At 43.3% G+C, this 144,179-nt stretch overlaps 1 protein-coding gene and 1 long non-coding RNA gene across 2 annotated transcripts; both read right to left on the reverse strand.

Moving 5' to 3' along the window:
* Positions 1 to 14,381: 14,381 nt before the first annotated feature.
* tcea2 (transcription elongation factor A (SII), 2) lies at positions 14,382 to 85,081 on the reverse strand. Its single transcript, XM_075475820.1, has 10 exons — positions 84,913 to 85,081; positions 56,362 to 56,424; positions 55,635 to 55,740; positions 54,534 to 54,624; positions 54,184 to 54,368; positions 53,792 to 53,849; positions 21,869 to 22,022; positions 17,300 to 17,446; positions 17,147 to 17,218; positions 14,382 to 14,707 (listed from the first exon to the last, which is right to left on the reverse strand). Exons 1-10 carry the CDS (start codon positions 84,979 to 84,981, stop codon positions 14,699 to 14,701), a joined length of 954 nt encoding a protein of 317 aa, XP_075331935.1. The 5' UTR covers positions 84,982 to 85,081; the 3' UTR covers positions 14,382 to 14,698.
* Positions 85,082 to 99,062: 13,981 nt separating this feature from the next.
* On the reverse strand, positions 99,063 to 101,740 carry LOC142390409 (uncharacterized). The gene is made up of 3 exons (XR_012770467.1): positions 101,021 to 101,740; positions 99,439 to 99,640; positions 99,063 to 99,303 (listed from the first exon to the last, which is right to left on the reverse strand). It is a non-coding gene; the product is annotated as an uncharacterized LOC142390409 (long non-coding RNA).
* Positions 101,741 to 144,179: the final 42,439 nt, after the last annotated feature.

A 144,179-nucleotide genomic window follows, 5' to 3' on the forward strand; every position in this document is an offset into this window, starting at 1 on the left:
GACATGTCGAGAATAAAGTCGACATGTCGAGAATAAAGTCGACATGTCGAGAATAAAGTCGACATGTGGAGAATAAAGTCGACATGTCGAGAATAAAGTCGACATGTGGAGAATAAAGTCGACATGTCGAGAATAAAGTCGACATGTGGAGAATAAAGTCGACATGTCGAGAATAAAGTCGACATGTGGAGAATAAAGTCGACATGTCGAGAATAAAGTCGACATGTGGAGAATAAAGTCGACATGTGGAGAATAAAGTCGACATGTCGAGAATAAAGTCGACATGTGGAGAATAAAGTCGACATGTCGAGAATAAAGTCGACATGTGGAGAATAAAGTCGAAATGTGGAGAATAAAGTCGACATGTCGAGAATAAAGTCGACATGTGGAGAATAAAGTCGACATGTGGAGAATAAAGTCGACATGTCGAGAATAAAGTCGACATGTGGAGAATAAAGTCGACATGTCGAGAATAAAGTCGACATGTGGAGAATAAAGTCGAAATGTCGAGAATAAAGTCGACATGTCGAGAATAAAGTCGAAATGTCGAGAATAAAGTCGACATGTGGAGAATAAAGTCGACGTGGAGAATAAAGTCGACATGTGGAGAATAAAGTCGACATGTGGAGAATAAAGTCGACGTGGAGAATAAAGTCGACATGTGGAGAATAAAGTCGACATGTCGAGAATAAAGTCGAAATGTCGAGAATAAAGTCGACATGTCGAGAATAAAGTCGACATGTCGAGAATAAAGTCGACATGTGGAGAATAAAGTCGACATGTCGAGAATAAAGTCGACTTGTCGAGAATAAAGTCGACATGTCGAGAATAAAGTCGACATGTGGAGAATAAAGTCGACTTGTCGAGAATAAAGTCGACATGTGGAGAATAAAGTCGACATGTGGAGAATAAAGTCGACATGTCGAGAATAAAGTCGACATGTCGAGAATAAAGTCAACTTGTCGAGAATAAAGTCGACTTGTCGAGAATAAAGTAATTGGATGATGGACCAGAGGAGTTGACTTTTTTCTCGAAAATTCGACTTTATTCTCGACATTTCAACTTTCTTCTCAACATCCATCCATCCATTCATTATCTTCCGCTGGTCCGGGGATCGGGTCGCGGGGGCAGCAGCTTGAGCAGAGAGACCCAGACGTCCCTGTCCCCGGCCACTTCCTCCAGCTCTTCTGGGGGGACCCCGAGGCGTTCCCAGGCCAGCTGAGAAACATAGTCTCTCCAACGTGTCCTGGGTCTTGCCCGGGGCCTCCTCCCAGTGGGACGGGCCCGGAACACCTCACCAGGGAGGCGTCCAGGAGGCATCCTAACCAGATGCCCCAGGAGGCATCCTAACCAGATGCCCCAGGAGGCATCCTAACCAGATGCCCCAGGAGGCATCCTAACCAGATGCCCCAGGAGGCATCCTAACCAGATGCCCCAGGAGGCATCCTAACCAGATGCCCCAGGAGGCATCCTAACCAGATGCCCGAGCCACCTCATCTGACTCCTCTGGATGCGGAGGAGCAGCGGTTCTACTCCGAGCCCCTCCCGGATGACCGAGCTTCTCACCCTATCTCTAAGGGATAGCCCAGACACCCTGCGGAGGAAACTCATTTCGGCCGCTTGTATTCGCGATCTCGTTCTTTCGGTCACTACCCACAGCTCGTGACCATAGGTGAGGGTAGGAACATAGATTGACCGGTAAATCGAGAGCTTCGCCTTCTGGCTCAGCTCCTTCTTCACCACGACGGGCCGGTGCAGAGCCCGCATCACTGCAGACGCCGCACCGATCCGCCTGTCAATCTCCTGTTCCATTCGTCCCTCACTCGTGAACAAGACCCCGAGATACTTGAACTCCTCCACTTGGGGAAGGATCTCATTCCCGACCCGGAGAGAGCATTCCACCCTTTTCCGGCCGACATGACGACTTTATTCTCGACATGTGGACTTTAATCTCGACAGGCAAAATATTATTATTTTTTCTTATGCCTGGCCCTAATACTCTTCCGTAAATTTCTTCCCCCATCCAGTGGTGCAATTTTATTTTGCAAAGTCGAATGAATTTGCTCTTTAGTGCCTGGCGTTTTCAAATGTGCGTTGAACTACGGCAGGCGGTATGTGTCAAGATTCAAGAAGCTCACGTTGCCTTTTCAATTCTCTTTTTCGCTTTTTTGGCGATGAGGATCCCTTCTCCTGTGGCGTGGCATAACTATGGTCTTCCATTGCCAACAAAAGTGCAGGCCGTTCAGGCTGGTTTATACCAGAGAATGTCTAATGGCGTAGACTGGCTCTGTTTTTACCTGCGTGCAAACGTGACGTCAAAATGGGGAAAACGCGATTCGAAGTGCTTTATGTCCCTCTTGGCACTTTGTCGTTTTTCATAGACCGGAAGGACATGGCAGCCTCCATAGAGCTTGCCCGCTCTATGTAGATACAGACAAGTTATTCTTCACTCAGGAGGATAATTGAGATTTTTGACAGAGATAATTTTACACCAATGAGGACTAATTTATGAATGAAAATGTTGATTTGAGCTCATAAATGACTTAATATATCACACAGTGTCCCTTTAAAGAGGGAAGATTTAAATAAAGTTGAAAAATACTACGTCCAGAGGGAAGCGAAAACAAACACCTCTGATCCATCGAAGCCAGTTTGGAGATCAACGACACCCACCCTCACATTTTGTCATAACTAAGACCAAACCAGTTCATTCATAGACGTATCGTATGTCTGTGCGCTTATAGTGATCTGTTTGAATCAAACATTTGACATTTAGCTTTAAACTGCAGATCTACACAGACCTTATTATTTTCACTTCATTTTCAAAATAGAATTGAAATTTTACGACATTTGGACTACAATCAGTCGGAATTTCTGTTCCCTTATTATTTTTTCCTTCATGTGGTCCTGATAGTCTGTCATATAAACAAATATGAGGAACATAAAAATATATTCCAGGCAAACACAGCTGCTGCTGCTGCTGACAGAGAGGAAGGAAAATAAAATAGGTTCAAATACAGGTTGTGTAGAAAAATGGTCCACAAAATGAGCGCATCAGTATCACTGGCAGGCATAAAATCACCAGAAGTTATTAGAATTCAATTATTACAATTGCGTGCATCTATATTCTTTCAGCTTCAACTATGCTGGTTCTTAGGTGAATAATTCAAATCAGTCTTTAGACTTATTTGATTTTATGTGACATGAAATGACTTTATATGAAATTTAATATTTTTGAATTATTCAAAAATAGTTTAGGAAACTTTGTGGCTGAATGTTTTTTTTTAACCTGAATCTCAGCAAAACAAAAAAGGAAACCTTTTGATATACCAAGTGAGTTTAAAATCCTCCATGCAACCTTGATACACTATAATGCCAAAAGTATTGACTCATCTGCCTTTACATGCATATGAACTTCAGTGACATCCCATTCTTAATGCAGACGGTTTAATATGACGTCAGCCCACCCTTTGCAGCTATAACAGCTTCAACTCTTGTGGGCAAGCTTTCCACAAGGTTTAGGAGTGTTTATGGGAGTTTTTGACCATTCTTCCAGAAGCTCATCTGTGAGGTCAGACACTGATGTTGGACAGAAGGCCTGGCTCACAGTGTGCGCTCTGATTCATCCCAAAGGTGTTCTATCGGGTTGAGGTCAGCACTCTGTGCAGGCCAGACATCCATGTCTTTATGGAGCTTGCTGTGTGCACTGGTGCGCAGTCATGTTGGAACAGGAAGGGGCCGTCCCCAAACTGTTTCCACAAAGTTGGGAGCATGAAATGGTCCAAAATCTCTTGGTATGCTGAAGCATTCAGAGTTCCTTTCACTGGAACTAATGCCCCTTTTCCACTGAACATTTTCGTAACGGTACGGCTCTACCCTGATTGGGAGCTTTTCCATTGCGGGTTGAAGGTGGGATCCGTTACGATTTTTAGTACCTGCTAGTACCTGCTTCAGAGGTGGGTCTAGTCGGGCCGAGCCGACACTAAAACGTAACGTGATCAGTGCTGTCCACTGATTGGTCAGGTGAAATTACATCATACACGCGACGAAGCTCGGGGAGCTTTAAATAATCACCCGCCGTATGAAAACACACCTGCGAGAGCAACAGAGAAGTATTACCTGAGAGAATAAACAGAATTGCAAAGATGGAAGACCAGAGAAGGAAAGCCAACCCATCGCCTGAAACCGACGTCACGTTAGTGGTGACCGGGCCGACTCCACCCACTTCCAGGTCACGGTTTGTGTGGAAAAGGAAATGGTACTGGTGCCGTGTCGTGTCGTGCCGTGCAGTGTCGCGCTATATCGAACCGAGTAGAGTAGGGCTAGCTCGGCAATGGAAAAGAGCCATAAGGGGCCAAGCCCAGCTCCTGAAGAACAACCCCACACCATAATCCCCCCTCCACCAAACTTTACACTCGGCACAATGCAGTCAGACAAGTACCGTTCCCCTGGCAACCACAAACCCAGACTCCTCCATCAGGTTGCCAGATGGAGAAGCCTGATTGGTCCCTCCAGAGAAGGCGTCTCCACTGCTCTAGAGTCCAGTGGCGGCGTGCTTTACACCGCTGCATCCGACGCTTTGCATTGCACTTGGTGATGTATGGCTTGGATGCAGTTGCCATGGAAACCCATTCCATGAAGCTCTCTACGCCCTGTTCTTGAGCTAATCTGAAGGCCACATGAAGGTTGGAGGTCTGCAGCGACTGACTCTGCAGAAAGTTGGTGACCTCTGAGCACTATGAGCCTCAGCATCCTCTGACCCCGCTCTGTTGTTTTACCTGGCCCACCACTTCCTGGCTGAGCTGCTGTCGTTCCCAATCGCTTCCACTTTGTTATAACACCACTGACAGCTGACTGTGGGATATTTAGCAGCGAGGAAATGTCACCACTGGACTTGTTGCACAGGTGGCATCCTATCATGGTACCATGCTGGAATTCACTGAGCTCCTGAGAGCGAAACATTCTTTCACAGATGTTTGTAGAAGCAGTCTGCATGCCGAGGTGCTGGAATTTATACACCTGTGGTCATGGAAGTGACTGGAACACCTGAATTTAGGCATTTGGATGGGTGAGGGAATACTTTTTAAGGGAAAAGCTTTAGCGCTGATTCCTCCACTTTGAACTGATCAGGTTTGCTTCAATAACACATTGGTCTGTTAGCGGTGCCTTAAGATGTCTCAGATCCATTATCTCAAACTGCCCTGGAGCAGTTACTCTTCTAAACCACAAATCCTGTGTCTTAACACAGGCTCCCAGCTCACTGTATGACGTTTGGAATGCTTTATTTTTTCCTCTGAAAACAAGCTAAAATGCAGGAGCCAAAGCAAGTAGAACTTTTACAGATATTTATTTACTTTGAGGTCAACACAAAGATGTATGTTGCCTCATCATGACCAAAAAAGCCCATAGACACAGTGTGTTTGTGAAGGGAAAATGTCATCCAAAACACTTCTTAGAAGCCAGCCTTCAGTGTAAGTAAGTAAGTAAAATCTATTTGTATAGCGCTTTTCACAGATAAAATCACAAAGTGCTTCACAGAGAAAAATGCAGGATCAACAGCAGCATCAATGTTATAAAAAACAAAGCAAAAAAAATAATACATATATCTACAAATATATATACAGAAGAAAGACACACAAAAACATAAAAAATTAAATAAAATAGTCAGAGGTCTACCCAAAAGCTAGTTTAAAAAGGTGGACAATATAAAATGGAATCTGGCATGAAAACAATTGAAAATCTGCTGCGTTCATAATACGTAGATACAGCAGATCCTACTGCAATTACTAAGATCCTGCTTGTGCCACTATGTTGTTAAAAATGCAATTACTTACAAAAAAAGAGAAGAAAAAAAAAAAGCCAATATGTCCTCAAACCAAAGTGGCCATTTGGGCCATCTGTTCATATGCTTCAATACGCCTCATCATGGTATCCTGTAAAGTAGCCCCCTCCCCTACAAAAAGCAGGAGGGGGATATCACTCACACGTTTCCACATCGGAGCAGACATCGTTCTCAAGTCTTTCGTTGAAAAAAACCCCCCACACATTTCTCATGAGGAAGGATGGGTGGTTGGATGGAGCAGATGGGCCTTTGTGTGATTGAGACCAACAAACACAAGGGTTACACTTCTGTCACTTCTGCTTGGGTTCAGGCAACAAAAGTTCTTGGTTGGGGTTAGAAAAAGATCATGATCGAGTCTAAAATACATTATTTTTGTAATGCAACTGTCACTCCCAATTGTGCCGGTTGCCTTGGTTACATGCAAACAGAACATGTTACAACGAAGCGTTACTTTCTGGTTGGCTTTAGACAATAACATCACTGTGTTAGCATGAGAAAACAATCATTTTTACTCTCTCGGTTTCACTCACGACCACAACAGGTCATACATTCTTTAATGTGATCATTGGTCGAAGGTGCCTGCATGAACAAATGCCACACGGGCAAATTTTTCAAAAAGCCCTAAATATGAAGAGTTTCAGAAAGCAGACATTATGGCCTCACATCACTTCTAATCTACCATTCAAGAAAGAGCTAAAACACTTTTTTTATTTGACAGCGCACACAAAGCTTACCTATTCTGACTAACTGCTGATACACAGCCAACACAACATGCCCACTATCTAATTATACGCTTTTGTCTGATTTTCGGGGGTATTCCATGAGCAAAATTGGGAACAGCAGTTTTATGGGTCAGTATGAACCAAAGATGACACACTTTCTCAATCTTTTATACAAATCAAAAAGGCCAAAATTGTCTCATTAAGTATAGTAATACAAATACTTCTACACACACACACACACACACACCAGGGTGGCCTACGTGGGCACTGCTGCTGCTGACCTCTGCCTCTGTGACCTCTCACCTTCGACCTCACCACTGTCTGACGCCCACATGGATACCTGCTTTTGATTGGTTGCAGGAGGCCACATGGCTGATCTGTGGTTGGTCAATTCAGGGAGTGGAGTAGGAGCAATTCCCAGGCGCAAAAAAAGAAGGAAAAAAAGTAGTGAGAAGATAAAAAGTTTCCTATTATGTAAGATTAGATGCTTACACCCAGTGCATCATGGGAAAAGTAGTTTGTGGAGAGCAAATGTTTGTGGCTCCCTGTGAAGGCAGAGAGGTGGTTCCTGCCTTTACCCGCCTGGTCACTCAGAATGCATTTGTCTTAGTATTGTTAATGTTATTTATTTCATATTTTGTTAAAACTGTGATTTTAATTGTACATATATAAACAGAAACCCTCAAACATCCAATGAGAAGCAGCGTCATTTGTTCAGTGTTCTATGATTTTTTTATAATTGTAATTGTGACCCAAAACAGAAAAGTACTCAGGTGTAAATAAAATTTAAAAAAAATATTTAAAAAATCAGAACAACCCTTCCAAGAAACAGCTCGCTGGTTTGCCCCTCTTTGACATGTAAAGCGTGAGGTCTGAAGTTCAATAAAGTGTTCAAACTACCGTCACCACCGTCTCATGAAGCGTTGGTCAGCCAACATTAACATCCTCTGTGATTTACCTTTTTATAAAGACATTCAATCTCAAACAGAAACGTTGGTCAGGATTGTGTTAAAAATCTAAATCAAAATGAAAACAGCATTACAACATTTACATCACTGCAGATGGCAGGAGCCCAAGGTTTATCATTTTTGTCTCATCTCTTTGATTCATCTTTTTTTTACGTTTTGCAAAACGCTAGGACGGGGCAACTTAGGGCCAGTGATAGTCTAAAAAAAGTCACTCAAAGATAATGTCAACAGGTACTGTAATCATGATTTGGTATAAAAGGTTGAGTCTTTGAGGAGCCAACAGCAGAAGATTTGACAACAAATCATTGAAGTGTTGGAAAAAAAACAAGTTCCCCAGAGAAAGATTGGAAGGGATTTGCATGTTTCTCCCTCTGCAGAGCAGAATATCATTAAAGCATTCAGGGAATCTGGAGGAGTTTCAGTGTAAAGGGAGCAAGCCCAAGCTGGACACCATGACCTCTGACCCCTCAGAACCGCCATTCATCAACAGCTGATAGAAGCACACGGACAAGGGATTACTGTGGGAAACCTTTGTCGTCAAAATGATTGCGTCCTTTATTTATTTTTCCTGAGCAACCAGTCCCTGCAGCCAGGCTCTGGGATGGGATGGGCTGGGATCAGGCCCCTCGGCAAAGCTCATTTCCACTTCTGTGATGGCAGCATTGATGCAGAAAAGCTCACTGAGGTTTTACATCTGTTCCAGGGACGTCCGTGTGTTGTTCAAGCAGACCATGGAAAAGCTCATTCTGCACACGTTACACAGGCCCGGCTGAGGAAGAGGAGGGTACGGGTGCTGGACTGGCCTGCCTGCAGTCCCGACCTGTTGACCTGTCCCCAGTAGAGGATTTTTCGTGGGCAGCTGTAGCTCAGAAGGAAGAGCCAACTGGAAGGTCGGTGGTTCGACTCCCGGCTTCCCCAGGCCACATGTTGAGGGATCCTTGGACAAGACACTGAACTCCACTCGTACCGATGGACGTATGGAATGTGTGAAAATGCATAGACGTGAGTGAATGTGGCGAGGGACAGTGTGGGTGAGTGGTTAGCTGGACTATGAAAGTGCTATACCAGTACAGTCCATTTACCATGTCGGATTAGCCTGGGAATTCCCATGCTGCTTTGCACACGATTTCATTCACACTGCAAAGGCAGCCTGGAAACCACCGCCCTTATTTTTGCCTGAGTTAGGGAACCAATCACAGAACGGGGGGGCAGCAGCAAGACGATGACGACGTCTATGCGCAAAACTGAAGCTTGTAGAGTGTTAATCCAACATGGCAGCGGACACAACGTTACCGTTCGATGCAGCCTTAGAAAGTGTTTTAAGTAGCTTAGAACGCAAGTTTACTTTTATTTTGCTTTTTTTTCTTCTTCTTCCTCGTCGAATTTCTGTCATCATCTTGTATAAGTGATACAATTGGCTATGAATCGCGCGCAAAGCAGCATGGGAAGAACCTGACGTCATTTGATAGACATTCGTAGCGCCCAATAAATGGCTCTAGGCATTCGTAAACCACGCCTCAAATACGAGAAAATGCACACCTAGTTCCCAGACCACCATCTCATCGAGATGTGGACGCGTCAGCCAGGCTAGTGTCGGATGGTTTTTAGCAGCTGAATTAAACATGAGGCAGAGATTTGGTACAGACCCATTCACTCACAATACCACACACACCCATTAAGTGACAGGACAGCCTTTTATAAACTACCACTAACTCCTCCCCTCTACCATATGACAGTGTAGTCTGAATCCCAGCAAAAAAAAATCTGCAAGATTGAACGAACAACTTTTACACAAATAAGAGGTTATTAAACAGTTTCAGACACTTGACCTAAATCTTGTATCTTAATTCAGCATGGACATATTATAAAGTTGTTAAAGATTTACTGTCCCAATTATTTTCTTAGAATGTGTTGCAAGCCTCAAATGCACCAAGGACCAATCTAAATGAGTTTGAGTTTCAAACTAAACGTGAAATATGGGTTTACACTGTCTGCAACGAAAAAAAGAACATTTCAATGATTGGAGGCTGTATTCAAGATGGTATGTAATCAGACTGATGGTACTCAGATCAACCTGTATCACAGTAATGAGTGAAAAAAGTACCAACATCATGTGTAAAAGCATTTGGTGTTTCTAGAAAACAGGAGAAAGCCAAATGAACTAATCAGGGAGATGCACTATACCAGGATTAAGAAAAATACAGACCAGCTGATCAGACAGTTCTTCAAAACACAGATGGCTGAGGATCCACAATATTGTATGAAAGTAAACCAGATTTTTTTTTAAGGTAAACTATTTGGAAATAATGAATAAAAGGAGTGACATAGACAAAATGATATTAATAACAATAATGATATAAAAGATATTGAAAAGTTATTGCCATCAACCTGGCGGTCTACATTGACCTTTTAGACAAGATAGAAGATGAGGAATTCAGAGTTTAAAAAGGTTGTGCATGTCTCTAGCATGAATCTGTGGTTTAAACTGAAAGTGAACATGAAGAGAGTGGAGCTGGAATAATTATCTTGCGGTGTTTATACTCCCAACAGTGTGCTCGTCAACCGAACCATCACAGACACACACACACAGGTGAACTTTGAAACTGTCCCTTTATCTGTGCCGACATGTTGGACGCCGACATGTTGGACGCCAACAAGTTGGACATGTTGGACGCCGACATGTTGGACACCGACATGTTGGACGCCGACATGTTGGACGCCGACATGTTGGACGCCAACAAGTTGGACATGTTGGACGCCGACATGTTGGACGCCGACATGTTGGACGCCGACATGTTGGACGCCGACATGTTGGACGCCAACAAGTTGGACATGTTGGACACCGACATGTTGGACGCCGACATGTTGGACATGTTGGACATGTTGGACGCTGACAAGTTGGACGCCGACATGTTGGACGCCGAGAAGTTGGACATGTTGGACGCCGACAAGTTGGACGCCGACAAGTTGGACGCCGACATGTTGGACGCCGACATGTTGGACGCCGACACCGTAAACCTTCTCCAAGTCTGTAAAACAGAGACTTGCTGGCCACCCTGCAGCATCCTGCAGTGCTACTGGCAGCTTTTCTTCGCTCCACAGTGATCACTCCCAGCAGCTGGAGGATTCCAACAGTTGTTTCACCTTTTTTGGTTTGTTTAACGGAATTAAATCCACATCACAGCAACATCTTACCTTATAACACATTTTATTTCAATTCAATTCAATTAAAAAATACTTTATTTATCCCAGAGGGAAATTAAATGTTGATGTAGCTCAATTAAATCAAGGAGTTATTATAGATGCTGATGGCTGTGGGCAGGAAAGATTTCCTGTAGCGGTCCGTTTTGCATCCAAACTGAAGAAGCCTTTGACTGAAGAGACTCTGTTTTCAGATAACAGTCTCATGGAGAGGATGTTCAGGGTTGTCCATAATTCTCTTGATTTTATGCAAAATCCTTCTTTGCATTATTGTCTCCAGAGGTTCCACAGTCGTCCCCAGAACAGAACCAGCCTTCTTTATCAGGTTGTTGAGTCTTTTTAGGTCCCTGGTTCTGATGCTGCTGCCCTTAGCTTCCTTAAGAAGTACAGTCTGCTCTGTCCTTTCTTGTAGATGGCTTCACTGTTGTGTCTCCAGTCCAGTCAGTTGTCCACATGAACACCAAGGTATTTATATTCCTCAACCACCTCCACTTCTTCTCCCATGATGGAAACAGGGTTTGATCTGACCTTGTTTCTCCTGAAATCTACAATCATCTCCTTTGTTTTGTTAACATTCAAGATGAGATGATTGTTCCCACACCATGCCACAAAGCGGTCCACCAGCTCTCTGTACTCAGCTTCTTGTCCATCTCTGATACACCCGACAAATGCAGAGTCATCTGAATATTTCTGTAGATGACAGGAGTCTGACTTGTACTGGAAGTCTGAAGTGTACAGAGTGAAAAGGAATGGTGAGAGTACAGTCCCCTGTGGTGCTCCTGTGCTGCTGATCACCTGATTAGACACACAATTCTTCAGTCTGACAAACTGTGGTCTGTTTGTCAGGTAGTCATTAATCCAGGTGATTGTTGAGGCCTCCACCTGAGTCTTCTGGAGTTTCAGACGAAGCAGATCAGGCTGGATTGTGTTAAATGCACTGGAGAAATCAAAGAACATGATCCTCACAGTGCTGCCTGCTTTGTCCAGATGACAGTGGGTTTGTTGAAGCAGGTGTATGATAGCGTCTTCAACTCCAACTCCATGGCGATAAGCAAACTGCAGGGGGTCCTGATATGTGCTGGTTTGCTTACACAGGTGGGTCAACAGGAATCTCTCCAGGACCTTCATGATGTGGGATTTCAGGGCAACAGGTCTGTAGTCATCGATGTCTGAAGGGTGAGTTTTCTTTGGTACCGGAACCAGACAGGATGTCTTCCACAACAGTGTACCTTCTCTTGGGTCAAGCTAAGGTTGAAAAGGTGTTGCAGAATCCCACAGAGCTGCTCTGCACAGGCCTTCAGGACAGGCCTTCATAGGTGCCTGTGAGGACACTCCAGGTCACCATACAAAGGAGAAAATAAGAAGAATGAAAGTGTAAAATACGACAATCCAAATAGTGGAAATATTGCTGCCTGAAAAGGTGAGTTTTAAGGTGGGATTTAAGGAGGTGAAAGAATCCCAATGTTTTATGGCAGCGTTCCAGAGGCGGGGGGCACAGCAGCTGGGGGGCACAGCAGCTGGGGGGCCCAGCAGCTGAAGGCCCCCCGTGGTGGAGAAGCGAGCGGGTGGGTGGACCTAAGAGTTTGGCTGGGTCTGTTAGGGTGAAGCAGCTCGGTAAGATACAGAGGGGAAGAAGAGAAGCACGTTTTATAAAGGATGCAGAGTTTAATAGGAAGCCAGCGAAGCTGCTGCAGGACAGGCGGCTGAGGTTGCAGTTTATGGATGGATTTGTCGGGTAGATTTATAGTCCCAATGGTTAGCTTAATCTGACAGGTCAGCATGCTAACAACTATCATTTTTTAAATTTGTAAGTTGCCTTTTCCTCTGTGCCGCCCCTCTGCACTGCTGGACTTCAGTTGGTTTTCCATCGAGGTAACAGACAGTTTTATATCACAGGGAAAGCCCCCCCCCATGCTCATGTATGGGAAGAGCTGAGCTCTGTTTCCACAACAAACACTGCAGGACCTTTCTCTGCTTTTCCTTCTCACCACTTTTCATCAGCTCTGTCAACGGGCTCCAAACCACCGACGTCACTGTGAGTAAATGTGGTTAGCTAAACACTCCTCCAACTAAGAGTTATTGTGACAGTTCAACAGCACTTGATGAGTGTCAGATTTTTAACTGATTGACAGTGCTGTTTCTGCTGATAGCTGCTGTTATATGTGCAGCAGCCCATACCAAAAACCTTTCCATGCATCAACTGAAATCTATCTTTTTTGCTGTTTGCCTGTAAAACCTATGGGCAATTTCAGAAAGACCCCCTAAAACCTGAAGTTTTTCTGGAAATTCAGCAATTGTGTCAACGCCTACTATTGATTTCTCAGCCTCTGTAGGAGATGGAAACAAAATTCAAAAAGTATTTGAGAACTTACACCTGTGGCTTTCTTTGGAAATTGAGTTTATTTACATACACCTTCACGAAAATAGAAAATGTAAAAAGTAAAGTGCTGGAACAGCACTATTTTCAATTAGAAAACAGTTATAAAATAAAATAACGGTGTGGCATCTGCAGGTAAATCAACTTTCACCCCTGGTGTGCGGTTGAAATCTCTCCGTCGATTACGGTGGTAATTGTCAGTCTTCCACTCACATTCAAACCCTTCAAAATCATCCTCGTCATCTTCAAACATATGTGCTAGCCATAAATCTCGATCAATTGGGTCAGCACGTTCATCAGCATCATCAAAGCCAAGAAACTCCTCACAATCGCTACCGTCTGAAATGTCTTGTTCGATGTAACTTACTTAACTTCAAAACAATGGCACGAGGAACATGAAGACACTCTCACGTGTCTATTATAATGCATTTCATTGGTGCAGAGGTCAATAATTGGTGCAAAACAACCCTTATACAGGAAAGAAGACGTGTACGCTTTCCCGGCCTTAATGGTGGGGTAGGGGTTCTTTTTCTGGAACATTTTTTTACATATTGCTTGAAATACTCTTCACACCCCCATTGCAACCAATTAATTAAAAGTTTTGACACAAATATGAAAAGTTTTAGTGGCCTCTAGAACGTACAATCTAGGAAAAACAGTATCTAATCATACTGAACGGACCGTTAACGATGATTGGATTCTGATGCCGTCTATCAAACTGTAATCTGCTCCTCCCTCCCCCTCCTCCCCCCCCTGTGCGCGTACCCTGCTCCGTGAACGAATTACGCGTCCAGAAGCTTGGCAGGAAGCTAAACTAGAGCCAGCTTGGCTAGCACCTAGCATTATTAAACGTATAGTTAGCATATACTAAATACTAAATACGGCAACGATCGATGCTTGCTGTCAGAACAGCGCTCGTGCACCTTCGTGCTCGTGCGCGTTCATGTACTCTAGAGGCGTGCCTTCGGGGGGAAAGTGAAGATAAGGGTTGGGACTTTTTACCTGTGTATTTTCAAAATGCAGCTTCGCTGGACTCAAAATCCAGGATCTCCCACCCTACCTTTAATGGTAGAATAACGCAACAGCGCCCCCGGCTTTAAAGGTAGAAATGCGGCAATGCTTTCCTGGCCTCAATGGGTTAAAGTAGGTGCTTCTTATCGTGCAATGATGCTAACATTAAAAAATAAATCATTGACTAACTTTCTACCAGAACAATTTGCATTAAAACCAGCATGAATAACACAAGAAACTCACATTCTTTTTGGGTTTTTTTCTTAATCCAAGAGCAACTTTAATGCATGGAGAAATATGTTGCAGCACAATATTGCAAACAAAAGCACATGTACTGTCTGCAAAAGGTCCAACTGGGATTTCAGTGTGGCTCAAAGCTTCATCTGCCTCAGAAAATAAACAACAAGTGCTCCATACAAACCAAATGAAACCATTAGTCAACATGAACTTGCCTATTTTCATCTAAATATATTACAGTTAGTTAATATTACTTATAAAAAGAAAATCTACAGAATAAAATAATATTCTTAAATCCAAATGAACTTTTAGACGGGAGTAATGTACATGTGGGTCCTCTTCAACAGAACTGAAAGAAAAAGAAAGAGTAATTAAACTCTGTCTGGGTTACATGGAGTTCAAAATCAACCTGCAGCTGCAGCCACGTGGAAATGTTTGAAATGAAGGAAAGCCTGCAGTCTAAAGGGCCGTGTATACTCTCACAGCAGTGTGTCGCAGTGAGCTTGTCGCAGACACGACGCAGTTATTTTTGATTTATGCCCAATTTTGAAGCGCGGTCTGCGCTATGTTAATTCCACACCACAACGCAAGAGGGACAATCACGAACAAGCTAGGATTATGGGTGTGGTGGGTGGCGTGTTTCTCTTCCGGTTACGGAGGTCATTCAACAACAATGGCGACTGGACGAATGCGCACTTTGATTGACATGCAGCTGATCGATCTAGAAATAGAAGAAATATTGCTACTACAGGAGCTGGCAGAGAGGCGAAAGAAGCGTCACGGTTAGCACGGTTAGCACGGTTAGCACGGTTAGCGTCACCATTAACCGGTTAGCAAACCGGAAATACGCATAGTGTAGAGCGGATGTAGAGTTGACCAATCAGAGGCCTCCTTTCTCTCCTCCCTGCGGCGATATCTGCGGCACTGTCTGCGGTGAGTTACAATTTTGGGGAGGTGCACCAGAGTCTCTGCGTAAGGGGGGGGGGGGGGGGCATGTCTGCGTTAACTGCGACACACACGCAGACGACCTGGTTTCCGACCATAAACCGCCCTTAAGGACCCCCGTGGACCCCCGTGGTGATCTTTGCATGCGCTCATCAGCCTTATCCTGGAGGGGCGCCGTTCATTTCCCCTCCACATGAGAACACAGTTAGCGGTCCTCTTCCCCGCCTTGGTTAGCACGCTGCTGTATGTTGGTGTATCCAGCGGAGCACCAGCACATCCATGCCACTATATGTCGATGCTATACATGCGGATATTTTTATACTTTTTTTTTTTTTTTTTTTTAATCTTTTTATTGAGAAAAAGAAACAAGAGTAGTGACAATGACTTATCGGTAAGGTTACATAACTATAAATAGATACACTTGCATACAATTAAATTAAAAGGATTTCAATGAGGGATAGCATGACTACAGAGCTCTACATGCCAGGCCAAGTGTGCTGTAGTGCGGGCTCAATTTTTGTACATTTTTACAAAGCTTAAAAAGCTGCATTAATGAACACTGTGTGAAACGTGCTACTAAAAATCTGTTATTGAGTTGCCTGTGGTATGAAATGTGCTATATAAATAAAGATGCCTTGCCTATTCTCTGAAGCTTTTTTTAAGCCTGCAGCACAAAGTCTGTCAGAAAATGGCAGAATTTAAACAGCTGATGACCAAAGTGGAATGGCGTTTCTGTTTTCAGTGAACTCTGAACTGAACAAAGCTTTTTTTAAACTGACCATGTGAAGTTGGAAAGTAAAGAAACAAAGTAGTAAAAAGGGTTTTTTACGCAGTTGTTCTGGCTCCAGCAGAATTATTCCTTAAATTAATAACCTGGATACAATTATAGTTGTGATTCACTGTTCGTAAAAGTTTCTCATTTAAAGGTGGGGTCTGTGATGTTTTCTGGAGCATTTTTTATCATATTGTCTGAAAACCTCCTCATGACCCCATTGCACCCACTAAAATAGAATGTTTGGGAAAAAAACTAAATCTTTTAGTCCATTGTAGAGGGTGTAGCAAGAGGAAATGTCTGACCAATAGAAGTAATGATGAGAGTTACTTCTATTGGATTCTGACACGCCAATCAACCGTCACCCCCCTTTTACCTTGTGTACGAATTGTGCTCTATAAATAAAATTGTCTGGCCTTCCTCCCAGAATTATATACAACTTTAGATTCAAGTTAAACTTTGAGTTTCAAAAAACGAGAATAGGTTTTCTGGTTTTATCTATGAAGAAGCAACAAAACAGACCTCCCACAAACCACCACTCAAATTAGACACGTCGCCCCCACCGAGAGCCAGGCCAGGAGCTAAATAAGGGCGGGAGGAAGAACTGGGAAATCCTACAGGAACGGAAGGATGAACTCAAATGGAGACGAAAGGTGGAAGAGTTGATACAGTAGAGGAGGGTGTAAAAAAAAACAAGCAAAAGGACACGAAAAAGGAAAATAAATCAAAGCAAGAGTGAAAACTAAAGGTGAGAAGAGAAGCTGAGTTCCAGGGGAACCGGAGTCCACTCTCTGCCGCCATCTTGTGGCACAACTTCACTTTTTTCCCCCCCAAAAGGTCCCTTAACATGGGACTAAATGCAGTGTTCAACCCACTTACTGTGGAGTTTTCACATTTTCATTAGATTCTCTTTGCCTTATTATGGGAAAACTTCTTCTTTTTTCACTTTATTTCTGAGGACCTTGTATTATAGGAAGAATGCTACACAAAGACTGCTGTCATCATCGCACGTTTACATTTAGCCTGAACACTGGTTAGATATGCATCAGTTTCTCACAGATATTTCCTCACCTTCCATCTGTTTCCGCAGCCGTTGCACAAAACAAAAGTTGTCATGGGCTCATCAGCGCTGCGGGTCTGCACCTGGAACACAAAGAAAATTTAAATAAATCAGAGCAGAAAACAGTGAGGGAATCCGGTTTGCCAGCATTTGTGAGGCCATACCTGTGTGTATGTACAGTTCTTTCCACGGCACTTGCTGCAGATGAACATGTCCGTCTCTGTTCCTCCCACCTTGGACAGCTGATGCTCTCTGATGGACTCTTTGGTCAGAGCCTCTCTCATCTGTTTCAGCTCTGCACTCGCCATCTCCTGGATTCACACAAACCCAAACTTCTGATCATTTCTTTGAATCTTCGTGATATCATCATGCCAACTACCAACATGCCATAACTATGAATGAATGATTAACGTTGGTGAATCTGAACCCAGCAACGTTAGCAACGTTAGCATGTCCTCGGCTAACACTGCAGGTAACTAACTAACTAACAAACACTGCCTATCATGTTAGCGCCATTTGCCTGATTGTAAAACCTGCTGTTAACGGTTAAGGTTAAATGAATGCCTTCTCAGGCATTACATTTAGATGAAATCATGAGAGACAGAGCCTGACTGGCTCAGAGCCAGAGGCTGGTGGTACTACCCCCAGTTCACCTCTACCTCCAGCTTCTCCTTTCACCAGAGCAGGAAGAGTTAAATTACCCAGGCCATGATAGACCAATGTGGACCTCACCGTTGTTGGGTTTGTAAGGTCATGACTCATGTTACTTCTAAACTAAACAAAGTTGATGCTAATCGACCGGTTTGTTGTCCTTTTTCTCCAAATGAGAATCGATAAGGGAACCGATAAAGAACCGAATCGTTAAGCAGAATCGAAAATGGAATTGGAATCGTAAAAATCTTATCAATTCCCATCCCTAATCATAATGTGTCTGAGCATGTTGTGCATGGCTGAGGTATTGTTGGTGTGATGTGCTGTTTTCAGCAGATGAAAAATTGGCTGTGTGTTTGTGACATTGATTGATTTCCATGGATAGTGTACATCCTTTTTTAATATACAACAATTATGTAAACCGCATTTCCAGACAAGTTAGAAAATCTCCTAAAATGCTATTTAACTCTTAGGAGCCTGCGCTTGCATCACGCTTTGTATTGATTGTTCAGCAACTGAATCATGCACAGAAATAAGTTTTACATCAATTTACAGAGTTTTTTTTTTGTGGAAACAACATTTGTTGTGTATGCGGTGGGTTTTGAGATTTACTGAGCTTATTATCGGTTCGTAAGGTTAGAACAGACTTCTGGAACGGATCGTCGGTTAGTGCTTTCAATGCAACGTGGCATCAGGTTACATGAAGGGCCTTAAAATGTTGATTAGAAAGAGATATAGCAGTAAGGGACATTTATATTTCAGACTCCGAAAGGTTAAACTTATATCTGGAATTTTTTTCAACCATTAACCAATGTTCCCTCTAAGCTGCGCGCCTGCGCAATCGCGCACTGCTCGCACATTCTCAGCGCACAAGAAAATCTATGCAGTGTATAAAATAAAATTCACCATAAACGTTTTAATTAATATCTAATACCAGGCGTAATGTTTTTCTGTACCATTTTTCAATGTAACGCAATGAGTGACAGGTGTTCAGCCAATGATACGAGTTTACTTACGCTATGCAGCCAATCAGAGCATTGATAGTGCTTGCATATGTGCCCTGCCCATACGCGCCGTGCAGGTTAGCTAGCTAACAACAGTGCGGCGGAGTTAAGAGACGCAACCCCGCAGCGCCAGCGACACATCCACTCACCAAGCCAAAGTAAAAAAGAAATGCGGTTCTTTTAGGATGGAAAACGGAAGAAACAGAAGAACAAGCGGTAAAACTGGCTGATATTTTTTTCTTTTTCAAGTGAAAAAGGTCTACTCTGCAAAACATGCAGGCTGCAAGCATGACTCTTCCCATGGCCAAAGCATGACTCTCACATATAACATACTATACATCTAGTGAACAACAAGATTTTTGTCTTTTTCTTTTTTAAGTGGGCCAAATCACTTATATTAAAAGTAAACTAATGAAAATTACTGCTGGGATTTGATTCTTTTAATAAGCCATGTAACTGGCTATGATCCAAGGTTTTGAACAGGTGTGATACTGGTGTGTGGCCACAGCGTGCACATCTGATGTTGCTCACAGTGGTCCTCAGTGTGCTCAGAGAGCTTGTGTGTTTGCCCAGACACATGAAAAATTAGAGGGAACATTGCCATTAACCAACCATTAAAAAAAAAAAAAAAAGACAATTACTGACAAACTTCATTATATCTAGAAATTTGATGCCAATGGCACATTTTTAAAATGTTGAAAGAAAGGTAAAGAAAGACCATGTCTATAGAATATACCATGTAACAGCATTCTGGAAGGTTCTATAACCAACAGAATAATTGGTGGCAGGAGAGGGTGTCAGGATTGGGTATAAAAGGAGCGTGCATGAAAGAATAGGTAAAAAGCTCTCAACTTAGTTCCAAACTCTGTCAGAGAATCAGCACTAAATGTCGAAAGACTGACATCCTGGTTCATCAAGATCTTTGATGACCATGTCCCCCGAAAGACTCTGTGGGGGTTGCTGCAGAAGTACAGGGTACCATATTCACTTTTGGGGGGGCTATAAGGTCCCTGTATAACCAAAGAAGGATCTGTGTCTGCTTCCTTGGCACAAGGTCAAGCTCGTTTACGGTGTGAGTTTCGACATTCGTGGACAGGATTTCAAGGCTGGGTGTCTGGTTTGGGAAGCCTCAGGAAAGATTTTAGCAGATAATGTAGCTCTGTTGGCTTCTTGAGGCAATGACCCTTGGTGTGTATTAGAATGGTTCGCAGCCAGAATGAAAGTCTGCCTCTGAGGCCATGGTTGTAAAACTGAAAAGGATAAAGCTCTCCCGGGATAAGCCTCTGCCTCAAACAGAGAAGTTTAGGTATCTCAGGTTCAAGTCGGAGCAAGAGATGAACAGAAGGAGCGGGGCTTTGTCAGCAGTAATGACGGCACTGTTGCCATCCATTTTGGTAAAGAAGTGGCGGAGCCGAAAGGCAAAGCTTTCTAATCTTCGTTCCAACCCAAGATTTGGGGGGTTTTCAAAAGAATGAGATCCCAGATAAAAGCAGCTGAAATGAGATTCCTTTGGAGGGTGGCTCGGCTAAACCTTAAAGAAAAGCTGTGCTTTATTCAGTGCTGCACATGGTCCGGAAATATATGCTGCTTCGAAAGATTGTCCAACTTTTAAATGCAATTCAACACTACAAACCACATTCACATCACTTTTTAGTCTACACAGTTTTTCTCTATTCACATTCACACATTGGTGAAAGTGGGGTTAAGTGTGTTGCTGAGTCCTGCTCAGCCTCCTCCTGAGCTACAGCCAACCCTGCACTGCAAAGCACCACCATGTCACATGACATCACAACCCTGCACTGCAAAGCACCACCATGTCACATGACATCACAACCCTGCACTGCAAAGCACCACCATGTCACATGACATCCCAACCCTGTAGGATGGATGGGGCCTTGGTCAGGACAGGTCAGGTGCTGCCATGGCTCCCCCTGGCGTGTGGAACATGTGATGTACATTTTCATTCTTATACAAGTTATCTTCTATAAGAGGATGGAATGAGTCCCATTTGTATTTCAAACAGCTCCTTTCCTACATGTGGAAGCCGTACAGTACAGCTTTCATTCAACAGAAAAGCCAGATGAACAGTTCGGTTCAACAGGTAAAGTTCTCAACTAGGAAGGAAATGCAGCTGAAGATCAAATTTTTGATCCTTTGGATTGACTAGAAAAAAAAAAAAAAGGATTCAGCATTATATTAACATTCAGTGTAAAAAATGTTGCTCCGGTGAGCATTTCCATAGGATCAGGTGCTACTGGGAGCTCACTCATGTCAGATAATGTGGCTGACCTGACTGCCTTCTTTTTAAAATCCTATCTAACATTCCCAACGGTGTCTTCCTGTTGGCTATAAAGTTTCTATTGGAAAGAACAACTGAACTATGGAGAGAGAGACAACAGTTAGCCTATCACTTCTTCAAATCCTTCAGATGAGCGTTAGACTGTGAAATGTGAAGAAACTGATTCTTATGAGGACTGCTACAGGGAAGAAGATCAGGGCTTCCACACATCAGGTCTGAGGAGGAATAAAAGAGGACCTCCCTTATTCAAACAGAACATTTGTGACGTGTCCTCTGGTGAAGACACGGCTGTGTTGAAATGTTAGTCTGCCTGCACTATTAAAAACTTACTTAAGAGTGGGTGGACTCCAATCCTCTTTTAGGCTCTGACCTTCAGCTGAGAAGCACCTGATTCAGGAGCAAACTGCTGGAGGATGTTTGGAGACTTCTGTTTTTAATTCAACTGAAGAGGACTTAATACCCTGAGATGCTGTTAGTTGCTGTTACACAAATAAAAGTGCTCTGACTTTCAAACCATCTTGAAATCAACTTTGAGTCCAAATATAACATATTATATATACTGTAATATCATCAGCTCTCGTCTTGGAGCAGCCCCCTCTACTGTTGCCAAGTGTTACTCCAGACTTTCCCCCCTATAATTTTAAGTGGCCTAAGATGACGTGTTATGATTCGGAGCCGATTTAATAAAATTTCTCTTAGACAGAAAGCAAAATAACCCCCCAAAGACCTCACCAACAGCTCTTTGAAGAAGGGCAACACAAAATGTCTGCACAACTGACCTCTGCTGTCATGCAGGCGATGCTTTGAGGCAAGATGTTTCCACACAGAACATTACGCCGCAGGTCTGGATTCTTCTGGTCTTTCAGGTTCGAGATGCGACTTCGTAGACGGCTTTTGTATTTCAAATCTGTCAACTTAAACTCCTGGAAGATCTGTGAGCACAATGAACAGTCAAGGGCCAAAACATGGCGAATGAATGGGCAGACGCACACAAGCACACATGGATATGCACAAAATCAGCTCAAATCAAAGCACATGGTCCTCGGAATCTCGCCTTGTTCAGTGATCCGGAGCTTTGACTGGGAGCAAGAGTTAGGACTTCAACGTTTAGTAGTGTGTTAAGTTACAACTGTAGAAAAGTGTTGCTTTTTTATATTCAAATTTAGAAATAATGTAGGGTTATTACAAAACATTGACAAAAATGTAAAAAAAAAAATAAATAAATAAATAAATAAATAAATAAATAAATAAACTTTTTGAATTATTACTTAATCAATTTTCATTGTTTAGCATTTATAAGATCAATATTAGGAGTTATAATATCACAAGGACACAAATGAGTCCACCTGTGTGGAAACTTCAGCCTAATCTGTACAACCTTTCATTCAATTCATTAAAAAAAAATATATATATGCCGATGGCATTAATGTCACTATTACTGAAAAACAATTGAATATTTACTGTGGCACGACTGCAGTTGTTGGGTGTATCAGTGATGGACAGGAGCCCGAGTACAGATCAACCGTCACTTCATTTTAGGAGGACCAGCAATAAGCCAAACCATTTTTCCATTTTGGGAGAAGGGATGGCGATTGTATAGAACTACAGACACCTTGGTGCAACAAGAAATACAAAGCTAAAGCAGTTTGTAAGAGCAGATTGGAGTTGGTAAGGACGCCTGGGGCTACACCACGACACCTTCTCTGAGCATGTTGAGGAGAGGGCATTCTGCTCAGCAGCCATCTGTTGAGGCAGCCGCATCAGAGCCAGCCGGCAAGTTTACATGACACAGCAACAGAAATCATTTAAAAAAAATTCAGTTAGTCCAACCAAAACAAGACTTTACAGATGCTTGGAAAACTTTTAGTCCAGCAGAAATAGTACAGACTTCAGAACCAGAAGAACACATTTAGATAATGTGCTTTGACTCAATCATTCCTGCATGTACACACTGAACTACACTCAAGTGGGGTTGTTTTTAGAAATGTTAAAAACAACATCTGTGATGTGAATTCAGGTTTACCTGCATGTACAACGTGCTTTCCCACACAGTCCACAGCATCAGACATACTTTAGTCAGCCTCTTTTAGACACTGGTTTAGTCTCACAGGTGGAAAAAGATTCGGTATCCTTGGTAACCTCGGTAACCTGATGCTGTTGGGGTAGCGCCATCGCTTCACAGCAAGTTCCAGGTTGGGACCCCGACTTTCTGCGCACAGTTTGCATATTCTCCCCGTGTATGCGTGGGTTCTCCCCGTGTATGCGCAAGTTCTCCCCGGGTATGCGTGGGCTCTCCCCATGTATGCACGAGTTCTCCCCGTGTATGGGCGGGTTCTACCCGGGTATGCGTGGGCTCTCCCCGTGTATGCGCGAGTTCTCCCCGTGTGTGCGCGGGTTCTCCCCGGGTATGCGTGGGCTCTCTCCGGGTATGCGGGAGTTCTCCCCGGGTATGCGTGGGTTCTCCCCGGGTATGCGGGAGTTCTCCCCGGGTATGCACGGGTTCTCCCCGGGTATGCGTGGGCTCTCTCCGGGTATGCGGGAGTTCTCCCCGGGTATGCGTGGGTTCTCCCTGGGCATGCGTGGGTTCTCCCCGGGTATGCGGGAGTTCTCCCCGGGTATGCGCGGGTTCTCCCCGGGTATGCACGGGTTCTCCCCGGGTACTCTGCCCTAAAACATTCATGGTTTTTGCATCGGGTTAATTGGTGAGTAAACTGAGTGAGTCTCATTTTTCTCTGTGCCCTGTAATGAAGTGGCAACCTGCCCAGGGTGTATCCTGCCTCCAGCCCCCCCAGATTAAGCGGGGATAGAAAATGGATAGAAGGCTGGCACACAGTGATGATTCCTCATGGTGTCCTCACACATCATGTTGCTGATGTGGAATCAGCTGAGCCTCCTACCAGAGGCGTACGGATCAACTTTGATTCGCACAGGACTAAGAACTCAGACATTCTCCGCAATTATTCCGAATTACGGGGGGTCCATAGGTAATACAAGTCCCGTGCGAATCGGGCTTTAAAGACATAAAGACCTGGATGACTCAGAACTGTCTGCTTCTAAATTCAGACAAAACTGAAGTCGTTATCTTTAGCCCGATTCGCACGGGACTTGTATTACCTATGGACCCCCCGTAATTCGGAATAATTGCGGAGAATGTCTGAGTTCTTAGTCCTGTGCGAATGCGCCATGTCCATGATTTGTGGGGTAATAATTCCGCCGCGAATTACCTATTGTGTTTCGGTGAAACACAGACGTCCTGTGGTAATTTAAGTTCCGTGTGAATGCACACGTGTGTGTTTGTGAATGCAACCAGGTACAAAAGGGCACAACAGGAAGTTACTACAATTACAGAATATCCGCTCATGATGTCTGTGATTTGAGTAAATTACAGACTTTTGCTTGTCCCGTCCGAATGCGCCACAAAAAAATACAGAGGTGCGGGGGTAGTTGCGAATTACCAGTGATCCATAGGTAATATTTATCCCGTGCGAATCGGGCTTTTGGACCTGAGCGCTTCAGGGAGAGATTATCTAGCTATATAGTTACTCTAGATGGTATTTCCTTGGCTTCTAGTTCTACAGCAGCAGTTCAGCAGCTCCATCGAGCCCCTCTCCCTCCCCAGCCTACTCCATTGACCAAAGCCCCCCCAGCTTGGCACCCACCACCGGTGCCCACAGCTGTCATTTCCAACAGCGTCAATGCTGATGTCTAGGACGCTAAGGGCCTCTGTGTTGGTAAACACCATCTCAACCAGAGGTCCAAGGATGGAGTGAAGAGAGGGACAATCAGACTGTCCAATCAGAGAAATCTTATCCATATCCCTTGAAAGAACACAGCATCTAGTTCAACTATAACTAGTCTCAAACACGCAGTACTCAATGTCAGATCTTTAAGTAACAAATCATTCTTAACTAGAAAGCTGCAAGCAGCTGTATGCGGGACCGAGTGTGCGTACGTTGGGATGTGCGTACGTTGGGGCATGCGCTGGACGCTGGAGCCACTTCTCTGCCCACACGCACGATACCCTCTGCGTACGTACGAGCACATAATAACCCCAATGCGAAGGGGTTTTTGAAAATTCCTAGGTGGCGCCACTGAGCCATTTTGCTCCGCCCACATACGATACCCTTTACATACATAGGAGGTCGTCAGGGTGAACGTGTGTGGCAAGTTTCATGATCTTGCGATGATGATAAGGCTTTCAAATCACAAACGCCATCACACGATTTTCACCGCCTGGAAACGCCCACACCGTTAAGAGTTTGGAAAAGTTTCTCAATAGTTTTATTCCCCCCTTGCTTAAGAGTAACCTGGCCAAGTTTGAAGATTTTAGCATGAAATATGTTGGAGGAGTTTGATCAAGAGCGAGGTGTGAAAAAAAAAAAAAAAAGACGTTTCCGACCACCATTAAGTGGCTCTGTAGGTGGATGTCACTATTTTATATGTGCGCGTTCAAGCTGGGTCCAGCATTCACCGTATGAAGTTTGGGACAGATTGGATAATATGTGTGGAAGTTATAAGCGACTTCATTCTTCATGGCGAGTCATAACTTTGAGGCGTCGCCACGGCCACGCCCTTTGAGGTTTGAAAAAGTTTCTCCATGATTCTTTCCCCCCATGTCTTAAGAGTAACCTGGCCAAGTTTCAAGTCTGTAGCATTAAATCTGTAGGACAAGTTCGATCTTATGCAAGGCGTGGAATCGGTCAAAAATGGCACGAAAACGCACTTTCCATCCAAAATGGCCGCCTTCCTGTGGACGTGGCACATTGGCGGCATGAGACTTTTTTGTGCGTCTGGATATGATGAATGAGTGTACCGAATTTCGTTGTCCCACGCGAAACTAATCCTATTAAGAGGACCATTTTTAAGCATTATAGGGGGCGCTACAGAGTCAATGAGCGACTCCCAAAAATATAAAGTTTAGATTCTTTCATGTCGTCGACTGGCAGGTGGCGCTCGCAAAATTTCCTGAGTTTTCGCATACCTTTTGCAAAGAATAAGAATAACGGAGGAGAAAAAAAAAAAATAACTAGAAAGCTGCAAGCAGCTGTGAGCGGGACCGAGGTGTGCGTACGTTGGGATGTGCGCACGTTGGGGCATGCGCTGGACGCTGGAGCCGCACCTCTGCCCACACACACGATACCCTCTGCGTACGTACGAGCACATAATAACTCCAATGCGGAGGGGTTTTTGAAAATTTCTAGGGGGCGCCACTGAGCCATTTTGCTCCGCCCACACACGATACCCTTTACATACGTACGAGGTCATCAGGGTGGACGTGTGTGCCAAGTGTCATTAAGTTGCGATGATGATAAGGCTTTCAAATGACAAACGCCATCACACGATTGTCACCGCCTGGCCACGCCCACACCGTTCAGAGTTTGGAAAAGCTTCTCAAGAGTTTTCTTCCCCCCTAGCTTAAGAGTAACCTGGCCAAGTTTGAAGATTTTAGCATTAAATATGTAGGAAGAGTTTGATCAAATGCGAGGTGTGAAAAAAAAAGATGTTTCCAACCACCAGCAGGTGGCGCTATGGGTGGATGTCACTATGATAATATGTACGCGTTCAGGCTGGGTCCAGCATTCACCGTATGAAGTTTGGGACAGATTGGATAATGTATGTGTGAGTTATAAGCAACTTAATTTGTTGTGGCGAGTGATGGCGAGTGATGGCGAGTCATCAAACTTTGAGGCGTCGCCACGCCCACGCCCTTTGAGGTTTGAAAAAGTTTCTCCATGAATTTTTCCCCCCATGTCTTAAGAGTAACCTGGCCAAGTTTGAAGTCTGTAGCATTAAATCTGTAGGACAAGTTCGATCTTATACAAGGTGTAGAATCGGTCAAAAATGGCACGAAAACGCACTTTCCATCCAAAATGGCCGACTTCCTGTGGACGTGGGACCATGGCGGCATGACACTTTTTTGTGCGTCTTGGCATGATGAATGAGTGTACCGAATTTCGTCGTCCCACGCGAAACTAATCCTATTGCGGGGACAATTTTTAAGCATCGTAGGGGGCGCTACAGAGTCAATGAGCGACTCCCAAAAATATAAAGTTTAGATTCTTTCATGTCGTCGACCGGCACGTGGCGCTCGCAAAATTTCCTGAGTTTTCGCATACCTTTTGCAAAGAATAAGAAAGAATAATAATAATAATAATAATAAACCTTACAGATACAATAGGGTCCTTGCAGTTTCACTGCTCGGTCCCTAATAACTAGAAAGCTGCAAGCAGCTGTGAGCGGGACCGAGGTGTGCGTACGTTGGGATGTGCGCACGTTGGGGCATGCGCTGGACGCTGGAGCCGCAGCTCTGCCCACACACACGATACCCTCTGCGTACGTACGAGCACATAATAACTCCAATGCGGAGGGGTTTTTGAAAATTTCTAGGGGGCGCCACTGAGCCATTTTGCTCAGCCCACACACGATACCCTTCACATACGAACGAGGTCATCAGGGTGGACGTGTGTGCCAAGTTTCATTAAGTTGCGATGATGATAAGGCTTTCAAATCACAAACGCCATCACACGATTGTCACCGCCTGGCCACGCCCACACCGTTCAGAGTTTGGAAAAGCTTCTCAAGAGTTTTCTTCCCCCCTAGCTTAAGAGTAACCTGGCCAAGTTTGAAGATTTTAGCATTAAATATGTAGGAGGAGTTTGATCAAATGCGAGGTGTGAAAAAAAAAGATGTTTCCAACCACCAGCAGGTGGCGCTATGGGTGGATGTCACTATGATAATATGTACGCGTTCAGGCTGGGTCCAGCATTCACCGTATGAAGTTTGGGACAGATTGGATAATGTATGTGGGAGTTATAAGCAACTTAATTTGTTGTGGCGAGTGATGGCGAGTCATCAAACTTTGAGGCGTCGCCACGCCCACGCCCTTTGAGGTTTGAAAAAGTTTCTTCATGAATTTTTCCCCCCATGTCTTAAGAGTAACCTGGCCAAGTTTGAAGTCTGTAGCATTAAATCTGTAGGACAAGTTCGATCTTATACAAGGTGTAGAATCGGTCAAAAATGGCACGAAAACGCACTTTCCATCCAAAATGGCCGACTTCCTGTGGACGTGGGACCATGGCGGCATGAGACTTTTTTGTGCGTCTGGGCATGATGAATGAGTGTACCGAATTTCGTCGTCCCACGCAAAACTAACCCCAATGTGTGGACCATTTTTAAGTACCCTAGGGGGCGCCACTGAGCCACTTTGCTCCTTCCACACACGATACCCTTCACATACGTACGAGGTGTTCAGGATGGACGTGTGTGCCAAGTTTCATGACGTTGTGATGATGATAAGGCTTTCAAATCACAAACACCATCACACGATTTTCACCGCCTGACCACGCCCGAATTGTTCAGAGTTTGGAAAAGTTTCTCCATGAATTTTTGCCCCCATGTCTTAAGAGTAACCTGGCTAAGTTTGAAGCTTGTAGCATTAAATCTGTAGGAGGAGTTTTATAAAATGTGAGGTGTGGCAAAAAATGACATTTCCGACCACCAGCAGGTGGCGCTATAGGAGGATGTCACTATGATAATATGTACGCGTTCAGGCTTGGTCCAGCATTCACCGTATGAAGTTTGGGACAGATTGGATAATGAGTGTGGAAGTTATAAGCGACTTAATTCTTCATGGTGAGTCATAACTTTGAGGCGTCGCCACGGCCACGCCCTTTGAGGTTTGAAAAAGTTTCTCCATGACTCTTTTCCCCCTTGTCTTAAGAGTAATCTGGCCAAGTTTGAAGCTTGTAGCATTAAATCTGTAGGACGAGTTCGATCAAATGCGAGATGTGGAAAAAAAGAGATGTTTCCAACCCCCAGCAGGTGGCGCTATAGGTGGATGTCGTTATGATAATATGTACGCGTTCAGGCTGGGTCCAGCATTCACCGTATGAAGTTTGGGACAGATTGGATAATGTATGTGGGAGTTATAAGCGACTTCATTTTTTGTGGCGAGTGATGGCGAGTCATCGAACTTTGAGGAGTTGCCACGCCCACGCCCTTTAAGTTTTGAAAAAGTTTCTCCATGAATTCCCCCCCCCATGTCTTAAGAGTAACCTGGCCAAGTTTGAAGTCTGTAGCATTAAATCTGTAGGACAAGTTCGATCTTAAGCAAGGCGTGGAATCGGCCAAAAATGGCACGAAAACGCACTTTCCATCCAAAATGGCCGCCTTCCTGTGTACGTGGGACCATGGCGGCAAGAGACTTTTTTGTGCGTCTGGGCATGGTGAATGAGTGTACCGAATTTCATTGTCCTACGCGAAACTAACCCCATTGCGGGCACCATTTTTAAGCATCGTAGGGGGCGCTACAGAGCCAATGAGCAACTCCCAAAGATATAATGTTTAGATTCTTTCATGTCGTCGACTAGCACGTGGCGCTCGCAAAATTTCCTGAGTTTTCGCATACCTTTTGCAAAGAATAAGAATAATAATAATAATAATAAACCTTACAGATACAATAGGGTCCTTGCAGTTTCACTGCTCGGTCCCTAACTAGAAAGCTGCAAGCAGCTGTGAGCGGGACCGAGTGTGCGTACGTTGGGATGTGCGCACGTTGGGCATGCGCTGGACGCCGTAGTCGCGCAGCTCTTCCCACACGCACGATTCCCATTGCGTACGTACGAGCACACAATAACCCCAATGCATAGGGGTTTTTGAAAATTTCTAGGGGGCGCCACTGAGCCATTTTGCTCCGCCCACACACAATACCCTTTACATACGTACGAGGTCGTCAGGGTGGACGTGTGTACCAAGTTTCATGACTTTGCGATGATGATAAGGCTTTCATATTACAAACGCCATCACACGATTTTCACCTCTGGCCACGCCCACACCATTCAGAGTTTGGAAAAGTTTCTCCATGAAGTTTTGCCCTCATGTCTTAAGAGTAACCTGGCCAAGTTTTAGATTTTAGCATCAAATATGTAGGAGGAGTTTGATCAAATAAGAGGTGTGGAAAAAAATGAAGTTTCCGACCACCATTAGGTGGCGCTGTAGGTGGATATCACTTTTTTATATGTGCACGTTCAGGCTGGGTCCAGCATTCACCGTATGAAGTTTGGGACAGATTGGATAATGTATGTGGGAGTTATAAGCGACTTAATTTTTTATGGCGCGTCATAAATTTGAGGCGTCGCCACAGCCACGCCCTTTGAGGTTTGAAAAAGTTGGCCAATGATTTTTTCCCCCCATGTCTTAAGAGTAACCTGGCCAAGTTTGAAGCTTGTAGCATGAAATCTGTAGGAGAAGTTTGATCAAATGCGAGGTGTGAAAAAAAAAAGAAATTTCCAACCACCAGCAGGTGGCGCTGTAGGTGGATGTCTCTATTTTATATGTACACATTCAGGCTGGGTCCAGCATTCACCGTATGAAGTTTGGGACAGATTGGATAATGTTTGTGGGAGTTATAAGCGACTTCATTTTTTATGGCGAGTCATAAATTTGAGGCGTCGCCACGGCCACGCCCTTTGAGGTTTGAAAAAGTTGATCAATGATTTTTTTCCCCCCATGTCTTAAGAGTAACCTGGCCAAGTTTGAAGCTTGTAGCATGAAATCTGTAGGAGGAGTTTGATAAAATGCGAGGTGTGGAAAAAAAAAGACATTTCCAACCACCAGCAGGTGGCGCTATAGGTGGATGTCACTATTTTATAGGTGCGTGTTCAGGCTGGGTCCAGCAATCACCGGTTGAACTTTGGGAAAGATTGGATTATGTATGTGGAAGTTATAAGCGACTTAATTTTTCGTGGCGAGTGATGGCGAGTCATCAAACTTTGAGGCGTCGCCACGGCCACGCCCTTTAAGTTTTGAAAAAGTTAGCCAATGAATTTTTCCCTCCATGTCTTAAGAGTAACCTGGCCAAGTTTCAAGTCTGTAGCATGAAATCTGTAGGACAAGTTCAATCTTATGCAAGGCGTGGAATCGGTCAAAAATGGCACGAAGACGCACTTTCCATCCAAAATGGCCGCCTTCCTGTCTATGTGGGACCATGGCGGCAAGAGACTTTTTTGTGCGTCTGGGCATGGTGAATCAGTGTACCGAATTTCATTGTCCTACGCGAAACTAACCCCATTGCGGGCACCATTTTTGAGCACCGTAGGGGGCGCTACAGAGCCAATGAGCAACTCCCAAAGATATAATGTTTAGATTCTTTCATGTCGTCGACTAGCACGTGGCGCTCGCAAAATTTCCTGAGTTTTCGCATACCTTTTGCAAAGAATAAGAAAGAAAGAAAGAAAGAAAGAAAGAACTAGAAAGCTGCAAGCAGCTGTGAGCGGGACCGAGGTGTGCGTACGTTGGGATGTGCGCACGTTGGGGCATGCGCTGGACGCTGGAGCCGCAGCTCTGCCCACACACACGATACCCTCTGCGTACGTACGAGCACATAATAACTCCAATGCGGAGAGGTTTTTGAAAATTTCTAGGGGGCGCCACTGAGCCATTTTGCTCAGCCCACACACGATACCCTTCACATACGAACGAGGTCATCAGGGTGGACTTGTGTGCCAAGTTTCATTAAGTTGCGATGATGATAAGGCTTTCAAATCACAAACGCCATCACACGATTGTCACCGCCTGGCCACGCCCACACCGTTCAGAGTTTGGAAAAGCTTCTCAAGAGTTTTCTTCCCCCCTAGCTTAAGAGTAACCTGGCCAAGTTTGAAGATTTTAGCATTAAATATGTAGGAGGAGTTTGATCAAATGCGAGGTGTGAAAAAAAAAGATGTTTCCAACCACCAGCAGGTGGCGCTATGGGTGGATGTCACTATGATAATATGTACGCGTTCAGGCTGGGTCCAGCATTCACCGTATGAAGTTTGGGACAGATTGGATAATGTATGTGGGAGTTATAAGCAACTTAATTTGTTGTGGCGAGTGATGGCGAGTCATCAAACTTTGAGGCGTCGCCACGCCCACGCCCTTTGAGGTTTGAAAAAGTTTCTCCATGAATTTTTCCCCCCATGTATTAAGAGTAACCTGGCCAAGTTTGAAGTCTGTAGCATTAAATCTGTAGGACAAGTTCGATCTTATACAAGGTGTAGAATCGGTCAAAAATGGCACGAAAACGCACTTTCCATCCAAAATGGCCGACTTCCTGTGGACGTGGGACCATGGCGGCATGAGACTTTTTTGTGCGTCTGGGCATGATGAATGAGTGTACCGAATTTCGTCGTCCCACGCAAAACTAACCCCAATGTGTGGACCATTTTTAAGTACCCTAGGGGGCGCCACTGAGCCACTTTGCTCCTTCCACACACGATACCCTTCACATACGTACGAGGTGTTCAGGATGGACGTGTGTGCCAAGTTTCATGACGTTGTGATGATGATAAGGCTTTCAAATCACAAACACCATCACACGATTTTCACCGCCTGACCACGCCCGAATTGTTCAGAGTTTGGAAAAGTTTCTCCATGAATTTTTGCCCCCATGTCTTAAGAGTAACCTGGTTAAGTTTGAAGCTTGTAGCATTAAATCTGTAGGAGGAGTTTTATAAAATGTGAGGTGTGGCAAAAAATGACATTTCCGACCACCAGCAGGTGGCGCTATAGGAGGATGTCACTATGATAATATGTACGCGTTCAGGCTTGGTCCAGCATTCACCGTATGAAGTTTGGGACAGATTGGATAATGAGTGTGGAAGTTATAAGCGACTTAATTCTTCATGGCGAGTCATAACTTTGAGGCGTCGCCACGGCCACGCCCTTTGAGGTTTGAAAAAGTTTCTCCATGACTCTTTTCCCCCTTGTCTTAAGAGTAATCTGGCCAAGTTTGAAGCTTGTAGCATTAAATCTGTAGGACGAGTTCGATCAAATGCGAGATGTGGAAAAAAAGAGATGTTTCCAACCCCCAGCAGGTGGCGCTATAGGTGGATGTCGTTATGATAATATGTACGCGTTCAGGCTGGGTCCAGCATTCACCGTATGAAGTTTGGGACAGATTGGATAATGTATGTGGGAGTTATAAGCGACTTCATTTTTTGTGGCGAGTGATGGCGAGTCATCGAACTTTGAGGAGTTGCCACGCCCACGCCCTTTAAGTTTTGAAAAAGTTTCTTCATGAATTCCCCCCCCCATGTCTTAAGAGTAACCTGGCCAAGTTTGAAGTCTGTAGCATTAAATCTGTAGGACAAGTTTGATCTTAAGCAAGGCGTGGAATCGGCCAAAAATGGCACGAAAACGCACTTTCCATCCAAAATGGCCGCCTTCCTGTGTACGTGGGACCATGGCGGCAAGAGACTTTTTTGTGCGTCTGGGCATGGTGAATGACTGTACCGAATTTCATTGTCCTACGCGAAACTAACCCCATTGCGGGCACCATTTTTAAGCATCATAGGGGGCGCTACAGAGCCAATGAGCAACTCCCAAAGATATAATGTTTAGATTCTTTCATGTCGTCGACTAGCACGTGGCGCTCGCAAAATTTCCTGAGTTTTCGCATACCTTTTGCAAAGAATAAGAATAATAATAATAATAATAAACCTTACAGATACAATAGGGTCCTTGCAGTTTCACTGCTCGGTCCCTAATAATAATAAACCTTACAGATACAATAGGGTCCTTGCAGTTTCACTGCTCGGTCCCTAACTAGAAAGCTGCAAGCAGCTGTGAGCGGGACCGAGGTGTGCATACGTTGGGATGTGCGTACGTTGGGATGTGCACACGTTGGTGCATGCGCTGGACGCTGGAGCCGCAGCTCTGCCCACACACATGATACCCTTTGCGTACGTACGAGCACATCATAACCCCAATGCGGAGGGGTTTTTGAAAATTTCTAGGGGATGCCACTGAGCCATTTTGCTCCGCCCACACACGATACCCTTTACATACGTACAAGGTCATCAGGGTGGACGTGTGTGCCAAGTTTCATTAAGTTGCGATGATGATAAGGCTTTCAAATCACAAACGCCATCACACGATTGTCACCGCCTGGCCACGCCCACACCGTTAAGAGTTTGTAAAAGCTTCTCAAGAGTTTTCTTCCCCCCTAGCTTAAGAGTAACCTGGCCAAGTTTGAAGATTTTAGCATGAAATATGTAGGAGGAGTTTGATCAAATGCGAGGTGTGAAAAAAAAAAGACGTTTCCGACCACCATTAGGTGGCGCTGTAGGTGGATGTCACTATTTTATATGTGCACGTTCAGGCTGGGTCCAGCAATCAACTTATGAAGTTTGGGACAGATTGGATAATGTGTGTGGAAGTTATAAGCGACTCAATTTTTCATGGCGAGTCATAAATTTGAGGCGTCGCCACGGCCACGCCCTTTGAGTTTGAGAAAGTTTCTCCATGATTTTTTCCCCCCATGTCTTAAGAGTAACCTGGACAAGTTTGAAGGTTGTTGCATTAAATATGTAGGAGGAGTTTGATCAAATGCGAGGTGTGAAAAAAAAAAGATGTTTCCAACCACCTGCAGGTGGCGCTATGGGTGGATGTCACTATGATATTATGTACGCGTTCAGGCTGGGTCCAGCATTCACCGTATGAAGTTTGGGACAGATTGGGACAGATTGGATAATATGTGTGGGAGTTATAAGCAACAAACTCACTTTCCATCCAACATGGCCGCCTTCCTGTGGGCGTGGGACCATGGCGGCATGAGACTTTTTTGTGCGTCTGGGCATGATGAATGAGTGTACCGAATTTCGTTGTCCCACGCGAAACTAATCCTATTAAGGGGACCATTTTTATGCACCGTAGGGGGCGCTACAGAGTCAATGAGCGACTCCAAAAAATATAAAGTTTAGATTCTTTCATGTCGTCGACTGGCAGGTGGCGCACGCAAAATTTCCTGAGTTTTCGAGTACCTTTTGCAAAGAATAAGAAAGAATAACGGAGAAAAATAATAATAACTAGAAAGCTGCAAGCAGCTGTGAGCGGGACCGAGTGTGCGTACATTGGGATGTGCGCACGTTGGGCATGCGCTGGACGCCGTAGTCGCGCAGCTCTGCCCACACGCACGATTCCCATTGCGTACGTACGAGCACACAATAACCCCAATGCATAGGGGTTTTTGAAAATTTATAGGGGGCGCCACTGAGCCATTTTGCTCCGCCCACACACAATACCCTTTACATACGTACGAGGTCGAGAGGGTAGACGTGTGTGCCAAGTTTCATGACTTTGCGATGATGATAAGGCTTTCAAAACACAAACGCCATCACATGATTTTCATCGCCTGGCCACGCCCACACAGTTCAGAGTTTGGAAATGTTTCTTCATGATTCTTTCCCCCCATGTCTTAAGATCAACCTGGCCAAGTTTGAAGATTGTAGCATTAAATCTGTCGGACAAGTTCGATCAAATGCGAGGTGTGGGGAAAAAAAGACGTTTCCGACCACCAGCAGGTGGCGCTGTAGGTTGATGTCACTATGTTAGATGTGCGCGTTCAGGCTGGGTCCAGCATTCACCGTATGAAGTTTGGGAATGATTGGATAATGTATGTGGAAGTTATAAGCGACTTCATTTTTTGTGGCGAGTGATGGCGAGTCATCGAACTTTGAGAAGTCGCCACGGCCACGCCCTTTAAGTTTTGAAAAAGAGTCCCCATGATTCTTTCCCCCCATGTCTTAAGAGTAACCTGGCCAAGTTTGGAGCTGTTACCATTAAATCTGTAGGAGTTCAATAAAAAAACGAATTGTGAAAAAAAAACGACGTTTCCGACCACCATTAGGTGGCGCTGTAGGTGGATGTCACTATTTTATATGTGCGCGTTCAAGCTGGATCCAGCAGTCAACGTATGAAGTTTGGGACAGATTGGATAATGTGTGTGGAAGTTATAAGCGACTTAATTCTTCATGGCAAGTCATAACTTTGAGGCATCGCCACGGCCACGCCCTTTGAGGTTTGAAAAAGTTTCTCCATGACTCTTTCCCCCCATGTCTTAAGAGTAACCTGGCCAAGTTTGAAGTCTGTAGCATTAAATCTGTAGGACGAGTTCGATCAAATGCGAGGTGTGGATAAAAAAAGACATCTTCAACCACCAGCAGGTGGCGCTATAGGTGGATGTCACTATGATAATATGTGCGCGTTCAAGCTGGGTCCAGCATTCACCGTGTGAAGTTTGGGACAGATTGGATAATGTATGTGGGAGTTATAAGCGACTTAATCTTTTGAGGCGAGTGATGGCGAGTCATCAAACTTTGAAGCGTCGCCACGGCCACGCCCTTTAAGTTTTAAAAAAGTTTCCCCATGAATTTTACCCCCCATGTCTTAAGAGTAACCTGGCCAAGTTTGAAGTCTGTAGTATTAAATCTGTAGGACGAGTTCGATCTTGTGCAAGGCGTGGAATCGGTCAAAAGTGGCACGAAAACTCACTTTCCATCCAACATGGCCGCCTTCCTGTGGACTTGGCACCGTGATGGCATGAGACTTTTTTGTGCGTCTGGGCATGAAGAATGAGTGTACCGACTTTCGTTGTCCCACGCGAAACGAATCCTGTTAAGGGGACCATTCATAAGCATTATAGGGGGCGCTACAGAGTCAATGAGCGAATCCCAAAAATATAAAGTTTAGATTCTTTCATGTCGTCGACTGGCAGGTGGCGCTCGCAAAATTTCCTGAGTTTTCGCGTACCTTTTGCAAAGAATAAGAATAACGGAGAAAAATAATAATAATAACTAGAAAGCTGCAAGCAGCTGTGAGCGGGACCGAGGTGTGCGTACGTTGGGGCTGGAGCTGGACGCTGGAGCTGCAGCTCTGCCCACACGCACGATACCCTCTGCGTACGTACGAGCACATCATAACCCCAATGCTGAGGGGTTTTTGAAAATTTCTAGGGGGCGCCACTGAGCCATTTTGCTCCGCCCACACACGATACCCTTTCCATACGTACGAGGTCGTCAGGGTGGACGTGTGTGCCAAGTTTCATGACCTTACGATGATGATAAGGCTTTCAAATCACAAACGCCATCACACGATTTTCACTGCCTGGCCACGCCCACACCGTTCAGAGTTTGGAAAAGTTTCTCCATGATTCTTTCCCCCCATGTCTTACGAGTAATCTGGCCAAGTTTGAAGTTTGTAGCATTAAATATGTAGGAGGAGTTTGATCAAATCCGAGGTGTGAAAAAAAAAAAGACATTTCCAACCACCAGAAGGTGGCGCTATAGGTGGATGATACTATGATAATATGTATGCGTTCAGGCTGGGTCCAGCATTCACCGTATGAAGTTTGGGACAGATTGGATAATGTATGTGGAAGTTATAAGCGACTTCATTTTTCATGGCGAGTGATGGTGAGTCATCAAACTTTGAGGCGTCGCCACGGCCACGCCCTTTAAGTTTTGAAAAAGTTTCCCCATGAATCTTTCCCCCCCATGTCTTAAGAGTAACCTGGCCAAGTTTGAAGTCTGTAGCATTAAATCTGTAGGACAAGTTCGATCTTGTGCAAGGCGTGGAATCGGTCAAAAATGGCACGAAAACGCACTTTCCATCCAAAATGGCCGCCTTCCTGTGTACGTGGGACCATGGCGGCCTGAGACTTTTTTGTGCGTCTGGGCATGATGAATCAGTGTACCGAATTTCGTTGTCCTACGCGAAACTAATCCTATTAAGGGGACCATTTTTAAGCATCATAGGGGGTACTACAGAGTCAATGAGCGACTCCCAAAAATATAAAGTTTAGATTCTTTCATGTCGTCGAATGGCAGGTGGCGCTCGCAAAATTTCATGAGTTTTCCAGCACCTTTTGCAAAGAATCGGAAAGAATAATAACTAGAAAGCTGCAAGCAGCTGTGAGCGGGACCGAGGTGTGCGTACGTTGGAATGTGCGTACGTTGGGGAATGCGCTGGACGCCGTAGTTGCGCAGCTCTGCCCACACGAAGGATACCCTCTGCGTACGTACGAGCACATAATAACCCCAATGCGGAGGGGTTGTTGAAAATTTCTAGGGGGCGACACTGAGCCATTTTGCTCCGCCCACACACGATACCCTTTAAATACGTACGAGGTCGACAGGGTGGACGTGTGTGCCAAGCTTCATGACTTTGCGATGATGATAAGGCTTTCAAATCAGAAACGCCATTACAAGATTTTCACCGCCTTGCTACGGCCACGCCCTTTGAGTTTTGAAAAAGTTTCTCCATGAATTTTTGCCCCCATGTCTTAAGAGTAACCTGGCCAAGTTTCAAGTCTGTAGCATTAAATCTGTAGGACGAGTTCGATCAAATGCGAGGTGTGGAAAAAAAGAGATGTTTCCAACCCCCAGCAGGTGGCGCTATAGGTGGATGTCGCTATGATAATATGTACACATTCAGGCTGGTTCCAGCATTCACCGAATGAAGTTTGGGACAGATTAAATAATGTAGGTGGGAGTTATAAGCGACTTCATTTTTTGTGGCGAGTGATGGCGAGTCATCGAACTTTGAGGCGTCGCCACGGCCACGCCCTTTGAGGTTTGAAAAAGTTTCTCCATGAATCTTTCCCCCCATGTCTTAAGAGTAACCTGGCCAAGTTTGAAGTCTGTAGCATGAAATCTGTAGGACAAGTTCGATCTTATGCAAGGCGTGGAATCGGCCAAAAATGGCACGAAAACGCACTTTCCATCCAAAATGGCCGCCTTCCTGTGTACGTGGCACCGTGATGGCATGAGACTTTTTGGTGCGTCTGGGCATGATGAATGAGTGTGCCGAATTTCGTCGTCCCACGCGAAACTAATCCTATTAAGGGGACCATTTTTATGCACCGTAGGGGGCGCTACAGAGCCAATGAGCGACTCCTAAAAATATAAAGTTTAGATTCTTTCATGTCGTCGACTGGCAGGTGGCGCTCGCAAAATTTCGTGAGTTTTCGCATACCTTTTGCAAAGAATCGGAAATAATAATAATAACTAGAAAGCTGCAAGCAGCTGTGAGCGGGACCGAGTGTGCGTACGTTGGGATGTGCGCACGTTGGGCATGCGCTGGACGCCGTAGTCGCGCAGCTCTGCCCACGCGCACGATTTCCATTGCGTACGTACGAGCACGCAATAACCCCAATGCATAGGGGTTTTTGAAAATTTCTAGGGGGCGCCACTGAGCCATTTTTTTCCGCCCACACACAATACCCTTCACATACGTACGAGGTCATCAGGGTGGACGTGTGTACCAAGTTTCATGACTTTACGATGATGATAAGGCTTTCATATTACAAACGCCATCACACGATTTTCACCTCTGGCCACGCCCACACCGTTCAGAGTTTGGAAAAGTTTCTCCATGGAGTTTTGCCCTCATGTCTTAAGAGTAACCTGGCCAAGTTTGAAGATTTTAGCATGAAATATGTAGGAGGAGTTTGATCAAATAAGAGGTGTGGAAAAAAAATGAAGTTTCCGACCACCATTAGGTGGCGCTGTAGGTGGATATCACTTTTTTGTATGTGCACGTTCAGGCTGTGTCCAGCATTCACCGTATGAAGTTTGGGACAGATTGGATAATGTATGTGGGAGTTAAAAGCGACTTAATTTTTTATGGCGCGTCATAAATTTGAGGTGTCGCCACGGCCACGCCCTTTAAGTTTTGAAAAAGTTGACCAATGAATTTTTCGGCCCATGTCTTAAGAGCAACCTGGCCAAGTTTGAAGGTTTTTGCATTAAATATGTAGGAGGAGTTCGATCAAATGCGAGGTGTGGAAAAAAAAAGACATTTCCAACCACCAGCAGGTGGCGCTATAGGTGGATGTCACTATTTTATATGTGAGCTTTCAGTCTGGGTCCAGCATTCACCGTATGAAGTTTGGGACAGATTGGATAATGTATGTGGGAGTTATAAGCGACTTCATTTTTCGTGGCGAGTGATGGCGAGTCATCAAACTTTGAAGCGTCGCCACGGCCACGCCCTTTGAGGTTTGAAAAAGTTGTCCTATGAATTTTTCCCCCCATGTCTTAAGAGTAACCTGGCCAAGTTTGAAGTCTGTAGCATGAAATCTGTAGGACAAGTTCGATCTTAAGCAAGGCGTGGAATTGGTCAAAAATGGCACGAAAACGCACTTTCCATCCAAAATGGCCGCCTTCCTGTGTACGTGGGACCATGGCGGCAAGAGACCTTTTTGTGCGTCTGGGCATGATGAATGAGTGTACCGAATTTCGTCGTCCCACGCGAAACTAATCCTATTGCGGGGACAATTTTTAAGCATCGTAGGGGGCGCTACAGAGCCAATGAGCGACTCCCAAAAATATAAAGTTTAGATTCTTTCATGTCGTCGACCGGCACGTGGCGCTCGCAAAATTTCCTGAGTTTTCGCATACCTTTTGCAAAGAATAAGAAAGAAAGAATAATAATAATAACTAGAAAGCTGCAAGCAGCTGTGAGCGGGACCGAGTGTGCGTACGTTGGGATGTGCGCACGTTGGGCATGCGCTGGACGCCGTAGTCGCGCAGCTCTGCCCACACGCACGATTCCCATTGCGTACATACGAGCACACAATAACCCCAATGCATAGGGGTTTTTGAAAATTTCTAGGGGGCGCCACTGAGCCATTTTACTCCGCCCACACACAATACCCTTTACATACGTACGAGGTCGTCAGGGTGGACGTGTGTACCAAGTTTCATGACTTTGCGATGATGATAAGGCTTTCATATTACAAACGGCATCACGCGATTTTCACCTCTGGCCACGCCCACACCGTTCAGAGTTTGGAAAAGTTTCTCCATGAAGTTTTGCCCCCATGTCTTAAAAGTAACCTGGCCAAGTTTGAAGATTTTAGCATGAAATATGTAGGAGGAGTTTGATCAAATAAGAGGTGTGGAAAAAAATGAAGTTTCCAACCACCATTAGTTGGCGCTGTAGGTGGATATCACTTTTTTATATGTGCATGTTCAGGCTGGGTCCAGCATTCACCGTATGAAGTTTGGGACAGATTGGATAATGTAGGTGGAAGTTATAAGCGACTTAATTTTTTATGGCGAGTCATAAATTTGAGGCGTCGCCACGGCCACGCCCTTTAAGTTTTGAAAAAGTTGGCCAATGATTTTTTCGGCCCATGTCTTAAGAGCAACCTGGCCAAGTTCCAAGGTTTTTGCATTAAATATGTAGGAGGAGTTCGATCAAATGCGATGTGTGGAAAAAAAAAGACATTTCCATCCACCAGCAGGTGGCGCTATAGGTGTTTATCACTATGATAATATGTACGCGTTCAGGCTGGGTCCAGCAATAACCATATGAAGTTTGGGACAGATTGGATAATGTATGTGGAAGTTATAAGCGACTTAATTTTTAATGGCGAGTCATAAATTTGAGGCGTCGCCACGGCCACGCCCTTTGAGGTTTGAAAAAGTTTCTCCATGAATTTTTTCCCCCATGTCTTAAGAGTAACCTGGCCAAGTTTGAAATCTGTAGCATCAAATCTGTAGGACAAGTTCGATCAAATGCGAGGTGTAGGAAAAAAAAGAAGTTTCCGACTACCAGCAGGTGGCGCTGTAGGTGGATGTCGTTATGATAATATGTACGCGTTCAAGCTGGGTCCAGCATTCACCGTATGAAGTTTGGGACAGATTGGATAATGTATGTGGAAGTTATAAGCGACTTTAATTTTTGTGGCGAGTGATGGCGAGTCATCGAACTTTGAGGCGTCGCCACGGCCACGCCCTTTAAGTTTTGAAAAAGTTTCCCCATGAATCTCTCCCCCCATGTCTTAAGAGTAACCTGGCCAAGTTTCAAGTCTGTAGCATGAAATCTGTGGGACAAGTTCGATCTTATGCAAGGCGTGGAATCGGTCAAAAATGGCACGAAAACGCACTTTCCATCCAAAATGGCCGCCTTCCTGTGTACGTGGGACCATGGCGGCGATAGACTTTTTTGTGCGTCTGGGCAAGATGAATAAGTGTACCGAATTTCGTTGTCCTACGCAAAACTAATCCTATTAAGGGGACCATTTTTAAGCATTGTAGGGGGCGCTACAGAGTCAATGAGCGACTCCCAAAAATATAAAGTTTAGATTCTTTCATGTCGTCGACTAGCAGGTGGCGCTCGCAAAATTTCCTGAGTTTTCGCATACCTTTTGCAAAGAATAAGAAAGAAAGAAAGAATAATAACTAGAAAGCTGCAAGCAGCTGTGAGCGGGACCGAGTGTGCGTACGTTGGGATGTGCGCACGTTGGGCATGCGCTGGACGCCGTAGTCGCGCAGCTCTGCCCACACGCACGATACCCTCTGCGTACGTACGAGCACACAATAACCCCAATGCATAGGGGTTTTTGAAAATTTCTAGGGGGCGCCACTGAGCCATTTTACTCCGCCCACACACAATACCCTTTACATACGTACGAGGTCGTCAGGGTGGACGTGTGTACCAAGTTTCATGACTTTGCGATGATGATAAGGCTTTCATATTGCAAACGCCATCACACGATTTTCACCTCTGGCCACTCCCACACCGTTCAGAGTTTGGAAAAGTTTCTCCATGAAGTTTTGCCCTCATGTCTTAAGAGTAACCTGGCCAAGTTTGAAGATTTTAGCATGAAATATGTAGTAGGAGTTTGATCAAATAAGAGGTGTGGAAAAAAATGAAGCTTCCAACCACCATTAGGTGGCGCTGTAGGTGGATATCACTTTTTTATATGTGCACGTTCAGGCTGGGTCCAGCATTCACCGTATGAAGTTTGGGACAGATTGGATAATGTATGTGGGAGTTATAAGCGACTTAATTTTTTATGGCGCGTCATAAATTTGAGGCGTCGCCACGGCCACGCCCTTTAAGGTTTGAAAAAGTTGGCCAATGATTTTTTCCCCCCATGTCTTAAGAGTAACCTGGCCAAGTTTGAAGCTTGTAGCATGAAATCTGTAGGAGGAGTTTGATCAAATAAGAGGTGTGGAAAAAAAAAGAAATTTCCAACCACCAGCAGGTGGCGCTGTAGGTGGATATCACTTTTTTGTATATACACATTCAGGCTGGGTCCAGCAGTTACCGTATGAAGTTTGGGACAGATTGGATAATGTTTGTGGGAGTTATAAGCGACTTGATTTTTTATGGCGAGTCATGAATTTGAGGTGTCGCCACGGCCACGCCCTTTAAGTTTTGAAAAAGTTGGCCAATGATTTTTTCGGCCCATGTCTTAAGAGCAACCTGGCCAAGTTTGAAGGTTTTTGCATTAAATATGTAGGAGGAGTTTGAGGTGTGGAAAAAAAAGACTTTTCCAACCACCAGCAGGTGGCGCTGTAGGTGGATGTCACTATTTTATATGTGCGCGTTCAGGCTGGGTCAAGCAATCACCGTATGAAGTTTGGGAAAGATTGGATAATGTATGTGGGAGTTATAAGCGACTTAATTTTTCATGGCGATTCATAAATTTGGGGCATCGCCACGGCCACGCCCTTTGAGGTTTGAAAAAGTTGGCCAATGATTTTTTCCCCCCATGTCTTAAGAGTAACCTGGCCAAGTTTGAAGATTTTAGCATGAAATATGTAGGAGGAGTTTGATCAAATAAGAGGTGTGGAAAAAAATGAAGTTTCCGACCACCATTAGGTGGCGCTGTAGGTGGATGTCACTATGATAATATGTGCGCGTTCAGGCTGGGTCCAGCAATGACCGTTTGAACTTTGGGACAGATTGGATAATGTATGTGGGAGTTATAAGCAACTTAATTTGTTGTGGCGAGTGATGGCGAGTCATCAAACTTTGAGGCGTCGCCACGCCCACGCCCTTTGAGGTTTGAAAAAGTTTCTCCATGAATTTTTCCCCCCATGTCTTAAGAGTAACCTGGCCAAGTTTGAAGTCTGTAGCATTAAATCTGTAGGACAAGTTCGATCTTATACAAAGTGTAGAATCGGTCAAAAATGGCACGAAAACGCACTTTCCATCCAAAATGGCCGACTTCCTGTGGACGTGGGACCATGGCGGCATGAGACTTTTTTGTGCGTCTGGGCATGATGAATGAGTGTACCGAATTTCGTTGTCCCACGCAAAACTAACCCCAATGTGTGGACCATTTTTAAGTACCCTAGGGGGCGCCACTGAGCCACTTTGCTCCGCCCACACACGATACCCTTCACATACGTACGAGGTGTTCAGGATGGACGTGTGTGCCAAGTTTCATGACGTTGTGATGATGATAAGGCTTTCAAATCACAAACACCATCACACGATTTTCACCGCCTGACCACGCCTACACCGTTCAGAGTTTGGAAAAGTTTCTCCATGAATTTTTGCCCCCATGTCTTAAGAGTAACCTGGCTAAGTTTGAAGCTTGTAGCATTAAATCTGTAGGAGGAGTTTTATAAAATGTGAGGTGTGGCAAAAAATGACATTTCCGACCACCAGCAGGTGGCGCTATAGGAGGATGTCACTATGATAATATGTACGCGTTCAGGCTTGGTCCAGCATTCACCGTATAAAGTTTGGGACAGATTGGATAATGAGTGTGGAAGTTATAAGCGACTTAATTCTTCATGGCGAGTCATAACTTTGAGGCGTCGCCACGGCCACGCCCTTTGAGGTTTGAAAAAGTTTCTCCATGACTCATTTCCCCCTTGTCTTAAGAGTAATCTGGCCAAGTTTGAAGCTTGTAGCATTAAATCTGTAGGACGAGTTCGATCAAATGCGAGATGTGGAAAAAAAGAGATGTTTCCAACCCCCAGCAGGTGGCGCTATAGGTGGATGTCGTTATGATAATATGTACGCGTTCAGGCTGGGTCCAGCATTCACCGTATGAAGTTTGGGACAGATTGGATAATGTATGTGGGAGTTATAAGCGACTTCATTTTTTGTGGCGAGTGATGGCGAGTCATCGAACTTTGAGGAGTTGCCACGCCCACGCCCTTTAAGTTTTGAAAAAGTTTCTCCATGAATTCCCCCCCCCATGTCTTAAGAGTAACCTGGCCAAGTTTGAAGTCTGTAGCATTAAATCTGTAGGACAAGTTCGATCTTAAGCAAGGCGTGGAATCGGCCAAAAATGGCACGAAAACGCACTTTCCATCCAAAATGGCCGCCTTCCTGTGTACGTGGGACCATGGCGGCAAGAGACTTTTTTGTGCGTCTGGGCATGGTGAATGAGTGTACCGAATTTCATTGTCCTACGCGAAACTAACCCCATTGCGGGCACCATTTTTAAGCACCGTAGGGGGCGCTACAGAGCCAATGAGCAACTCCCAAAGATATAATGTTTAGATTCTTTCATGTCGTCGACTAGCACGTGGCGCTCGCAAAATTTCCTGAGTTTTCGCATACCTTTTGCAAAGAATAAGAAAGAATAATAATAAACCTTACAGATACAATAGGGTCCTTGCAGTTTCACTGCTCGGTCCCTAATAATAATCCTTACAGATACAATAGGGTCCTTGCAGTTTCACTGCTCGGTCCCTAATAAACCTTACAGATACAATAGGGTCCTTGCAGTTTCACTGCTCGGTCCCTAACTAGAAAGCTGCAAGCAGCTGTGAGCGGGACCGAGTGTGCGTACGTTGGGATCTGCGCACGTTGGGATGTGCGCACGTTGGGCATGCGCTGGACGCCGTAGTCGCGCAGCTCTACCCACACGCACGATTCCCATTGCGTACGTACGAGCACACAATAACCCCAATGCATAGGGGTTTTTGAAAATTTCTAGGGGGCGCCACTGAGCCATTTTGCTCCGCCCACACACAATACCCTTTACATACGTACGAGGTCGTCACGGTGGACGTGAGTACCAAGTTTCATGACTTTGCGATGATGATAAGGCTTTCATATTGCAAATGCCATCACAAGATTTTCACCTCTGGCCACGCCCACACCGTTCAGAGTTTGGAAAAGTTTCTCCATGAAGTTTTGCCCCCATGTCTTAAGAGTAACCTGGCCAAGTTTGAAGATTTTAGCATGAAATAGGTAGGAGGAGTTTGATCAAATAAGAGGTGTGGAAAAAAATGAAGTTTCCGACTACCATTAGGTGGCGCTGTAGGTGGATATCACTTTTTTATATGTGCACGTTCAGGCTGGGTCCAGCATTCACCGTATGAAGTTTGGGACAGATTGGATAATGTAAGTGGGAGTTATAAGCGACTTAATTTTTTATGGCGCGTCATAAATTTGAGGCGTCGCCACGGCCACGCCCTTTAAGTTTTGAAAAAGTTGGCCAATGATTTTTTCGGCCCATGTCTTAAGAGTAGCCTGGCCAAGTTTGAATCGTTTAGCATTAAATATTTAGGAGGAGTTCGATCAAATGCGAGGTGTGGAAAAAAAAAAAGACATTTCCAACCACCAGCAGGTGGCGCTATAGGTGGATGTCACTATTTTATAGGTGCACGTTCAGGCTGGGTCCAGCAATCACAGTTTGAACTTTGGGAAAGATTGGATTATGTATGTGGAAGTTATAAGCGACTTAATTTTTTGTGGCGAGTGATGGCGACTCATCAAACTTTGAGGCGTCGCCACGGCCACGCCCTTTAAGTTTTGAAAAAGTTGGCCAATGAATTTTTCCCCCCATGTCTTAAGACTAACCTGGCCAAGTTTCAAGTCTGTAGCATTAAATCTGTAGGACAAGTTCGATCTTATGCAAGGCGTGGAATCGGTCAAAAATGACACGAAAACGCACTTTCCATCCAAAATGGCCGCCTTCCTGTGGACGTGGCACATTGGCGGCCTGAGACTTTTTTGTGCGTCTTGGCATGATGAATGAGTGTACCGAATTTCGTCGTCCTCCGCGAAACTAACCCCATTGCGGGCACCATTTTTAACCATCGTAGGGGGCGCTACAGAGTCAATGAGCGACTCCCAAAACTATAAAGTTTAGATTCTTTCATGTCGTCGACTGGCAGGTGGCGCTCGCAAAATTTCAAGAGTTTTCGCATACCTTTTGCAAAGAATAAGAATAACTAGAAAGCTGCAAGCAGCTGTGAGCGGGACCGAGGTGTGCGTACGTTGGATGTGCGCACGTTGGGCATGCGCTGAACACCGTAGACGCGCAGCTCTGCCCACACGCACGATACCCTCTGCGTACGTATGAGCACATAACCCCAATGCGGAGGGTTTTTTGAAAATTTCTAGGGGGCGCCACTGAGCCATTTTTTTCCGCCCACACACAATACCCTTTACATACGTACGAGGTCGTCAGGGTGGACGTGAGTACCAAGTTTCATGACTTTGCGATGATGATAAGGCTTTCATATTGCAAACGCCATCACACGATTTTCACCTCTGGCCACGCCCACACCGTTCAGAGTTTGGAAAAGTTTCTCCATGAAGTTTTGCCCTCATGTCTTAAGAGTAACCTGGCCAAGTTTGAAGATTTTAGCATGAAATATGTAGTAGGAGTTTGATCAAATAAGAGGTGTGGAAAAAAATGAAGCTTCCAACCACCATTAGGTGGCGCTGTAGGTGGATATCACTTTTTTATATGTGCACGTTCAGGCTGGGTCCAGCATTCACCGTATGAAGTTTGGGACAGATTGGATAATGTATGTGGGAGTTATAAGCGACTTAATTTTTTATGGCGCGTCATAAATTTGAGGCGTCGCCACGGCCACGCCCTTTGAGGTTTGAAAAAGTTGGCCAATGATTTTTTCCCCCCATGTCTTAAGAGTAACCTGGCCAAGTTTGAAGCTTGTAGCATGAAATCTGTAGGAGGAGTTTGATCAAATAAGAGGTGTGGAAAAAAAAAGAAATTTCCAACCACCAGCAGGTGGCGCTGTAGGTGGATATCACTTTTTTGTATGTACACATTCAGGCTGGGTCCAGCAGTCACCGTATGAAGTTTGGGACAGATTGGATAATGTTTGTGGGAGTTATAAGCGACTTGATTTTTTATGGCGAGTCATAAATTTGAGGTGTCGCCACGGCCACGCCCTTTAAGTTTTGAAAAAGTTGGCCAATGATTTTTTCGGCCCATGTCTTAAGAGCAACCTGGCCAAGTTTGAAGGTTTTTGCATTAAATATGTAGGAGGAGTTCGATCAAATGCGAGGTGTGGAAAAAAAAAGACATTTCCATCCACCAGCAGGTGGCGCTATAGGTGGATGTCACTATTTTATATGTGAGCTTTCAGTCTGGTTCCAGCATTCACCGTATGAAGTTTGGGAGAGATTGGATAATGTATGTGGGAGTTATAAGCGACTTCATTTTTCGTGGCGAGTGATGGCGAGTCATCAAACTTTGAGGCGTCGCCACGGCCACGCCCTTTAAGTTTTGAAAAAGTTGGCCAATGAATTTTTCCCTCCATGTCTTAAGAGTAACCTGGCCAAGTTTGAAGTCTGTAGCATTAAATCTGTAGGACAAGTTCGATCTTATACAAGGTGTGGAATCGGTCAAAAATGGCACGAAAACGCACTTTCCATCCAAAATGGCCGACTTCCTGTGGACGTGGGACCATGGCGGCCTGAGACTTTTTTGTGCGTCTTGGCATGATGAATGAGTGTACCGAATTTCGTCGTCCCACGCGAAACTAATCCTATTGCGGGGACAATTTTTAAGCATCGTAGGGGGCGCTACAGAGCCAATGAGCGACTCCCAAAAATATAAAGTTTAGATTCTTTCATGTCGTCGACCGGCACATGGCGCTCGCAAAATTTCCTGAGTTTTCGCATACCTTTTGCAAAGAATAAGAAAGAATAATAATAAACCTTACAGATACAATAGGGTCCTTGCAGTTTCACTGCTCGGTCCCTAATAAACCTTACAGATACAATAGGGTCCTTGCAGTTCCTGCTCGGTCCCTAATAAACCTTACAGATACAATAGGGTCCTTGCAGTTTCACTGCTTGGTCCCTAAAAAGACGGACGGAATAATAAACCTTACAGATACAATAGGGTCCTTGCAGTTTCACTGCTCGGTCCCTAAATATATATGAACTCATACAGATACAATAGGGTCCTTGATGTTTCACTGCTCGGTCCCTAATAAACCTTACAGATACAATAGGGTCCTTGCAATTTCACTGCTCGGTCCCTAATTAATAGTTTTATTTCCTCTCATAATCTTGATTTTCTTGAGACGTGGCTCGACAAAAACACAGCAAATGCAGTCCTGATTGAGTCTAGTCCACCTCACTTCAATTTTGTGTCTGAAACACGAGAAAACCAGAGGGGTGGGGGTGTTTGTGCCATGTTCAGGGACAATATACCCACCCACAAGTTGTCATTTGGGTTTTTTTCATCATTTGAGTATGTGTCATTCAAAATGGAGATAAAACAATCCTCCATACTTTATATCACCATTTATAAACCACCACAGAATTGTTTTATTGATGATTTTACTGAACTACTTTCAATTGTGTGCACTGCTTTTGACTGTTTAGTCATAACAGGGGACTTGAATGTGCATGTGGACGTAGCGCATAACAAGGAAGCTAAAGAGCTCACTGCTGTCCTTGAAATGTTTGGTCTAACTCAGCATGTGACTGAGCCCACCCACAACAGAGGGCACACTCTAGATGTGCTCATTTCAAAGGGTGTTGTTATTTCAAACGTGAATGTCGTCGATGTTGCTTTATCTGATCATTTCTGTGTTTTCTTCGACCTGTCTGTTACACCCAAAACACCAGCTGGGTCTGCAGTTGTTCGGGGAAGACTCATAAATGACAGAACAGGGACACAGTTTATGGAAATGATTAGGTTTGAGAACACCCTGTGTTATGTTGTTGATGATCTGTTGAACTCTTACACATCAAGTCTCTTAAATGTTTTGGATACCATTGCTCCTGTCAAGGTTAGAATGGTTAAAAGTAGGCAAAGGGCGCCATGGAGGAAAGAAGAGTCGGTCCGGGCACAGAAAATGGAGTGCCGGAGAGCCGAACGGAAATGGCGCAAGTCAAAGCTCCAGGTTCATTATGAGACTTACAAAGAAAAGCTATGTGTGTTCAACCAGACTTTGCGTAGAACAAGGGAGAGTTATTTTTCTGAAATCATCAAAAACTGCAGTAACAACTCTCGTGTCCTGTTTGCTACAGTAAACAGATTAACAACCCCTCCAGTTTTACTGCCTTTAGAACTCATTTCTACATCCAAGTGTAATGAGTTTGCAACATTCTTTAATGACAAAGTTCAAGGCATTAAAAATGCAATAATTTCCACAACACAAATAACTACTCTGCAGCCAGCTAGACACCTAGAGCTGACACATTTCACACCTGTTACTGACAAAACAGTCGAAGAGACCATCTGCAGTCTGAGTTCATCAACGTGCTGCCTTGATGAGTTGCCCACTAGATTCCTAAAGTCTGTGCTGAGCAGTTTGTTACCACAACTTGCTCATCTAGTCAACATCTCACTCCAGACTGGAACATTTCCAAAGGCCTTAAAAACTGCTGTCATTAAGCCTCTTCTAAAGAAGAGCAATCTTGATGCCACAGTACTGAACAACTACCGGCCCATTTCAAACCTGCCATTCTTAGGCAAAGTCCTAGAAAAAGTTGTATACCAACAGCTTAGTGACTTTCTCCTGTCTAACAATGCTTTTGATACTTTCCAATCAGGCTTTAGGCCCCACCACAGCACTGAGACAGCTCTGATCAAGGTGACAAATGACATCCGCCTGAACACAGATGCAAGTAGAGTCACAGTCTTAGTTCTGCTGGACCTGAGTGCTGCCTTTGACACAGTTGACCATGCAATCTTATTACAGAGGTTAGAAGACTGGGTGGGAATCTCTGGTCGTGCTTTAAACTGGTTCAAGTCCTATCTGGAGGACAGGAAATATTTTGTTGAAATTGGTAACTGTGTCTCAGACCAAATGGCTATGACCTGTGGGGTTCCCCAGGGGTCAATCCTGGGACCCGTATTGTTCAATCTGTACATGCTTCCACTAGGCCAGCTAATACGCAGCTATAATGTGTCCTACCACAATTATGCAGATGACACTCAGATCTACGTGTCACTGACGGCAGGAGAACACGGGCCTGTAGATACACTGTGTCGCTGCATCGAACAGATCAGTGTGTGGATGCAAAAAAATTTTCTCCAGCTAAACTCAGACAAAACTGAAATCATTGTCTGTGGCCCACAGAAACAAAGAGAAAGTGGTATCAGTCACCTTGAGACTCTCTCTCTAAAACCTAACTATCAAGTTAGAAATCTCGGGGTAATATTGGACTCAGACCTGAACTTTAACAGCCACATTAAATCTGTAACATCAGCAGCTTTTTACCATCTAAAAAACATTGCCAGAATCAAAGGGATAGTGTCTAAACCAGACTTAGAGAGACTAATTCATGCGTTTGTCTCCAGCAGGTTAGACTGCTGTAACGGCCTGCTCACTGGGCTCCAAACGGGCTGTAAGACAGCTGCAGTACATCCAGAACGCTGCTGCTCGAGTCCTGACTAGAACCAGGAAATACCACCATATTAGTCCAGTGCTCAGGTCTCTGCACTGGCTTCCTGTCGCTCAGAGAATAGACTTTAAAACAGCTCTGCTTGTGTACAAGTCTCTTCATGGTCAAGCGCCAAAGTACATCTCTGACATGTTAGAGCCATATGAACCAACTCGGGCTCTGAGAACCTCAGGGAGGGGTCTCCTGCTGGTGCCCAGAGTCAGGACTAAACAAGGTGAGGCTGCGTTTCAGTTTTATGCTCCTAACATCTGGAACAGTCTTCCAGAAGATGTGAGACAGGCCTCAACTCTGACAATGTTTAAATCCAGGCTGAAAACAGTTCTATTTAGCTGTGCATATGACACCTGAAAGTATTTTATCTGCACTCTTTGCTTTTTAATTAATTAATGATTATTTTAATGGGTTTTTAATTTCTTTATTTTATTTCTTATTTCTTTTTAATGATTTTATTGCCTTCTTGTGATTTTATGTAGCTGTGAAGGACTTTGAAAAGTGTATGAATTGTGCTCTATAAATAAAATTGCCTTGCCTTGCATTGAGGAACCTTGGAGTTATTTTTGACCAGAACTTATCATTTGACTCGCATATAAAACAGGTTTCTAGGACTGCCTTCTTTCATCTTCGTAATATTGTTAAAATAAGGAACATCTTGTCTCAGAGTGATGCAGAAAAACTAATTCATGCATTTGTTACTTCAGGATTGGACTACTGTAATTCTTTATTATTGGGCTGTCCCACATATTCTCTGAAAAGCCTTCAGTTGATCCAAAATGCTGCAGCCAGAGTTCTGATGAGAACTAACAGCAGAGATCATATTTCTCCAGTTTTAGCTTCTCTTCATTGGCTCCCTGTTAAATTCAGAATAGAATTTCAGATTCTTCTCCTCACATATGAAGCTCTTAATGACCGAGCTCCATCATATCTTAAAGATCTCATTGTAAGATATTTTCCTAACAGAGCACTTTGTTCCCAAACTGCAGGTTTACTTGAGGTTCCCAGAGTTTCTAAAAGTAGAATGGGAGGCAGAGCCTTCAGTTATCAGGCCCCTCTCTGTGGAACCAGCTGCCAGTTAGGGAGGCAGAGCCTTCAGTTATCAGGCCCCTCTCTGTGGAACCAGCTGCCAGTTAGGGAGGCAGAGCCTTCAGTTATCAGGCCCCTCTCTGTGGAACCAGCTGCCAGTTTGGGAGGCAGAGCCTTCAGTTATCAGGCCCCTCTCTGTGAACCAGCTGCCAGTTAGGGAGGCAGAGCCTTCAGTTATCAGGCCCCTCTCTGTGGAACCAGCTGCCAGTTAGGGAGGCAGAGCCTTCAGTTATCAGGCCCCTCTCTGTGGAACCAGCTGCCAGTTTGGGAGGCAGAGCCTTCAGTTATCAGGCCCCTCTCTGTGAACCAGCTGCCAGTTTGGGAGGCAGAGCCTTCAGTTATCAGGACCCTCTCTGTGGAACCAGCTGCCAGTTTGGGAGGCAGAGCCTTCAGTTATCAGGCCCCTCTCTGTGGAACCAGCTGCCAGTTTGGGAGGCAGAGCCTTCAGTTATCAGGCCCCTCTCTTGTGGAATAAGCTGCCAGTAAATGTCCGGGAAGCAGACACCCTTTCCACTTTTAAGACCAGGCTTAAAACTTTCCTTTTTGATAAAGCTTATAGTTAGGGATGGCTCAGGTGATCCTGAAACATCCCATAGTTAAGCTGCTATAGGCCCAGACTGCTGGGGGGCCTCATCTGTCACACCTTTCCTCACTTTACTCTCTTTATGTATATGTGACATTATTGTGGTCATTAACTCGTGTTTCCCTGTTCCAACAGATATCCTTTGAATGGTGTCACAGTGCTGCCAACCCCTGAGTCTCCACTGTAATGTGCCAGAAGCTCAATTCATTTCAATGTTAACATTTCATTTCTTACTTTCTAAGATGGGTCACCAAGAAAAATCCCCTAAAGACCAAAGTTTTTCACATCAAACCTCATGGAAAAAGCATCCAGTAAATGTTGAATTCTTGAAACCTTTTTCTGTCGGTTTGCTTATATTGGAAATGTATTAGAAATGGAGTTAAAGCTGCCGTCGGCAGGTTTTCAAAATTGCGAGTCTAAAGTCGGAAAATTCAAACTGATACAACTTTCAGGTCCCTCCCCCAACCTCTAACAAGCTCCGAATCCCCCCCCAAACCCCTCCCCCTCTGCGGACGAGGTTGTGCACGTGAGTTCACACCAGTGTGAGCGCACACAAGCTGGGGCAGACTCACGCTCAGCAGCGTGTGCACAAGTTGTGATTGACAGGTAGGATTCCTCCACCCTAACTTGATTGGTTAAAAACAGCCGGGAGCGCTCGGTTTTTGCAAGCATGATTACAGGCTTCAGAGGGAGCTACAGATTTCGTTATTTTTCCTAAACAGCCTATTTAATATTCTACTTCCAGAATCCCATGACAGTTCAAGCTAATATGACTAAAAAAAAGTTGCCGACCGCAGCTTTAACATTTCAGCACTGATGATGGAAAAGGATATGCTCTTCAATTTGTGCTGCGAGGTGTTCACAGTCGACTCCAATGGTCTTGTAGTCACCTGAAACACACATAAAAAGGTACCCACAGTTTGAAAAGAAAGATACCAGGGAATCCGTTTGTGTCGGGTGGAGCAGCCTAAAGTGCCACACCCCCATCTGGGAAAATCTCGACACACAAATAAACTACTTGTCAGATGATAAAGATAACAATTGACTGAAATGTAAGAGATCTGTAGATATCATATGAGCTCATTGTTCTGCTCGCAGTGCACTCGCTGTGCTGCTACCTCACCATGTAGTTATTTAAAGCTCTGTGTGGAAATATCACAACATCTCAGTCTTCTACACGTTTTGGATTGTTGAAGACTTTAAAATGACAAAAGTATTTCTCACCTCCAGCCTGCAAGGCGGCCACCAGTAGCTCTCGACTCTTGTTGCGCACGCTGTCGGTGGTGACGGGGGCAGGAGGGAAAGAGGTTACCTGAGGGGGGAGGGGGGCTGCAGTGGGAGCGGGTGGAGTAGTCGTGGGAGTGGGTGGAGTAGTCGGGGTTAAGGGAGTGTCCCCAGGCCTCTTACAACTGGGAAGGAGGTGAGATGATAAAGAGTAGGATGACTTCGAAATGGACACAGTTATTAAAGAACCACATTACACCAACCGAACATATTTAAGGCTGATTTGCATGTGAGGCTGAATATCACATAAAGTGTGAAGAGGAAAGAGAAATCTCTGCCGGGCGACAGACTTTTTATCACTGCTGAGAGAGTCCTTAGGGGTGGATGGAGACCTCATGGGAGAGCCTTCCTTCTTCTCCTCCGACTTCCCTTCTGAACAGTCTGTCACATAAGACACAACACACAGTGCAGCCGAGCTTTGGCATCATTATGGATTCAACTTTATTTGCTTTGAAACTGTTTAGTTAGAAAAGACAAAACGTTTGATAGATTTCCTCATATTTTCTAACAAAGCAACAGGGATTAAGATGGACAAAAATAATCAGCACCTCATAGATAGATAGATAGATAGATAGATAGATAGATAGATAGATAGATATGAACCTGAGCGGAGTTGCTTTTGGACTTCTGTGCTGGTCATGGATTATCCAGTTTGAGCTCAAGGTGGTTGATAAATGTACCTGGCACCAGGCCGCCTTAGGCCAAAGGTTGATGACTGACTTTGCAGTCATGTCATCAGACCTGCGGCTGTGTGTCAGAGAGGCGCAGAGTTTCTTTGTGGGAGACAATTGCTCATGCGAGTAAGGCTGAATGTACTGTACAGATTTATTTTAAGTCTCACTCCAGCATTTGGTTATTTTTGCTGTTTGGCTCTCACTACAATTGTGGGATGCAACGACATTATCGTAACACACCTCTGTCTGTTAAATCTGATAAATTACATAAGATGGATAAACACACTGCAAGTTGTGCATTTCCCATTAATCACAATATAATACCCATAATGTCTGGCGTTCCTTTAGTTGTATTACAGGAATAAAACCACAGCTTCAATCTGAACAGAGCTTTCTTCTAAAAGGAGAAGTGATCATGATCCCGTTTTTTTCTTAATTTTGAACCTGCACATTGTCAATTTCACCGACAGACCAAGCAAAGCATTGATTTAGTCAGATGACACGGCCTTCATAAAGTCTAGACTTAGATCGTGGTGATATGTAGTCATAATTTCAGACTAAACTAAAGTATGTGAATGCTAGCAGCTTTAGCTTAAAAGACAACTTCAGCGACAGCTACACCGCATCATTCGTGTGCAACACAAGAAGTAAAAGAAGAAGAAGAAGTAAAACTAAAAAGCACACAATATACAGATACACACACAAACACGTACTTACCCAGCAGTTTTTTCCAAGATTTGATAAGAGCTTTGGCCAGTGTCTGAACCTCCTCATCAGAACTCTGTTTCCTCACTGCATTCACCGACATTCCAACTCTGGTCAACTACAATCCATAAAATAAAGATGAACATACACTGGGAAAGAAAACTAAAATATACATAGAGCAGTGGAAGTTTATTATTTATAGTTTATTCCTAGCAATAAGCACAAATTATGACTTCCACTGATAAAGGCAGTAGTGTATTTGGATTGGTCCAATATCTGTAGGTCAGCACGGCCATGTTTCAGTTTCATCCTTTGTTATTTTCTGGTTTACATGAAAACATAAAGTTTCAATTCCGAGAATTTAAAATCCTAGAATTTCTCAGAACTGTATAACAGTCCCAATCTAACACTCGCAGGTCTGAATATAAGCTCCAGAAACACATGGTGTCTCCATTACAGACTGTAACAAACACAGACGGGTAAAATAGCCCAGAGAAACCACGGTACAAAAGATCAAGCCACAACCAGAAGAAATCTGGAAATGGAGGGCAGAAATAATATGAGCAAGTACTACACATCGACCATTTACCGTCAACCGCTGAAAGCTTGCTTCAAATACTTTGTGAAGTTGGCTGTGATCAAAGTTTCTATTCTCATTTCAAGCCTGTATACCTCTAAACTTCAGCATGTTTGTGCATTATGCTGTCAGAAGCCAGGCAGAGTGTGGGGAATTACTTACCTGCAGAGTCTCCAGAGACATCTTGATGTTCTTTAGTTCCCTCAGTAAGTCCAGAGCACCGTCCTGTAAACAGAAAACAGTCATTTCTTACCGAACTAATGTGATGTGAGCTTAGTTAGTTTAACGAGTCTCTGAGTCTGTTCAACAGGGATGATTTGTCAGTTGCCAGGTTTCTATCCACATCTCATAAAATAACTAAATGTCCAGCAAAAGCAAAATAATTGAAGCTCCTTCTGCTTGAGTGATTCAAGTATCAGGAGACGAGCTTAATCACCAGCCACATTATTTCTCCATTCGGAGGCCAAAAACCTTGCAGAAAGAAGAGCTCATTGTCTTGTTTGTGTTCCCCGATTTTTGTTTTTCCTTTTCTTCTGCTTGGCCTTGCTGGAAAAAGTGAATAAAAAACCTCTAACAGATACCAGTTTAAAAGAAAGAACAGTGTAGCAGTCACAGTGCCGTGTGGATTAAGAGTTTTTCAAACTTTGACAAAACCAACATTCCTGTGGGGGATGTTTACGTATGTGGATATAAACCAGATCTTCATTTTCTTTCCACAAAGGAAAAAGAGACAGAAACTGCCTAATTTACAACACCCTTAAGAGCTTTTGGGGAGTCGAACTCACTCTTGGAAAAGTGGGAGACTTACTATCTTATCTAGACCATAACTCGAAAGTTGACACTTTAACACCCCTTTTCACCAGCAAACCGACCAGATGGCTACACATGAACTGAGAAGACTCACTTTTAGTCAAATCTTAAAACTATATTAAATGTGTTTGATAACCGTGTACAATTTCTTTCAGGTTTCCAGCTTGATCACAAGACGCATATAGAGACAATTTGTACGATTCTGGCTTAAATATTGACAAAGAACTGATTTTGGTGGAAAATGCCCAACCTGCCTGATGGAACCACATTGCCCCCTAGTGGTCTGCAGTGTTGATTAGTTGAACATTTAAATCCCAGAGGACTCAGTAAAATGGACAATATATGCAACTAGTAACTTCTAACGATGTCCCTTCGGTATCTATTTGGTATTTGTTTGGTGTCCCCATTGTTAACACAGAAAATGAACATTGTATGGCTCACTATTCATATGTCACGATTTCATAGATATTCATCTGAATTTTGGAAGTCATAATTGTCTTTATCATGTGTGTTATTTTGATGTCTTTATATTACAAGTCTATGTTATATCTTTAATCTGCATATCTTAACAAGATGTGGTGTTTTCAGAATCAACGAGACAAATGTTCTATGAGATGGGAGTAATGGAGAAACACAGAGTTCTTTGTCTCATCCAGAAATCCCCCTATAGCACAGATCACCTTACAGAGACATGCACACAGTTCAAGCATGTCATTGGCTGAAAAAGTAGTGTAAGCCCCGCCTCCGAGAGTCAAAACCCGGAACCGCGGAAAACACACGCTCTTGCCTTCTTGCCTCTCTCGTTTCTTGCCTCTTGTTGTTTTCCAGAAGCACGCTCTTGTTTTCAGAGGGAGAACAGGTCAGAGAAGAACAATGGAGAATTGATCAGATGAGTTGCTCAGAGAGATTTGAAGAGCACGGAAAGATGAGAGTATGAGCCGTGGAGAAGACGACGGAGGGGAGGAAGGAGAAGGACGGAGCAGGACCCAAAGAAAGACGAAGAAGACCCGAACAAAGAAACAGATTGAAATACTCTGAAGATGCACGTTTTACGTGTTTTTGTTCGTCCCTCGCCATCCACGTCCTTCTACGTCGCACGTCCTAACCTCCGCTGTTTCACGCCATCATCACCTTTTCCTACCAAGAAAGCCAACTCCAAGCAACCTTTTATTAATCTTCTGTGAACTTAAGTTCACTTCATCAGAGAAAGCAGCAACGGACCCACTGACACTCAAAAGATTCGATCAGCTAACCACAGCCCTCGGCACCATCGTTTCGGTTTCCCGGTGAAAGAAGCAACTGAGAAGTCCGCTAAAGTCAGCAACCACAGCCAGGAAGGCCCAGAGAGCGGAAGAGAAATCCCCTCGGACCCCGCGTGGCCGCTGCCGTGGTCCGAACCGGCTAAGCACAGTAAGACCGACCCGTTTTCACCTTAAAGTGGGTTTGATGGATGTCTCGAGGCTTTCACAGAATGATACATTAATCCGAAATGTCAGTATTTAGCGTCAAATAGTCAGCCAACCCAAACTATTTGAATAAATCCAGTAACTCCCCATTCCCATATTTTATTTTATATTCACTAAGTGTTTTTATATACTAATCACCCATATTCCATGCATCTCCTGTTTGTTTAAAGGTTCATGTCTAAGATCATATCATTGTAATAAACAGTTCATATATCTATATATATGTTATAATCACAGATTGTGTCGTATGCTTTCTTTACGTAATGTCTGTCCAACCAAACGAGAACTTCACGAAAGTAGCGAGATATGAGACTGAATATTAATTGAATATTAATTATTAATTAATTTAACACCAGGATCGTAAGATTTCAAACAGTTTTCCTACCTGACTGTGACTTGAATTAAGTTAAAACCTAGGTGGGTGGTGCCCTGAATTCGAGGTAAGGTTTATTTGAGACTGTAAGAACATCTCATAAATCCTTATATTTAATAGGTATATAAATACCCGGTAACGCTACATATTTTTGGTGCGCCGTGCGAGGCGTTTTACGGTAGACTGACTTACGTGAAGGAAAGCATAAACATGATATTGGCTGGTTCATTATCTGTGTGTGAGCAATGCAAGCAGTGGCTGTGTCTGTCTTTATAAACTTAGAATGACTAAAAGCACTTTATCAGAGTAATCGTGGACGCATGATAACTCTCCAAATCCGTGGGTGCGCAATATTAATTGCACACCGCAGAAGAGCAGCCAGCAGCCCAGTTGTCCCGCTGTCTCCTCCCAGAATAAAGATTGCATGCACAGCGCAAGAACGCTGAATTTAAAGGCCTGGCCGTAGTTGCGAGTTTCCAACACGGTTGATTTGATTTTTATGAGTATCACAAATTCAGCCGCGAGTCCCGGCGAATTTAGTCAACTCAGAGCCTCCTCAAACACAGGAGTTTTGATCCGCTGTAATCTTGCAGCCGGACATAAAAAAAAAAGCATCAAGGTGCTATATTGAAACCCCATGAAGTGGGGGAGCGAGTTTAAACGTTGTTTAACGGAGCGTTGTGACGCCTAAAATAAAGTAATACAGATTACTTATTGAAAGTTAAAGCTGCTGAGCTTAACTGAATGAGTCAGAGCCGTCGCTCCTGATAAAATAAATGAATAAAATAAATAAATAAAATACACACGGTCACAAAACGTGATCGCATGAATGACTTAAACAGTCAATTGTTTTTGTATTATTAAATAAACGACCGGAACGCCGTGTCTGTTGAACCCAGTTGAAAGAAAAACTGAGGGTGTGTTTATTTTTAAAATGCTTACAAGCCCTAACTAAAATAATATACGGCAGTAGTGGACAGACCAATTTTGCTGCAGAAAAATTGAGTTGGTGACTCTATTTGTTGTTATTATCAAAGTTGGTGACTTTTAGAAGCATTCTGAACTGAGGCCGCCGTGTCTCAAGCATTGTGAGTTTCGCAAAGCTGTGTTTAAAAGTTTGTGAGCAAACTACAACATCGCTTGTGCACTGTCTGTGAGAGAAGTTAACCCTCTCATTCCCCAGGGGAAATGAGGCGAATTCACTGAATCCTTGAAGGACTATTGGTGGGCGGTGCTAGAAATCGTCACCAGTGACGTCAACTCCTCACTCCCTTCTCTCAAACCCGCCCACTTGAAGCTTTTTGACATGTGAGCTGCTCAGGATCACATTAAATAGGATCACAAAGAAAGCTGATCATTTTGCTTGGTACTAACGAATACCAGCTTTATTTGAATATTCTTTAATGCATTTGAATTAATTGTTTGACACAAACAATACCAACTTTGTTATTTGGAAACATTAATTGAAGCTAATTTATCTCAAATGTGTCTTTCACCAAATCAGATTACCTTAACAGGAACTGATTATAAGACACTAAGGCTTAAAGAAAACAACAGCCCAGAGCTTGTATGTTCCCTTTTGTGTTAGCATTAATGTTTTCCCTCTTTTTACCATAACGGTTAATGATAAGCTTCTAAATTAAATGCATTTCTTCCAGTTTTGAGTAAAATAACACAGTCGTGTTTATTTTAACATCCTTCCTTATTTGTTTCTCAAGTAAACAAATTCAAAAGGAAGAAATTAATTTCAGGAGAACAATCCTTATTCCCAACTACCTTCATATTAACCCAACTATTTTCCCTTGTTCCAAACTCAAACTTATTTTCAGAAAGAACCCTTTCTGAGTCAAGTGAAAAACAAGATGATGGACTTAACAAAAAAGTTGATACTGGGTTATGCCTTAAAGAAAAGATGCATTAAAACACCTGAAACAGAGCGAATCAGTTTAAAGCCATCGGCTGAGACAAAAGCTAAAAGGCCCAAAGAAGAATCTCTGACCAAAATGTTAAGTAGTCTAGCTGTGGTGTTCGTTAAACATGCACACCAAGTGATGGAACAAGCCGCTGACAAACTTAAAACTCGGTCACAGAAAAAGCCACAGTTTCAGGAGGAAACCAAATTCCTCCAACACCAACTTAAAGCCACTGAGAGGGCATCCTGCCAAGCTAATGCCCAAGTAACAGAGTTAACAACACAGGTTGAAAACTCAAACCAACAAATTATTCAACTCAATGAAAACAACAAAAAGCTTGAACAGCTACTTCAAAACTGCCAACAAGAATTGATTTCAACCCAAGTCCAACTGAAGAAGGTGGACCAAGCACAAAAACAGTCCCAGCAATCTCTACACGTGGTTCTGCAGAAAGTGCAGGATTTAACAGCCAAAGTGCCAACTGATGACAAGCATCTTAATGTTGAGCAGGAACAAATGCAGCTGTTGACAGAACAGCTAAGCAAAGCTAAGGATGAGCAAAACGCCGCTCATCCACAGCAGGAACACCTATCAGATAAACCAGAAGGTGTTGAGATAGACCTACGTCAGTCTTTGGAGACGGGACATGAACAGGAAACACATGGTTTCCCCCAGGAAGACAGAGGGAACCCTTTTCCTGAAGTGAAAACAGCCTACAAGAGCTCAATTATTTCACCCCCGTCTTCAACCACAACAAATTCTTTCAGATCTGAAAAGATCGTTTATGATCCAGGTAAACCGGATCAATCATTTCCCACTCTAAAACCCCAAGTTCCACAAGCTCCTTCTGACGAAGAGCTTGACAAAATTGCTCGCCATGTGCCCAGATTCGAGCCGACTCTTGGGACGCCACATGACACCCGAGCATATTTGGACGACATTGATTTCTTCCTGCGAAGGTTTCCAAACGCATCAGTTAACGACAAATTCTACTTGATTAAGGTTACATCTAGCCGCGAAGTCAGTAGATTCATTGAAAGTCAACCCGATTACATCCGGAACGACTATACACTCCTCTGCCAAACACTCGAACGCGAGTTTTCAGACGAGCTGACCCCATCTGGCTTAACCGCTGCCATGATGGTTAAACAGGGACGGAATGAGCTGCCTCAGCAGTATTATTACCGCCTCCTCAAAGCTTATTTTGGTTTCAGCAACAAGGTAGGAATGGAAGAAGACATGAGTTTCAAAACTCTTTTCCTTCAAAACCTCCATCCAACTACCAGCTATCACTTAGGAGTTATAGCTAACCCTCACACTGCTACCATTCAGCAGCTACGTGAATGGGCCAGTCTAGGTTTCCAAAAACATAGACAAGCTAAACAGCCAGAACCAATCACCACACAGACCCAGAACCCTGGTTCTTGGTCCCCAGAGTTAGAAGTGGGACAAAGTGGCAGACCTCCAGCAGAGGTCCCCCACTGGCCACATTCTCAACGGCCTAAGAAAGGCTCCAAACACAACTATTCCAAATCCTCATGGCCCAGCCATGAACCAACTCACTGCCACAGTGAAAACCACAGTGTTCATTCAAACCCGCAAAAAGACATGTCTTTTCAAAATCGACATGACCAGCAATCTGTTCAAAACCGCAACCGCAATAATAGACTTCGGTCTCGCTATAAACCATCACACACTGCATGGCCACAACCATCACCAGATCAGAAAACAACTGAGATGAGCAGAGTCATCGACAAGGACCACATCAAATCTCAGCAATGGTCTAGTGAAATAAGTGCCATCAGTCAAGATGATATTGATAGCCTGAAAAGTCTGCTACTAAAAGAAAAGAAAAAGTTCAGAACCCAACCGTGCTAACAGAGACTTAGAAATGCTAGCCTGTTCCTGGAGGTAGGACCATACACTCCAACAAACATTCTAGTAACCCCGAATACCAAACCTTTAACCATAGCTAACTCTTAAAGGAAGCAAAGAAGCTTACCCTCAAAATATCACTTACCTAATCACGATAAAACTACTCCGTAGTATCATGATGCCTCAAGATTGAATCCAGGACACCTCAGTGTTCAAAACTTCAATTTTCAAGTCTATCATCATCTGGTGACACACTCAACTTACCTTATTTCACCCATGTGACATCTACAAATGGGGGAAACTGGTCTATAACTGAATTAAAAGCAAAATTAGCAGTGAAATACTGACAACAGCTTTCACCATGGATCCTTTAGTTAGAATATCACTCGTTACTGCTGTACAGTGAAGCCCTGTCCAGGACCGCCGCCGCGACAAATATGTTACACATTACTGATCGTATAAGTCCTGCGAATATGCTCACACTCAGGTAGTAAACGTTCTCATTTCCTAACTATTAAGAAATACCATTCCTAGATCATGACTCTAACAATGAGTAAAATTCTCCCCTAACATTGATCTTTTTCCAAAAGAAATCGGCATGCTTTTTACTAGGATTTTCCATTTGAAATTATATAGGCTTAGAAACCTTTACTTATGAACATTATCTTTAGCTATTAGACATTTACTACGTAGGTTAAGTAAGCTTAACAAAATTACGTTTATAGCCATTGTTGTGTCAGAATTGTATTAGGCTGTCTCGAGACACCCACCATAACCCTCTTGAGAGTCCTAGCAACCACCAGACTCGGACACACTGGACTTCTTCACCTGCGATTCGGATCAGCCACGAGTTCAGATCCGATTCGAATGGGGGAATGTAGCAGTCACAGTGCCGTGTGGATTAAGAGTTTTTCAAACTTTGACAAAACCAACATTCCTGTGGGGGATGTTTACGTATGTGGATATAAACCAGATCTTCATTTTCTTTCCACAAAGGAAAAAGAGACAGAAACTGCCTAATTTACAACACCCTTAAGAGCTTTTGGGGAGTCGAACTCACTCTTGGAAAAGTGGGAGACTTACTATCTTATCTAGACCATAACTCGAAAGTTGACACTTTAACACCCCTTTTCACCAGCAAACCGACCAGATGGCTACACATGAACTGAGAAGACTCACTTTTAGTCAAATCTTAAAACTATATTAAATGTGTTTGATAACCGTATACAATTTCTTTCAGGTTTCCAGCTTGATCACAAGACGCATATAGAGACAATTTGTACGATTCTGGCTTAAATATTGACAAAGAACTGATTTTGGTGGAAAATGCCCAACCTGCCTGATGGAACCACATTGCCCCCTAGTGGTCTGCAGTGTTGATTAGTTGAACATTTAAATCCCAGAGGACTCAGTAAAATGGACAATATATGCAACTAGTAACTTCTAACGATGTCCCTTCGGTATCTATTTGGTATTTGTTTAGTGTCCCCATTGTTAACACAGAAAATGAACATTGTATGGCTCACTATTCATGTCACGATTTCATAGATATTCATCTGAATTTTGGAAGTCATAATTGTCTTTATCATGTGTGTTATTTTGATGTCTTTATATTACAAGTCTATGTTATATCTTTAATCTGCATATCTTAACAAGATGTGGTGTTTTCAGAATCAACGAGACAAATGTTCTATGAGATGGGAGTAATGGAGAAACACATAGTTCTTTGTCTCATCCAGAAATCCCCCTATAGCACAGATCACCTTACAGAGACATGCACACAGTTCAAGCATGTCATTGGCTGAAAAAGTAGTGTAAGCCCCGCCTCCGAGAGTCAAAACCCGGAACCGCGGAAAACACACGCTCTTGCCTTCTTGCCTCTCTCGTTTCTTGCCTCTTGTTGTTTTCCAGAAGCACGCTCTTGTTTTCAGAGGGAGAACAGGTCAGAGAAGAACAATGGAGAATTGATCAGATGAGTTGCTCAGAGAGATTTGAAGAGCACGGAAAGATGAGAGTATGAGCCGTGGAGAAGACGACGGAGGGGAGGAAGGAGAAGGACGGAGCAGGACCCAAAGAAAGACGAAGAAGACCCGAACAAAGAAACAGATTGAAATACTCTGAAGATGCACGTTTTACGTGTTTTTGTTCGTCCCTCGCCATCCACGTCCTTCTACGTCGCACGTCCTAACCTCCGCTGTTTCACGCCATCATCACCTTTTCTTACCAAGAAAGCCAACTCCAAGCAACCTTTTATTAATCTTCTGTGAACTTAAGTTCACTTCATCAGAGAAGCAACGGACCCACTGACACTCAAAAGATTCGATCAGCTAACCACAGTCCTCGGCACCATCGTTTCGGTTTCCCGGTGAAAGAAGCAACTGAGAAGTCCGCTAAAGTCAGCAACCACAGCCAGGAAGGCCCAGAGAGCGGAAGAGAAATCCCCTCGGACCCCGCGTGGCCGCTGCCGTGGTCCGAACCGGCTAAGCACAGTAAGACCGACCCGTTTTCACCTTAAAGTGGGTTTGATGGATGTCTCGAGGCTTTCACAGAATGATACATTAATCCGAAATGTCAGTATTTAGCGTCAAATAGTCAGCCAACCCAAACTATTTGAATAAATCCAGTAACTCCCCATTCCCATATTTTATTTTATATTCACTAAGTGTTTTTATATACTAATCACCCATATTCCATGCATCTCCTGTTTGTTTAAAGGTTCATGTCTAAGATCATATCATTGTAATAAACAGCTCATATATCTATATATATATGTTATAATCACAGATTGTGTCGTATGCTTTCTTTACGTAATGTCTGTCCAACCAAACGAGAACTTCACGAAAGTAGCGAGATATGAGACTGAATATTAATTGAATATTAATTATTAATTAATTTAACACCAGGATCGTAAGATTTCAAACAGTTTTCCTACCTGACTGTGACTTGAATTAAGTTAAAACCTAGGTGGGTGGTGCCCTGAATTCGAGGTAAGGTTTATTTGAGACTGTAAGAACATCTCATAAATCCTTATATTTAATAGGTATATAAATACCCGGTAACGCTACAACAGTAAGAGGTTTCAGTAACCGCTGTTTATTTAAAGTGGTCATGGCATTAAGGGAGGTAGGTGACGGGTAAGTGGTGCCCAAGCGTTGCAACAACTCACGAGACTTGTGGCAAGCAATTCAACATGGCGAGCTACTAAACAAACATTTCAATGTTGGTAAAATCCTGCCAACCTTCTTCAAATTGTTTAAAGGTCTACCCCAAACACTGGAGCAAAACAAAGATTTGGATTCCCTGAAGAAGTACATTGACAATTGTTACAAGAGGATCGTCACGGGTAAATCCCATGTAGCCTCAACTGCAGCGGTATACAAAGCTTCATCCTCCAAAAGATGCCGAAACCAGGAGTCACCTGGGGCTATTTCTCCCCCGGGGAAAGACCAAGCGGATATTCTCCTGTCCATCGACAACCGATTGTCCAGCTATGATGCTCGTTTGTCCCTCCTGGAACTGCTCCATAAAGAGTTTCAGGCTATGCAGGAGTCCCAGGAGTTCAGCCACAAACAAGTCCAAGCGCTAGCTACTGAAAACGCTGCCTTGAAGGAGTCGGTGAAATCCCTTACTGAGGGAATGACCCATCTCCGAGAGGAAAACAAACACATCAAAGAGACGGTGATTCATCTCCAGGCCTGCAGCATGAGGAACAATATCTTGTTTTTTCAGGTATCCCGGAGAAGACTGAGGAAGATCCCGAAACAACCATAAAAAACTTCATCCAGACTCACCTTAAACTTCCGGAGGACACAAACAGCACCTTTCACCGAGTTCACCACCAGGGAGACCATCCCACATGATCGTGGCCGACATGATTGAACATTTTATACATAAGGAGCAAATAAAACGCCACAAAGACGATGACCAATTCCTGAGAGAGATCCTGGAGCAACACAAGGTTCTGCTCCCGACACAAAGGAAGTTCATGGAGGGAGGCTCACCTGCAGTCACTCCGTGGACAAGCTCCATGTCAACGTCAGCGCGACCGCCATCTGAACACCAATCCATGGCTTTTCTAAACTCAGGTGATGCTGTCAATTACTTCTGTTTTCTCACTCTTGGTGATGAATAAATGCACTTAATTCACCAACAACAAAAAAAAACTGTTGAGCAAAAATAGTAACTCCATGCCCGTCTCGGAATGTATGTTTTTTTAATGGGTTTATACATCTTCTTTTCTTTCGTTTATTCTGTGCTTTTTTTCTCTTTCCTTTCAATTTACCCCAACGAGCTGCATCTTTGCATCCTTTCAGGATATCAATATAAAGATACACAGCACTTGTAAACACTTGCATGGCATACACACAGAAACTGCACTAATCTGACCATGAGCACACTAAGGTTCGTTACATGGAATGTGTGTGGAGCTGGTTCCACGGAGAAGAGATTAAAAATTATAATAAAAAATAAATAAAAAAGACTCGTTTATCACAGGCAGCTATAGATGTTCTCACCACAGCACAGTTTTCTCATGTGTATTCAGCCATTCTAATTAACAGGAAAGTACATTTTACTGAAAACAGCACAATTATAGACCCTGCAGGTAAATTTATAATAGTTAATTTATCTATTCAAGATATGAAGTTTTGCATTGCTAATATATATAGTCCAAATGTTGACTACCCATCTTTTTTCGCTTCTCTCTCTGATCACATGGACAACACTGTTATCATAGGAGGGGACTTCAGCCTGGTATTGGACTCTGGAATGGACAGGCTCAGTACCACAGGTAGTCTAAGGAACTGGAAGTCCACAAATATTGTCGAACGATATATGAATGATTTTGGTCTTTGTGATGCTTGGCGCTCCCACCACCCCCCTCTCAGACAATGCACCTTTTTCTCACCAGAACACCACTCATATTCCAAGTTAGATGATTTCCTAGTTAGCAGCTGTCTTAAACGTAATAACCCAGAAACAGAAATCCATCCCATCACTATCAGTGATCGTGCACCAGTTTTTACCATTCTGGTGTATAAGAATACCACACCACCATCTACAAATTGGAGATTTAATACACCATTACTTAAAGATCCTGATTTTATTCATTTCTTTAAAAAAGACTTACCAGGAATATCGGCAAGTGTTCTTTGGGAAACAAAAAAGTAAGAATTCAAAAGCGTAGGATTAGAAATTAAAATATTAGAAGATGCTTACAGTTAAAAACAAGCAAAGAAAAAACAACTGTAGCCTCTGTTAAGGCCGCATCAGGAAATGTCACTGATGATCCTAATGCAATCCAACTCAATTTTCTTGGACTTTTCTGGGAAAAAATATACTCCTCACAAACTGACCTATTAGATAACAACATTTACCAGTTTCTTAGTAACATTAGCCTACCAAATTTGCATCACAAACAGGATATGGCTTTGGATTCACCTCTCTGAATAGAGCACTCCATTAAGCCCTCCATCATATTCCTTGAAATAAAGCCCCAGGTCCAGACGGTTTTCCAGCAGAATTCTACAAAGAATTTGTGTCCATTGGCTCCAACATTTTATAGAATGATATTGCAAATTAAGAAGAATAATGTACAACCTCCGACTTGAACTCCGCGAACATCATCCTACTTTGAAGCCAGGCAAAGTCCCCACACTCCCATCCACCTACTGCCCAATATCCTTACTAAACGTAGACCTAAAAATAATCCCTAAAGCCTTTGCTAGAAGATTAGAAAAAATAACCGCCTTCATTATACATCCTGACCAAACAGGTTTTATGAAGGGTAGACATTATTCCACTAACACACACAGACTAATTAACTTCATAGACTACTCCACTATCAACAATATCAGTGTAGAGATAGAGAGGGCATAGAGATATGCAGGCATAGAGGGTAAAGACCGAGCAGTCCCCTGCTTCCGAGCAGCAAACACCGTAACAGGCGCGGCTGTCGGCAGGCGGCAGCAGGCAGTGATACGAAGGGAGAGAAAATAGCACCAAGCGATTGTGAGATCTGACTTTTTCCTGGAGAACCATTTTATGATGCAAATGTATTACTCTTTTGAACGCATATTGTTCTGAGAAGCAAAACGCTTTATTTTTTAAACCCCAGCCAACTAGCCGGACTACCTTCATCAACACCAAAACGAGGCTGGAACTCTGCTCACAGGGCGCAGCAGGGGGTAAGAAGATGTTCATGCACGATATTGCTAGTATGGGATGTCATACAGCTTCATGTCAAAAGAGGCGAACTATCCCTTTAAGTTGTATTTTTTCAGGTTTATGTTTTGGTCTAAGCTTTCAATGAATATGTAGTTTCTATTTGAATGAGTCGTTTTCGGACGTTTTCTTGTGTAGAACAGAGGTCAATTCAAGAGAGAACTACAGAGTAGCGCATTGAGAATGATTAAGATTAATTATAACATTTATACTTCTGTCGAAGGTGGTGCCCCTTTTATCGAGGTATTTCTTTGATTTTCCTTCATTTTATAGCAAGTACGCTACAAGTCCTGTGCTCGGAGAAGTAGTGGTGGATCACTCATTCCTTACACAAGAATTCCACCATAAAAGGAAATTCTGCCTCTCACTCACTGTGATGTGTGTGAAAAGGGAATAGATTGGGTGCGTCAAGTTTGAAGCTACTATATAAAACAAGTTCCTCCTGCGTAAAAATACTAAAACTCAAGTATAGTTTTTTTTCCTTCTTTTAAAACTTGAATAATTTGTCATCTTAACCCCAAAGATAAGCCAGAAAACGTGCTAAAGCATGCCATGGGACCTTTAGACACAAGAATTAAGATCTTAATTAAGACTAAAATTAAGAGATATTTCTTCCTTCTTCTTCCCAGCTATTACCAAGAGGGTCCAAGACGCTTAATTTTAGTTCAATCTACACAAAGTTACGGAGAGAACAACCACACCACATGATTGAGCCCGTTTAACAGATTTTCAGTTCAGTTTTTAACCAGCTATATGAGGACAACCGTGCTTCCCCATGTAATGATTCTATGTTACTTAATTAAACTTATCCAAAAGGTAAATGGGATATAATAGTCTGTGGATTATCAGTCATTGAAGAGTTTAGGTAAGCTTGACAAAGACAGGCCAACAGACAAGAGAACATGCACAAAAACATGGAGCTTGGGCTTGGTTTTGTTTTAGAAGGAAAGGACTGAAGGAAAAGCAGAAACAAAGCCAGTTAAGGAGAAGAAGGTGACAGTTAAAAACGATGACAAATCGCTCTGTGCAGTAAACATATCTACATTATTACCCATCCATCCATCCATTATCTTCCGCTTGTCCGGGGGTCGGGTCGCGGGGGCAGCAGCTTGAGCAGAGAGACCCAGACGTCCCTGTCCCCGGCCACTTCCTCCAGCTCTTCTGGGGGGACCCCGAAGCGTTCCCAGGCCAGCTGAGAAACATAGTCTCTCCAACGTGTCCTGGGTCTTCCCCGGGGTCTCCTCCCAGTGGGACGGGCCCGGAACACCTCACCAGGGAGGCGTCCAGGAGGCATCCTAACCAGATGCCCGAGCCACCTCATCTGACTCCTCTGGATGCGGAGGAGCAGCGGTTCTACTCTGAGCCTCTCCCGGATGACCGAGCTTCTCACCCTATCTCTAAGGGAGAGCCCAGACACCCTGCGGAGGAAACTCATTTCGGCCGCTTGTATTCGCGATCTCGTTCTTTCGGTCACTACCCACAGCTCGTGACCATAGGTGAGGATAGGAACATAGATTGACCGGTAAATCGAGAGCTTCGCCTTCTGGCTCAGCTCCTTCTTCACCACGACGGGCTGGTGCAGAGCCCGCATCACTGCAGACGCCGCACCGATCCGTCTGTCAATCTCCTGCTCCATTCGTCCCTCACTCGTGAACATGACCCCGAGATACTTGAACTCCTCCACTTGGGGAAGGATCTCATTCCCGACCCGGAGAGAGCATTCCACCCTTTTCCGGCTGAGGACCATGGTCTCAGATTTGGAGGTGCTGATTCTCATCCCAGCCGCTTCACACTCGGCTGCGAACCGCTCCAGTGAGAGCTGAAGGTCACGGTCCAATGACGCTAACAGAACCACATCGTCCGCAAAAAGCAGAGACCCGATTCTGAGGTCGCCAAACCGGACCCCCTCGACGCCCTGGCTGTGCCTAGAAATTCTGTCCATAAAAATTATGAACAGAATCGGTGACAAAGGGCAGCCCTGACGGAGTCCAACCCTCACAGGAAACATGTCTGACTTACTGCCGGCAATGCGGACCAAACTCTGACACCGGTCATACAGAGACCAAACAGCCCATATCAAGGAATCCGGCACTCCATTCTCCCGGAGCACCCCCCACAAGAGTCCCCGAGGGACACGGTCGAACGCCTTCTCCAAGTCCACAAAACACATGTAGACCGGTTGGGCGAACTCCCATGCTCCCTCCAGGATCCTGCTGAGGGTATAGAGCTGGTCCACTGTTCCACGGCCAGGACGAAAACCACACTGCACCTCCTGAATCCGAGATTCGACTATCCGGCGGATCCTCCTCTCCAGTACCCCCGAAAAGACCTTACCAGGGAGGCTGAGGAGTGTGATCCCCCTATAGTTGGAACACACCCTCCGGTCCCCCTTTTTAAAGAGGGGGACCACCACCCCGATCTGCCAGTCCAGAGGCACTGCCCCCGATGTCCAAACGATGCTGCAGAGGCGTGTCAACCAAGACAGCCCTACAACATCCAGAGCCTTGAGGAACTCAGGACAGACCTCATCCACCCCCGGGGCCTTGCCACCGAGGAGTTTTTTAACCACCTCGGCAACCTCAGCCCCAGAAATGGGAGGCCCCACGTCCGAGCTCCCCAACTCTGCTTCCTCATCGGAAGGCGTGTCGGTAGGATTGAGGAGGCACTCGAAGTATTCTCCCCACCGACTCACGACGTCCCTAGTTGAAGTCAGCAGAGCCCCGCCCTCACCATACATGGTGTTGACGGTGCACCGCTCTCTCCCTCTGAGCCGCCGGATGGTGGACCAGAAACTCCTCGAGGCCGTCCGGAAATCATTCCCTATGGCCTTCCCGAACTCCTCCCAAGCCCGAGTTTTTGCCTCAGCAACCGCCGAGGCCGCGTTCCGCTTGGCCTGTCGGTACCCATCAGCTCTTCCAGAGTCCCACTGGCCAAAAAGGCCCGATAGGACTCCTTCAGCTTGACGGCTTCCCTCACTACTGGTGTCCACCAGCGGGTTCGGGGGTTGCCGCCACGACAGGCACCGACCACCTTATGGCCACAGCTCCGGTCGGCCGGCTCAACAATGGATTCATTACTACCATTATTAATTAATTTATGTGCAGACTTGCAAAATCCTGGAGAAAAAGCCATAAAACTTAAAAACCTGAAAAAAAATGCACAGATTGACAAACACAATTATTGAAATAATAATTGCTGCTTTCTCATTGAAAAAAGTTTTTATAATTGAGTTCCTCTGATTCACAACAACAGGCACCTGTTAATATTCATTCAAATATTCATCCTCAGTAACCCTGGTTTATATAGAGAAATATGTCCTAGTACGTTCTACATGCAGGTTAAGCAAACTACTTTGTCATGAAACATGGAAATGAAGATTTGTATCCCATCTGTTATCTATTTCAGTCATACCAACATACAGACACTCACACTGTTTCTTTTCTAATGTTTAAAGCTGCAGTCGGCAGGTTTTCAAAATTACGAGTCTAAAGTCGGAAAATTCGAACTGATACAACTTTCAGGTCCCTCCCCCAACCTCTAACAAGCTCCGATTCGCCCCCCAAACCCCTCCCCCTCTGTGGACGAGGTTGTGCACATGAGTTCACACCAGTGTGAGCGCACACAAGCTGGGGCTTCCTCCACCCTAACTTGATTGGTTAAAAACAGCCGGGAGCGCTCGGTTTTTGCAAGCATGATTACAGGCTTCAGAGGGAGCTACAGATTTCGTTATTTTTCCTAAACAGCCTATTTAAAGGCCTACAGAAAGGTGATTTTTTGCACAAAACTGAAATAGCAGATCGATTCCTTATATACCATGGAATTTTTTTATGATTTTAAAATAATTTTAGGCCCCTGGATAGTCCTGATTAGGCCCAATAAACTATCACCACATTTGACTCGAATTTGGCAAACTGGAACGACAGGTGCGTGACGTCACGAGTGCCAGCTGCTGGAACAATCACCAGTAGTTCTAGTAGCGAAGCCAGCAGTTTGCCAGACCTGGACAGCTTCTTCACGGCAAATTTCGTTGTGTGCCGCGGGACGTCGCTTGGAAATATAAAACGTTGGGTTCAGTGCAGTTTTTATTGCGAGTAGATGTACGAAGTGTGTGTGTTGTCCTCAGCACCAGCAGCTCACACCACCGGGGACAGAGGAAGCAGAGAGACCCGCGGTCGGACAGGAATCCACCTGGCGGAGAGCAAACACACTCTCCGCCAGGTGGAGAGTGGAAATCAGCCGGCAGAGCGATCATGTCCACTTCGGGGCTGATGATCGCTCTGCCGGCTGATTTCAGGGCAACCATCCCGCGGTGTGTCCGCAGTCCGCCAGGTGGATTCCTCCTGAGTGTCCGCACCACAGGGAGCTCAACACGGCGGGATGGCTCCGGCTGATTTCACCAGAGAGGAGGCAAGCGGACAGGGAGACACAGACACAAGTTCCGACCGCAGGTCTCTCTGCTTCCTCTGTCCCCGCAACATTTGAAACTTTTCAGGTGAGAAAGTAGTCGTTTAGATCCCCAACGTGTTGAAAACCTGACAAAATACCGGCTGTTTACTATTTTGTTCCGACGAATTCGGCGCTGCTAAAGCTAGCCGCAGTGAGCAACGCACTTCCGGTTATTTTGACAAAATAAAATACCCGTTGCCTTTTATCATAGGGAAAGCCATTACGTGCTGTTGTTTTGAAAACAGGAAGTGAACCTACCCTCGTTGTAGCTAGCTTGAAACTGCGGTTTTGACAGGAAATGCCGGGTTGCCACCGTCCTGCAGTGCTTCTGTCTCGGCTTGTATGGTGTCGCGGGGCAACTGATTTGTCACTCACAAAACAAGTTGAATTGTTGCTAGATTCAGCCAGATTGACCCCGAAAGTCGCTAGATTATTTTTTTTTGTCGCCAGAGATGGCCAAAAGTCGCTAAATTGGCAACACTGAGGCAGCCAGGAAAAACCATGGCACTTGTGATGTCACACGGAAGCCCCGCCCCCAGTCTGGAATTCCAGGAAGGTTTCCTAGGGGCAAATTCAAAATCGCAAATTTCATGCGTTTATGAAATGTTTTGGTGTAGAGTCCAATGATCATTATTGTTCCTCTGTGTATGTATTATTATTATGTATTGGGTGTAGTGTCAGCATTCTGTAGGCCTTTAATATTCTACTTCCAGAATCTCATGACAGTTCAAGCTAATATGACTAAAAAAAAAGTTGCCGACCGCATCTTTAAGGTGTCAGGACATAAAAAAAATATCCGGTCCTGACCAGGTCTTAAAATAAGGTACCACCTCAGATGAACAACAGCACATATTTAACAAAGGCAAAGTTGAAATGCAGGAGTGTGTGATAAATAAAGTGCATCCTTATTGCTTCCATAGGAAAGGATAAGTAGCAGCCAGGTGCTATGAATCACATACACTTGATTCACTTATTATCAGCAACTCTGCAGCATTCAGGTGTGTGTTAACACAATGCCAAGGAGGAAAGACACCAGCAATGATCTCAGAGAAGCAGCTGTTGCTGCCCATCAACCTGGGAAGGGTTATAAGGCCATTTACAAACTATCTGGAGTCCATCGTTCTACAGAGAGAAAGATTATTCACAAATGGGAAACATTCAGGACAGCTGTCAATCTTCCCAGGAGTGGGCTCAGGTTATGCAATGCTCCTTGAAACTGCAGACTTCCAGGTGCATCTGCAACACAGCAGCACTGTAAAGGGGAGCTCCACACACCAGAGGGAAGCTATGAAAGACACCCAAGAGACAAAAGTCAAATACTTAAGTGGAGAAGCTAGAGGAGCTAACAGGGTGAATGGCCAAGTTAAAAAGAAACTTAACCCAACCAGGTTAGAGGAGCCTGAGTGGCCAAAATGAGGAGCAAGTTCAACACAACAATGAGAAGATGGTAGACCAAGAGATAGAAATAGAATAGAAAAATACTTTATTCATCCCCTAATGGCGGAAATTCAAATTAGTCAAGTAGCTCAACATTTTTTAAAATATTTACAATGATTGTATTAACAACAACAATAATAATAATACCAATTCTATTAGATGGATTAGAACTTTCACTGCAGAAATTTAGAATCGCTGGAGAAATGAAGACAGAGAGGATAGAAAACAATCCAATAGATGATGCTTGAAGAAAGTGTTCAGTCAACTTGTGGCTTTGTGGAGCTCAGAGGGGGCTGGAACTACCGTCGTCATTTAAATTCAAAACTGAAAGAGCCCTCTGTGCCCTGGTTTCACAGCATCCCAAAATGCTTTCCACCAAGACCCAGTGTGGTGAAATGATGATCAACTCCAGAGAAAAGAAAACACACTCAACGGAAGTTTCAACGTGTATTGGATGAGACAATTAAAGTGATGTAATGACCAATGTTCCCTCTAATTTTTCATGTTTCTGGGCAAACACACCAGCTCCCTGAGCACACTGAGGACCACTGTGAGCAAAATCAGATGTGCACACTGTGGCCACACACACCTGTATCACACCTGTTCAAAACCTTAGATCATAGCAAGTTCCATGGCTTATTAAAAGAATCAAATCACAGCAGCAATTTTCATTAGTTTACTTTTAATATAAGTGATTTGGCCCACTTAAAAGGAAAAAGACAAAAATCTTGTTGTTCATGAGATGTGTAGTGTGTTATCTGTTATATGTGAGAGTCATGCTTGCAGCCTTGTTTTGCAGAGTAGATCTTTCTCACTCAAAAAAGAAAAAATTTCACCCAGTTTCACCGCTTGTTCTTCTATTTGCACATACTCAGAAAGCCATTCCATCCTCAAAGAACCGCAAATCTTTTTTACTTTGGCTTGGTGAGTGGATGTGTCGCTGGCGCTGCCCATTCGGTTCGCCATGATAAGGGGCGTCTCTTAACTCCTAACTACGCCGCACTGTTGTTAGCTAGCTAACCTGCACGGCGCGTATGGGCAGGTCACATATGCAAGCACTATCAATGCTGTGATTGGCTGCATAGCATAAGTAACCGTATCGTATCATTGGCTGAACACCTGTCACACTGCGTTATATTGAAAAATGGTACAGAAAAACACATTATTGGTCTAATTAATTTGATTAGATTAGGTCTAGTATTAGATACGTTTATGGTGAATTTTATTTTATGCGCTGCATAGATTTTATTGTGCGCTGAGAATGTGCGAGCAGTGCGCGATTGCGCAGGCGCGCAGCTTAGAGGGAACATTGATAATGACGTAGCTCTATGGTGGCACTCTGGCTGTGGAAAACCAAAGCACGTCCTCACTGCTTCTTTTTACAACCAACTTGAAGAACAGGCTACGTCAGCCCTGAACCAGCACTGGAAAAGAGCACCGGATCCGTTTTTATTTATAAGGCAGCAAGTCTCACCTTTTCAAGGGGTGTCAGCCCACTTTTATGGTGCGCACTTAAATTTAGATGACAGCATTTACACTTTAACTTCTCCACACAAAATGATTGATTGCATTAGCTTGAATCAAGCAAAACCTGCCACACTAAATTTAATCTAAAATACTTTGTTTACTCATTCTTTCTTCAGTCGTAAAACTTTAGTGTGAGAATTGTATCCAAATCCAAAAGGAATATTCAAAAAGCCCAACTTTCCATAGCTTGTATCTCTTTCAGTCTAAACATCTTCTGCTGAGAAAAGGTCTACGCTTGACTAAAGACTCGCACATTGGTTTAAGCTTTTAAAACAAAATGTTTGCAGTGTTATGTCAGAATGGCCCAGTTTGCATGTTACTAAGGTAGCATTTCACTTAGCCACAGAGTACATACGGGTTATCAGAAATAAAGTAGGGTTCTCCAATGCCACTTTCTGAAGAGAGATTCTGTCCAATCACAATAAAGTTCCACAAAACGTAGCAGTAATATTGAGGCGTTTACATATCCGGTTCGTACAAAATGGTTGTTGCTACTGTACCATCATTGACTGGTTTATGAGCTGTATTTTGTATTTGGTCAATGTCACGGGGCTTTCTGAGTCACTAGAAACTGTTCTTTATAAGTTAATGAACCCCATTGGGCCCATCTTTCATGGAATAACCCATGAAAACGTCATGCCGTGAATACATGAGGCACAAATGCAACTACAGAGTTCCAACTTACCCATTTCACTTATTAGTGGTTTTGAATGTTATTGAAGAACTTTACTTTGTCGGGTTTTGACAGGTCGCAGACATGTACAGCTGTATTTTATGAGGTTCCTTAGCTAATTTAGTCAGCCCTGCAGGTATTTTGTCAGACAACAAATCAGACACAGATCATAATATCAGCATAATTGTTGATGTTCATAGTAAAAAGATGGCTAATCATTTCTCTGTTGAAAAGCTGACATATTGAACCATGGGAAACTGACTGATGACCTACAGTTGCAAGATATTTACACAGATTTTTCTAGAACGAAACAAGTTATGTGATTGTCGAAAACTGCTTTCTGCATCTTCCAAAACAATCACAGAGCTAAAGCAAGATGTTTTCACATCAAATACTGAAACTTTCATAAAAGTCTGGATCTACTACAGGACTGTTGGACCACAAAGATTATCATAGAGAAGTTTAACCAGTATGTAATCATGCAAGCACTGTTAAATTAGAAAATCTTCTCCAAGAGAAACGCTCTAAAAGACACAATCTGCAAAAGAACTCTTACAGTAATCATAGAAACCTTAAATGCTGTTGTTTAATATACACAGTGTGCACAAAGGTTTTCACACAAATTTGCTTTAACTTACCAGTAAATATTAAATGGGTGGCTTTTATTTGACTCTTCAGTGTTTGGTCTTATTGAACTGAAAACTACATGTTACAATCATCTACTCACATAAAACATTTTTAGACTTCGCATTTCCTGTGACAAGGCCAGATCACCATGGTAACCGATGGCAAACATAAAACCTGCTGCAGAGGAGGTTGTTTTTCATTCCAGATAGAAAGATGAGCTGTTTAAAGCCTTAGAGAACACATCAATGTCCAAACTGTTTGAGCCTCATGGAAATAATTCCTTTAGATGAAGCTGAGGAATTTTTACGCAGAACTTGCATGAATTTAGCTTGTGATGCAAAAGCAGAACCATGTTTTCATGTTTGTCCTGATTGTCTGACAACATCTTTTAAAGCAATACAATGTAACTTCTCAAAAAGCCCATTATGGAGCTCCCCCTACAGGCTTGGAGGTAATGTACGGTTACACTGTCGTAAATACAACACCCTTTCGCTTTCACTTTCACGTTTGTTGACGAACCGGCAAGGAGTCAGAAGGTGCAAGCTATGTTGACCGAGAAGGTAAGAGTAATCAAATGTACCTGGTAGCGTGAGAGGGGTCTATTTGTTTCTGCGGTAGGTGTGCCAGAAAGCAAGTCGCAGTACTTCTGCTCAGCTCCCGGGCCGGTCCAGCAAAGTTACATAGCGCAGTTATTCCAACTCAGACCCCCGAAGGGCATAGGAGACAGGCCAATCGTAATATTAAAACTCATTCTAGCCGCACAATTTTTTTCAAGCTGTTATTTTAAAGGTAGAAATGTTACATAGTATTGCTTTAATACTGCAGAACACAGAGGGAAATTGTTATTCCATTGTGCCTTATTATACTTACCTTGAGCAGTATCATTGTCCAAATTACTCCCCTCCTTCAAAATCTGCCTTTAGAGTAGCTGATGAGTTTAATTTCCACTCATTTCTCATGCCGTCCCATAACAGTTCATCAAAATTCTCTGAAGTTGTGGTGCAACAGTGAAAAGTTGGACTAAAACCTCAAAATGTGCCGTATACTCAGTTTGCTGGTATTCTAGCATCTTGTCATAATCTGGTTGTTTATGCTGACTTAGCCGAACCATTGTTCTCTCCTCTCATTAATGTTGGGGAAGCCGTATATCTGGATCTCTCAGATTGATCGGTACCCCCCAATACTTCAGAACCAACCATGGTGAGAGATTTACATTGCTCTTAAAACTTTTAGAATCTTGTGAAACAGAAAACGTACACTCTGTATATACAATTAGAGTTTCCACTTTCTCCTCATCCAACTCTCAACGTTGAACATTCAACGGTAATAATACAGCGAAACCGGAAGAGTAACTGGAAGTATATTTGCTCGTAAGTTGTCATTCTATTCGTCAAAGTTACTCATTTTTGGGGAAATTCATTAAGAATGAAAATGATTGCATTGTATTCAGGATGACTTTGCACCTTTGATAGTAAATTATATCTCTATTAGTATTATCAGGAAGGTTGTGTAGCAAACGCCTGACACAGCAGTCCCAGGAAGATGTTAGGAATAGTTTTCTCACTATTAAATTTTATTAAATAAAGCTTGATGGGGGGCACCGTTCCTTCGATAAGGAAAGTAAAATCATTGACGTTAAAATGAATGTTGATCAGTCTCACAGTGCTACTTCATGAGTTCTCGCTTGAATTGACCAAAATCATATAAAGAAGCATTCAACAACGACTTGTTAGAAAGATATGAACTATTTATTGAAAGATGTAACCAAAAACATGAACCTTAAACTACAAACAGGAGAAATGCGTGGGCCATGTTTGATGGTATAGGGAACGCTTTATGGTTTGGGGCAAGAGAAAGGAGAAATGTACCGGAATTGCTCAAATTGATCTTTAATTTTAGTCAATATTTACGGTTAAAGCTATGGTAGGTAATCCTAGAGAGCTAGCAAGAGAGCTAGCAAGATTCGAAAGTGGCCCCTCCTCTAAGCTCCACCTCCCCCTCCCTATTCCGTCAGTGCTTCATCCAAAGCCGGTAGAACCGCGTGCACACATGGAGCAGGGAGCCGACAGAGGGGGGCGTAGGCAGAAAGCGAGGCATCTGATTGTTTTTTTGTAGGCGCTGATCTCGGATTGGTGAGCTTTTTCTCAGTCCTGCAGCTGCCACAGAGGTCTGATTATTTTCGTCCCTTTTTCTAAATACATCTTGTATAGATTTCTCTCAGGATAGACGGACCATTTCACCCAGTATTACAAAATGTGTTTCTGAACAGGATTACCAACCATGTCTTTAAAGGCCAACAACTTTGGAATGGGACGACCCCCTCCACACCACAAGGGGTGTGCTCCTATAGTTGTGTTCTTTTGCAGGTTTTGTTTAAGGTGGGGTCGTCTCCATCATCAGGGAATGAGCTGCACCTGTTGAAGTCCTCAGCCTTATATTCCTCCTCCACACATGGCTGCAGGGAGAGAACCTCCATCCACGCAATCACTGGACGCTTTCTTCAACACCAGAGAGACGGGATTCTGTCCATTGTGGTGTTAGAAATAAATGAAGGGGAATTTTTGCATCAACTTGTTTCTGGTTTGGCCTAAGAGCCGGGTCGTAACGTGTGGGGCTCGTCCCTTTTTAGGAATGAATCCGGTGGTGATGGTAGCGTGACGTTGACGGGTCCGTGAGGTAGACGGGTCCGTGAGGCAGACGGGTCCGTGAGGCAGACGGGTCCGTGAGGCAGACGGGTCCGTGAGGCAGACGGGTCCGTGACGCAGACGGGTCCGTGACGCAGACGGGTCCGTGACGTAAAGGTTGGCGCACAGCTGATTGTTCCATAGAGAGTAACATTGAAGGGAACATTGAACACATTTCTCAGTTGTCAGCTGGTTGTGGATGAATTTCCGTGGACTTTCAAGTTGCCTGGCAAGTTGTGGTAGGTTTCTCTTCTCCACTGGGGGCTTCTCGTTGCCAAGGAGACGGAGTTTTGATATCGAGACTTCACCGTCAAAAATAACACATTTGTAGACGTTCACCTGAGTGTTGGAGTTGTTTGTTTGGTCAATAACTAATTCTGGTGAGGTGAACATCAATTCACAAAAATATTAACAAAAACTTGACAAGCTTCCGTGGCTTTCTTTGCAGGAAAACTGTTACTGTGTAATAACTGTAATAAGGTTCAAACGTGTGACGAAAAACAGACACGGAGAAGAGATGCCACAGGAACTTTAGAAAGGAACCCCCTGTGATTTAAGAATCTGACCTCCGGGCCATGTTGGGTCAGTTTAGGAAGTTAACCTTTCACACTACAACTTTTTCCATTATTTCAGTGACCTGTTCGACTTGCAGTAGAGAAGCAAGTTTCATGTTGCAGCGTGTAGTGTTTGAAGAGGATACAGAGATAACAGAAAAACAAAAAAATAACATCTTTCTATTACTTCATTCTGTTCTCTTTCTAATTCTTTCCCATTCTTAGTTATTAGTTATTAGATTAGTTCTGGAGCAGGTCTGGTGGGAGAAAGGTTGTGGTAAATAAGGCGATGGTGTGGAAATCTCCACCTTTGAACCAACATCACCACAGGGGAATGTCGCTGGGGCCTCCCAAAGGTTAAGTATAGCCTCGTTTCCACTGTCAGTATGGTACGGCTCGGGTCGCTTTGGGGTCAGCTTTGCGTTCCCACTGTACAAAGGGGACCCTCAGGGGTGGGCGGAGTGCGTGCCGAAGCGTAAATAACATCCAAGCTTCTTCAGCTTAATGCCACACTGGCTCGCGGTCCGGTTGAAACCACTCTCTGCCATTTTTGCAGCAATCAGCTGGAAAACTTTTTCGTTTGGCACAGCGCCATTGAGCTCCCGCTGCACAGCCTCCTCACCAACACCGGAGAGCAGAGCCTGGAACCGGTCCTCTGTGCTCGGTACCCCAAGCAGAAGGGTTACAGACATGGTAACGGCTTCCATGGTACCGGTACGCTTTCGTGATAATGGAAACACTGAAATAATGGCGCTTTTCCACTACCTCTACACGGCTCTACACGGCTCGGTTTGGTTGTGTTTCCATTACACTTGGTGCCTCCTGGACGTGGGCGGGGTCGTCTTAACACGGCTGCGCGTGTTGCTGCTCACCCTGCGGCTTTTTGTCGCACAGAAGGCAAGAGAAGAGAGCCAGAGAAGACTCCTGGCCGCCAGACAAAACAGTATTGAAAAGTACCGGAGAGTTTTGTTACGAGCTTCAAAAAGACGACGTTTGGAGGTAAGCTAACGGTTGCTAACGCTAGCTTTTATTATCCGCGTTATGACGCTTCCAGTGACAACACTCATCGCCCAATCAGTGGAAGGCAGTCGGCTGACGTCACGTTTTAGTAACGCTTCGGCCCGCTTGGAACCAGGGCTGAGGTGGTACGGAAAATCGTCCCGGTTGCAGGTACGGCGTGCTAGTGGAAACACGCAATAGCGCCGAGCCGAGCCGAAGCGAGCTAGTGGAAAAGCGCCATAAGCGAACCGTTCTGAACCGACCCGTACCAGACTGCATAGTGGAAATGGGACTTTTCATATTGAATTCACTTGAGACTTGAGTTCGCCACAGTTGTTTATCACTAGATAGATTCATGTAGTGTTACCAAGTGGTGGTGACTCAGGGGGAGGGGGCTGCTGACACTATGCAGAGGATGAAGCCCCCATTGGTGATTGTGGGTAATATGGGTATCAGTCACATCAGGGGGAGGCAGTACACCATCATTAATATCAGGTGCACCACTGCCACCAAGTAATGTTACCTTTAACAACAACTCTTAAGCCCCTTTCACACTGCCGAATAACCCGCGTTTAATTCGCGAATTTAGCGTGTCCGCTGTTGTGTTCACACTGCCGACCCGGGCTGCCGCGTCAGCTCGACTCGCCTTTCGACCCGCGTCGGACCCTAGTCTTTTTGCCGAGCCGAGTTTGATGTGAACACAATCGACGCGGGTCGGACGTGGGCGTGACGTGAGGAGTTTAAAAGACAGAATGGACAGCTGATTCAGAACAACAGCGACAGGTGAGGACAAGTTTTACTCTGTTTTAGCCTACATCAAGTTGGAGACATTTTTTAATATGGCCAACTGGGGAGACAAGGAGGTCCGCGAGCTCCTCAGCCTCCGAGCAGAGGACGTTATTTTCCGCCACATGTCGGGGACGGTGAAAGATGGACCTCTGCTGGAAGGGCTGGCGAGAAAGATGGGAGAGCGCGGTTTCCCACGCAGCAAGACGCACCGTAAAGTAACATCTCCATGAACTGCATTGCAAAAATGAGTTCTCAAGGTGTCCCGCCATCGTTTGTTTGAAAAATTTGATGCAGACAGGTGTATTTCACCCTACCTCCGACGCATGGCTTGTGCCTACGTCATTGTACACGCCCAGCATTTTATGTGTTTCGTGTGACGCTCTGCCACTAGGCAACGCCCCCTGAACTCGGCTTCAGGCGACACGGGTCACCCTGACACGCCAAGCGTTCACATTGCTCGACGCGGGTCGAAGGTGCAATTTGGACCCGCTAAGATAGCGGGTCGCAGTGTGAAAGGGGCTTTAGAATCAAAGAAGCCTTGGATACCAACAAATAATAACTGCAGTTAATGCATGTAAGGAGCTGCATTTATTGGGCCTCAGTTGAGCGTCTAATTTTTCAGTCGAGCATATTTCACACATTTTGCAGTGGAAAAAAAAAAAAGCACCATTTTGTTATGAAAATGCATTAAATTACAGGCAAATTATGGGCCAGTGTTTACTGTGAGCACCTGATTTTACTTGCATGGGCTTTGAAACAGAACAGGAGGCAGATTAGAAATCTAGCTTTCATTTCATCCGATGTAAAATCCACAGCTTTGATTTGTCTGCCAATGCAAAAAAGAGAGGCTAACTTTATCATTATGTTTCCCCATGTTTAAATATACACAACCAACTTAAGTGGATGAAAGTCACCGTGGATCCTTATGGAAAGATCCCGATATTTCCTCACTCTGGCCAACAAAGACTCAACGTGGAAACTATAAATTGGTCCTTAAAGATGTTCAATTGAAAAGAATGGACTCAACCATTATGTGTGTTGAGCAGAACCAATTCTTTAAAGGGCATTTTAAAAGGCTTTATGATGGCAATTATCACTGGACTGTACACAACTTATTAAATCTGTGTTTGAAAAGCAGCCTGAAATAAAAAGAAGTCCATTTAAAATGCTCATTTGATTGTATTCCAGAAGGTTTTTGAAAAACAAATTGGAATTATTTTCCATAAGTTTAAATGTGCAGATATTTAACATTCTTACAGTCAACATACTGTATGTGGACATTTGAGGATCAAATGCCCCCCCGGGAACAAGTCCTGCCCCCCTGAGAAATGCCCTGTCCATCCAAAGAAAACTGGCCAGAAAAAAGGCCTCGATTTATTATCTCTGTTTGTGTCTTGTATTGATAGAATAAATGCAGGTGGTGATTTAAAAAAAGCATATATCTGCAAAGTTTATAGCTTATTTATGTTTTGTTATCGTGTCCCCCCCCCCCTCCGTAACCTTAACCCCTTGCTGCTGAAAAAAAATGTGTTGTATATAATGATCTGAAATGTAGACTTAATGAAGGTAATAAAAAGCTGGAGTTGGCTGGATGTCTTGCCCCAAGTATCTACTTGAATTTAAACCCTCAATGGAGAATGTGGAGCATGTTAATTAAAATTAAAATTGACGGTCATGATTTATGCTAGTGTAATTTTCATTACTGAATTGAATAATTACTATTATTATTATTATTTTTATCATTATTATTATTATTATGCTTGAAGTTGTAGTAGTGGTTTTCCACCGATTTTTTTCAGGTATTGTTTTCTGCCCCCCCAGATGAGCTAACTGCCCACCCACACATGCCATTCTGGTCACACCTCTGGTAATGACTTGATGTAAACTTCTTTAAAACTACATGTTGGTGTTCAGCCATTTTCTCCTAGCCTTTATAAATGCAGATAATCTCAGCTCCTGCAGGAACTGAGATTATCTGCATTATCTGCATTTATGTGAGCACCAACTGAAAGCTGGATTTGAGCACTAAAAGACAAACTACAGCCTCTTTAAACTCACGCAGCATGGTTGGAACTGATGAACTCTTTGCTGAGACAACTCATTCCAGGTGCGTCGCTTTTGATTGGCAGCTTTTCCTGAACAATGCCAGAGATCCAAACAAACCAAACACCGACCATAACCAGCGTGTTGTGGCTGAAACACCCCCCGCAGCTCAGGAAACACAGTTTAGACAGACTGTCCGTGTTTCCAGAATGTTCCCCTCTCAGCAGTTAAAGGTCCACTCATCACCTGACGCGTCCCGCAGCGGTGCCACTCACCGTGTCCTTTTTCAGCACCATCTTATCCAGTTTTTTGGCGATGCGCTCCACTTCAGGGTCTTTGGTCATGTTTCTCTCAGTAGATGCTGCTGCTTCCTGCGGCCAGAGTCTTCATTGATGAGGCAAACAGTGTCCCGCTGTGTCTCCGTGCTGCTCTGACGCAGCCCGGACACCCTCCCAGCTGCTGCTCCGCGTGAAGCTGGGCTGAAAACTGTGGGACCATGGGAGATGGAGTTCTTTTCTCTGGCCAACCTTAGGATGTTTAGGTTTGCTTTAGTTGTAGACGTATGTGTACTCAGCCTCCTTATGGTGTCACAGGCAGCATCTGATTAAATAGATTCAAAGAAACAAACTGTAATCTGAACACATTTGGTCCCTAACACATGAATATTCTTCCTGTGCAGAAAGCCTGTCTCTGTGTCTGCATGCAGTTACTCAGTTTGTCCGCTAGAGGTCACCGTTGTCAGCTTTTTCAGAACACGTTCCTGTTGATGCCCTCATACTCTTACACTGGGTTAGCCCCTCAGATTAGGATTGGCATGTTAAATTGAGTTTTTAGGTTGTTTAGAGGCCAAGGTGGCTGAAATTTTGTATTTTATGGCACCCGTTTTGAAATTCCAAAATGGCCACCATACAGGTGTCTGTTCAAGTGGCAACATTGGTTTTTGGAATCCCCAAGGTCTGCAGATTCCAAAAATGTATAGGTCAACAAATCCCCCAAAAATTCCCACAAAAGTACATATTTGTACACAGTGAACCTGACTATCAGTTTGAGAACAGGTCTGGGGTAGGGCAGAACAGGTCTGGGGTAGGGCAGAACAGGTCTGGGGCAGGGCAGAACAGGTCTGGGGTAGGGCAGAACAGGTCTGGGGTAGGACCGATCTGGGGTAGGGCAGAACAGGTCTGGGGCAGGGCAGAACAGGTCTGGGGTAGGGCAGAACAGGTCTGGGGTAGGGCAGAACAGGTCTGGGGTAGGGCAGAACAGGTCTGGGGCAGGGCAGAACAGGTCTGGGGTAGGACCGATCTGGGGTAGGGCAGAACAGGTCTGGGGCAGGGCAGAACAGGTCTGGGGCAGGGCAGAACAGGTCTGGGGCAGGGCAGAACAGGTCTGGGGTAGGGCAGAACAGGTCTGGGGCAGGGCAGAACAGGTCTGGGGTAGGGCAGAACAGGTCTGGGGTAGGACCGATCTGGGGTAGGGCAGAACAGGTCTGGGGCAGGGCAGAACAGGTCTGGGGTAGGGCAGAACAGGTCTGGGGCAGGGCAGAACAGGTCTGGGGTAGGGCAGAACAGGTCTGGGGCAGGGCAGAACAGGTCTGGGGTAGGGCAGAACAGGTCTGGGGTAGGACCGATCTGGGGTAGGGCAGAACAGGTCTGGGGCAGGGCAGAACAGGTCTGGGGTAGGGCAGAACAGGTCTGGGGTAGGGCAGAACAGGTCTGGGGCAGGGCAGAACAGGTCTGGGGCAGGGCAGAACAGGTCTGGGGCAGGGCAGAACAGGTCTGGGGTAGGGCAGAACAGGTCTGGGGTAGGGCAGAACAGGTCTGGGGTAGGGCAGAACAGGTCTGGGGCAGGGCAGAACAGGTCTGGGGTAGGACCGATCTGGGGTAGGGCAGAACAGGTCTGGGGCAGGGCAGAACAGGTCTGGGGCAGGGCAGAACAGGTCTGGGGCAGGGCAGAACAGGTCTGGGGTAGGGCAGAACAGGTCTGGGGCAGGGCAGAACAGGTCTGGGGTAGGGCAGAACAGGTCTGGGGTAGGACCGATCTGGGGTAGGGCAGAACAGGTCTGGGGCAGGGCAGAACAGGTCTGGGGTAGGGCAGAACAGGTCTGGGGCAGGGCAGAACAGGTCTGGGGTAGGGCAGAACAGGTCTGGGGTAGGGCAGAACAGGTCTGGGGCAGGGCAGAACAGGTCTGGGGCAGGGCAGAACAGGTCTGGGGTAGGACCGATCTGGGGTAGGGCAGAACAGGTCTGGGGTAGGGCAGAACAGGTCTGGGGTAGGGCAGAACAGGTCTGGGGTAGGACCGATCTGGGGTAGGGCAGAACAGGTCTGGGGTAGGGCAGAACAGGTCTGGGGTAGGGCAGAACAGGTCTGGGGTAGGACCGATCTGGGGTAGGGCAGAACAGGTCTGGGGCAGGGCAGAACAGGTCTGGGGTAGGGCAGAACAGGTCTGGGGTAGGGCAGAACAGGTCTGGGGTAGGACCGATCTGGGGTAGGGCAGAACAGGTCTGGGGCAGGGCAGAACAGGTCTGGGGTAGGGCAGAACAGGTCTGGGGTAGGACCGATCTGGGGTAGGGCAGAACAGGTCTGGGGCAGGGCAGAACAGGTCTGGGGTAGGGCATCATCATTCAGAATCTCACTGGAACAGGGTGAGCAGAACTCCATCTACACATCTTAATGTAAAACCCTCAAGGAGGTGGGATGAATGCGATCCTCTTGGACCTCTTTAAAAAACTATTTGAAATGTAAAAAGTTCAGATGCAGTCTTTTGGTTGAGTTTAGGCTTGACCGAGTAATGGTTATAAATAGGATAAATTAAATGAAAGTAAGGTAAGGTGCTTTGTTCACGTAAACATTTTGTTAAGTTCTTATTAGGTGCAAAAAGATTCCAATTACTCCAACAATAAAAAGCTTTTAAAAGTGTGACTCATTAAAAGTACAAATGTTTCATCAACAAAATGCATTAAAGAGTATAAAAGACAATATAACACTGAGTTACAAATGAGACGTGTTTTTCAAGGTTTTCTCTTATTCCTGCCCTTTATTAACATCAGATAATATAATAAGCAGTGGGTTCTCCCCCATCTTTGGTCTCATCAAAATGGAGCTCAAACAAACTAATCTGCTGTTTGGTGTTAAAACAAATGTATAAAATGTTAATATTAAATTGACATTTTTTTTAAGTCAACAATCCCAGGTTACTGGAACATATCTCACCGTCAGGTTACTGTGGTTCTGCTACTGAACACCTGCAGTGCTTACACTGGTGAACAGGCACAGCCAACATGAGATGGGCAGCTTTCATTTGAACATTCGGTTGTCTTTTTTTGGACAAAGTACACTGAAGATTTTTACTGAGTATGTGTAACGAAAGTTAGTAATAATGTGCAGACTCCAGGCGTCAGGACAAAGCAGCAAAGCAAGCATAGGCCGTCATGTGCCAAGTAAATACTGACTAAAATTTGCAAAAGAAAATGTGTGATTGTTTGAATATTTTAACCTTGTAGCACCCACAGTTGCAGATATGCAACAAGCTTTTTATTTATTTACATTACATTATTTGATTTTTTAAATTTACATACATTATTTACATTCATGTGTAATATTTTTTTACATTACATTTTATGTGCCGACAGTTGTCACAGCAATCATTTTCTTGGCTCAGTGAATTACACTCTGCTTTGCGGTGGTCTGTTCTAATTGGTTCTGGTCTCGTTTGGTGTGGTCTGCTTTGTCCACCTTTCACAGCGCTAATGGGAGCTCAGGTCTCCAAATTGTATTATTATGATTATTTTTTTGCATTTTTTTATTAGCTTCATGTGCACATTTTTTATTTACATTACATTTTTATTGTTGAATGGAAAGTTTATGATGGTTGCGTTCCGCACTTTGTATTAAGGATAAAGCACTATTATATACATTTTATTGTGGTAGCAGCAGTTACTGGTGAACTTTCACTATACCTTTTTTGCCAAACGATCTGCAGAGAATGACTTGGTTTTGTGAACAAAAGTAATCAGGAAAGCCCACAGCTGCAAATATGCAACATTGCCTAAAATGATCAAAAATAGCCCAATTCCAAAAATTCCAAAAATATTGGTTTATTCCCACCCAAAAAGATGCAAGAAGAGCCAAAAAGATTTTTATCAATGACTATTCATATGATTGGGTGCTACAAGGTTAATAGAAAACGTTGGCTTGTTCCAATTTGGAAAGGCTGACGCAGGTTCAGGAAGTGTGGTATTTTTCCAGTGTTTTTTTTAATCAGCTACTTTTTCTGCTGTGGACAAACACAGCGATTTCTCAAGTGAAATTGTGTTGTCAGTACATACGTTACTGTTCAATGTAGCCACAGGCAACAGAATGTTGAAGAAATAAATTATTTTCAATCAACATCTTGTTTTCTTTGTTGTTCTTTAAATTAGGTCAATGATAAGTAAGATTGTTATTATAATACAGTTGTACAAGTGAACATTGTATTTTTATAAAAATGTTTGCCCATATTAAAGAAATAAATTGTTACAAAAAAACGAATCTCCTTTTATGGAATTATATAAGACAAATTGAAAACTGTATTCTGAATTCAACAAAGAGCAAACCTTTTACTGGATGGAAATATCCTTTTACTGGATGGAAATATTCCACTTTTTTCATATTAATCTTTGAAAAAAACATCTACTACCTGCTAGCGAAAACTTGCTGAGACTTTCACTGTGAGTCTAACTCAAATCAGACTCTCTTACTAAATAATTATTGGAGAATCTTTTTCTTTTGTCTCAATGTCTGCAGCCAAAAAGCTCCACGAGCCAAAGATCTCCAGATCACTTGGCAGAGACATCAACAGCTGCTGGATGAGCTGCCAGTGTGTGTGTTTACAACAGAAAACCTACACTGTAAGAAATGTTCGGAAAATTTACAGTAAAACACTGTCAAATTGAAAACAGTATATCAGTGTAGTAGATACATGCAATTACCTTAAATTAACAAACGGTGTTGAACATTCATTTTTACTATAACAATATGTAAAAAATCATGTTAAATCATTTTACTGTGGAAATAAAAAAAGTTGGTCAAATTAACAAGGAAATACTGTTATGTCACAAACATGTAATCACACAAAATTAACGTTATTATGCTGTTTAAATTACGTTTTTGGTGATGTGTACTTTTAAATTTACGGTATAAAACTGTTAACAATTAAGCAAGAACGCACCTTAATTTATACAGAATTAAGATGTTAAAAATATGGGGAAAAAAATGAAATATCTGTGAAATTAACATTAAGATGCCGTAAAATCATGACATCAAAAATCTGTAACAAGAAAAACAATGAATAAGTGTATAATTTAAAACAATGAATAATTGTTAATTTTACAGTTAGTATATTTGAAAAGGATCATATTTCCTTGTAGGCAAGGCAAGGCAATTTCATTTGTAGAGCACAATTCGTACACAAGGCAATTCAAAGTGCTTTACAGCTGTAGAATTTATATGTTACTGTATTATAAACATGGACAAATTATAATAATTGAACCAACGCAATACAGTTCAAACTATAATATAGTGTATTTTGAAGAACTGAAATAAACTGTAGCTATAACATTTTACAAATTCATATGTTGTGATTTCCAGTTAAATGCTGTAACTATAACATGAAGACGTTGAGAGTAACTATAAAACATGTTTAGAACTGAGACCTCCGTTGTGTGTATGCTCTGTAGTAGTGCTGCAGATTATTTTTTTCCCCGCAGACAGAAATGCCTCGTTAGAATTTCAAACTGCAGCCACCACTCACAGAGCAGCACCGTTTGTGAACTCTGCTGTCATTGGACGTTACGTTATCACGGGAACACTTGGCGCGGAGCATAAAGGCGGAGTACAGTTGACGTGTCACTCACGGCGGTGGCGGACCGTGACGTCAAAATGACGTTTCAGGCCTGGCGCTCGCCTTGAAAAGACGGCGCAGCGTGTTGTCGTGCACCAGTCGAGAACGACAAACCGGATGGACCAATGTGAGACCAGGCTCAGTCAGGAGGTGCGTTTGTACAGCAGCTGTACGACACTGCAGTGAAACAGCACAGGGAGCAAGTAAACTCCCAAAACTGGTGGACAGAGATTGGCAGAACTTTGGAGAAAGAGGGAGAAGAACTAATTCAGGCTCTCAGGAGGAGAAAACGGCCGAGCCCTCGTCTAAGAAGGGAGATGGTCCGCATTGTATTTTCCGATCTGATGCGAAGAAATTCTTCAGGGAGTAAGAGGACCCCAACAGATATTGCCAGAAAGATGGTTGCAAAGCAGGGGCGATTTTAGGATCTGGTCTTTAGGGGGGCCCAGCCCCCAATGCTCACAGGCACATTATTTCTCACTAATTGAGGCGAACTAGTACATTTATACATTTTGGAGCCGTATTAGTTTTGAAGTGTTGAAGATAACTCAACATTTATTTTGGGAGTAAAGAGTTAAAACAAAAACAAATGCTCGAAAATAAATAAAATGGTCACTAAAATAATGCATTTTTGAGCAAAAAAAATGTGTTTTTGCGTAATATAATATTTTAAAAATGTGCTGAGCCAGGGGGTGCCGAGCTATCTCACGGTGGTGCCTTGGCACCACTAAAAATACCCTAGCCTCGGGCCTGTTGCAAAGTATCCAAAAGCTTATGTTATAGGCTCAGGGTACCACTCTCTGTGAAACAACTGCAAAATACAATAGAAAATGTGAAGAGATCTCCAACACAAAAATAAGAAAAAGAAAGAGTCACATCGAGGATTCTGACACAGATGAAGTCCCTCCAGAACAAAGAGCAGCGATCCAGGACACCTATGGGTGCATCAGGTGGGATGTAAAACTCCTGAGAAACCCCAGAGAGCCAGCAAGAGAAGCCAGAAGAACTGAGGCGGATGTGGCAGCAAACTAAAGCAAATCCGGAGGAGATCAAACAGTTAATGAAGTCGACATTCTCCACACAGCGTAAACAAGTAAACCAGGGGAAATATGAAATACCTCCTGGAAGGCTGGCCCTCCTGGTTCAGGGAACTTGGCCTGGGTGTGCATGTAAGGAGCATTCAAAGAAACGTTCCTACAGAATGTGGACCTGAAGGGGAAACGGCTCCTGAACTTCATGAAGTTCCTGCCGGCTGCAGCGGGGGGGAATGTTGAGGTGCTGAGCTGAGCGGCTGCTCTGAAGATGGGAAAGAAATGCTCCTGCTGCTGATGGCCTGATGGAGGAAAAGGAAGAGATGATGCTTTTTAATGAGGAGGACAGTACAGAGGGACCAGCTACCCTGAACTCCGACCATTACTGTCTGTGCGAAGTCCAGTTTTTGTTATTGTGAACTGTAGAAATCCTCTGTCTGTCTGTCTGTCTGTCTGCCTGTCTGTCTGTCTGTCTGTCTGTCTGTCTGTGAATCAGTCTGAGTCTGTCTGTCTGTCTGTCTGTCTGTCTGTCTGTCTGCCTGTGAATCAGTCTGAGTCTGTCTGTCTGTCTGTCTGTCTGTCTGCCTGTCTGTCTGTCTGTCTGTCTGTGAATCAGTCTGAGTCTGTCTGTCTGTCTGTCTGTGAATCAGTCTGAGTCTGTCTGTCTGTCTGTCTGTGATTCAGTCTGAGTCTGTCTGTCTGTCTGTCTGTGAATCAGTCTGAGTCTGTCTGTCTGTCTGTCTGTCTGTCTGTCTGTCTGTGATTCAGTCTGAGTCTGTCTGTCTGTCTGTCTGTGAATCAGTCTGAGTCTGTCTGTCTGTCTGTGATTCAGTCTGAGTCTGTCTGTCTGTCTGTCTGTGAATCAGTCTGAGTCTGTCTGTCTGTCTGTCTGTGATTCAGTCTGAGTCTGTCTGTCTGTCTGTCTGTGATTCAGTCTGAGTCTGTCTGTCTGTCTGTCTGTGAATCAGTCTGAGTCTGTCTGTCTGTCTGTCTGTGATTCAGTCTGAGTCTGTCTGTCTGTCTGTCTGTGAATCAGTCTGAGTCTGTCTGTCTGCCTGCCTGCCTGTCTGTCTGTCTGTCTGTGAATCAGTCTGAGTCTGTCTGCCTGTCTGTCTGTCTGTCTGTGAATCAGTCTGAGTCTGTCTGTCTGTCTGCCTGCCTGTCTGTCTGTCTGTCTGTGAATCAGTCTGAGTCTGTCTGTCTGTCTGTCTGTGAATCAGTCTGAGTGTCTGTCTGTCTGTCTGTCTGTGAATCAGTCTGAGTCTGTCTGTCTGAGTCTGTCTGTCTGTCTGTCTGTCTGTCTGTCTGTCTGCCTGTGAATCAGTCTGAGTCTGTCTGTCTGTCTGTCTGTCTGTGAATCAGTCTGAGTCTGTCTGTCTGTCTGTCTGTGAATCAGTCTGAGTCTGTCTGTCTGTCTGTCTGTCTGTGAATCAGTCTGAGTCTGTCTGTCTGTCTGTCTGTCTGTGATTCAGTCTGAGTCTGTCTGCCTGTCTGTCTGTCTGTCTGTCTGTCTGTCTGTGATTCAGTCTGAGTCTGTCTGTCTGTCTGTCTGTGAATCAGTCTGAGTCTGTCTGTCTGTCTGTCTGTGATTCAGTCTGAGTCTGTCTGTCTGTCTGTCTGTCTGTGAATCAGTCTGAGTCTGTCTGTCTGTCTGTCTGTCTGTGATTCAGTCTGAGTCTGTCTGTCTGTCTGTCTGTCTGTCTGTGAATCAGTCTGAGTCTGTCTGTCTGTCTGTCTGTGAATCAGTCTGAGTGTCTGTCTGTCTGTCTGTCTGTCTGTCTGTCTGTCTGTCTGTGAATCAGTCTGAGTCTGTCTGCCTGTCTGTCTGTCTGTCTGTGAATCAGTCTGAGTCTGTCTGTCTGCCTGCCTGCCTGTCTGTCTGTCTGTCTGTGAATCAGTCTGAGTCTGTCTGTCTGTCTGTCTGTGAATCAGTCTGAGTGTCTGTCTGTCTGTCTGTCTGTCTGTCTGTCTGTCTGTGATTCAGTCTGAGTCTGTCTGCCTGTCTGTCTGTCTGTCTGTCTGTCTGTCTGTGAATCAGTCTGAGTCTGTCTGTCTGTCTGTGATTCAGTCTGAGTCTGTCTGCCTGCCTGTCTGTCTGTCTGTCTGTGAATCAGTCTGAGTCTGCCTGTCTGTCTGCCTGTCTGTCTGTCTGTCTGTGATTCAGTCTGAGTCTGTCTGTCTGCCTGTCTGTGATTCAGTCTGAGTCTGTCTGTCTGCCTGTCTGTCTGTCTGTCTGTGATTCAGTCTGAGTCTGTCTGCCTGTCTGTCTGTCTGTCTGTGAATCAGTCTGAGTCTGTCTGTCTGTGAATCAGTCTGAGTCTGCCTGTCTGTCTGCCTGTCTGTGATTCAGTCTGAGTCTGTCTGTCTGCCTGTCTGTGATTCAGTCTGAGTCTGTCTGTCTGCCTGTCTGTCTGTCTGTCTGTGATTCAGTCTGAGTCTGCCTGTCTGTCTGTCTGTCTGTCTGTGATTCAGTCTGAGTCTGTCTGCCTGCCTGTCTGTCTGTGATTCAGTCTGAGTCTGTCTGTCTGTCTTTACTTCCACGCGGTTCATGCTCAGTGTTGACAGAACCATTGTTGAAGAGAACATCCCCTCCTTTGTGTCGGATGATGTTTGGAAGCTGCTACAGCTTCAACATCCACTCCATCCAAGCTGGCATCCAGAGTTCCTGCAGAGGTGTGTCCTTTTGGATTCAGCCAACATTTTCTCCGTATTAAACTGGAACAACAACAACTAAAGTAAAAAAGTGGCTTGATGTGGTATTTTATTGTTGTTGTTTTGGAAGTTACATTATCATTAATACACTTAGTCTTTTTTCTTCTGTTTCCCAAGGTGCTTCTTCTCCATAAACCCTGAGAAGGGCACCAAAGTAGAGAAGAGTAGTACCTCACCAGGACCCAGGAGTGGCGGGACTTCTGAATATGGACTCAGGTAAGCCATGGTTTGTGCTGATGTCACAGATAAAACTTTTCTATGGGTGGGTTAGTTCTTTAAACTTTAACAGTAAACATTACAGAAGTAAATCTTTGTTTGAAGTTGTGAGTTTGAACGTGCATGTGAGTCTGTCTCTTTGTGTGTGTGTATTTTATCATTAATCTATTTGTCTGTTTTTCTTCTGTTTCAAGATACTTCTCCATCAACACAGAGGACATGGAAGTAAAGAGCAGCACCTCCCGTCTACACCTGAAACCCAGAGTCCTCACCTTGATCCAAGGTTTCTTATGGTTGCTTAGTTACTTAAAGCTGCAGTTGGCAGGTTTTCAAAATTGCGAGTCTAAAGTCGGAAAATTCGAACTGATACAACTTTCAGGTCCCTCCCCCAACCTCTACCAAGCTCCAAACCGCCCCCCAAACCCCTCCCCCTCTGTGGACGAGGTTGTGCACGTGAGTTCACACCAGTGTGAGAGCTGAGTGAAGCTGACACCCCACCCACGTGAAAAATTCAAGCAAATAGATTGATCGGTTAGTGCTCCGTTTGTGCTGGTTTGTGCCGTTAAAATTTTCGTTTGTGCTGCTTTGGTTTCTGAAATATTAAAGATTATTTTTTAGGTCATCCAAAGGTCACCATCCCCCCATCTTGCTCCAAAACAAACCAAAGTAGTCTATTTTTTTAGTGCTCCGTTTGTGCTGGTTTGTGCCGTTAAAACTGGCGTTTGTGCTGCTTTCGTCTCTGAGATATTATGAATTATAATTTCGGCCGATGACGTCACCATCCCCCCATCTTGCTCCAAAACAAACCAGAGTAGTCTACTGTTGTATTTGCTGTTGTAAAATGTGTGCCTTCTCATATTGTTTACACTTTATTTCTTAATAAAAATGATGAATTTTTGTTTTTCGTCTCATTTAAAGAAATGTGCTTTAGATGGCAATGTCAGCTAAGTCACAAATACATTTAGCTTTCTCCACAGTAATTTAATATTATCGTCTCACAAATGGGGGAGAAAAAACACCAGCTGCAGCCCACATACACCTAGCCCTAAATCTGACGTGGTCTGCGACTGCTATGATTGTAATGTTTATAACTTGTGACCTTGTGTACCTGTCATTACTTGAAAATGTTCTTTTATAACGGTGCTTTTTTGAAGGTGGTCTTAATAATCCTATTCACATCGTTGACTTTTATTTTCGGCAGATTTTGCAACAAAAAGGTTAAAAAACAAAACAAAAAAAAAAAATGGTTGATAAACTCCGGTATGCTGGACAAAACCGGAAGTGCACGGGATGTCGCCCATTGGCTAACAATTCATTTAACCAAGTAATTTACTATCGTTTAAATACAATTTGAAATGCAGCGAGCTTTAAGTTCTAATGTATGACATTGAATGTAAGAATTTTTAAAAGAGTATTTGGCAACTTTGATATTTGAAGTTCTCACATAATGTCATAGGGATTGGCTCCACCCATGTGATGACCCCCACCACAGTGAGCCGGTGACCTTTTTTGGCGGTAGAAATGTAAACTTCCCATTCAACGTTTTCCACAGAAAAGTAGCTTTTAAAACATCGAATAGTGCTTTTATGAAAAATTTACATCAGAATTTTTCCAACCCAAAATTTGATTTTTGTACAAGGTAAGCAAACTAATAATGGTGAAGTTTTAGATAAAACACTGACTCACTGCTGCCACTGCAATCCAGCCATCAATTAGCAGAGAGGGATGCATGGTTGCATGCCTTGCATATATATTTATGTATATCTACAATTCAATTCAATATGAAGTCCAGATTTTTTAAACATGTCGAAACAAAGATTCTGCAAGACTTAATCTTGCAGCTTTTACATTCATATTCAGTCATGGATGTTTAGGCACATCAGTAGACCCCACAGATACTACATACGATAATTGCAATCCAGCATAAATGGCACACAAGCGAGAACACCAATTTAAAAAACTTTTGAGTTGTGAAATAATGCTGGAATATCAATGTTTTTTGGCTTGTGAGATTATATTGGCCAGAATAATATTTTTGTAAATGCTAATCAAAGCCTTTTTATTCTTTAACTAGATGCCTCGACAGCCAGTAATAGACAAGGATTCCCTTTTTGCAGTTCTCTGCACTTCAAAAGAGGCTATCCTTCTAAATGGCAAAATAGCCATTCCATCTGCCACTGTTTGGACAGAATTAAGCCAGCAGCTGGAAAACAAGATGTCTCCAAAAGCTCTGTACACTTTTGTTAAGTTAAACAGGCACAACATCTGGTCATGTTTGAACATCAATGAGCAGGAAAGTGACCCTGAGAGTAGTGTGGACAGTGTGGAGTGTGACTCTGGCTCCATTTCTCCTGGACAAGACGACTGCTCAGGTTTTCAGCTTGAAGTTCCTTTTGAGGAATGGACCAAATTTGTACCTGAAAAAGTGGTGTATAATGACAAGTTTTCATCTTCTGGCAAAAGAGAATATATGATTCTGAAGCCTGGTACTTGGAGTCATGTAATTAACCATCTGATTTGGAAAAAGATCAAAAGCACATGTACATTTGTATTCCAGAGAGCAAAGGTTTATCCAACTGTCACTAGCAAATACATAGACATCAAAGGCTTCTGTAAAGAGTGTCAAGGCCATGTTAAAATGACATGTGACAGAGAGCCAACAGTCAACAGCCCAATGGTGCTCCAGTGTTCCATCGAAGACACAGATATCTCCCTGCACACCGGGAAGTCCAAGAGGTTCATGTCTGGAAACCTTCGTGCACAGATTTCAAAAGAGCTGTGTGAGGGCAGGATGGAGCCAGCTGTATGGAGGTCAGCAAAGGCATCAGATTTGATGGATGTTGGAGATCCTGAGCCAAGTCACCTTCCAAATTTGGCCACCCTACGAAAAGCCAAGAAGGAGAGAAGAGATTTGGAATTAGGCGACAAAGATCCCATTTTGTCTTTGCAGTTATTAAAATATAGCACACCTCACAGTGGTAGTATAAGAGACATTGGTCTGGACAAGTTCTTCTGCCACTATTGGAGTCCAACTCAGCTACATGTATATAATGCATTGTCCAAAAAATGTCCCTCAGTAGTTTGCTTTGATGCAACTGGCTCAGTTGTGAGAAGACTGGTGAGACCAAATGGAACATCTGGCCACATCTTCTTATATCAAGGTGTTCTGACAGGGGACAACTGCTCAGTCCCAGTTGTGCAAATGCTGTCAGAGAGACACGACATTAATGCAATTGCAACATGGCTGACAGAATGGCTTCGTACAGGTGCTGCTGTACCAAAGGAAGCCGTGAGTGACTTCTCCCTGGCTATTCTCGGTGCCCTGGTGAAGGCCTTCACGCCGGAACCCAATCTGAAGGCATACATTAACGAATGCTTCCGTGTGCTAGTTGGAAACCAGACTGCAAAACTTCCTCCTTGTTTTATCAGGGTTGATGTGGCACACTGCATAAAGATGATCTGCCAGTGGGACTGCCTGAAAAACAAGTCACACCGTGTCAAAGACTTCTTTGTCAGAGCAATAGCAAAGCTTCTTCAATCACAGTGCTTGGACCATGCAAAACAGCTGATACATGCCATCACTGTTGTGGCCCTCAGTGAGGCAGAGGGTGATGATAGCTCTGGAGTCCCTCTTGAATCAGAGAGGTGCAAAAAATACCTAAAAACCCAGATTACAGAAGACTCCATCATCATTCCAGCCGAAGACACAAAGGACGTGCATCAAGTGGATTCTTTTGATGAGATCCAGACTGACCTACGAGACTGGGTATCAAACATATGCGAGAAGAGCAGGTCACTCGCTGCAGCCAATGGGGATAGGGATAACATCCATTTCCTCCCCGAGATTGTTCCACACATAATAAGACTTGCAAGTTACTTACCACTTTGGACAGGAGTAATGGTCCCCCTCTTCAAAAGCACCAGCCTCACAGCAAGCTCAGCCACTGTTGAAGCAGAATTCAAAAATATAAAACATGGCCTTTTTAAACATGAGAACTTGCCCATTCGACTTGATGGCTTTATTTCTCGTCATCTTTCCTTCATTGACGGCAATATGCGGATTTGTTCTGCAAAAGCAAACAATGATGAGGAAACACCTGGATTAACAAAAGTTACAGAAACAAACTCTGCATCCATGGCCACCCACAGTGCTGAAGCCAAGAGAAGAATGGATTCTCACCATTCTGCGGAATCCGATGAAACCACAAACATTCCTCCAACAGATGAAGATGTGGTAGAAAATTGGAGGGGACTAATTCTGCCACCCAAAAAAAGGAAGAGGACTTCTTATCTCTCCTCCTGCACTGAATGGCTCCATGCAGATCCATCTTTTGGGACAAAAAGAGTGAAAGTGGGACTATTAAAAAATGGAAACCTGCAACCTATTAGAGTTGGGAAATCAACAATGTCTGTGCTGAACACATGTGGATTTGATGCTTTTTGTCAGTGCTTATGCTGTGCTTTCTGTGACAGCTCAGCATTTCAAAATGTTGTCAGGAACAACAGTGACAACCCCATCTTGCAGCTTGTGAAAGCCATTGCTACAGATGGTGGAGCTGCTTAGTGCAATGTTTGAAAAAATCCAGTTGAGGTCTGGTGCCCATCAAATCGATGCCCAGTGCAATATCTCCACGGTAATTGGAAAAACAATGAGAAATGTTTCAAGCGTTTACCTGTCAAAACACTGCTCTTCCCAGTACTGCCAGCTAAACAAAGGAACAACAAGGGAAGTACCATTTGTTTCTCCTGACATTTCTGTCCTGATGGACTCTGGCATGGCTCAGCTTGGCACTTCAGTGGAAAATGGACTCCTCCTTCCAGAGTCTCCCTGCCTTCGCCCATTACAGAATGAATCCCATTGTCCAGTTGGTTTCAAAACAGGAGACAGCACGTCAGGGAAAATGCTCTGTGCAGGAACTGTAACTCACAGCTACAGCATTGGAGAAATAGCATGGATTGACACTGACCTTGGAAAAACAACTCAATTTCTTTTGAGTGAATTTCCCTCCGTTGTGGCTCTCCAAGGAAAGACATTCACTTTGAGAGGAGTCATTGCTTTCAATGGAAACATGACCAAAGATGGTATGGGACATTACACGGCATATTGCCGTAGAGCTCCGTGTGTGTGGGAGCTTTATGATGACCTGGCAAATGTAGTGAAGACAGTGTCTGAAAAGAAAAAAATCCAACCACATGCAGCGTTATACACAGCAGATTGAGGGGGAAGACTAGTGATGTGGCGTTTGAAGCGAGGCCTCGGAGCATGTGTCGAGCAAAAAGGGGCGAGCCAGATGAAGCGTTGGTTCGAGGCTTGTATCGTTTCCATAAAAATCACGTGACTGATGACAAACGAGGCCTCGGATTCAGTGTACACGTCACTGATTCATTTTGAGCGTCACTATCGCATAAAAAGGGTTTGAACCTTGCGGCACTTCGAGGGTTTTGAGTTGGCGTTTGGTATTGGTGAGAGGTAGAGTGTGCGTTGGTTGTATCAGAGTTAGTGGTTAAGTTCAGTTATTATATCAGTCATATCATCTATTATTATTATTATACTGCATTAGAATATATCGTAATTAGGTTAGAATAGTGTTAGAATAGTTATATAGGATATGAACCCTCGTTTTTCGCGGGGGTTACGTTCCAAAAAGAACCCGTGATAGGCGAAATCCGTGAAGTAGTAACCTTTATTTTTTTTTACAAATAACTACTGTAGGCCTACTGTAAAATAATAATTTGAATCAATACGAACTGAAGGCTTCAAATTGCGGAGATCAGCACCGCGACCCGAGTCATTGGATTAGAACGGGAGAAAATGAAAAATGATTATGAAAAAAAAATACAAAGTAGGCTACAGTAGGACAAATAGTGACTCGCGTGTATTTCATTGCTCTTCTGACTGAGCCGCTGCATCCTGACTCAGCGTTTTTTTTCTTCTAAAGCCCGCGGTGCAGTGTGTGTTTTTTCGAGAGAAGAACATAGTTATCGGTAGTTGCTGTCGCTCTTTTTTCTTCTGGGCATATTAAACCGCAACGTTATTGACACACATTTTTTAAAATAAAAACCAATAACTTATATTTGTCTTGTTGCCCATACTGCTCTGTTACAGTTTATTCCTGACTCCCGGTCCCATAAGCACTTTCATACTCCCAGTTCCATAAGCACTGTAGTCAGTGTACATCATTGATATATTTCATTTGAGTGATCAACACCATAGCACTCAATAATACTTCCATATATGCAGTTTTCACACATTTATTTTCATTGAGACACAGTGACAACAATTGTTTATTTTATGTTGCAGGATGCTCTAACTCAGGGTTAATTTAGTCTGTCATATATTCCTTTTGCACAGCAGGTGTCACTAGAGAGACCGTTTCAATGAGGCTTCGGGTAATGAACCTTTTGGCGAACCTTTGGGCTGGAAAGCCTCATTGGTTCACAAAGCCTCATTTTGCCATCACTAGGGAAGACGACGACAGGATCCATAAGATAACAAAATAAAAAGTCGTAATGTCACTGTTTTCCAGCGAAAAGAAATAAAAGACTTACCGTATGTCCTTTCTTGCGTTTCCAACATTTGACAACTTCACACCGACCTAACTGGTGACAAGAAGGTGCTGAATCACAACTGACTCAGAACCAAAACAGTAATTACAGCCTGCACCAGGTGAAACTAATTGTCTTCTAATTAGGTGAAGTCATGTGATCGCCTGAAAGTAAAACGTAACACTGACCGGTAAGCAGCACAAAAGAATTAAAGTAAAACTAGATTTGGAAAAATCTAAAAAAATGAGAAGTTATCAGATAGTATTTTGTTATCCAAAATTAACACATATAACCCTTGAGTGACATTCGGTGACGGTAATGCACCAATTTCCTTGCCAACCATCAATAAACTAAATAAGAAATACTGACTCCGTAAAATACAACTTCATTATCAGGCTAATGTCACTGTTCTTTGCAGAAAGAGATTTTAAAAAACAAACTTACCGTACCTTCCGTTCTCTCCTGCGTTAGCAACATATCCGACAACTTTCCACTGACTGAATTGGAGAAAAGAACTTACTGGAACAAAACAGAATGACTACAACCTGCAGCAGATGAAATTCATTGCCTCCTGATCAATATAGTGAAATTATATGATTAACTGAAAGTAAAACGTAACTTAGAGACGTAAGCAGCACAAACGCCAGTTTTAACGGCACAAACCAGCACAAACGGAGCACTAAAAAAGTAGACCACTCTGGTTTGTTTTGGAGCAAGATGGGGGGATGGTGACGTCATCGGCCGAAATTATAATTCATAATATCTCAGAGACGAAAGCAGCACAAACGCCAGTTTTAACGGCACAAACCAGCACAAACGGAGCACTAAAAAAATAGACTACTTTGGTTTGTTTTGGAGCAAGATGGGGGGATGGTGACCTTTGGATGACCTAAAAAATAATCTTTAATATTTCAGAAACCAAAGCAGCACAAACGAAAATTTTAACGGCACAAACCAGCACAAACGGAGCACTAACCGATCAATCTATTTGCTTGAATTTTTCACGTGGGTGGGGTGTCAGCTTCACTCAGCTCAGTGTGAGCGCACACAAGCTGGGGCAGACTCACGCTCAGCAGCGTGTGCACAAGCTGTGATTGACAGGTAGGATTCCTCCACCCTAACTTGATTGGTTAAAAACAGCCGGGAGCGCTCGGTTTTTGCAAGCATGATTACAGGCTTCAGAGGGAGCTACAGATTTCGGGATTTTTCCTAAACAGCCTATTTAATATTCTACTTCCAGAATCCCATGACAGTTCAAGCTAATATGACTAAAAAAAAGTTGCCGACCGCAGCTTTAAGCTTGCATTATATATATATATATATATATATATATATATATGTTCCAGATGAAAATATTTGTGTGAAGTTGGTTGCACATGTACTTCTTTATATTCAAGGACTTATTCCAGGTTTTTTCCAAGATGAAAAGTTAAGGAACTGTTTTATTCCTTAGTTTAATATTAAAAAAAAACAAAACTGAGTTCAGAGTTCATGTGTGTGTGTGTGTGTGTGTGTGTGTGTGTGCACCTGAGAGTCTGTCTATATTTCATACTCATTTAATGAAGACATTCCTCAAAGAATTCAATGATACTATGTAGATGTTTATTTCACTACAAAACATTGATACAAAATAAAACAAAATTAAACAATTAAAAATGAAACACAACCTTTTACTAAAATAAGCAGAAAAATCCAGTAAAAGGACTGTCTTATAATAAGGCTTTTACGGTTTTGATAATGCTTTATTTCTGATTTTTTTGGGGATTAGATGTACAACAAGCAACTACTGCATGTAAATTGTTCAGGAAAAAATGGCTTTAAAGGCATAGTCATGCTAATTTAGCTGAAAAGAAATGTTGAATTTACCAGTTTAGCATGTCATTTTTAGAATGTTATTTTGTAAAGGAAAACAATTTTAAATTGGAAAATTTACAGGTTGTTCTGTAATGTGTTTTACACTCGGCTGTATTTTTTTACATTATTATTCTGGCAACCAAAGACAGCCTTTTTCACCCTTTTTCTCTTTCTCCAGTTTCTCCTTTCATCCTTCATTTTGTCTTATTAATGAACTTCTCACCTCTTTATTTCTTCTCCCTTTCCTCTTTCTGTTCTATTATTCTCATCTTTCTTCCATTAAAACCTTGCTTATCCTCTTCTCTATCCAGCCACTTCTAAATTCTCCTGTTTATTAACATTTTCCTTCTTTTACTGTTTCCTTTCTTCCTGTCATCTCTTTTCTTTCTCCAACACATTTTCTTCTTCCTTACTTTTTAGCAGAGATAAAGATTTCCTGGCGGTATCTTTGTGTGCGGATACTTCACACGAACTTGAATATATTTACATAGTCTTATGCTGCTTTCACACGTGCACTGGAGCCTTGAAACATTCTAGAGATGTTCTTGAATAGTTCACTTCTTGTGAGCGTTTGCTCAGCCAGCCCCTTTGTAAAATTTAAACATGTCAGTAAATATTCTGAAACCTTTGCTGCAGCTGTGGAAGTGAGCATGTGTTTGGTCCTCTATGCTGACCTGTGTGCTGCTAACTCCCCGCTATTGTAATATGTACAGATACCTGAAGTACAAATAAAGTCATATCCTAATGAGTATTACTAACTGATTATCTAAACTGAGTAGCCTGTACACGATCCTTCAAATTCCAGGTCAAAGTCGCAGACAACAATGATAGTCACTATAGATGTCCCGATCAGGTTTTTTTCCCCCAAGTCCGAGTCATTTGATTTCGAGTATCTGCCGATACCGAGTCTCGATCCGATACTTCTACAGTACATAAAAAAAATGAAGAACGGCGAAGAAACAGATCCAGGATGTCCCTGATTCTTTATTTTATTCACCTTATTCTATCATTTAACACTTATAAACAGAGCATTTCTGTGAGGTAGCTTGAACAAAAAATGTAATCAAGTAATAAACAAATTCTTCACATTGTAGTTTAGTGCAACAATGTCTAATATAAAAACCAGCAGCAGCTCAGCCTGAAATACCTGCAGGTATGGAAACAAATAAGCAGATAAAAGTTCCACAGTGTCCTAAAGTAAGGTCAGTAATGGGCTTTAACTGCACTCCTAATTCTCACTCTCCTCCTCTGGCTTCACAGCAGGAAATGTACGTTTTTCTTGATGAAAACCAACATCTCTACCTTGTTCTCATCAAGGATGTTAGCCATGTCTTTGCCAACTCTTTAAATCCCAAGTTTGCATATCTCACAGTTTGCAATCGCAACATTTTTGTCCTCCACTTTAAAATACCTCCACACTGCAGACATTCGGCCCCCAGCTTCAAGCTGCTGCCGTGTTCTGCTTCGCTTTACGGCAGCAAAGTGACGTCATGCCGCATGTTTCTGTGTGGAGTTGAGACATAAAAATTTTAGGGTTATGATTATTGTAGTTGGGGATAAACACCTTCCTCAGTGTAAATAAATGCAATGTGGGGGCATTGGAGACCCATCCAAGATGGCGACCGCGCTGATACATCAGCTCCAACAGGCAGCGTCAGTCTGTGAGGCATCTACGTATATTATGTCTATGGTTGAGACGGTCTGTACCACCACATAACAGGAAATACTAAGCTGTTATTCTTTCCCATTTGTTTTGAAATATCATAGTTCTGATAGAAAATAAATAATGAGAATAAATATACATATATAGATAGGCTATATATCCGATCCCTGATCAATTCAATTCAATTCATTTTTATTTATATAGCGCCAAATACAACAAATGTCATCTCAAGGCACTTAGATAATAAAGTCCAATTCAAGCCAACTGGAATTCAATTCATTGTAATCATAATTATTCATAAAATAATCTAATTCGTTCATATAGAGCCAATTCAAAAACAATTTCCTAGCTAAGAAAACCAACAGATTGCACTGAAAACTTTTTCTTTTTCGGTCCAATCTCCCGGCCTGAGCGTGCCTGAGGCGACTGTGGAGAGGAACGACTCCCTTTGAACAGGAAGAAACCTCTGGCAGAACCAGAACCAGGAAGGGTGGCCATCCGCCTCCACCAGCTGGGGTTTGAGAAGACAGAAAGGGGGGGGAGGGGGCCGCGGCGGCGGCACTGTAACACCATTCAAAGGATATCTGTTGGAACAGGGAAACACGAGTTAATGACCACAATAATATCACATATACATAAAGAGAGTAAAGTGAGGAAAGGTGTGACAGATGAGGCCCCCCAGCAGTCTGGGCCTATAGCAGCTTAACTATGGGATGTTTCAGGATCACCTGAGCCATCCCTAACTATAAGCTTTATAAAAAAAGAAAGTTTTAAGCCTGGTCTTAAAAGTGGAAAGGGTGTCTGCTTCCCGGACATTTACTGGCAGCTTATTCCACAAGAGAGGGGCCTGATAACTGAAGGCTCTGCCTCCCATTCTACTTTTAGAAACTCTGGGAACCTCAAGTAAACCTGCAGTTTGGGAACGAAGTGCTCTGTTAGGAAAATATCTTACAATGAGATCTTTAAGATATGATGGAGCTCGGTCATTAAGAGCTTTATATGTAAGGAGAAGAATCTTAAATTCTATTCTGAATTTAACAGGGAGCCAATGAAGAGAAGCTAAAACTGGAGAAATATGATCTCTCCTGTTAGTTCTCATCAAAACTCTGGCTGCAGCATTTTGGATCAGCTGGAGGCTTTTCAGAGAATATGTGGGACAGCCCAATAATAAAGAATTACAGTAGTCCAATCCTGAAGTAACAAATGCATGGACTAGTTTTTCTACATCACTCTGAGACAAGATGTTCCTGATTTTAACAATATTACGAAGATGAAAGAAGGCAGTCCTAGAAACTTGTTTTATATGCGAGTCAAATGATAAGTTCTGGTCAAAAATAACTCCAAGGTTCCTCACTGTAGAACTAGAAGCCAAGGAAATACCATCTAGAGTAACTATATAGCTAGACAATTTCTTCCTGAAGAGCTCAGGTCCAAAGATAACGACTTCAGTTTGTCTGAATTTAGAAGCAGACAGTTCTGAGTCGGGATGTAACGTCCGATTCCGATCGAGTCAGAAACCACGTGATCGGCCCCGATTTCCGATCACGTGATCGGATCAGGAGATCCCTCATAGTCACCATTCAAAAATCATGTCATATGCCAGTGAGGAGAGAGGACAAGGCCTTCAGACGGTATGCTACAGCCAGAAGTAAGACATTTGATGTCCTGACATCATTAGGGCTGAATGCTGTAGATCAGGGCAGGGACGTTGCTGGGCATACAGCTGTACAGGGGCCTGGGCCCCGCAGAACCCCACCACCCACACTGCCTTACTATATACAGACAATGAGCCTGTACTGGATGTATAAGAACGTTCATTCAAATGTGCATGAACCTTAACAGGTTTAACAGAGCTATAGGCTATCTAAGCAGATAAAAACACTTTTGAGTTCAGCCATTAGCTTTTCAATTCCTCCTTCTGTAGCACATCAAACATAATCAAGTAAGCCTTTTACAAAAAGCAATATTACTAAAAAATACAGTATGCACAGAGTTACAACTTTCAACAGATACAAAAACAATATTTCAGTCCAGGTACTGAACATTTTTTAATCTTACTGCAGCACAGTCAATAAATACTTCTACAAGAGGGAATATTGCTAAATAAAAATTAAATTAAGAGTACCTAATATGGTCTGATAAGTTATTCCCCTGATTGAGTAGCCTTTTAAGCTAGCCTGCCCACATTTTACCCATTTATAAAAGGCAGAATAGGATATTGTCTCGTGTTTTTCATATGACATGGAACCAAACACTGTTTATTTGGTGTAAGAAAGACAGTGGCCTATAGGTAGGCGTGGGCGTCGACACAACGGAGAAAACAAATGTCCATGACCACGGTGACGGCAATCCATCAGTGTGCAGTGGTTCATGTAGCCGACTAGGCTTCGATTGGCACAATGTGTGGGCTACTATCCGCTGATAAATATGACGAGCGGGCCGCAGAATCTTGCCTTCCAAACCGAGCGCTACGCATCACACACGGTCCAGTCGCTGAAGTGCACAGACGCACCCGATGCCTGCAATTACAGCCTCTTCACTTCACTCTTTGGATGGCCTGTGCAGCATTGGCTAAAGGAGGTTACGTTGTTGAAATAGGGAAAATCTTGCCTACGTTATCCTTCCTTGGCACATCAGTCGAAGCGTAGTCTGAAGGATGTATGTGAGAATTTTTACAGGGGCACAAAGTGTCTGGTGACGTGCCTGGATCAGGGAAGAAGGTTCAAAAGGCTCACAGTCTGTGAGCAAGAAAAAGTTCATGGGAACGGGTGCTCCAGCATGAAGGTTATTTTACTTATTTGTTTATTATTTATTTGATCAGGACAATGCACATTAATCAACATATTAACAAAGACATCAATGTTAATATGCCGGAGTTAGCACAATTGCTAAATTTCATCCGTTGTCCTAAGGCAGGTATCATAAAAAACATACAGACAATACACCATGACAAATGGATATAACATGTAGAAATCTTACACAGACACAGAAAAAAAAGTCCTGATTCACGTAAAAGTAAAGAGTCCTGTAACGAACAGGCTTGGAGACTCAAGTGCAGAGATCAAACACAATTTAATAAAGGTCATTCACAGGGAGGCAATCCGCGGGGCAAAAGTACAGGCAGGGGTAGGCAGAGGCAGAGTCAAAAAGACAGTCAAAGTCAAAATTCCACTGGCAGAGGTGTCAAACTGGGCAAGGGAGGAGCAGGGTCCAAAAAAAATAGAAAAAGGTCAAACACAGGTATACATACACTATGAGAACAGGAGAGAGCTTGGAACACAGAAACCTAGACAATCTGGCAAGGTAGGTCTGGAAAGCTAGGAGTATAAATGGTATAGACAATGATTACTAATGGCCACCAGGTGTGGCTGAGACTGGTGGGAAACTTAACAAGAAGTGAAATAAGGATGACACAACGGTTAACAAAATAAAACAGGAAATGAATTGAGTCCAGAAAATATCTATGATCTGCTAGCATGACAAGTCCAGTTAATTCATGAGACATGCTCAGTTAAAGCTTCTCTAAATCATACTGACATGAATTCATATCAGTATGATTCATCAACCTGCACAATAACCGTTTCTTACTCTCAAATATGATCAGCTATGTCAGCTTCTGCCAAAGTCTCATGTGCCTAAAAGTAAACAAGTCTATTTTTGATTGGCATAGGGAAATTAACTCAGGCTTGACAAAAAAGCTTACAGCAATATTACACCCAGGGCCGCTGACAGCCACACCCACCTCTACTTTCCCAGTCTCTCATTTATTGCGGATAAACCAAAAGGATTATTTACCACTTTGCCTGGATATGGATATGGACTGAGTGGAGTTATGGCTTTCAAAATCCTACCACAATAAAACTTACGCTATTTTATTTATTTAGAGCTCATAAACTGCACATTTGATCAACCATTTTTCACTTGACCAAGGGAATCATGTTAAGGGTACTTTTATTTATCGGCAGACCCGCGTGTATGTCCGCTGAACTTTCTGAGAATGTTCAGGGAACAAGGCGGAGCCCATTCATCTGGCGAGTGTCAAGTTAAAGGGGAACTCCGGGGCATTTGAAGCGCAATCCCATTGCTAGAGGTTGTCAAATACTGACAGTAGGACGCAGACAGGTGCAAATCGGCGGTCCCTGTGCGGCGATTGCGCTGTTTGCGCAGCCTGTCATGCGAGGCTAATACGTGGTGGCTAGGGGCAAGTGTATGAACTTTAATTCTATATTGGACTCTATTGGATTTTCTCAGAGTGTTCACAGACCGACTCACTGCCTAAAGGCTGAGTTATACTTCTTTTAACTGCCCTTGCGCTTTCTTCTTGCGCGTATGTTAATGGCTCGAGACGTTTATACTTCATTTAGCTTTGCCGGCGCTTGCGTGTGCTGCATGGCGATTCACTGCCAGGACAATAGGTGGAGTAGCGGGTTTTTTCAATGACAAGCCTACTATGATGAAAGGAAATTCACCGCCAGGACCTCTTCGGCAAGTCTCTCTTCGACTGGATTCATGCTTCTTCTTCTTGTAAATAGCCGGTATTTTGTCAGATTTTCAACACCTTGGGGGTCTAAACGACTACTTTCTCGCCTGAAAATGTTTCAAATGTTGCTAAAGTTATATATTTACAGAGTTTATAGCTTAAGCGAAATCAGCTTTTCAGGCTGGCTGATTTCGGCTCGGGCAGGAGTGAAGTGCACTGTGTGTAAACGCTCTGCATGCTGTCTGATCGATGAGTATGTCGTTTTCAAGTAGTAGGCTTGCGTCTTTTCTTGCGTGAAGTTTAGAAAATTGAGGTGACACACGCAAGCTCGCAATGGGGGGCTTGCAACCGCGCAAGGGCTTGCGTTTCTTCTTGCGTCTTGCTTTGCGTCTTGCGTTACCGACTATAAACCAGGCTTTAATCACACCCTTGATCTTGTGCTGACTTATGGCATTGAGAGTGAACAGTTAACAGTGTTCCCTCAGAACCCTGTCTTATCTGACCATTTTCTGATAACCTTTGAGTTTACATTACTTGACTATACAGTTTCTGAGAAGAAATTTACGTATAGAAGGTGTCTATCAGAGGATGCTGTAACCAGATTTAAAGAATTAATTCCATCATCCTTTTCTTCACTGCCATGTGCAGATATGACAGAGGACGACTACCTAAACTTTACTCCAGCAGCACTTGACTCTCTTGTTGACAGCACTATAGTTTCAATGCGTACAGCACTGGACAATGTTGCCCCTCTGAAAAGGAAGGTAATCAGTCAGAAGAGGTTGGCTCCTTGGTATAATTCACAGCTGCGTGCTTTAAAGCAGACTGCAAGAAAGCTGGAGAGACAGTGGCGTTCCTCTAATTTAGAAGAGTCTCAGTTGGTCTGGAAAGATAGTTTAACAATGTATAAGAAAGCCCTTCGTAAAGCTAGAACTGCTTATTATTCATCATTGATAGAAGAGAATAAGAATAATCCCAGGTTTCTTTTCAGCACTGTAGTCAGTCTGACTAAGAGTCCGAGCTCTGCTGAGCCAGTTATTCCTTTAACTCTCAGCAGTGATGATTTCATGAGCTTTTTTATTAATAAAATTGTTTCTATCAGAGAGAAGATTGATGGAGTCCTTCCCACTATTATCAGTGATGTATCATCAAGTACAGCAGCTTTAGAAGTATCTTTAGAACCTGATTTGTATTTAGACGGCTTCTGCCCAGTTGATCTCTCTGAACTAAAAACAGCAATAGTCTCTTCTAAACCATCAACTTGTGTTTTAGACCCAATCCCAACCAGACTGTTCAAGGAGGTTTTCCCATTAATTGACACTTCCATATTGGATTTGATCAATCTGTCTTTGTTGACAGGATATGTACCTCAGACTTTTAAGGTTGCTGTAATTAAACCTTTACTTAAAAAACCTACTCTTGACTCAGAAGTGTTGGCTCATTATAGACCTATATCCAATCTTCCTTTTATGTCTAAAGTTCTTGAAAAAATAGTTGCAGCTCAGCTTTGTGATCACTTACACAGAAATAATCTGTTTGAAGAGTTTCAGTCAGGATTCAGAGTGCATCATAGCACAGAAACAGCACTGCTGAAAGTTACCAATGATCTCCTCTTAGCCTCTGATAGCGGACTTGTGTCTGTGCTTGTCCTGTTGGATCTCAGTGCTGCATTTGATACGGTCGATCACAGTATCTTATTCCACAGACTTGAACATGTTATTGGGATTAAAGGAACTGCATTAGGCTGGTTTAAGTCATATTTATCTGATAGATTTCAGTTTGTTCTTGTAAATGAAGAATCTTCCTCACACACCAGAGTAAGTCATGGAGTTCCCCAGGGTTCTGTGCTTGGACCGATTCTTTTCACTTTATACATGCTTCCATTAGGTAACATTATTAGACAGCATGGCATAAATTTCCATTGCTATGCTGATGATACTCAGCTGTACTTATCTATAAAACCAGATGAACCCAATAGGTTGGTCAGACTACAAGCATGTCTTAAAGACATAAAGACCTGGATGACTCAGAACTGTCTGCTTCTAAATTCAGACAAAACTGAAGTCGTTATCTTTGGACCTGAGCGTTTCAGGGAGAAATTGTCTAGCTATATAGTTACTCTAGATGGTATTTCCTTGGCTTCTAGTTCTACAGTGAGGAACCTTGGAGTTATTTTTGACCAGAACTTATCATTTGACTCGCATATAAAACAGGTTTCTAGGACTGCCTTCTTTCACCTTTGTAATATTGTTAAAATCAGGAACATCTTGTCTCAGAGTAATGCAGAAAAACTAATTCATGCATTTGTTACTTCAAGATTGGACTACTGTAATTCTTTATTATTGGGCTGTCCCACATATTCTCTGAAAAGCCTTCAGTTGATCCAAAATGCTGCAGCCAGAGTTTTGATGAGAACTAACAGGAGAGATCATATTTCTCCAGTTTTAGCTTCTCTTCATTGGCTCCCTGTAAAATTCAGAATAGAATTTAAGATTCTTCTCCTTACATATAAAGCTCTTAATGACTGAGCTCCATCATATCTTAAAGATCTCATTGTAAGATATTTTCCTAACAGAGCACTTCGTTCCCAAACTGCAGGTTTACTTGAGGTTCCCAGAGTTTCTAAAAGTAGAATGGGAGGCAGAGCCTTCAGTTATCAGGCCCCTCTCTTGTGGAATAAGCTGCCAGTAAATGTCCGGGAAGCAGACACCCTTTCCACTTTTAAGACCAGGCTTAAAACTTTCCTTTTTTATAAAGCTTATAGTTAGGTCTGTTGAATCTGATAGTGTATCTGCTAGTATGTCTTGTTCTGCCTCCACCTCTGGCACCTTCTATACTTTCATTACCCCCTACCCGAACCAGGGTTTGAATCCCATTCCCGCTTATCTTACCTCTTTTATTTCTCCCCCTACCCGAACCAGGGTTTGCATCCCCACCCCGCTGTGACTGGTGTGCAGTTGGTGAGAGGCTGAGGTAGCTTGTGGCTGTAAAAAGATGGTTGTTGCGGTGTGAGGAGCAGATCTATATAGGGAGTATGGGGAATTACTCACTGAGTCTGGTCCTTTATTTTATTATTTATTTTTTCGTTAGCACAAGTTTCTTGTGTTTACCTTGAATAGGGATGGCTCAGGTGATCCTGAAACATCCCATAGTTAAGCTGCTATAGGCCCAGACTGCTGGGGGGCCTCATCTGTCACACCTTTCCTCACTTTACTCTCTTTATGTATATGTGATATTATTGTGGTCATTAACTCGTGTTTCCCTGTTCCAACAGATATCCTTTGAATGGTGTTACAGTGCCGCCGCCGCTGCGGCCCTCCCCCCCTCCCCCCCTTTCTGTCTTCTCAAACCCCAGCTGGTCGAGGCGGATGGCCACCCTTCCTGAGTCTGGTTCTGCCAGAGGTTTCTTCCTGTTAAAAGGGAGTCGTTTCTCTCCACAGTCGCCTCAGGCACGCTCAGGCCGGGAGATTGGACCGAAAAAAAAAAAGTTTTCAGTGCAATCTGTTGGTTTTCTTAGCTAGGAAATTGTTTTTGAATTGGCTCTATATGAACGAATTGGATTATTTTATGAATTATGATTATTATTAATTAATTGAATTCCAATTGGCTTGAATTGGACTTACTATCTAAGTGCCTTGAGATGACATTTGTTGTATTTGGCGCTATATAAATAAAAATGAATTGAATTGAATTGAATTGCTAACCCTTCCACGTAAAACAACAACTTGCACACTGCAGAAACGTCACACCACTTTATAAACCATCCGACAATAAAGTCACAAGCCTTACCATCAAAACCATATGCATGGTTCTCACATTACTGGCATGGGGACGTTACAAAACAACTTTATAAACAGCATGTCACTTACCTCTTGTCGGTAGGCGCGCGCATGTGAAAGCCCAAAAGAGTCGATGGAGAATAATCCCATATACAAAACAATTATCTTCTCTAGAAAAACTGCGTTCAAGTATTTAAAACATTACAACAATACATGCCCAGTAATATTGTTGTAATGTTTTAAATACTTGAACGCAGTTTTTCTAGAGAAGATAATTGTTTTGTATATGGGATTATCGTCCATTGACTGTTTTGGGCTTTCACATGCACGAGCATACCGACAAGAGGTAAGTGACATGCTGTTTATAAAGTTGTTTTGTAACGTCCCCATGCCAGTAATGTGAGAACCATGCATATGGTTTTGATGGTAAGGCTTGTGACTTTATTGTCGGATGGTTTATAAAGTGGTGTGACGTTTCTACAGTGTGCAAGTTGCTGTTTTACGTGGAAGGTTTAGCACTTGCCCCTTAGCCACCACGTATTAGCCTCGCATGACAGGCTGCGCAAACAGCGCGATCTCCGCACAGGGAGCGCCGATTTGCACCTCTCTGTGTCCTACTATCAGTATTTGACAACCTCTAGCAATGGGATTGCGCTTCAAATGCCCCGGAGTTCCCCTTTAAATCAGTCTAAACGAAAGATACAGGCTACCCCAAAACGTCACGTTTATAGCCCATTCGTTGCATTCAACTCTATCTAAATGGCAATTTCACACGTTGCCATGTCTATACTGGCTTATTTTAAACAAAATAAGGTTAACGAGGGGCGACCAGGATTTCAAACAAGTTTGATTTTCATCCGATCGATCGGGAGGTGGTCGGGAGGGCTTAATCGTTTGTCGTTACCCCATGTATACTACATGATGCGAGACGCACGATTGAGCCAAAACTCGGCCCGATCTCCAAAATAGTCGCACGAGTGAAAATCTTGTCGACATCGGGCCAAAAATCGCACAGTGTATGCCCAGCTTTAGTGCTCTCAGTTTCTTCAAATATAAAGCTCTTTTTCTGAGACTTTTACTAACTAATACCAGAAAAGTTGTAGAGTAAAAATGAGCTGCTGTTACCACAGCCATGCGTATAAAGCATATTGGACAGAGTACCTACTCTTTAAGTATCAATCTCTATTCGGTTAATTGATACACGTGAAATCATTAGTTTTACTCAAAGAATCAGTTACTTTTCTTCCTGAAACCTGGGACTTTCATATCTTGATATGAGCAGCAAAGACTTCTCCACAAACAAATTAGGAGCAGTCAAGGTCTCTTGGGTTGGGGCTAGTTATGGTACAATGCTAAATTACTTGACTTTGGTTGACTTTATGATTCAACATTTGACAGCTTACAGTTGGGCAGTGGTCATAGTAGTCTGTCAGCTTACCAGTTCTAATAGCAATTATTTCAGCCACATTTCTGACAAAGCTGCCACAAACCCATTCACCATCAGTTAGGAAGAATGAGCCAAAGCCACACAATACTTGGCCTGCTTTCTGAAGGAAATAAGAATGGCTCCATCCATCCAACAAAGAGGACATTTCCTGTCTGAGGCCATAACTAGCAGTGACTCCATAGATCTAGTATGAGTAAACGGGACACTTCCTGGTGCCAAGCTGGGGTCAAAGTGAACAGCTACAGATCAAGGAAAGCGGGCTCTTCCTGCTTCATATGAGTCCCTATAGATCCAGTTAAAGCAGAGAAACACTTCCTGGCGTCAGAGGTTACTTTAAATGAGTCTATACATCAAGACCAGAGAACACTTTTTGAATTCACGGTTTCTTTGATCTAATTCACAAAATGAATAATTGCTGGAAGCCTGAATCCGACTGGGGTAAAGAATAGCCACAGAATTTGCTGGGGGTCTGGGTAATTGGAGCTATTTCCATGCAAACACATACTAAAATAAAGTTAGAATACATTTAATCTCTTCTTAAAGGGACACTGTGTGATATATTAAGTCATTTATTAGCTCAAATCAACATATTCATTCATAAATTAGTCCTCATTGGTGTAAAATTATCTCTGTCAAAAATCTCACTTATCGTCCTGAGTGAAGAATAACTTCATCTACATAGAGCGGGCAAGCTCTATGGAGGCTGCCATGTCCTTCCGGTCTATGAAAAACGACAAAGTGCCGAGAGGGACATAAAGCACTTCGAATCGCGTTTTCCCCATTTTGACGTCACGTTTGCACGCAGGTAAAAACAGAGCCAGTCTACGCCATTAGACATTCTCTGGTATAAACCAGCCTGAACGGCCTGCACTTTTGTTGGCAATGGAAGACCATAGTTATGCCACGCCACAGGAGAAGGGATCCTCGTCGCCAAAAAAGCGAAAAAGCGAATTGAAAAGGCAACACGAGCTTCTTGAATCTTGACACATACCGCCTGCCGTAGTTCAACGCACATTTGAAAACGCGAGGCGCTAGAGAGCAAATTCATTCGACTTTGCAAAATAAAATTGCACCACTGGATGGGGGAAGAAATTACACAGTGTCCCTTTAAGTAATTGCGTCACCTGAGCCCTTGAGTAGAATAAATCAATCACAGAGCCTACAGAAGTGTAAGCAAAGCAGCTGAATGGACCGTGCATCTGCCCTTTACCATAAATGTTAATAGATATTGTTCAGAAAAATTAGTTTTCTCTACTCAGACAGTGATAATATGATAATATGATACTACCTATACTACTACTATATAGAAGGATAAAATAAACTTTTTTTACAGGCTATGCCAATTACTATTTGTACTGGAAAAGAGAAATAGTTTCTATATACAAAAAAAAAAGGCAGTTGTGAAGTGGTAGCAAATTTCTTAGTAGCGTAATTGTTGTGTTTGGCTTTTTGGTCTTTTTTTTTCTTTTGTGTATTTTCTTTTCAGTTGTCTCTCTCTCTCAGTATTTAGTTTCACCTGGAGGTGGTTGAGGGCTGGCTCCATGCTGGCACACCTGCAGACAGTCAGATTTCACCATAAATCGCTGCTGGGGACTCGACTACGCTGCCAGATAATTCCGCATGTTCGGTCTGAGCTACTGAGTTTATAGAAAATTCTTGTTTGCAGTTTTCTTCTGTGTATAAGTAATAATATTTTGCTTTCTTGTGTTTTTTACAGTGTGTCCGTGAGCGTCACCTCCAGCCACCTGCAGCCCGCAGAGGTTTCCTTTGGTTGTTACCCTTACTTGGATCTCCCCACACGTTGGCTGTGTTTTCAGTTTGCATCTTTTTTCCAAGCGGAGCTTGAGTTTAGTTTTTCACTGTTGGAATAAACCCTTTTTTGGACTTTAATCTCCCCTAGTGTTATACGTATCCTGCTTGTGGGTCCAGCCTCCTGAGGTTCTTAATAGTAATGTTATTAGCCAACATACTGTGGACTAGTAACATGAAAATTTCAAACCAGGCTATAGTTATGGTAGGTTGAGAATAAAACTTCTCATTTTAATAGTTTTTGTGTATTAAACCTGGAGAAAGATCAATTTTGTGTTTTCTAAAAACAAAAATGAGAAGCCAGTTTATTCATATAATTTGACTGAGTTAATCCTTCAACTGATACCGCTTAAAATCAAGGAAGCCATAGAAGCCCTGTCTTTATCATCATCTTTACCATGTTACTGGTGCTTTGCCCATTGGTCTCTGGGGGTCTGTGCTGACCCTGACTCTGGGGCTGTTGTGGCTGCTTTAATGACCCATGTCAGTAACTCCATTACTGCAACAGGACCAAAATAAAAGTTTTCATTTTAAGAACTTTTGATGCACCTACCTCAAGCACTTTACTTATTTTCAACTTCTTTATTTTTCCAACTTTCCTGCGTCGTCTTTTTGTTTTGTTTTATGATTTTTGTCCAATAATAAATAATCAGCTATACTTAAAAGTTAAGAGTTCATACTAATCATTGGGCCTCATGCAAGAACCGTTCGTACGCACAGATTTGTTCTTAAATCGTGCGTACGAGTGATTTAAGAGAATTTGCGCATTCACCAATTTTTTCATATTTTATGTTTTCTTTCAGGTACGAACAGAATTTACGAGTGATCCAGACCTGTCGTAGAAGTCACATAAAATAGTCCGCTGTTATTCAAATCAAGTTTGCTTGACTAATGGATTGTATATTTAATTACTTTGAAGATATCATAAACAAATATATACATTATACCCCATAATGATGCTGACATTATTCTGTTTAACTTACATTATGCACTAATTGAAGGTTAATTTGACTCTGTATATAACAAGGTCAATGGGAAGCGTAACCAGCGGCTACTTGCTACTTTTGGATGCCTTAGTGCATCAGGCTCTTGGAAGAGAGCGTGTGTTCTGAGACCGTGTAGATATCCTTGCGGAGACAGACGAATGGCTGACATCGCGATTTAGATTGCCAAGGAATGACCAGTCCCTTCACAGGGCAGTTAAAGGAGAAGTTAGTTTTTTTAAAACCTGGAACCTTATTTCTGGCATAAAATACGTTCATCTACTCACCGATGACAGTTTAGGGAAAGTCGGCGTCCTTCGGAAGATATTTAAATCCGCGTATATTCATATATACTCATATATAGGGGCATCAGCCGAGATATAGAGAGACACAGTAACTCTTTAGTTAACCAAGGAAAATAAGTTGGGTCTATTTTTTAGGCAATTTTTTTCCCCTTGGATAGAAACACCACAATAAACCAATCTCCCTGAATTATTATAGCTGATTTCATCAATTGCCAAAGTTTCATGAGAATCATAACCCCCTTGGTCTTGGATCCATCCCCCGAGGATGCTGTCACTCTGTAGTGTTTGTTCTGCATATGACGGACATCAGACGGTTCTAGACGGGTCTCAGATAGGAAGGCCACATCGACATTTTTCCTTTTCAAGAAATGCTTGAAATGCTTTCACCTTCTTATAGGCGCTGCGCTTGGCCACCAGCCGGGCACTATAGTCCAGGAAAACAAGGATTTTCTTACCTTCGTAAGAGAGTTGGTGTTTCTGTATCGCTAGCTGGAGAACCCGTTCTCTCTCCTGGTAGCGATGAAAGCATAGGATGACTGATCGGGGAGGTGCATTGGGGCTCGGTTTGGCCATCAGTGCTCTGTGACACCTCTCCAGCTCCGGAGGTTTTGTAAAGCTTTCGTCGTTCAGCACTTTCACCAGAAGCTCGGACATAAATTTCAGGCGACACCAAGGACCCTTAGGTTCATGCACCTCTGCCTGTTTTCCTATCCATCTAATCCATCTTTTAATCCTTAATTTTCATTAGCAAGGCACAGTGAATTGCAGTTCCTCTACGGAGGTTTCCAGCGTGGGGATCTGTGGTCTGGAAGTGCGCCCTCTGCCTCAGTAAACGAGCCTCAACGATTCAACCTGGCGTTTAATGGCTTCCGGTGCTGTCTCAATCGGCAAGAGCGATGTTTTTACTGCTTCCGTGATGTTACTCCGGGCTTTCTCGAGCTCGGGTACCAACGTGGCTAATGTTAGCTGCTGCTGCTGCTCCGCCACCGTACTTCTCTGTACTTCTAGTCGCCGGCCTCTCCTTTCTACTTCCTTCAGACATTTCGAATGTAAATTTAACCTGAGAAGGTCGTTGTCGTACAGTTATAGAGACTATATAGGTGTAATAATTAAGCTAAAAACGTAACCTCCAGCTGGCGTAGTCAGGCAGTCTTACAATTTGCATACAATTTACTCCAAAAAGAGAACATAAATTGCCTTTGTCATAGGCCTCACTCTACCACAATAGTAAAGGTGACAGGCTACAAAGCTGAAATGAAAATCTTTGGTAGCTTGTCATGTTATAATAGCCTCCCACGTCACCCCGTCTGGTCTAGTAACCACACACTTTTGGCGCTTTTCCACTAGCTCGCTTCGGCTCGGCGCGCTATCGCGTGTTTCCACTAGCACGCCGTACCTGCAACCGGGACGATTTTTCGTACCACCTCAGCCCTGGTTCCAAGCGGGCCGAAGCGTTACTAAAACGTGACGTCAGCCGACTGCCTTCCACTGATTGGGCGATGAGTGTCGTCACTGGAAGCGTCATAACGCGGATAATAAAAGCTAGCGTTAGCAACCGTTAGCTTACCTCCAAACGTCGTCTTTTTGAAGCTCGTAACAAAACTCTCCGGTACTTTTCAATACTGTTTTGTCTGGCGGCCAGGAGTCTTCTCTGGCTCTCTTCTCTTGCCTTCTGTGCGACAAGAAGCCACAGGGTGAGCAGCAACACGCACAGCCGTGTTACGACGACCCCGCCCACGTCCAGGAGGCACCAAGTAGCCGTGGCGAGCCGTGCCGAGCTAGTGGAAAAGCGCCATTTGACTCAATGCAGACCTGGTGCTAACATCTGTCCTGATCCAATCACAAGTAGACAGTATTAACATAGATTCAAGTTTCAGTGCAATCTGTTGGTTTCCTTAGCTAGGAAATTTATTTTTGAATTGGCTCTATATGAACGAATTGGATTATTTTATGAATAATTATGATTACAATTAATTGAATTCCAATTGGCTTGAATTGGACTTTATTATCTAAGTGCCTTGAGATGACATTTGTTGTATTTGGCGCTATATAAATAAAAATTAATTGAATTGAATTGAATTCACACTAGAAATTAAAATCCGGCTTCACATGTGCCCTTAATCACTTATGATGGATCTCAGTATGGAAATAAACATGTAGCCTTTGTCACAGTCAAATTACAGCTGGGCAACATAAACAGAACCTCTGTAGGTCTGCTGTAAGATCAAAAATATATCAAATATATTCAGTAACTACAGCCTTATTTAGATAGTAACACGTGTTGGATCGCCTGAGTTGCGGAATTATTAATTTCAATAAGCTTAGCTCTGTGTGAAGTGAAGGAGCATAAAGTCATTTGTGATTCAATTAATTTTAATTAAATAGCACCAAATCACAACAAATGTAATCTCAGAGCAAAAAAACTTATTTTATCCTCTCTTATCGACAATGATCTGGATAAACAAATATTCAAATATTTTTCAATATGTTTCCACAGATCTTCTCATCTCCAATGAGTCAATAGCTGTACCTACCGTTTTAAATATTCTTTCCTATAAACATTCTTGATAAAGTGTTTTCGCAAATATTGCGAGCATTGTTAGCTTTTCACTGACACCTCTCTTGAGACTATAAGAGCTTCCATGTTGCTCCAACAGGATACAATAGCCATCTGTGCAGCACGAAAAGAAAAAAAAGCTTGGCCCTCTGCTGTATATGCTTCAGGCCAGCTGTAAACGTGCTTGCTCAGATTGACACCCATTAACCCATTAACCTCATGATTTAATTCTCAGTTCTAATTCTGATTCCCTTGAACTCTCCTTGTTTTTGTTTGATGAAAAAGAGATTATTTTGCCTCTCGTAACTGCTTTTCCTGCTTCCCCGAGAACACCAGCTGACATTCCTGGCAGGTCATTCAATTCTACGTATATGGCCCATTCCCTTTTGAAATGATTATTGAAATCAGGAAAATCTCCATTTTCTAGCTGGTGGTGTCACTCTTATTCATCAGAGATACAGAGACTGGTGCGTGATCACTGATAGTGAATTTTGGTTTCTGAAATATCACTCATCAGAGAGCTGCTAGATAGATAGATAAATACTTTATTCATCCTAATTTGGGAAATTGTTTTGTTGCAGCAGCATACAGTAAAAGATATGAAAACAATTGAAGTAAAAACAAGCAAATAGAATAGAATTAAATAAATATAAAATAAAATAAAATAAAAATAGTGAATAAACGTTCGCTATATACAAATCTACAGTATTTTATTAATTTTTTTTTTACAGTTGACTGAGAAATAATGACTAAGAAATAATCTCGTCTGGAATTGAGTAGTGTACTGATGAGAAAACGGTGTACTCTCTGAGAGTGGAGTAATGAGAGCACCAAGCATCCCAAAGACCAAAATCATTCTATTGTTTGTGGACGGGCAGAGCTGCTGATTCCATGTGGTACTGCGCCGGTCCACTCCTGAGACAAATACCAAAAGTCCCCTCTTATGATGAGTGTGTTATCTGAGTGATCAGAGAGTGAAGTAAGAAAGGAGTGAAAAAACGAGAGGTTATCTCATTTATGCATGGCAGCAATACATAAATTCATGTTTTGGATGGATAAGTTAACTCTTCTAAATCTGCTTTCTGGATCTATAACTGTGCTGTTTATGGTAAAATAGACTTAAAATGGCTACTCCTTTGTCTGGAGTTGTAACAGGCTGAGTACACATGAGGAAACTGTGCTGTGGTGAGAACAACAGCTGCTGAATTTGATGAATGAATCACCTGTAATAAGACAATGTCTGCTTGTAGACCCTTCAGTAAGTTGAACATTTTTAATCTCTTCTCCCTGGATCCAGCTCCACACACATTCCATGTAAAACACCTTAGTGTGGCCACACTCAGACAAGTGAAGTGCGTCTTGGATTCTTGCTAAAAATGTGCGCGCACGCATATACGTGGACTCAGACCTGAACTTTAACAGCCACATTAAATCAGTAACATCAGCAGCTTTTTACCATCTAAAAAACATTGCCAGAATCAAAGGAATAGTGTCTAAACCAGACTTAGAGAGACTAATCCATGCGTTTGTCTCCAGCAGGTTAGACTGCTGTAACGGCCTGCTCACTGGGCTCTAAACGGGCTGTAAGACAGCTGCAGTACATCCAGAACGCTGCTGCTCGAGTCCTGACTAGAACCAGGAAATACGACCACATTAGTCCAGTGCTCAGGTCTCTGCACTGGCTTCCTGTCGCTCAGAGAATAGACTTTAAAACAGCTCTGCTTGTGTACAAGTCTCTTCATGGTCAAGCGCCAAAGTACATCTCTGACATGTTAGAGCCATATGAACCAACTCGGGCTCTGAGAACCTCAGGGAGGGGTCTCCTGCTGGTGCCCAGAGTCAGGACTAAACAAGGTGAGGCTGCGTTTCAGTTTTATGCTCCTAACATCTGGAACAGTCTTCCAGAAGATGTGAGACAGGCCTCAACTCTGACAATGTTTAAATCCAGGCTGAAAACAGTTCTATTTAGCTGTGCATATGACACCTGAAAGTATTTTATCTGCACTCTTCACTTTTAATTGAACTAATTAATGATTATTTTGATGTTTTATGGAATGATTTTATTGGCCTTCTTGTGATTTCTTTGTAGCTGTAAAGCACTTTGAATTGCCTTGTGTACGAATTGTCCTTCCAAATAAACTGGCCTTGTCTATGTGCGTGTCTGTGTGGATGTGTATCAACTACCTGTATGTTGAATGTTTCCATGTGCGTGCTTTTGTTTGCGCGTGCATTAAGTGTGTGAGCTTGTGTGGAAAGTTCTGGTTAAAGCTCACTGTGGGTGTTGTGCTCAGTGTTCGAATTACAGGGGGTACCGGGGGGGTCTGACCCCCCCGTTGAGACTTGATACCTCCCAAATGGGACTAAATTACACTTTTGGGGGGTACTGAAAAAATTTATCTATTATTAAAATCAGGTGTTGAAAATGTCTTGTTACTTGTTAATGTGTACTATGAATAACCAAATAAAATGCGTTTTGGAACACCCCTTCAATGGACTGTACCACCAGCGGGCGTTTCGCATGTTCGCAGGCAGCTCGCGCATAGTCCAACATCGGCAGCACTGAGATGCAGGGTTTTGATGCCCGTTAAAATGATGTTTGAGATGCGAGCGCGTGGAATTAAGGTGTCAAGGTGGAGGTTTCCCGTGATTTGTTAAATGAAACTAACAAATCAGACTAATACTATTTCAACTTTAAAGCACTGAACTTACAAACACTCAAGACAGGTGACCACCCTTCCCTTTCTCCCATGAGAAAAAAGTTAGCCTAGGACTACATCAGAGGAATTCCATCGAGTCAACATGCACAAGTAGTCTCAGTTCAAAGACAGAGGCGGACTGCTCTAATCCAGAATACACCAACCAACATACTTGATGTCAGAAAATAAAGTACAAGGCTTATCACGTTTTTAAAGCACAATTGGAATAATAGCATTTAACTAAGTAAGAAGAAGGCAAATGGACAGTGTGTGACAGTGACTCCACCAAGCAAGAAGCAAGGATAGCTGTGTCGAGCAAGGAGGCAAAAAGGATAGCATGCCCACAAAGAGGTAAGAAAAATGGGATTCCTTACCATATGTCCGCCGTGACAAATATAGGATTAATCATAATTTTGACTGTGTTTGAAGCCATTTCATGTAGCAGCTAGCAGTATACCATGACTACTAGCACCACGGGGCTGTCTGATAGCACTTTTCAATCTCAAGAAAAGCGCACACTGTTTACAGCGGACATTACAAGCTATGTTGAATTTGGCAGTTGTAGTCTGATAATTTACAGCTTGATTCTGTATACGTCATTGGGTTCACTTTGCTGATTGACATTTCTTGATTGCGTCTCATGGGCACTACATAATGTAGGCTAGTTGCTAGTTTGCTAGTGGGCTTTTGGTAAGCCATACAGCTGTTTGAAGTTGGGGCTTTGCTAGGTTTAATATTTATGTATTGTTCTGCATGTGTTGGTTCTGCTGCTGTGCTTGTTGCTAACTGGAAAGTTAGCAACGTCCTGCTGCAGCAACGTGTGTGAGACAAACTTTGGCTAGGTGGTTGAACTTGACAGTGCTGCGTGCAGATTTGAGCTGAATTCACCTGCGCAGCGCGGATTTTGCAGGGTTGCCAGATGATTTCCAAACATGCTCAAACCCTGCCTGGAGGCACTAAATCTAAACTAAACCAGTCTAAACTGAATTCTATTTATTTCTATGGCCATAGAGCCATATACAGATACAGAAAAACTCGCCCAATACCCATTTTTACCTGCAGACGGTCATCCAAAACAGCCCAATCTGGCAACACGGAGTTTACGGAGACGAGTGCTTTGATGTGATCTTCCTGCGAACGTGGTCACTTGATTCATATGAGGCTCTAGCAGGGAGTTTGCAAATGATAACGTATTGTTGTGTTTGCATATCATGATATTATCATGATATTTTTTTTTTGGGGGGGGTGACGTCATCAATTGATCCGCAAAAAGTCCGACCCCCCCGAAGCCCGGTGGATAATTCGAACACTGGTTGTGCTGTTGTGCAAATCTCTATATGTGCCATGCATGTTAGCATTAATAGAAGGGAAAATGCAGCTAGTTGCAAAAAAGTGAAAAAAAAAGGGTAAAAGTGCGAGACAGAACAAACTCATATGAAACAATATCACCAACCTTCACCACTTGTTCTGGTTTATGTTCTGACAGTTCTGTGTATGTATCTGTATCCTGCCATTTTTGAGCAATCCGTAACAGTATCACCTATGGTGAGACAATTGAATTGGATACAGATCACCTGGATTCAGAAGAGCCGAGGAGTGGTGTTCCAGTCGCGGTACAGCTGCCTGTTGACCTATAAGACTGTTCTTGTTCAGAATCTTGCTCTTGAACAGTCTTACAGGTCAACAGGCCACAGATTCTAGGTCACAGATCTTGAACATTGATGCTCGGTTTTTCAAAAGTGATTTCTACCTCTGTGATTACTGCACATGGATGTACAGCTGCTGTTGTTTTTTTTTACTTTAATCAATACATATTTTATTAAATACAAGTGAAGCAGAAGGAGATATCTGTACAAATGATCTCATTATTCTGAACCCATTATATGAAGCTTTTTATTCTGCTTTTGATCTAGCATGAGTAAGGCAGATAAATCACTGACCTCAGATGGGAAACATGTTTACAATTGTTAATAAAACTTTCAGAAAAATGCATTTCTTCTGAGCTGCTTGTGTTGTAGTGGACCATTGTGTCAGTGTACCTTCAACTGTAATAGCCTTGTCACTTCAAAGATCAAAGAAACAGAGAAAGGAAGAGGAAACACTAATCTGAAACATGAAAGCCTGTCTGGCACTGAATTGATTTGTTTAAAGCAATAACATTTCTACCTTAAAATAACAGTTTGAAAAAAATTGTGCGGCTAGAATGAGTTTTAATATTACGATTGGCCTGTCTCCTATGCCCTTCGGGGGTCTGAGTTGGAATAACTGCGCTATGTAACTTTGCTGGACCGGCCCGGGAGCTGAGCGGAAGTACTTCGACTTGCTTTCTGGCACACCTACCGCAAAAACAAATAGACCCCTCTCACGCTCCCAGGTATAAGGCTAAGCTAGCGCAACATTGTCAGTACGATCATCATGGCAGAGGCACCGAAGAAACAGAAGAAGACGTTGACTGATGAAGCAAGGAAGAGAAATAGATTTACGACAGTGTCTTAACCGTACATTACCGTAATGGGCTTTTTGAGAAGTTACATTGTATTGCTTTAAACTCAAATCTGTAAAAACAAGAACTTATATGGCATACTAAGAAACCATGCGCAGCAAAATGGATTCTAGTCCGGTTTTTCGATAAAAGAGTAATTATTTTTAAATAATGTGTCATAAAACTATCTACTGGGCAGAGTTAGAACAGCAGGAAGTTTTTGCTGTAGGCCTGTTTTCTTTTTCTTTCTTTTTTTTGAAAATTGGATGCTGTGCTGTTGGATTTGGATGTTGGATTTCTGCAGGTGAATCTTACACTTTTTAACTATTCTGCCATTGTAGCCAAGAAACTCAGTCCAAGCGATTGGACTCAAGAACAAACCAACGCTTTCAACCAGCTGAAAGCTGCTCTGCTGGGTTCTGTGGTGCTAGCCCATCCGGATTTCAGCTGCCCCTTTGTCCTTTCAACAGACGCTTCATTGGATGGATTGGGCGCTGTACTCTCGCAAGTCCCCGAGGGAGAGAGCAAGGCGCGTCCCATCGCTTTTGCGAGCAAATCCCTGACTCGTGCACAGACCAAATACCCAGCCCACCGTCTGGAATTCCTCGCCCTCAAGTGGTCCGTCTGTGATAAGTTTAGCCACTGGCTGAAGGGCCACTCCTTTACTGTCTGGACGGATAACAACCTTCTAACGTACATATGCTGCCGATGCACTGAGCAGACAACCGTTCATCAAGACGCGTGTCAGTGAGAGAATCGTGGCGGAGCCATATGGAGCCTTGCTCGAAGAGGCACAGCAAGTCCAGGATGATTCCATACAGAACGTCTTCCGGCTGAGTACGAACTGTCAAGAGGTGAAACAGTGTGAGTCTGAGGTGGGATGTCGGTCCATGAGCAGTGAGGAAGTAACAGCAGTCCTGGCCGGCCAAATGAAATGGGAGGAGGGGTCGAAAGGAAGAGTAATCTCCTGGTTGGCCCATGAAGTGGAAAAGTTCACCTCGCCAGGTCAAAGTGCGTTACCTGTATTCTCTCTTAAAGAGCTCCAAGACAAGCAACAGGATGACGCTGTGCTAGCGAGAGTCATCCACTATGTGACACGTGGCAGGAGGCCGTCTAGAAGAGAGCGAGTCAACAAGCCTCTCAGAGTGCAGAAAACGCTAAAGCAATGGGACAAGCTGAGGATGTTGGACGGTGTCCTGTACAGAGTGCTTAAAGACTCGCTGACTGGGAAAAGGCGCCACCAGTATGTTGTTGCTGCAAAATCTGCAAGGTGTCCACGACAAGGCTGGTCACCAAGGACAGTACCGAACCCTGTACCTGGCAAAACAGAGGTTCTTTTGGGACCTGGAAACATGGACGACATAGAAAGGGATGTCCGGGATTATGTCAGGTCCTGCAAGCGCTGTGTGGTGAGCAAGACGCCAGAACCAGAAGGTCGGGCTCCTCTCAAAAGTGTGAAGACAACAAGCCCGCTCGAATTGGTCTGTATCGACTTCTGGTCGGCTGAGGTTCCAGGAGGGAAGAACGTGGATGTTTTGGTCGCCACTGACCATTTCACCAAGATGGCTCGCGCCTTCCCGTGTCATGATCAGTCAGCCAGGCAAGTTGCTCGCCAGCTCTGGGACAGATACTTTTGTAGCTACGGATTCCCGGAGAGAATTCACTCCGATCAAGGAGCTAACTTCGAGAGCCAGCTGATCCAAGAGTTGCTGCTGATTGCTGGAGTGAAGAAATCAAGGACGACGGCATATCATCCCATGGGGAACGGCATAGTCGACCGTACACTGGGAAGCATGATCAGAGCACTCCCTCCAAGATCAAAACAGAAATGGCCCCAGATGTTACAGACGTTGACCTTTGCCTACAATTGCACAGCCCACGAGTCAACAGGCTATGCCCCGTTCTACCTCATGTATGGAAGGATCCCTCGACTCCCAGTCGACGTGATGTTCCGCAATGTGGAGAGGGATTGTGATGTTGCTGACTACGACAAATATGTCCTGAAGTTGAGGGAGAACTTGAGGGAGGCATTATCATCTGCCCAAGTCAATGCTGTCACCAGCCAGCAACACCAGGCTGAGGTGTATAACAGGAGGGTCAAAGGTCATGACATTGTAGAAGGAGATCAGGTCCTGCTGGCCAATAAAGGTGAAAGAGGGAGCAAGAAGTTGGCAGACAGATGGGAGTCTACCCCGTACGTGGTGGTCGCAAGGGACCCAAAGTGTCACACCTACCGTATCAAGAACACCACAAGTGGGCGTGAAACAGCACAGGAAAATCGGGGGCGTGGTTTGGTCTCAAGATGGAGTAGACGTGTTTTGAGGAAGCTCCGACTCAACTTCACTATTTTTCACCCTAAGCACTCTTAATAACCTCTGTTAGATTGACTCGCAGAGTAAAGGATCGCTCTTTAACCCTCTGGAGTCTAAGGCCTTTTCAGAGACTTTGAGGCAGTTGTCACCACCTTGACATTTTCAAGTATTTCAACTAACTGTAAACATCTATGCAAAAGTGACACATATGGTTGTATTCTGAAAAACCTAACAAAAACAATATGAGAGTGAAGTGAATGTAATACAAACAAGTTTTATTTAAATTGAGGGTAAACACAACTGTACAAAAAACAAGTTTTAGAGGTCTTCAAACAGTGCAAGAAAACACACTATAAATATATCTAGCCAAGACTTTTGAAGGTTGAACCTTGTAAACAAAAGTGTTGGCTGCATAAAAGTAAAAAGTGCAGTCAGAAATGTTTTTTTTGTTTTCACACAAACTGTGAAAAAGTATTTGTAACTCCAGGTAGTGTCTCTGAGAGTTGAATACTAATTAGATGTGTAACACCCCTGATTGCCCCCTGATGTGAATAGCGATAGGTGTGGCCTAGGAAGCTGCTGCAGTCAGAGAGTACAGAAAATCCAAAGATTTCTGTTCACTCTCTTGAAAAAGGGCCAGCTATATAATTTATTTTAATATATATATATTTGAAAACTAGAAGTTTCAAGGTTTTAAATGGTGTCACATATGTTTGAATGACAAAAACTCACAGAGTTACAGATGTGTTTTTGGACAAGTGTCAAAAATCCCGCCGGCGGGTTTTAGACTCCAGAGTGTTAAGTAAGATGACGAAACCTAAGAATATTAAAAAAGATAAAGGCCCCGGGGACAACACTTTAGAAGACCAGACGAAGCTAGCATGTGTTGAAGGAGCTAGCGGTAGCACTTCGAACCCTCCGGCAACTAACAAAGACGTCCTGGCAGCTATTAACAAGTTGAGTGGCGCGGTCGACGTGAGATTTGTTGAGCTCAACAGTTCAATCTCCAACCTCAGGGCAGCACTATCTGATACTTGTGACCGCTTGGCATCCACTGAAGCCATAGCCGAATCACACGGCGGACGGATTTCGGAGCTGGAGAAGAAGTATGACAGCTTGGCCGCTCTGTGCTCCCAGCAGCAGGCTAAGCTGGAAGACCTGGAGGCGCGCTCACGTCGGCAGAATATTCGTATTGTGGGCATACCTGAGAAGGCGGAGAACGGTAAACCGCTGGATTTCGTCATCAAGCTATTACCACAGCTGCTGGGAGAGGACAACTTCAACCGACCAATCGAGGTGGATCGGGCGCATCGGAGTCTGACGCAGGCGAAGGATGGAAAGACGAGGGCCATCATCGTCAAGCTGCACTATTTCCAGGAGAAAGAGCGAGTGCTACGGCTGGCGAGGGAAAAGGGCTCTCTCCAGTATGACAGGCGCCCGGTGTTCATCTTCCCCGACCTCACCTTGACGGTTATGAAGAAGCGTCAGGCGTTTCAGGTCATCAGGGAGAAATGCAGATCCAACGGGATTCGGTATGGCTTTCGGTATCCTGCAAAGTTTGTGGTCACTGTGAACAGTAACACCGCTGTGTTCGACTCTTCAGAAGATGCGGACAAATTTCTGAGACGTGAGGTAACGGCTTGGGACTGACTTAAACAGGTAGTGCAATGTCTTTGTCATTACATATGAACATGTGTAATGCAAAGAGTAATTAATGGCTTAAATTACTGGGTGACATTATTATATTCAGCTATTTTAATGCTGTTTATTGTGTTGAGTTGGGTGGTTTTGGTTGGGGAGATGGGAAGCTATGTTACTAGTTCAGCCCTTTGTAGACTGCTAGGTCTGGCTTTAAATTGGGGGCTTGGAGACTCTGCCCATTGTTTTGTTCAGTTGTGTTTGGGGCTGGGTGGGATTAGGCATTTGGGTGGGAGGGGTGTTTTTTGCACATCGGTTTATTTTGTATATTTAAGAGGTAGCTTCACAGTCATACAACTACGAGTTAATAAATTACACACAAACGAATGTTAGCAGGCTCATATAAGCATTGCAAGGGAGGTGTTAATTTGATCAGCTGGAATGTTCGAGGGATAAATAGTCCTCTGAAGAGAGGCAAAGTGTATGCGCACCTCCGTGCTTTGAAAGCTGATCTTTGTTTTCTTCAGGAAACTCACCTTAAAGCTGCGGTCGGCAACTTTTTTTTAGTCATATTAGCTTGAACTGTCATGGGATTCTGGAAGTAGAATATTAAATAGGCTGTTTAGTAAAAATAACGAAATCTGTAGCTCCCTCTGAAGCCTGTAATCATGCTTGCAAAAACCGAGCGCTCCCTGCTGTTTTTAACCAATCAAGTTAGGGTGGAGGAATCCTACCTGTCAATCACAGCTTGTGCACACGCTGCTGAGCGTGAGTCTGCCCCAGCTTGTGTGCGCTCACACTGGTGTGAACTCACGTGCACAACCTCGTCCACAGAGGGGGAGGGGTTTGGGGGGCGGTTTGGAGCTTGGTAGAGGTTGGGGGAGGGACCTGAAAGTTGTATCAGTTCGAATTTTCCGACTTTAGACTCGCAATTTTGAAAACCTGCTGACTGCAGCTTTAAGAAAACAGCTGCTAAGGTCCTCAGCCCCTCATGGGCTTCTCATGTATACCAGTCGAACTTCAGCACAAAAACGAGGGGGGTCGCAATATTGGTAAGGAAAAATATACCATTCACTCATAATTAGACAATTTCGGATCCTAGTGGAAGATATGTGATCGTCTGTGGACTGCTAAATTCAACACCAGTAACACTAATCAATGTATATGGACCCAATTGCGACGATCCCATCTTTTTTCAGGACCTTTTTAATGCGGTGCCGGATTTGATTAGCTCTAACATGATCATTGGAGGGGACTTAAATCTAACCTTAGATCCAGTCTTAGATAGACAACGCCCTCGATCTGTTGTATTTAAGAGCGGAGAGACTCTCAAAAACTTGTTAAATTCTCACAATTTGGTTGACATCTGGAGACTGCTAAATCCTAGTGGAAGAGATTATTCATGCTTTTCTGCAGTTCATAAATCCTATTCTAGGATTGACTACTTCCTGCTGGACGCTAGACTGCTGTCGTCGGTATCAGGCTGTAAATACCATAATATTCACATATCAGATCATGCACCGGTATGTCTGAATCTTAAACTAGATTGCGTGAAGGGCAGGGGCAACTGGTGCCTAAATAACACTTTGCTAAAGGATAAGGAATTTTGCTCCTACATCTGAAATGAAATCAAGTTATACTTGAGCTCTAATGATACAGGAGATGTAGATGACTCAACACTTTGGGAAGCTATGAAGGCGGTCATCAGGGGATGTATTGTGTCGTACGAAGCGGCGAAAAAAAAGGAGTCTAAGTTGAGGTTGAAAGAAATAGATGACCTGCTGACTAGTCTAGACGCCTCATACAAAGTACAACAGAGTTCAGACACGTTAAAGAGAATAACAGCTTTGCGATATGAATACAACTCTATTGTATCAAGAGATGTATCTAAATTGTTGACACAAGTTAAACAAAGATGGTTTGAGCTGGGCGACAAACCACATAAATTACTAGCTCGGCAGCTTAAACAGTTGCAGGCCTCGAGAGCAATACATCGTATCAAGCTCGAGGATGGGACTCTTCTCACGGACCCGGATAAAATTAACGACAGCTTTGCAGCCTTCTACGCCAAAGTCTATCAATCGCAGCGAAATTTGGATGTTGAAAAAATGGAGAGGTTTTTTGGTGACCTAAACCTGCCAAGACTGCCGTCGGACTCAGCGGATGTGCTAGAAGCTCATATAACTCTGCGGGAGATTGAGTCGGTTGTCTCTGCTTTTCCTAATAACAAGGCGCCAGGTCCTGACGGTTTCAGCATGGAGTTTCTCAAAACGTTCAGCCCTGCACTGTCACCTCTACTTCTGCGTATGTTAAATCACTCTAGGCAAATAGCTAAACTTCTTCCTACTTTATACAAAGCCAATATTTCGCTCATCCCGAAACCGGGCAGAGACCCGGGGTCTATATCATCCTATCGCCCAATTTCCTTGTTACCCTTAGAAACCAAAATTCTTGGGAAAATCCTCGCCAATAGACTCAGAATACACATAGGTTCAATCATCCACCCAGATCAGACTGGCTTTATGCCGGGTAGACACATGTTTTTTAACTTACAACGCCTTTTCAACATACTATATTCGGACAATACAGACGAGGCCTTGGTTATGTCATTAGATGCACAGCGTGCATTTGACCAAGTTGAATGGCCGTATATGATGTATGCTCTTAGCAAATTTGGTTTTGGGCCTCGATTTGTAAAATGGATTGAAATAATTTACTCACACCCAATGGCTTCTGTTATTACTAACCAAAATATTTCTAGTCCTTTTGCTATTCTAGAGGGACTCGTCAAGGTTGTCCACTCTCTCCGTTTCTCTTCGCAATTGCCATTGAACCCCTGGCTGCCAGCATTAGGCAAGACTCCCAAATATTACCTATCGAGAGGTTTGGTCATAAGCATCACATTTCGCTCTATGCCGATGACATAATCTTGTACATCTCTGACCCTCAGGTTTCGCTGTCTCCCCTTTCAAAGACGATTAAAACCTTTGGCAGCTTCTCCGGATTTTCCATTAACTGGGATAAGAGTGTAGTAATGCCCCTCTCATCCGGAGATGATCTGACCTTTTTGTGGGGAACGTCATTTCAGATAACCTATAATACCTTCACATATTTGGGGGTGACGATAACAAGGAGACCGGAGGATCTCTTACAACTGAATTGGCAGAATAAAATTATACAACTTAAGCAGAATATTGATTTTTGGAAGACTCTCCCTCTATCTATGGTCGGTAAAATTAATGCAATTAAAATGGTGGTATTGCCACGATTTCTTCATCTATTCCTCTCTGTTCCATGTTTTATAGGTGTGTCATACTTCAAACAGTTAGACTCCATTATCATTCCCTTCATCTGGGGGTATAGGAATGTTAGAATCTCCAAAAAACACCTATGCAAACCAAAAGAGATAGGTGGATTTTCATTGCCAGATTTCAAATTATATTATTGGGCTTCTCACCTATCCATTATAGCATGGTGGAAGAAAGGCCCGCACCAGTCTCACAATCTTTGCCCTACTTGGCTATCCTTGGAACGACGACATTGTCACAATACGTCCCTGGCTGCCCTCCTTAACAGCCCTAAAAACGCTTTACAATAATAATTTGGTTATTGGCAACACTATAAGATTCTGGAAGCAGATACAGAGCTATATAAAAGCTCCGACAGTCTACTTTGATGCTCCCATTTGTGAAAACCATTCTTTTGTTCCGGGTCTCGGCGACGTCGGTTTCCAAGTGTGGAGAATGAGGGGTATGTGTGTAATTGGGGATCTGTACGTTGATGGCACCCTTGCGTCCTTTACCCAGTTGAGCTCTGTATATGATGTTCCACGGTCGGGGTTCTTTCGTTTTCTGCAGATCAGGGACTATGTTAGTAAAAACATATCTAATTTTAGAACTCTTACCAGACACGAGACTCTGGAGGCAATAAACAAATTTGATCCGATTAATCGCGGGGCGGTGTCATATTTTTATAGGATTCTCACTAATGCACCGGTAGACCTAACTAGAATCAAGAAAGCATGGGAGGACGAGATGGGATAGCAGATACCTGATAGTGTGTGGGAGGAAAGTTTGAAAAGTATACATGGCTGTTCAGTTAATGCTAGGCACAATCTTATACAATTCAAAACATTACATAGACTTTATTATTCGAGAGAAAAATTTAGCACTTTTTATCCGAATGAGTCACCAATGTGTAACCGGTGTAAAGCTGCAACGGGCAACTTGCTCCACTCCTTTTGGTCATGTGTACAGCTTCATACAATTTGGAAGAAAATCTTTTATTTCTTTTCCACTGCTTTTGGGAAACAATGGGATCCGGATCCTCTTGTTGTAATTCTCGGAGCTCCTGGGGTGTTGCCCTTTGCGAATAAATATGAGAAAGTTGCCCTTTTGTTCGGTATGGTGATCGCTAAGAGGTTGATCTTGAAGGTTTGGAAGAAGGACTTTGTACCCACATTTGATCAGTGGTTGGGAGAACTAGCAAACACATTGTGTCTGGAAAGATTGAGATATTACAACGAGGACAAAATGAACATGTTTGGGACAATGTGGGATTCTGTACTAAAATCCCTTCAATGAAGGGATCGTAGTTGGCCAAAAAATTAATGCCTGGTATTATATGAGCCTTTGCTCCCTGGTGTATTCTTTTATAATTTGGTGTATTTATCTTATGTTGCTTTGACTGTTTAACCTTTGCTATTTGATGTGCTGTTCTGTTATGTATGGTCAGGGAGGGGTGTTGATGGTATTGTAGTTTGTTATATTACTAAAAATGCCAATAAAAAAAAAAAAAAGAAAAAAGAAACAGCACAGGAGATCGGACAGCTGATTGGGTCCTGGGCAGTCCTGCTCCCAGCCCTCCCTCAGAGTGTCCTGATGCAGATGAAGGAACTGAAGATGTTGAACTGGATGACAGTGTGAGCCAGAGGCCTATGAGTGTGTCCAGTGTGGTTGGTGGGATGCCCAGTGATAACAACCCCATTGACACAGCGAGCAGTGCTGTGTCTAGGATAAGAACGAGGGTGGGCAGGCTTGTGAAACCTGTTGATAGGTTAATACAGAACATGACCCAGAAGAAAATATGTTTGACCTCTGACTTTGCTAGGTCTTTATCTGTGAGGTAAATTCCCCTGTCAGACCCCAAGTATGTAAAGATGTTTGTATTATGCAGACATTACAAAGTAGTGTTAGTTATTACACTCCTCATGTTGAGAGAAAGGTATATGTGATGTTACCTTAATTCAGTATCGTACGAGGTGGTGTATAAGGCACCCCTTCTTGCAAGTGTATTCATAAGGGTTGCGCAGCCTTTGTGGGTCATTTTCTCAGTCAAGTGAGTAACTCTTTAGTTGCAGTGGTTTAATGTATGGGAGTACACTACTGGGTCTTTGCTATATTTTGGTGAAGTTCAGGGGGGAGCATGTAGCCAAGTCAAAAGTGACATAATTTTTTGTTGATTTATTTTACCTAAAATCTTTCTTTTATGTGGTGAACTTTCCCAAAATAATTATTTTCTGTCTGTAAAAGAAAAGGAGAAGAAAGGTTCCTATGGCGATTTTCTATTGTGTCCCCTTCGTTTCTCTGGGGTATTGTTTGGCGTTGCACCACCTAGTGTCAAAGAGCTGTGTCACAGCCCTTTTACAGACAGCCGTTCCACTTCCTATTCGCCCCATTATAAAAAATTTGGCTGCAGTTCAGTTGATTTTGTCTGGGGGCGCTGGCGAGCGAGTGCAGAATGACCATTGGCCATAGGGCTGGCGCTAATAATTAAAAAAATGTCCCCGCTAGCGGCTGAAACCTGAAAATATTACTGTGATTTCTGACAGAGGGATGTGGATTTATATCAAAAGTACAATAACCTGGTAGTTATAGCTTTCTGTTTTCTTACAGGTCTGGCATTTGCGAGTCAGTCTCCGCTAGCATCTAGCTATCGGAGTCTGAAGAACGCACGGCTGATTACGACCGTCTGCTTTATGGCCGGCTGCTTTACGGCACTCGTCCACTGTGCCACAGTGCTAACCTGGTGCTGCTAACAACAACCAAAGCTAAACCAGAGGCTAGTCAGAGAGTATGTAAAAGGGCTGTGCTGAAATCTGTAACTATTTGAGCTAACACCTCTCTGCTAGATCAGCGCTAGAAATGACCATGACCATGCCGTAAAGTGATGCCACATGCGTGACGTCAGTCGGGATGCAATACTGACAATAAATGTGTATTTTAAACAAATCTAGTGAGTCTAAAAAATCAAACCAAGTGCCGTTTGAAAGGATAATTTATCCTGCCTTTAGGAAAATTAAAATGAAAAATTATAAAAAATTATATCCAAAGCAATGGCTGCATCTAAGGTGGATTTCATAGTATCACCAGAGAGTTCTGCCTGCTCTGCACTGCTTCGTTGGCGCCCCTAGAGTGCAGTACCACCCGGAAAAAGCCGCCAGCTTTCCCTCTCCTCATAATAGAGACTCTGGCTGTGTGAGCTCTGAACTGGTGAGTCACGATATGCACTATCCTTTGTCTGAATTATTTTCCTTTCTTTTTACCAGTCAAAACCGCAATATATTGATATATCCTGTGCTGCGACAGTCTTATGAGCCTTCTGGTCGAGTTTCTGTGGATTAACAACTTTTAAATTGAATATTTAATCGAGTTATGCAGAGTGAGCTAACTTAGCATTATGCTAGCTGAAACGTTTTTTCCCTCTGTCTCCCTCTTTTCCATGCTGAGGTCAGGAAATCGTGCTCTTGTGTGGCACGGCTGTATAATGCCCGGACAGTTTCATACGTGATGTGAAGCTTTACAGTGGTTGTGTGAAATTAAATTTTATTTTATTTGTTTCTGTAGAGTGTGGAGAGTTGCAGTATGGCTCGGTGTGTGTGACACCTGTGTGTTTTTCTTTTATTCTGAAGATTAAAAGCCCCATCGATACTCAACACCAGCGTGCGTCTCACTTGTCAACACAACACAACACAACGCAGAAAACCGCCTGCTACACCATGATATGTCACCATGCCAATGGTCAATGTGGAAGTTGTTTACATGTTAAAGCATACACGCACATATATGGATGTCATATATTCGGATGATTTAGTGATTAGAGTTTAAAGGTGTTCTTTGGAGATAGAAATGTTTACAACAAACAAAAAATGACAACACTTTTCAACAGTATTGTCAAAAATACTTCTAATCATATATATATAAAAAAGTAGTATGCAGTTGACATTTCAACCTGGGAAATTTTACAGGCAGGCCAGACTTACCTGTAATACCACTTTGTACCACTAGATGGGGTGTGAGTTGTCGTAATATCTAGTCTGCCTGGCGCCAACAGAAAAGGAAGAGGAAAGACTTGCTGGCACTGGCAGTTGCATATGAACAAACTACCGGCTGAGAGAGAATAGAAACAAATAACCGTGAAAAGCAGTGATTACAACAGATACAGGAGCTCTTGGCAAGTAAACATAACCTTCGCTGGAAATTGGTGTCACTTTTCTTCAGTGACGTCAGCTTGCTGTATTTATTTATGTAAATCTGAGCCTCTTGTTTGACCTGTGGAAATTAGCAAAGAGGAACAGCTGCAGGTTAACAAGAACAAATTATTTTGGCGGTTTACATGTTTTCAAAATATGAGCGCCGCTAGTGACAACGTACGCGCTGCTATTAAACAATTTTTCAGTTTCAAAGTTCAAATCCACCTTTAAGGCTTGTCTTATCTTGCATTTTACTCCAGTCTGAACTCTGCTGTACCCGGGGACGCCGTTAGCCTGCAGGGGCTAAGACAGTGGAAAAGCCTGTGGAGGAAGTTTAATGATTTATTTTTACAAAAAATTGTCTATTAAAACTGTATAGGTCTGTAATCAGTGCGTTCTTGAGATAGAGCTCCTTGCTGTAAAATCCAGACCATATTGTCTGGTCGGGGAACATACCACTATTGTCATTGTGTTGGTGTAGCGGCCGGTAAAGGACCACATCACCACCACATCCCGCAGTCAACCCATATCAGTTTGAATGACAATAAAGTGGTTATTCTGTTCTATTCTATTCATCAGGATGAGATTTGTTTGTTAAACTTTTATGTTTTAATTAGGGCTGCGCGAGTTAACTCGTTATTATCGCGTTAACTTGTTAATTATTTAACGTGGATAAATATTTTATCGCATTAACGCAGGTTTTATTATTGTAAAAGTCTGTTGCTCACAGGCTTTTATTTTGTAAAAGTCTGTTGCTCACAGGCTTTTATTTTGTAAAAGTCTGTTGCTCACAGGCTTTTATTCTGTAAAAGTCTGTTGCTCACAGGCTTTTATTCTGTAAAAGTCTGTTGCTCACAGGCTTTTATTCTGTAAAAGTCTGTTGGTCACAGGCTTTTATTTTGTAAAAGTCTGCTGCTCACAGGCTTTTATTCTGTAAAAGTCTGTTGGTCACAGGCTTTTATTTTGTAAAAGTCTGTTGCTCACAGGCTTTTATTCTGTAAAAGTCTGTTGCTCACAGGCTTTTATTTTGTAAAAGTCTGTTGCTGTCTGCTGCGGAACAGGAAAAGAAAGTAATCGGCGGATCCATCAAGCATGGAGAAGGGTACGGAACTTTTACTCGGCCATTTTCATTTTAAAGTTCTTCCAGACGGCGGAGTCGACAGAACCAAAGTCATCTGTAAACTCTGCCAATATGCCGCCCATTGATTGGATGCGAGACTCCGGTTCTTTTCACAGATGTTTATTAACGCCACATCAACACCGTAAACCTAAATGTTCGAGTAAACAAAGTAAAAGACAACATTAGTTGTTGTAATCATTAAAGAAATAGCATTCTCAGCATTGTCGCTGGTACCAATAAATAATCAAAGTAAAACTTTAGCTGCTTCTCACGGCAGAGTCATTCCCCAGAGGCAATCTTCACGGTCAAAACTGGGATTCTTTAACTTCCACTTCTCCTAAGTCTATGTGCCAGTCTATTATACACCAATAACCCTCAATGTGTATTGATGGTCAGTAGTTTCTTTGACTCCTCATCTAGAAGGACCTGCTGATATGCTGAGGTGAGATCGATCTTTGAAAACAGTCCCACCACTCAGTGTGGCCATCAGCTTCTCAACTCGGGGCAGGGGATAGGTCTCCGTAGTGGCAGCCTGATTTACTGTTCATTTATAATCGCCACACAGCCGAATTGTGTTGTCTCTTTTCACTACAGGCACCACCGGTGCAGCCCACTCACTGTGTTTAGCAGGTGACATTATACCGGCCTTCTCCAGTCGATCTAATTCAGCATCCACTCTTGACTTCCACGTCAATACCAATATTGTTCCATACGTATTAACTAAGTGTGGAAAAATTATGTTTGTAGATCAATTACAAGAAAGAAGCATCTGTTTATGAAAGTAGGATAGTTTTGAGGGGATTTTTTCAACATTATAATTACAAAGTAAAAAGAAATTTAGGCCTCCTTATCAGTGATGCCGGTAACGCGTTACTGTAGTCGGACTACTTTTTTCAGTAACAAGTAGTCTAACGCAACTACTATTTCAAAACTAGTAGTCAGATTGAAGTTACTTATCTAAAACATCGTGCGTTACTATTTCTGCATTTCGGGGGAACGTATACCCCATAGCGGCCGTCCTTTATTCTCCTGTAACGGCCGCCGCCGGCCGGCATGTTATAGTGACCATACAAAAGCTAACATGTTATTTCTGAATGTTACTTACAAGCCCAATACATATATTTGACTTGTCAACATGTATTCATGATTATAACCATAAACTTGTATTGAAATAATTTGGGATAATTTCGTTTTCTTATGAGTAATATCAGTGACCGCAACGGAGGGAGCGGGGTTCGCCTGAAGTCACTCGTTGTTTTACATCTACCTACCCAGTAAAAGTGATCTGTCCCACTAAAATGTGAAACACCAGCGATATCATTTGTTACATTTTACTCACTTTCCCTAATCATTTTAAATAAATACACCAATCTAAACCACAGTTTTCATCAGTGCCTGTCACAGACGATAGTTGATAGGTTTAGCTATTCGTGCTAACTTTATAACATGTATAGCCTACGTTTCAGGCAGTGCTATGGAGAGGGCTAGCTAGCTGTTTATCTTACCTGGTCGCAATTGATGAAAGAAGACTTGTTAACGTCTTTGTACGGTATTACATCTTCTAGTACCTATATACGATATCTGAATGAGTGTACGGGTGTTTATCTATATGTGTACTTCGTCAGTTGTAGCTTTGGGTAATCCAGTAACAGCTGCAGTTGTAGGCGACTAGCATACAAACATTTCTGCAAAGCGTCGGGTCTGACGATCAATCAGGTTTGTTTAAACTTTTATTGGTCAACGGGTGGATACAGCAAGATAAACGTGACATTTTTCGGTCAAAAACTTGACTGTCATACTGGCTTGGGCCCATAATTATCAGCAGGTTACGTGATATGACCGTCCGTTTGTCTGCATTGCTGCGAGTGAATGATTTTTTTTTGGGGGGGGGGTATTATGTATTACTTTTTTACGTAAGAGGTTTTTTTTATATTTTAAGTAAAGTCAAGAAAGACTGTCTTATTTATTTTTCATTTAAAAAACATGTAAGCCTATTTCAAGAAAAAGTTTGCAAATGCCAGTGTCATTTTTGATGTTCCGGTTAAAATACATGTCAATAAAGTGAGTATTGGCAGAACTGGTAGTCATTTTCATGTTATAGGGGCGGGGGATCAGCCTCGGCTGAAAGTAACTAAAAGTAATCTAACTTAATTACTTTTAAAAGCAAGTAGTCAGTAACTTAACTAAGTTACTTTTTAAAGAAGTAGTCAGTAGTCGGATTACTGTTTCAAAGTAACTATGGCAACACTGCTCCTAATTCAGACAAAATAAAATTTGGTATGAAGTTCCAAATTGAAGAGGGGTTCTTGATAAAAGTTTAAGCCAACTTATTTTGAAAGAATTATTTAAAGTGTAAAAGTCTAAAGTTAAAATAGATAAAATGGCCATGAACCAGTCTGGGGGCATGATGGTGGTGGGAAAATGGCACATGGCAAATGGTTTGCTTATGCCAAAAGTTACCAATCGTCAGCAGATGCAAGACTGAGAAGTACAGCAACATGCCTGAAGGGAAAGTGAAATTTCCATAACAACCACTCGTTAGCTGGGAAGCGCAACTTCTCAGCTTTCAGAAACACAAACCGATAACAAACTGTTGTGTTATTACAGTAATGCAAACACACCAGATGGATTTAGGGTTAACACAACAGACACCACTGCACGAAAAGAGGGATTTGTGTCACTGTGGACGGCAGTGAACATCCGCGAATTTGCCTAATTTTGGGACGCACCTGGGCGCTTGCAGGCAGACAAACTTTAAGTTTGTTGAGCGAGAAAATCGTCGGAAACGAACCTGACTCGCGGCGGGCTCTCACAGCGGGGTGCTAATGGCTCAGCGATTAGCACCCCGCTGTGAGAGTGCCTGGACCTCTCACTGGCCTCGCTGGTATTGGACGAAAAAGGCACGTGATTACATAAAAAAGCTCCTGTAAAGCTGACCGCCCATTGGCCAATAAGGTTAATATATGCATACTTTATATAGGCATATCACTCAGCAATTATGATTCATAATTGTGATTATGATTACTAATATTCCTGGGATGTTTGTGTACTTCATATATTCACGTCATTCTTATAAGCTGCACTATGACTAGGCTAATGCAGGCATGAATGACGTGAATCTATTGAGGAAATGAAAAAGGAAACTTTTTTTTTTTTAAAGCGCTTTTATTGCCACACCACACAATGTACATAGCTTACATTGTAATAAGAACCATATTGATAATAAAGAATTGAAAACTATATACACACACTGCTGTAGCCTACAATATACACAATAAGCCTAAACGCCGCCGTTTGGAATCCGCATTCTTCGCATTACTCCGGTCCCTGCAGGGTCTGCGGGAGTTGTCAGACGTCCTCATCCTGGATCAGAAGCTGGCTTCTGGGAGCTGTTGGAATAACCAATAAATAATCAAAACATAGTCTATCCATGCACAGCATATTGACAACTTGTCTATAAAGTAACGAAAGTCATATTGACAGCGTATATGTTCTTACTCTCTTTCACTCTTCTGTGGTGAGACTGTGAGTATTTCGGGTTGGTTTCAAGACGCGCCTGTAGCACAGCACACAGGTCCGTCACGCAGCTAAAAAAAAACAAACAAGAGGAATGAATAAAATGACCAGTGCTTAAAAGTATCAGTGCCAGAGCCGTGGTAAAAGTCAGCGCCGCTCACCCTCGATAGTGTCCCCGTCTACCTCTCTGAAGTTCGGACTGTTTGCCACCGCCTCCTTCAAGCGACTCGTTACATCCATATTGTGAGGTGACAGTAGCCTGTAAAAACAATAGGCCTATGGTTAATTAAAAAAAACTGCATTAACGTAACGTAACATCGGGTCCAACTCAACTAGATATTGGGAGAACATTCACTTATTCTTACCCTTGACCTGGAGTATAATGCCACGGTGAGTTATGCAGGCGGCGAACTGCTTCCTATAAATTGAAAACACGAAATTCATTTTTTTAAATAAAGCAACTCACACTGGTTTTCACGTGATGGACACAATTAAGTTGAGTTTAGCCTAAAGCCACAGTCAATAACCTACTCTTACCGCGATTTTCGGATTCTGTATCCACCTTCTCTTGGGGGTGCGCTCTTCAACTTCTCTGGAATGTAACTCCAGTCCGTTCTCGACGGCCATCTTGCCTCCAACCTAGCGAATCTCTGGTCGATTCCCTCCAGAACCCTCTCCACGACCGTATCCACAGTGCTGGCCACCATACGAGACATCCCGGTCATAGCATTCAACAGGACTTTCATTTTATCTGCCTGTAAGCAAGTGAGTAAGTAAGTTTAATATACAGCACATTTAAAATCAGCGAGAACTGTCCCAAGTGCTGTACAGTGTCAACAAGACTAAAATTAAACAATCAAATGGTCATGTGCAAGTAGAAAAAAAACACACAAACCTGTAGACCCGCAGAGAGTTGCTGGGAAGTTGAAAGCAAGTCGTCTTCCAGCCATTGTATTCCGCAAACCAGGGCAGTTTTCACAGCACGGGACCTCAGCGATTTCTGTCTGCCTTGTTGCCGCCAGATCTGCTCCTTAAACTTTTTGTTTACACTGCACGACACAATGTTTCTCATACGTGATTGAACGAGAGCTTATGCGAGCCGTTAAGCTCCACCAATCATATGCGTATACGTCATTACACGGAATACTCGCGAGACAACCTCCCGTCCTTTTGCTATTTAATGTTGTCTGACCACAGCTGGCAATTTGCACTGTTTTGACACAAAAATGGACTCTGCAAGGACAAAGAAAAGACCTCGGCGATATTGTGACCATTGTGACACCGAATACACAATAAAACACTGAGCGCACTACTGCACATTATGTATACAGGCCAGATTTCTATATTTTTATTTCTATATTTCTATTTTATTTAAGAAACCTTTTAGAATATTGCTGTTGCATGCTTATTTTATCTTTATCTTATCTTTATTATTATACATTTGGACATCCAGTGCGGGCAACAAAGAAAAGAATTTCATTGTTCAGGGAAACACGTTTCTAACTGCACATATGACAATAAACCTTTGAATCCTTGAATCCTTGAATCTTGCCCACAAAAAGCGGTATTACAAAAGAGGTGTTTGGGAGAAAAAAAAACAGATATGCATCACCTGTCACCAGCAGACAGCGTGCACCTCTTCTTTTTCAAGACAACACAGCAACAAACTTGGCTGGAGTTGGAGGTGATGGTGATGAACGTGTAGAAACAGGCCTGCCCACCCCCCACCTCACCTCACCTCACCCAACCCCACTTGAAAATGACTGTGGCAGCTCCTGACCTGATCACTGGCATTTACATATTAAAGGCTCTCCTAAGTAGGGGAGGGGAGGGGGGCATGGGGGAGCAGTTGCCAGGTCAATTTGCGACAACTTGGGCCAAGGTTTCACTTTTACCACCGCAAATGCAGGGGCTTAACGTATGCGGACATGTAAGGGGCCACATACATCCACAAATCCCTCTTTTCATGCAGTGCACCTTTAAGTCTTTGATTCTTCTTCTCCCTCAAACAGATAACTGACAGTATGTATCGTTACCAATCATTTTTCTGTCTTTGCCTTTTTTTATATCAATGCATAATGTTCAAGTCAGTCTTGACAAAAACTAACTTCAAAAACACTAAGCGATTAAAAATCCCTGAAACTTAAAGTTGCTCATTACTTGAACAGAAAGCGCTGCACAAATCTTTCCCTGACTAAGATGCATGCTGCATCCTGTAAATCTATGATGAAATTTATTTTCCTTCAGCTATTGTGCATTTAAAAATAACAAGGCTAAGTAAATATAAAATTCCAAATTCATGGAACTACACCTAAAATCCAATACACACAATTCAAATATAAGCAGAGAGGCCATCTAGCAGGCTCCGGCTTGCCAAGGAATACGCTTAATATGACAAACTTGAAATCAGATTGGTTCAAATTTGTCCATTTGTTTTCTGAGAACAGCTGAGGGGGAGCAGTAGAACTGCCAGGAGAGCAGCAATGAGCAGCAGTATGTGTTTAACAAGCTGGCTGACACAAACTTTGTGAAATTAATAAATGTTTGAATGAAATATATGTTGAGTTTTCAGTTTCTGACCATCAGCAGAGAAGGCATTGCTGACAGTGACCGCTCACCACTGGTTAAAACATCACTTTCTTTTTTTGGATGCGTCATCTTGGAACAAGACTGCTGGTCCTAAACAAGCTAACATTTTACTGAGCAAAACAGCTTACTCATGAGATTTGCAAGATCACAAACTGTCCATTTGTGGTAGAAACATAAATGGTTTTTGGACAAATCATTCATTTTTTATTTTGCCCAAGCAGTTTCTGTGGAAGATTCCTGATAGTTCTGTGAAGCAGTGTTTGATCTTTATTACTTTCTAACAGCGCTGCTGCAGTCTTGTCCCTAACATCTCTCTTGCTCTGTTTCCAATTTTCCTCTCTTGTGAAAGAATCTGTCTTGTGCTGTGTCCTTTTGGCCTGGTCCCAACAGGACTGAGGTCTGTTGGTCTGTTGGTGGGCAGTGCGGGTGTGTGTGTGTTTGTGTGTGTGGGAAGGCATTGG

The sequence above is a fragment of the Odontesthes bonariensis genome, chromosome 10 (genome assembly GCF_027942865.1).
Source record: "Odontesthes bonariensis isolate fOdoBon6 chromosome 10, fOdoBon6.hap1, whole genome shotgun sequence".
Taxonomy (NCBI): domain Eukaryota; kingdom Metazoa; phylum Chordata; class Actinopteri; order Atheriniformes; family Atherinopsidae; genus Odontesthes; species Odontesthes bonariensis.

Excerpts from the sequence above, each read along its gene's own strand:
- tcea2 (XM_075475820.1), bottom strand. The coding sequence starts at position 84,981 with ATGACCAAAGACCCTGAAGTGGAGCGCATCGCCAAAAAACTGGATAAG. Across the intron at positions 56,425-84,912 it reads TGGTGCTGAAAAAGGACACG|GACGGTGCTCTGGACTTACT; the intron begins GTGAGTGGCACC and ends TTCTGTTTACAG. Across the intron at positions 53,850-54,183 it reads GGCCGCCTTGCAGGCTGGAG|GTGACTACAAGACCATTGGA; the intron begins GTGAGAAATACT and ends TGTGTGTTTCAG.